The sequence below is a fragment of the Abrus precatorius genome, unplaced genomic scaffold (genome assembly GCF_003935025.1).
Source record: "Abrus precatorius isolate BTA unplaced genomic scaffold, Abrus_2018 Scaffold4, whole genome shotgun sequence".
NCBI lineage: Eukaryota > Viridiplantae > Streptophyta > Magnoliopsida > Fabales > Fabaceae > Abrus > Abrus precatorius.
In genome coordinates, this window is record NW_020874384.1 from 21,617,512 (window position 1) to 21,748,465 (window position 130,954).

Sequence of the window (130,954 nt, forward strand, 5' to 3'; positions counted from 1 at the left end):
TATTTGTAGCATGTATTGTTACATTTATGAATGAACATGGACTTGTAACATTAAAAAATAAGACTTCTTTAATTAGTAATTTATAACTTTAAACTGTACCATGACTTACGATGAGATATTTAATATTTTAAATGTCTTTTTATTATATTTATTGTATATTTAATATTTTATTTAAAATATATTGCCCCTAAAAAACATAGCAAAAACCAAATAATTAGTCGAATTCAAATAACAAAAAATCAAATCAAATCAGATTTAATATTATATTTAAATCGGTTTAAATCCAACTACGTTTGAGTTTTATGACTAAATTGAATAACTTTTTAGGTATTAATTCAAACCAAATCACAAACATTCCTAAGTAATAAAGGTTGTACCCAGAAGCATTTCACATAACTTGCGTAGAGATCTACAAGACCCCAATTAACCTCGGATTATGTTGCCTAGGTTTTCACCGTTCTGATTTCCTCTCCCCCAAAACATATGATCATATTTAAATCGCCAAAGCTAGTTTGGTTTAAAATGGTTATTTGGACTATATATTACCGTTGCTTGTAAATCAACTTGACGAAATTCAGGATCCTCCAATAAAGCCTGTCTGTTGTAAGTTTAAACAGCCCCCATATAATTTTTTTAAAAATTCGTCGTCAAAATGATGTTTCGCAGTCAAGCTCTCTAAATGTACTTGTGTTATGCCAAATATGAGTAGTATTGCTCAAAGCTTTTCGTCTTACATGAATAGTTACCATAAAACCCTTGCCGCCTGGATGTGCTATACCTTTTTATAAACAAGGAAATAAAAATGTGTATGCAAACGCCAAGGAGTGTTACCAGCATGCATCCCCAGGCAGTGCCACAACATCCTTTAGCAAAGACCCATACATTGAAAGATTTCAAGGAGATGAAGCACATCTACCATCAACCTTCATGCATTTTTATGCTTTCATACATTTTTAATCTTGTTCATTATGTATATGACCATGCCAAAAACAGCTAGTAACACCTTTCACATATCTAGAAGATATTTCCCCTCTACAACTGAGGGTAAGAGTTGTAACACTGACAAATTTGAGAAACAAAGCATCGGGAAGCTGCCACTCTATTGGGGATACTTTTGAATCCCAAGAGAGACATTTACATGAGCTAACAAGCAATGATTTCGTAATAAGCAATATAACAAAAGCATGGGAAAACATTCCCTCCTTCAGCAACCAACAAACAAAACCAATTGTGGAACCCTCAGTAACCTCAACTGCAACCAAGCCAACAACACCTGATAGCTGGAAACACAGGGAAAAAGAAAACAATTTTGTTCAGATTTAAATAAGCTATGTGGCAGTTGGTTCAATTCTTTACTTAGGAACCCATCTAGTTTTACACCAAGCATGCCTTTTAGACAATGATAAGGTCAACATCTTAAAATTTTCATAAGCCTTTAGATAAGGCATGACAAACCTTTCCCTTGGTTTTCCCTCTACTTTGTTATTTGCCACGTCTTTAATAAACACTTAATCTACTAATATGCATAGTCCCACCCATGACATTTTTATGTTCAAATTGTGTACAACTCACCATAAAGACAATAAACATACACCTGAGCTGCTTATGCACACGAATAGATCTCCTCCCAAAATCACTACAGTCGAGGCTAATATTTTAAGTAAATCCATCAGCAAACACAAGAAAAAAGAAGAAAATACACACTCGAGATTTCAATTTGGGTCAAAATTGAACCGCTATACAGTTCCCAATACATAATTTCCATTTCATAGTTTAATCCCTTGCCCCCAAAAAATTGATAAAGTGAATAATCTAACCAAATTTGGTAACGACTGAATTAGCAGACAGAAATAAATTCTTTTCTGTAAGGGAATTTGGCATATTTGCAGAAGAAACTAATCTTCCATGTGAACCATCAAAACTTCTAGGAGCACTAATGTACACCATTTTAACACCTTCCAATGATGCCATCTTGCAGAAGCCTTCAGCTTCTACTCAACACATTTTTGCTGCCCAATATGTGTTTGTGTACTCAACGAAAATAGGCAGAGAATGTAGAAATTTCAGAAGTCCTCATCCGAACTAACAAGATCTAATTCAATCATCTTTCCTGCACTCTTGGTGGCTTTATCTGCCAAAACTTGCCCATCTGGTTTTTTTATTTTAACTTCTAACTGTCGGTTTCTTTTGACTGCAGAGGATCCCACATTCACAAAAGATGATTTCCTGAAGACAGTAACATGCAAATGAAACCGGTTTGCTAGGCCTCTACTGACATGCATAAGATGCAACTGACATTAACCTATAATCTTTTTTGCAACTCACCTTTTCTCTGTGCAATTGCTTTGTTCAAGAGGAATCTTGGGTCCTTTGTTAACCATTTTTGGATCTGGCTTGCCTGCAAATAGTAGTAAAATCCAGCTAAGAGTAAGAATACAATAGCATAAATGCATTGATAATGTCGTTAAAGTTTTAAGATAATCTTATCACCTGCAACCTCAGAAAGAAATCGAATCCCTTGTGAATATTTTGCTGTTGTTACTTTTCCTGCATTGCTGATATAAAAATTAATATTAATACTCAACTGCAATAGAATTCAAGCGGGAGTAAAATTAAAGCTGAATGTCCTTGCAATGTAGCTCATCAGGTACTGGGTCCATGTGAATACTGAATAGTGACAAACCTCAATGCCTTTTTGAGGCCATCCACGGACAACAATTTCACTGGTTGAGACTTCTTCAAGTTTGTTTTGTCAGTAAGAGGGTCAACTAAGTAAATTCCTTCTGATTTGAGGTAATCTCTAGGCCTAAATGCTGTTCTTAAGTTTCTGCTAACAAAAACCACATGTGAGATGAAATCAAACAAGTTGAATGCAAACAAATGCTACTAATAAGAAACCAGAACTTGAAAGAACTAAACACTCACCCTCCTTTGAGTTCACTACGCATTGTGGAATATTTCTCAGATGCTTTCTACAGGAAATTATATGTATCTAGTGAACAAACATTCTTGTTACAACAAAGTATTGACAAGAAAACGTGAAATAATTAAATGCTGCTTACTTTTTTATGATATTTGCAATATGTCCCATGACGCCTGAAATAACAAAGATCAACGTTATGATTTATGAAGACACTCAATCAGCATATGAAAAAAATATTACTGTACTGTCAGAAGGATGGTTTACTAGGAAAAGTATTAATTGGAGGGGGGGGGAAAAAAAAGAACAATACTCTTGAGACATGAAGGAAATTTAAAACAGGTTAAATTATTCCATTATCCTTATTTTACTAAATTTTCAAATAGATTCCCATAGTTTAAATTTTTTTAATGAAGTCCGTATATTTCATTAAATCAGTGCTTATATGCTAACCACCATTGGATTTTCACTAAACTATAGAAACATGTTTTGAAAAGTCAAATAAATTATAGAGACATTCAATTTGCTATATCTGTCAACCAGAATTCGATAGTTTAAGTTTTTAATGTCCTTATAGTTTAATAAAAGTTAAAGAAGTCTGTCTTAATAGTTATTAGGAAGGAGTTATTTTAAATTTTTTTAGAAGTACAAACTCCATTAAAAACTTTTGAACTATAGTAGGGACCAAGCCCAATTGTTGAAAATTAGTGAAACTATTGGGAGTTCGAGAGAGATCAAAATATTACAATGTAAATGTATACAATGCTGTTTATATTCCGAGGAACTGACACTTTGAAACAAATTGAGATTTCCATTCAGATAGTTTTATGGTCATGTGGTGTGCTCAAGAAAAGCAGTTTAATAAGCAGGACAACTACATGGATCGACGTTACAATTAATACTGCTCATGCTTTGCAAATTAGAATTTAAGAAAATGAGTTTATACAAATCTCTATAGATTTTATCTACGCGACAGTACCTAAAGGTTGTCTACCTTTCCTTTTCATTTGTTTTATTTGTCACATGAAAAAAGTAAAAAATCAAATATGCTTTCAATCACATGATTAAGGTACTTGGACCCAAGCACTGCCATAATACTATTTAAATCAGGCATATTCAATAAAGGGAGCATCTGTTGGAAGTGTCGATGAAATAACTGAGATCATGACTTCCTTTGCAAATCAGGTTCAGAGAATTAGAAAAGAACACCATTGCAATTTCACACGCCAACATATCAAAATAATTAAAGAAACTTAGTTGTTTTAATACTTATTTATGACCAGCGTACAAGCCATCCCGTCCGTTCGTTTCCCTTTGCAAACTCCATAATCAACAGAGGTGCCCATCTTCAAAATTTGACTAGGGGAGTATATACTCAAAGAAAAACCATTACCCTGCAAAAACAACGAAAAAAAAAATTGCAGAACTTATGGCAAACCTTAATGGAAAAAAAAAAAAAAAACAAAACCCATAACAATTCAATACCGTGGTATCCTTGCGCACAGCACAATTGAACAGTGCAAAGACGGTTCCCACTTGCTCTTGCATGTTCCTCTGATAAGCATCTCCAAACAAGAAAAGAGACACAGTATTTTCATCCAAACACCCAATTTTCCATATACAATAACTCTTCCCTGTTGAGCTTGTCTTCTGATTCCCCTTCTCAGTCAACACTCCAACAGTCACCCAACTTCCAGAAAAAGTATCCCCAATCAACAAATTCCTGAGTAAACCATGCCCATCATTTAAACGAATTCTTAATTTTTTTTTTCTAAAATCCTACAGTTACTACACATACTATGCATAGAAATAGCAGAAGAGAAGGTGAAGAAGATTACCTGATAACAGATAACCGAACAAAGCGAATGTCGGAAAAGCATTCCCTAAGCTCTGCAGGGGTTAACAATTGGTTCCTAAACAACAAATAGCACTTCACTTGGAACCGTTTTCATCTGAACTAAGAATAATATGAAATAAAAACGACACTCACCTTATTCGAAGACCTGAAAACTTGTCAACCTGGGAATCATTAGTAACGGGAACGGGTTTGGTGGTTGGCTTAGGAGGTTGGTAAGAAAGGCAATCCTGAACGGCGTTTTTGAAAACGGACATATCAGGGTTCTCCCTAGGCTTTGGCGATCCATCATCGGAAAGATAACCTGCTATTACAGCTGCTGGTGAGGGAGAAGCGGGAGGGGTTTCAAGAACCCTTTCCTGAAGGGAAAGAAGAAGATCGAGGTCGTCTTCGTGGCTGGACATGACGCACCACACAACTCAAAAGATGGAATGAGAAGTGAAGAGATCAAGAAATGGTTAGGGTTAGGGTTAGGGTAGGGTTTTGCTGATTTTGATTTTGGAGGGAGGAAGAGACCATCAAATATTTTGGAGGGAATTCATTTCATAAGATAAGAATCTTAAATTACGAATTCCCCCTCCTCTCGTCCCAACCATTATCGTTATAATAAATATAATATATATTAATTGCGGGCAAAAAAAGAGTTTCTTATTATAACATTTAAATGTAAGAACGTTAATTGAAATAAACTATAATTATAAAAACTCAAATCTATATGAAAATAACGAATAAAAAACAATATTATTCAAAGACTTGCACACTTTTTTTTATATCTCTGCTATATTTTACTTTTTTAAATTTTTTACTGCACCACTCATTATATTTTAATTTTAAAACAATATTACGTCCAGTAGAGAGAGAGAGAGAGAGAAAAGGAAGGCAACAAATATTTGAAGTCATGTTACGTAAAATAGAATAAGAGAATTGAAATATAGTAATAACCAAAAAAGGGGATGGGGTTGATAACAGAATTGTAAATGTGGAAGGGGAATGCGAAGTTTACTCTGTGGGCATACACGTACACTTGAGCGAGGCCTATAAGAGGGATGGTTGATGCAACGTGAAAATCAGCTTCTGGGCCCCTCCTACACGAGAGAAAGGAGGATCCCAGGGTAGGCTCACGTTGAACTGTTACTGTGTATTGGAAGGGGTGGGTGAATATGGCTCCGTCATTTGGCACCATTAATAATGTTATAATCTCCCTTATGCTTTGCATCTTGGTCTCATCCACCATTGCTGCTGCACGTGGTCATGGGGGCAAGCATGGTCGCAATATGACCGCTCAGAATGTCACTTATGATGGCAAGTCACTCTTTATCAATGGAAGACGCGAGATCCTCTTCTCCGGTTCCATCCATTACACCCGAAGCACCCCTGACATGTGGCCAGTTCTTCTTGATAAGGCAAGACATGGAGGTTTGAATGTCATTCAAACTTACGTGTTTTGGAACGCTCACGAGCCAGAGAAAGGCAAGTTCAACTTCGAAGGCAATTATGATCTCGTCAAGTTCATTAAGCTCATTCAATCCAAAAGAATGTTTGTCACCCTCAGGGTTGGCCCTTTCATCCAAGCAGAGTGGAATCATGGGTATGCCATTCATTTTTTCATTTTTAACTTCAAACATTTCTCCATTCATTTTTAATTCTAATCTCGTTCCTACTATGTTCATATATCAGAGGACTTCCCTATTGGCTTAGAGAGATTCCTGACATCATTTTCCGCTCTGACAATGAACCCTATAAGGTTATCAACTTTCTTCTATTATACAGACCGCCTTTAATGTCAGGAAATTGAAAATATATAATTTAGGAATGCTGAAATCCTTTTTAATTGGCAGCAACACATGCAAGCCTTCGTGTCAAAGATTATACAAATGATGAAAGATGAGAAGCTCTTTGCTCCCCAAGGAGGCCCCATCATCTTGGCTCAGGTTTTGATTTTGTGATTTGTGCATGACCTTCGTCTTTATTTTCTGCTCGGTATTCCATGTATATAAACACTTGACATGTTATTCAATGACTGCAGATCGAGAACGAGTACAACCATATCCAACTTGCTTATGAGGAGAAGGGAGACAGTTATGTCCAGTGGGCTGCAAATATGGCAGTGGCAACGCAAGTTGGTGTTCCATGGATCATGTGCAAGCAGAAGGATGCCCCTGATCCAGTGGTAAGTTATGATACAGTAGCTCAGGCACAAATTTCTCTTCCATTGAGGGTTGCCTATTACCTCTACACCCTGACCTCACGTGCTTCATTTGGCAGATCAATGCATGCAATGGAAGACACTGTGGTGATACCTTCTCAGGCCCTAACAAACCATACAAACCAATTATTTGGACTGAGAACTGGACTGCTCAGTAAGAAATAAGAACACCCTTATGCCTTTGACCTGTCTTAATGCTTATTATCTTTAGTGAACCACTTTATATTCGAGTCTAATACAATTTTTTTGGCAATTTGCTTTTACAGGTACAGAGTATTTGGTGATCCACCATCCCAGAGATCTGCAGAAGATATTGCCTTCTCAGTTGCTCGCTTCTTCTCCAAGAGTGGAAATTTGGTCAACTACTACATGGTGCTGCCCTTAACATCCAAACTTGCTATTTATGTAACTGGTGGCCAAAGTTTTTATCTTCTTTAATTTCTAATGAATCTGCAACTCTTGTAGTACCATGGTGGAACAAACTTTGGTAGAACAAGCGCTGCTTTCACCACTACCCGTTATTACGACGAGGCACCTCTTGATGAATACGGTCTGAAGAGAGAACCAAAATGGAGTCACCTGAGGGACGTACACAAGGCTTTGCTCCTATGCAGAAAGGCTATACTTGCTGGCACTTCCACAGTCCAAAAGTTGAACGAATTTCATGAGGTAAGCATCTGACATGGCATTTGGTGTTGCTTACAAACAAATCTGTGTCCAAGACAGATAAAGCTTACATAAGCTGCTATTATTGTATAATATGCAGATTAGAGTGTACGAGAAGATTGGAACTAATGTCTGTGCTGCTTTTCTCACTAACAACCATTCAATCGAGGCAGCCACCATTAACTTCAGAGGGACAGATTATTTCCTCCCACCACATTCCATCAGCGTCCTCCCTGATTGCAAGACTGTGGTCTACAACACCCAAAGTGTAACTAACCAACTCTCTTGTTCATCCCTTACATTTCACAAGCAGATACTTCACTCACATTTGGGTCATATTTAATCCTCACTCCTTATTATTAATAATTTACTTGGCATGCATATGTAACAGATTGTGTCACAACATAATGCAAGGAACTACGAGAGATCAGCGGTTGCAAACAATCATCAGTGGGAGGTGTTTCAAGAGCCCATTCCAACTACCAAGAAACTGCCAATAAACCAGAAAATCCCTGCAGAGCTTTACAGCTTGCTCAAGGACACCACCGATTATGCTTGGTACACCACAAGGTGAGTTTGTGAGGATTATCTAATCATTCGTATTTCACCATCTTATAATTTTCGAAATGGTGGGATGTTTTATATAATTGCTGCCTTATTCACTGCAGCTTCGAGTTGACTCAAGAAGACATGCCAACTAAGGTTGGGGCACTCCCAATTCTTCGTGTTATGAGCCTTGGACATTCATTGATTGCATATGTAAATGGAGACTACGTCGGTAAGCACCAAAATATTTCACTAGCCTTCTATTCTATGATGAGTGAGAGACGGGGTATCAGTGTTTAACGACTTTTTTTTTATTGTGTATAAGGAACTGCTCATGGCACCCAAGAAGAAAAATCTTTTGAATTCCAACAAGCTGTCAACTTGAGGGTTGGAATCAACTATGTATCCATTTTGGCTAGCATTGTTGGACTACCAGTAAGAGGCTCAACGTTTTCCTTCTTCCTTCAAAGTTTGATGAACTTCCAAGTTTTATTGAGGAGAATAACATTGTTATATCCGTTGAAATGTGAAATATACAGGACAGTGGAGCTTACATGGAACACAGGTTCGCAGGACCCAAGTCCGCATCCATCCTTGCTCTCAACAGCGGAACACTTGATCTCACTGGCAACACCTGGAGTCATAAGGTATTAGTCTGCCAATAAAAAAAGATCTGAAGAGAAACATGAAATGAAAGACGGCAATGACCTAACTGAAATGGTGCCATTTGAATTTGCAGGTTGGTATCAAGGGTGAGGATATGAGAGTCTTCGCTGAAGATGGATCAACGAGGGCAAAATGGAAGCCATTGGGTGGACCTGTACGCGCTCTCTCTTGGTACAAGGTAAAGGAAACGCATGGAATCAAAGTTTTATAGTTTGTGAAAAGGTTGAATCAAGTAAAACAAGTGTAAATGATTTCCTCTGTTTTGCAGACAAGATTTGCCACCCCTGAGGGAACGGGCCCTGTTGCCATCAGAATGACTGGTATGGGGAAGGGAATGATTTGGGTCAACGGTAAAAACATTGGTCGTCACTGGCTGAGCTTTACCTCTCCTTTAGGAAAACCCACTCAATCAGAGTAAGCAAATCCAATCCAAATGAATAAACTTTTTAAATGTCTGTCTTTCTTTCTTTCTTTCTCCACTTAAAATTTGTGTGCTGTAATCATTCAGCTACCACATCCCAAGATCATTCCTCAACCCACAAGACAACTTGCTAGTTATATTGGAAGAGGAGAAGACAACTCCAGAAAAGATTGAGATCTTGAATATCAACAGGGATACAATCTGCAGTCACGTTGCAGAGAACGAACCTCCCAATGTGAATTCATGGGTGTCTAGGGACGGAAAGTTCAAACCTGTTGTGGATGTTATTGGACCACAAGCTTCTCTCGAGTGTGAAGATGGCAAAAAGATTGTGGCTGTGGACTTTGCTAGCTTTGGTAACCCCACAGGTTATTGTGGATTCTTCAATATGGGCAACTGCACTGCTGCGGCCACCAAGAGCGTTGTTGAGCAGCAATGCTTGGGGAAAGATTCTTGCTCTGTTTCAATCAACCGTGCAATCTTCAACCAAAATGAGATTGATGCTTGCCCTGCTTTGGTTAAGACACTTGCTGTCCAAGTGAGGTGTGCCTAATTCCTACGTCCTCGATTTCCTCCTCAGTCCAGAAGCTCGATGTGTCATTTCACTTTTTGTAGCAGATGTTACCTTCAATTCCATTCCATCTTTGTTCCATACAACAGAAATAAAGTTACAACAATTCTTTTTTCTTTCCTGTCTTTTTAATTTTCTCGCTCGTATAATATCCAAAAATCTTTTAAATTTTAATTCGAAATTTAATAATTTACAACCATTTAAAAAAAACACAGCATATGAACAATTAATTTTAATGAATTCATTCAAGTTTCACGAAAACGAGTTTGAACAGTTTTTGTAGACATTATTTTCTTGTGATAGCTTTATTATTGAAGTCTTTGCTAAGTGGGTTACATAAACTTGTACCTCGTTTTTCACTACTACAATTATCGGATACGTGAATGACCTTCTCTCACTTTTGAAAAGTTCTTGCTCACCTATTTACAGCAAGGATATGTAGATGACGTCAAAATAATAAGCTCACCTTAATACATATTACATATCAACACTTGTCCCATCATAAACAGTTAAAAGTTTTGAAGAGAGACCGAAAGAGCTTCATCTGTTTTAGCAAAAGGTTAATTTGTTGGTAGATATTTAGTAGGATCTAAATACTTTAGACAGAAATAAAGAAGGACAAAAAGTAGATAAGATGTGATAAAATAAATAAATAGACGTTAAATATACAACGGAATTATTAAAGTTTATGTGAATTATTTTTCTATTGTTATTAAAGAACAAAGATCAAGATAGTTTAAATAAATGTCCATATTACTTAAAGAAAAAAATAGAAGTGTTTTGCTGCGAGTATTATATTAATTGTTTAAGAATGGATGTTTTGGGGGGAAAAAAAGGAGGAAAGGAAAACGTTTTTATTATAAACATTAATTTGATAATTTTTCAGAACTAAAGATATAAAGTGATATATTAAGATAAATATAATCTATTATTTCTTTATTTATTATAAAATTTATGTGATTTTATTAATTTAAAATAAAAATTATTCTCTCTTTAAAAAAAAAGTTATTTTCAATATATTTAAAAATTATGGTTTAAAATAATATTTCTTTATTATAAAGATACATGAAGATAGTTTGGGGTGTCTTGTGAAAATGGGTTCCAAATCCTTTCTGAGAGTGAGTTGTTTACAGAGGGAGACAGCGTCAGTGTCCAAGTTGAGCTTTGACGACAACGTCGTTACTGCAATAAGCAATTCATTCAGAGAGGGATGGAATTGGGAAACCATAACCCGCAAGTTCGGTTGCCTCCAATTAAACGATTCAACAGTGGAAAAGGTGCTGTTGGAACTCAAAGCTCCCACCGACGCAAAACCTGCGTTGGGCTTCTTCCATTGGGCGGCGAAGAGGAACGGCTTCGAACACGGCACCCGCTCTTACTGCATTGCAATCCACGTTTTATTGGGAGCCAGGTTGCTCACCGACGCCAAAGCACTACTCGAATCGCTTTCCATCAAGCACATCCACTCCACTGCGCTCGTCGATTCTCTCGTTGACACGTCTCGTGTGGTTCCCTGTTCTAGCCCTCTCGCGGTTAACCTGTTGATTCAGGCGTACGCAAAGACGAGGATGACGGACGTCGCTTTCCACGTTTGCCGTTACGTGCAGGAACGCGGATTCTCCGTTAGCGTCGTTAGTTTCAACGCTTTGCTTCACGTTGTTCAGAAATCTCCGAAGTGCGGGTTTGTGTGGGAAGTTTACGAATACATGATTTCTAGAAGGACTTACCCTAATGCAGTGACTTTGAGGATCATGATCCATGCTCTGTGTAAGGAAGGGGAATTACAGAAGATTGTTGACACGTTGGATCGAATCGTGGGGAAAAGGAGTGAAGCTTCTTCTCCTTCTACGATTGTTAATTGCAGCTTGATATTGAGAATCTTCGAGAAGGGACACGTGGAAGAAGGAGGAGAAAGCACGGTGGTGGTTTTGTTGAAGAGACTGTTGCAGAAGAATTTGATTCATGAGTCGGTTGCGTATTCTCTGATTGTTCATGCTAAGGTCACGTTGGGGAGTTTGGATTCTGCGTGGGAGTTATATGAGGAAATGGTGAGAAGGGGATTTCAGGGGAATTCTTTTATTTACACGTCGTTTATTGGAGCTTTTTGTAGAGATGGAAGAATTGAAGAAGCCATTGGTTTGATGCGCGAAATGGAAGAGAGGGGGTTGAGGCCGTATGGCGAGACCTTCGAGCATGTTGTTGTCGGGTGTGCGGATTCGGAACGGTTGGAGGAGTGCCTGAGTTTTTTTGAGAAGATGTTGAGTGTTGGGGTTCTGCCCAGTTGTTTGGCGTTCAATAAGATGGTGGAGAAGCTGTGTGAGAGAGGGAATGTGGAGCAAGCAAATAGCATGTTAACAGTGTTGTTGGATAAAGGGTTTTTGCCCAATGATGTTACGTACTCTTGTCTGATGCAGGGTTATGCTAGAAAGGATGAGGTTGAGGATGTCCTCAAGCTGTATTACGAATTGGAGTATAGGTCTATGAGTCCTGGATTATCTGTTTTCGCGACCATAATTCAGAGTTTGTGCCATTGTGGAAAGGTTGAAGAGGCAGAGAAGTATCTCAGTATAATGAGAGGTCGTTTGTTGACCCCAGATGCGACTGTATATAAAGCATTGATTGCTGGCTACATGAAGAAGAGTGACACTGCTAGGGCTCTTCACTTTTACAATGCAATGGCTTCTTTGGCGTTGTAACCTTGTTTTCTTTTATATTCTAATAGTTATTATATTTGAGATTGTGAACCTGGCAAATCAACTTCTACCTCCATTGCCACAAGGAATCATTTCACTTCCTGTCAGCTCCAACTTATTTGTGAAGGGTCCTGTGGTGAAAAAGTCTCCTGCTGGCAGTTCTGTGATACAAGAAAAACACAAATGAAATGCTGATGAGATATGGACGTGGCTGAGCAGGAGAGCAATCCTGATATCATGCTTCTTGCGGCCAGGGCGCTAACCCATCTTTGTGATGTGCTCCCTTCATGTTGTGCTGCTGTTGTGCATTATGGGGCGGTGTCTATCTTCTGCGCAAGATTGCTTACCATTGAGTATATGGACTTGGCTGAGCAGGTTGTTTCGTAGTCAGTCAATCTCTTTTAAACGATTAAATAATGTATCTGGAATGTCGAACAATGCTACGGTGTTTTGTGTTGAATTCTTTTTAGAAATGTGTTACGCTACTACTTGTGAGGTTCTAAAGTGCTTAACCTTATGTTGGTGTCTGTCGTCCAAGGATATGCATTTGTTTATCTATGTTCAGGCCTGCCTGTCTTGAGACGAGGTTCTCATTATTTGATACACCTTGTGGTTCTTCTTGGTTCTGAATTCTGATAGACATTGTTGTTGACATGAACAGTCTCTTCAAGCTCTAAAGAAGATTTCTCAGGAGCACCCAACTGCCTGTCTTCGAGCTGGAGCTCTGATGGCTGTGCTTTCTTATTTGGATTCCTTCTCAACCGGAGTTCAGATAACTCATCAATGAAATCCTTACATCTATATGATGATTATAGTTTTTGATGGGTGACAAATCGATTTGCATTTACGCCCTTAATCAGCACGCCTATATTGATGTAATCACGTGTTTTGGTGGGGGGCATTGTCTAATGCCGCAAATATGTGCATGAAGCTTCCTTCTGTTGCAGCTGACTTTGTGATGGAAGCCGTACCTCTTTTGACAAACCTACTTCAGTACCATGATGCAAAGGTAAGGTCATATTTGTTGTCATACTTGTCCTAAATGAGAACTTCACTTTCCTTGTATTTCCTTAGTTCAAGGGAAATTTTGTTTATGAAATCTTGATCCCTACTGCTTATGTTGTCAATTATCTAGTTGTTTTCACAATGTTCAATTTTAATTTTTGTAGGTCCTGGAGTATGCCTCTGTTTGTTAGATATCCTCCTTTTTAATCATTTTATTAAATGTGAATGCAATTATTGTAGTTGTATTTTACAACCATCATTATCATGAGCACTAGTTATTTTAACCAAGATTGAAAGCTGCCTTCTAGTTCATTGTGTCCATTCTCGCAAGTGTGTTTTACTGAATAGGAATGCTATTACTGTTTCTTTTATATTTTAATCATTAATTATTGTTGCCAAGATTGGATACTATCGTTTGGTTCAACTGTCTCTGTGCTTATCAAACAAATGCAAAGTTGTTTCTTATCTATTTTGATAATCATTAATCATCATTAATTGTCGTTTCCAAGATTGGATACTCATTTGATTCCGCTGCATCGGTGCTAGCATTTGAATTTTATTAAACAGAAATGCTATTATTGTTTCTCATTTAGTCATTGTATATTTCTGACAACCACCATTTAATGTGTCCTCAACTTGTTCTATAATAATTCAGGTTCTGAGGGATGATTCTCTTCCTGTCTGCTTGCCTGACAAAGTACATGATGTGAAATTGGGTGACTCAGCTGAGGAGAGTACTGTTGCTCCAGCAACAAGTGACAGTCAGACTAATGTAGCCTCAGGTTCTAGCAGCAAAGCTGGTACAGCCAGGGGATCTGATTCTGCAGATTTTAGGAGCGGGTATTCTTCTAGCTCTAGGGGTGCAATGTCATTTGCTGCTGCTGCCATGGCTGGATTTGGATCTGCTAATGGCAGAGGTTTCAAGGGTGGCAGAGATAGGCATGGGCGTCTGTTGTTTGGCAGCTCTAGTGATCCTCCAAAGTTGATATTAACTGCTGGTGGGAAGCAACTTAACAGGAATTTGACTATTTATCAGGCAATTCAAAGACAGCTTGTGCTAGATGAAGATGATGAGAGATTTGCTGGCAGTGACTATGTATCCAGTGATGGAAGCAGTCTGTGGGGGGACATTTACACCGTCACTTATCAGAGGGCTGAAAACCAGACAGACAGGGTCTCTAGTGGAGGAGCGAGTTCAAATGCTTCAAAATCTGCCAAATCTGGGTCTGCCTCAAATTCCAGCTCAGAACCTAAATTGCGTCAGACATCTGTTCTAGACAGTATATTGCAGGGAGAATATATGTATTTGTCACCTGAAACTCTGTAAACGTTGGTTTGCCACCAAATTCCATTGAAACTCTAATAATTAATATAAGTATTAGGTGTTAGAGCTTTTAAGGACGATAATAATTTTGGATTGGTTTGTATTGAGTTGGTTGAATGTAATGAACTTATAATCCCTCTTATTTGTAGCATAGTTGTTAATTGGACAAATGTACGTCAAAAAATAATAAATAATTTTAAAATAAATTTTTGAGATATCATTTTACATAGATTGTTTTTAATTATAATTTTTTTTAATTTAATAGTTTGAATTTAGAGAATGGAAAAGTAAATAAAATAAATATTTAAATATAAAATTTAATTAAAAAATTAAAATAGTGTAGTTTTTTAACAATAAATTTAATTGAGAAGAGGTTAAGGTATATGATTTTATTTTTATATTTTTTTTATATTATTTTTAATTTTAATTTCAGTTTCTTTGTCAATCACTCATTTAAATTTATTAACGTCTAATAACTATGTAATATTAACAATTTTTTTTCTAATTATTACTCTAATAATTATGTAAGTTAAAAAGAAAAAAATATAAAAAACTTATATAAATTATTAATTTAATAACGATTGAAAGAGAAAAATTAAATTTGATTTACTTAATTTTTTGTCTTACTTTAACTTATAGATCTATTATAGATTTATTAATTATATGTAATACGATCGCCTACAATATAATTAATTATGATATGTTTAAGAGTTATCAATTTTAAAGTACAAATATAACAGTAGAATAAATACTAATAAAAAAAATGAAATATCATAAATTTTAAAAATTTTATAAACTCGTGTAAAAAATTTACTGTAGCCCTAACTATACATTTAATTATATATAATATAAAAGAAAATAAAAATAATATTAAACAAATAGAAATGCAAATAAGTAAAGTTTTTAATGGAAAATAGATGAAGTGATCTCTTAATTTAATGCGCACTCTCAAAGCTTAAGTAATCGTCAAGGATAGACCAATACCAAAATTAAAGATATAAAAAAAAAACGTGAAGTTATAAATATAAAATGGCTAGTTGCCCATGGAGTTTCTTTAATAGGTTTTCAAAACCTAGTACTAACTACTAGTGTGTGAACATGTTAATTGATGTAAAACTTTTTTTTTTATCCAACTTGAACTCAAAATATACTTAAAACTCGATTGTTGTCTTTTTATATTAACACACATAATTAATATATAAATTAGTACAAAATTCAAATAAAATAATTATATATAAATATATAAGCCATCAAAACATACAAAAATACGAATTTATCAACAGTAATAAATGTATTCACAAAAATATTTGAACAGAATAAATGCTTACTAATTATAAATATCCAAAAAATTTATAAATATGAATACTCTCCCACTATACAAATAACTAAAGTTTAATATTTTTTTCTGTCTAATAGAAAAGAACTTTTGACTGTTATTCGTATATTCTCCTCAATGTTAATATACATTACTGTATTATGATTTGGCACTACATTACTATATGTTTGATTGCAAATGAATTGTTCTATTTTGTAACTTTTTATATCTTATTTTATATATTTTAATAAACTTTTATTTTAGAATAATCATATTATATTAGTTCATAAAAAATGTCAAGAAAATCCAATTTTAAAAAACTGAAATTCATAAGCTAAGAAAATACTTGTTCAAGGTATCAAACATCGTTACAAAAATCACAAGGCTTAATTGAAGTTAAAAGTTTTAAGATTTTGTAAGTACCACTAAACAATGCAAGTTCGACTGATACATCCAAGCATAATGTTCAAATTTGAAAGCAAGCGCTCAATACCTACACCATTGTTTTTTTACTATTTAACATCTATATCATGTATTATACAAATATTTTGAAATTCAAATAAAGCCTTAAAACTTATAAATAGAAAACCAGCATAATTAAATTTATAATATATTGTAATTAATTAAAAATTTAAAAGAAAATGCTTAATTTATTCACTAAATCATCAGCGCAGAATTTCTCGTTGTGAACAAATAAATTTGAAAATAAAGCTCCACACGACAGAACTACAAGAATGTAATGAGAAAATAAAGCACAATATTTCAAATTATTTCTCTTCCCTTTACCCTCGTTTTCATACAATACATGCTAACTGCCAATAATTTGACTTACTTACTAACAGAATGAAAAATCAGTAAAAATAAACAAGAAAATCAAAATTTTATCATTCCTATTTTATTTACACGTTCTAAGAGGTTTTTTTTTTTATAAAAAAAAGAGCTCTGTAAATTCCCCTACACCTTGAAATGTCGTCCGATTCAACTGCAATTAATGGGAGAAATTCTCGTCAGTTTGTCGGCAAAAAAGAACAGTAAGAATAAGAGACGAGCCTCCCAAATACTTGGGGTATTTTTGGGAGTTATGTCTTAGAAAGAAAACAAGGGGGGAAGGGGAGAGACACTATGTTGATCTCTAGTTTACTTTACTCTTATAAGCGTTGTATATCTCTCTTAATTATTTTGAAAAAAATATCTGTAACTCCCTCTTTTTTCCTCTAAAATCCAACTTTCAAACGCGTATGCTTAGAAGAAAAAGCAACAAATAGTTCAAATGCTGCAGCAAAGACAGAATATGATTTATCTAATAATCATAATATAATATATCCTAAAAGATGGACATACAACCTTACTAACAGAAAAGCTCAACTCACCTGAACAAATCCACAACCTTGCAACTAGCACGGAGAACGAGGCCATTATTCAAGAAGCGAGGACAGCACATTCAACCAAAAAATAACCCAGCCTCGAGAATAAACCCCGATTCATCTATTAACATACAGGGTTAGGTTGGTTAGTTTCAGAAACTCATGATAAATCAAAGGATCCTTGGCCCTCATTGATTGCATAGAGAAGCTTCTTGTACATAATTTCCTGTTTTAATTGGGTATCAAAGATTAGTACCAAAAGATGCAATAGTAGTGATTAACATGCTCAGACAAGATAGATAATTCAATAATTTATGCTGCAACAATGTTAATTGCACACCACTTTTATTTGCCCCATATCCTTTTTGAATAATAAAAAGGATAGAAACTTAGAAATATGCATTCCAACACTTAATCTTTTCCCCAAACGAGAATTAAGGAATATCTTGAAGACAATGTGTTGCAAAAATCAGTTCTCTTGTACCATAACCACAGTACCTTACCTTGGTAGAGTAAGGAGGAAGCTTCAGGTAATTAGCACATGTCATAACACTAGGCAAGTCATCATCTGCGGATTCTGAAGTTCCATTCCCATTAGATGAAGTATTAACCGCAGTTGACGAAAGCTGCACCCAGATGTAAAATAAAGAAAAGTAAGTAAAATATAAACATATCAACAATTATAATATGTTATGGCTTATTGTACTTTTGTGCTTGATTGATATCTTTATCTTGTACTTAATAACCACAAATATAATAATAATATGCAAAAAAAGAAAATTAAAGTACAAGATAAAGATATCAAGTACAGAAGCACATTACGCCACGAATATGCCAAAACACATCAGGTTGTCAAAGATCTATATTCCAATACCTTCCTGACAATCGTCAGTTTTGGATTTAGAACAGCCAGTCCACCAGGTGGCAACCTAGGTGCACCTGTGACAAATTGACAGAAGGCGCGCTGCTGCTCTGGTGTGAACTCTCCCATAATTTCAAGTAACTGAAAAATGAACCCAGCAGAACAGGCATCATATATAACTAGCCCCAATTTCTATATTACACAATATTCCTTAAAATTAGGAAAAGGATCATACATTAATAATGGCAGGGCTCTTTGCAGTATACCCGTGGTCAAATTTTATATGATCAGCAAGTGTCTCAGCCTGCAGAAATATTTTTAACAATTTCAATGCGTTGTTCTAATATATTAGATATTATTAAAAGCATTAATAAAATTGGGTAAAAATTACCTCCCACAACTCTCTGCGACCGCAAAGCAAATTGTCTAGTTCTTGAGGTGTAAAAATTTGCAAAGATGAGATGTCAAAAACCTGCAGTAAACAGCACAAGCATGAGAAGTGTTCAGTTTTGAACTCAATAAAATAAGCCAAATCCCCAACTACAATCCCTGAAAATATCCTCCTCATCCACAAGAGTCCAGCAGAACAATCATTCCCCGGTATTTCACAAACAAGATCTTCAGAATGTCAAAATTGAATATCCAATAACTGCATATTGAAATTTCTATTTTGTACATAGAAAGTAAGGTCGGTGGCTGGGAAGCAACATAAGTAAAAGAATAGGAACATATATTTTATAATTCGCCAAATGAAATATTCAAGCATGAGATCAAGGCAATATAATTGCTTCACCATTTATGATATTACTAAAACACTTAATAGCTTTTAGTGAAACAGAAGACCATTTGAGAATTTCAATGACGTGGTAAAATTAAAGTCATGCATGCACCACCATTATCAAATAAACCCCACGCTTACTTTCAGTAAATTGTTCAGGAAAAAAGAAATCAAAGGAAAGGTGTGGGAGATAAGTACAGGAACATATAAAAACAAAGATGACAGACATTTTCCACTGGAAAGAGGAGGGAGGAACAAGTTTTAGAAAAACAACATATTCCACAATGCAAACAAGGTGCACGCTTTAAGTTTAACGAAATAATTAAGACCAGCATACAACCTGGTTAAACCCTGCTCTAAATGCTTCCATTTGACGCATGATTCCAGTCTTGACAGTTGCATCAACCACCAAGGATATGTATTCCTCCAAATTGTTGATATTAACCTGGGAAATTGAGAGGGAGTTCAGGGAAATTTTAATATCACAAGTACCAAGACATATATAGACTTTCTCAGGATTTAACAGCATACAATTTCATCTCCGGCTTTCAAGATGTATTCAGGATAACCAGGAAGTGTAAAATCCAAGCACAAATCTTCAATCGGGGCATCACGAAAATGTAAGTTAACAATTGTATCAGCATAGTTAACATCAATAGATTCTATATGACGTTTCCGGCAAACAAGGGAATTCAACTCCTGCAACGTCTTCCCAAGCTCAGCATCAATAAATAGAATGTCATGCAAATCCAGATCCTGCAACAAATTGAAGGTTAGATACATACAGTAGAATAAATTGACCTACAGACTAAATACACACATGAAAATGGTTAACACATCAATATTACACGATAACATACTTGACCAAGAACAAGTTTATAAAATGCCCCTGACAATGGCAGATCTAATAGTCGTCCATCTTGAAGAGCTTTAGCCATAACACGACCCAGCAGCTGAAAAAACTCAACAACTTTTGAAAACTGGCTACCCTCTGATGCATCAGAACTTCCAGGCCAAGGCCGAGGAAACAACCCCAGAGGAGCTTGGACAAGCTCTCCATCTCCAGCCAAATTAGGCCCAGAGCCTTCACTACTTTTAGTTTTCTTTTCATTTCCATCAACTTCCATTTGATGTTTCTCTGAATAATAAGATCTCCACATCTGCAGTCCAACTTTTTGCAAATCATGACTTAGAATTGTATAAAACTCAAGGGTGGGACCCAGACCAGTGCCAACCTCACCAAAATATTCTACTTCAAGTACAGCTTTTTGGCTGGAATACATCTCCATAACTTTTGCAGCAGAATCCAAAATGCGATTTCGAGAGACACGGACCTTTTGGCGCTGCAATCTCCCAACCCTCATCTCTCTTTCAGTAGTCAAACCATGACCATCAGCACCTTGCTGCTGCTGAAGTCGATACAATGCACGAGATAACCCAAATGCAGTAGAATAAAAATATTGTCGTCGGGTCTCAAACGGAAACAAGAAAGGGCATGCTTTAGTCAACTGATAACACCATAAGGGAAGACTCCCACTACATAGTGCAAGGGCATCTTGTATTTGCCTGGCCAATTTTGGTGTAAGCTTACTACTTATGAATTCCTCAGGAAGCACCCTAACACCTGTTGTAACACCTAGCTCATCTAAATCCATGATTTTTCCCTCAGCAAAGCTATCAGAAACCATTTGGGCCCTCAAACAAGGTGCAAGCTGGTTCAAACCCTCCAGCACACGCAACAGTGCCAAAATATTATAGGTAGGATTACATTTCTCTAGATCACATGGCAATTCTCCCTGCAATATACTGTCTAGAACAGATGTCTGATGCAATTTCGGTTCTGAGCTGGAATTTGAGGCAGACCCAGATTTGGCAGATTTTGAAGCATTTGAACACGTTCCTCCACTAGAGACCCTGTCTGTCTGGTTTTCAGCCCTCTGATAAGTGACGGTGTAAATGTCCCCCCACAGACTGCTTCCATCACTGGATACATAGTCACTGCCAGCAAATCTCTCATCATCTTCATCTAGCACAAGCTGTCTTTGAATTGCCTGATAAATAGTCAAATTCCTGTTAAGTTGCTTCCCACCAGCAGTAAATATCAACTTTGGAGGATCACTAGAGCTGCCAAACAACAGACGCCCATGCCTATCTCTGCTACCCTTGAAACCTCTGCCATTAGCATATCCAAGTCCAGCCATGGCAGCAGCAGCAAATGACATTGCACCCCTAGAGCTAGAAGAATACCCACTCCTAAAATCTGCAGAATCAGATCCCCTGGCTGTACCAGCTTTGCTGCTAGAACCTGAGGCTACATTAGTCTGACTGTCACTTGTTGCTGGAGCAACAGTACTCTCCTCAGCTGAGTCACCCAATTTCACATCATGTACTTTGTCAGGCAAGCAGACAGGAAGAGAATCATCCCTCAGAACCTGAATTATTATAGAACAAGTTGAGGACATATTAAATGGTGGTTGTCAGAAATATATAATGACTAAATGAGAAACAATAATAGCATTTCTGTTAAATAAAATTCAAATGCTAGCACGGATGCAGCGGAATCAAATGAGTATCCAATCTTGGAAACGACAATTAATGATGATTAATGATTATCAAAATAGATAAGAAACAACTTTGCATTTGTTTGATAAGCACAGAGACAGTTGAACCAAACGATAGTATCCAATCTTGGCAACAATAATTAATGATTAAAATATAAAAGAAACAGTAATAGCATTCCTATTCAGTAAAACACACTTGCGAGAATGGACACAATGAACTAGAAGGCAGCTTTCAATCTTGGTTAAAATAACTAGTGCTCATGATAATGATGGTTGTAAAATACAACTACAATAATTGCATTCACATTTAATGAAATGATTAAAAAAGAGGATAGAAGAATAACAACAGTGGAAGTAGATAAAATGACAAAATACAAGTACATGCAAAAATTTAGAATATCAAAAACCACATAAAATCTGATGAAAAAGAAATACATTGGACCGAAAAGCAAAGAAAATGTCAACAGAAATTAACTATTTGAAATGAGATACTATTAAAAGAATAAATATGACAAAAAGATAAAATCTTAGCAGAAGCAGAATAATACATCTTCATGGTCTTCATCATCATCATCATCAGAAATATCATCATCTTCAATTACTAAAGCCTCGTCAATCTCAACAGGAGATATATCCAGTTCTTCATCCTATTCCATGAAAGCAGTGAAAAATGACATCAAATGATAGAAAGGATTTAAACAGACAGTAAAAGACACCACTAATATTAAGATGCTACAGGAGACACATCAATTAAATGCCGCATTTTACTTCAACAAATAAAAGTCGCCATCAATTAAATATGTCAACTAACGTTGGCGCAAAATTCTGACAGCAGCTTAATTTAACCTCATACAGAAGTCAATCATGGAAAAAGACAACTAAAGAAAGTGCTCAAAAGAGCACTGACTGTAAATTTATCAGATAAGGGATGCTTATTAGTAAGGTGACTATAATCAACTATAATTTATAAATTAGGACGGTAGAGGTATAATGAAATATGGCATTTTTGTGTTTCCTTGATTTTGAAAGTTAATATTTAAAAAAAAAATCAATAAAACCTAAGCTAGATCTTCCACCCCCATCTACTTGCTTTCCAATGTGATCAAAGTAAAAAATAACTAACTCTTCCCAAAGCTCAAGAATATTTTGAACCTAACATGCCCCATTATAGAAGTACATTGGGCACCTTTGGGCTTGAAGTGTGGACCCTGCACAGGCCTATCCTATCTTTGTGTTGAAATTCAACTTTAAAATAGTGGGGCAGCAAAGATCAAACTACTGAGTCATTGACAAGAATAAACTATCGCAAAGCTTAAACTATCAGATCAAGAAGGCTCACAAATGGTTTTTATATCTAACAAGAAGAGGGAAGGACCATAAGCATAAACAATATCCAACAAAGATTAAATAACTCAATGTTATAAATGATTTTGGATTAAAAGTACTCAATTATGACTCATTCCAAGAATTAAGCAGCACACCTCAGAAGTTGAGTCACCATTTGCAGGTTTCATTTGAGCATCTTTATCAATAGCCGCTCTCCTGCGTGCAGCATTCCTTGTTTGGGGGGGCCGTGCTTCCTCCTGTGCAGGCTTTAATACAGCTTTGCCTTTGCTCTTAGATGAGCTTGTGCTTTTATCTTGAGATATTTCTTTTCTAGGTGTATCTCCTATATTAACAGATGATCTAGATCTAGTAGAATGACGACGGGTAGTAGAGGGAGTATAAGAGGAAGGAGATGAAACACCTGCTCCTGCAGTTGTTCCAGATTCAGAATTCTCAGCGGGTGCAGTAGATTTTTGACCAGATTCACAACGCTGTATACGAGCCCAGAGAAATTCCTCAACAGCTGCAAAACTTGCTAAAGGATCAATCAGTACAACATTGGAAGAATAATCCCTTAGTGACTTTTCACCCTGCGCTCGACAGAGACGCAACTTGAACGGCTGAGATAATGCGCTTAGTCCAGAGGAGAGACATGCACTTCCGCTAGATGACCGAGATGAATGACTCAGCACAACTGGGAAACGCTCCAAGGAGGACAAAGCATTTTGAAGCTTCTGAATCAACACAGTCATAGGAGCAACAGCCCCATTGTCAGCACTAGAAGGAAGTGCAACGGCTACAAATGACTTGAACCTTGTCAGTGCTTGTTGGCGAAGCTTGGGCAGACTGGTTTCTGAGATTTGATCTTTAGGGAAATACCCACAAGAAAAATAATTCAGCATAGCTTCAACAACACCACTACCGATAAATTCAAAAGTAGATACACCATCTCCTTTGCCAAGTTCCTTTAGCATGTCAGATATCACCCCAACCAAATACTCTTCTGTATTAGCAGAATTATCATCCAGACCAAACCCAGAAGCTTTAACTTTACCTTTTGCCTTAGCTTTTTGGTCATCAACAGCAGTGTTCAACTTCATGCAGAGATTTTTTAGATGCAAAAGATCATCACTAACACCCACTTCAACAGCCCCAGGATCAGAAGGAAAGTATTTGTCCTTAAAAGCTCTAGCAGCTGAGCTAACAGATGCACGAATACTTACCTTAATTGTTGGAGTTTCTATGGAATTTGGTGGCAAACCAACGTTCACCGGAACTGGACTCTTCAAATCATCCAATGGGTTTGCATCAAGATTTGAATTACCACTGCGTAACCGATAGCGCCTAGCGCGAGATGATGTTCCTGATGTAGAATCATTATCCTTCTCAGCTGATGTTGCTTGTGCAGAGAGATTGGTTGAACTCCCTGCCAAAATAAGTTGGTCAACTGCGTGGACCACACCTTCTCTGACAAACATCTTAGAGAAAGTCCCAGGAAGCTTTTCCATAAGAATTTCTGCAATTTGTAAGGCAGGAACCAGAACTTGCGGATCTTTCCATGCCAACACGCCAGCCAAGAAACTATATATCATCAAAGTGACAATGCATAAGTTCTCTACCGAGAATATAGAGAAATAGCAACCCAATTGAACTTCTAGTTACCTTGATATATTTGTCACACTCAACAAGGACTGAATCATCTCAGCTGTGCTGAAATACATCAATTTTCCAATGACAGATATACATTTGTGGCGAACAGGACCATTGACGCTAGATCCATATATCTATTTCAAAAGCCAGACAAAAGTAACAAGTCAGAGAAGTCGAGGAATGAAGGAAATAAAGGATAATGAAATTAGAGCCAGTTTCTTTAAAAATTTATAAATTTATGAAACATAATTTGAGTATTTTAACAATTAAGTTTAAACAGAAAACCTGCATTAAAACTGGGAGGAGATCTATCCCAAATTGCTGAAGTAACTCAGGTTGATCATTTAATAATTTCTCACGAGCCAATATCTCATGAGCATTTCCATTTGTGTTTTCTTGTATCCCAGAACTGCCAGCAGAAGACTTTTTCACCACAGGACCCTTCACAAATAAGTTGGAGCTGACAGGAATTGAAATGGTTCCTTGTGGCAATGGGGGTAGAAGTTCATTTGCCAGGTTCACAATCTCAAATATCTAAATATTAGAAAAGAAAATTAGGACAGATTCATTTTTTCACAAAAAGAGAATTGAAAAACATTTCAACAATATAAATGATGCATTCAGTTTTATGATCTATCAAAATGAACCATAGACAGATAAAACTACTCATAAATATATCATAACCAAAAGAACTCCAAAGTACAATGTACCTGGTCTGCTGGTCTACTCAATGCAGGTGAAACAGAGGTGTTAGAAGAAACTCCAGAACCAGATAGTATATCTTTAAGAATGCCACTAATTCCAAGGAGAAGTAATGTTTTAGCTCCAAGAGGGGACCCACTTGCACATGTGGAAAGAAGCCGGATCAAACCCTGCATGTGCCAATGACGTCAAATGAACAACCCACCAAAGGTAAAAACATCAGATTTAATCCCAAAGAGAGATTACACTTACAGTATATGTTGGAGTGCTGAGAGAAGCCTGTCCACCGCCAGAACTGCTGGTAGAAATGAGGGAGGCAGCTTGTGTTACCAGTCCATGATTGCACAAAGCATCTAATTTGTCTGGAGATGATGCAAATGCTTCAGCTATTCGAGTCAAACAAACAGAGGCATACTCCAGGACCTACAAAAATTAAAATTGAACATTGTGAAAACAACTAGATAATTGACAACATAAGCTGTAGGTAAAGATTTCATAAACAAAATTTCCCCTGAACTATGGAAATTCAAGGAAAGTGAAGTTTTCATTTAGGACAAGTATGACAACAAAATATGACCTTACCTTTGCATCATGGTACTGAAGTAGGTTTGTCAAAAGAGGTACGGCTTCCATCACAAAGTCAGCTGCATCAGAAGGAAGCTTCTTGCACATATTTGCGGCAGTAGACAATGCCACCCGCTGAAACACGTGATTACATCAATATAGGCTTGCTGATTAAGGGCGTAAATGCAAATCGATTTGTCACCCATCAAAAACTATAATCATCATCTAGATGTAAGGATTTCATTGATGAGTTACCTGAACTCCCGTTGAGAAGAAATCCAAATAAGAAAGCACAGCCATCAGAGCTCCAGCTCGAAGACAGGCAGTTGGGTGCTCCTGAGAAATCTTCTTTAGAGCTTGAAGAGACTGTTCATGTCAACAACAATGTCTATCAGAATTCAAAACCAAGAAGAACCACAAGGTGTATCAAATAATGAGAACCTCATCTCAGGACAGGCAGGCCTGAACATAGATAAACAAATGCATATCCTTGGACGACAGACACCAACATAAGGTTAAGCACTTTAGAACCTCACAAGTAGTAGCGTAACACATTTCTAAAAAGAATTCAACACAAAACACCGTAGCATTGTTCGACATTCCAGATACATTATTTAATCGTTTAAAAGAGATTGATTGACTACGAAACAACCTGCTCAGCCAAGTCCATATACTCAATGGTAAGCAATCTTGCACAGAAAATAGACACCGCCCCATAATGCACAACAGCAGCACAAGATGAAGGGAGCACATCACAAAGATGGGTTAGCGCCCTGGCCGCAAGAAGCATGATATCAGGATTGCTCTCGTGATTAAGCAAGTCCACGAGCACAGGCACGAACGAGTCAACGGAGAATGTACTGAGGGATTCCTCAGTACCAATGGAAAGCATGTCACAAAGCTGGGTCAATGCCTCAACCTGACGACCTTCTTCCCCATCGGCACGCAAACCAGACAAAATTTTCTTGAGCCTGCCACTCTGGTGAGACGAGGAACCGGAACCACCCATCGCTGGTGACGGAAGCAGATCATCCAAACCAGCACCGAGTTTCCGAAGAAGCCCTTGAAGAGCGCTACTCGCAGACGTCAAATTCTGATGCAAAATTCCCACGCCACCCTCGCTATCGTTATCATCGTCGTCCCCAGCGCCTTCGCTATCCACGTTTAACCCCAACGCCCGCTCTCTCTCTCGCTCTCGCTCCGCATCCCTAACCCTAACATCTTGAAATTCCTTTTCCTTCCCTTTATCCGAATTTTCCCTATCGAAATTCTTGCCGCGACGATCACGACGCGACCCAGAGGATTCGTTGGTGGGGTCCATGGGAGGAGCGGAGTTTTTATTCTTGGACGAACGAGAACGCGTGTTAACGGAAGCGGCGGTGTTGTTGTTAGGGATCGAAGAAGAAGAAAGACGTGAGCGCTTGGCTGGACGAGTGGTGGGACCGGTCGTCGAGGATGAAGGGGCAGCTGAGGAAGCCTCCGCCCGCTTCCGGCTCCGAGTTTCCATACAAAACCCACTCACCCCTCAATTTTTCTCACCTCTCCTCGATCGATTATTCCCTTGCATCATCTCTATTGTTCCACACAAATATGTTTAATCACCGAAAACCCTAATTCCGAAGAAAATCCCCAATCTGTACCCGTACTCGTACCAAGCCTTAAATTATTAATTGAAACATTGAATAAGATGATCGAATCGATGAGGTTTTTCAATAAGGAGTGGGAGTGTAGTGAATTCAAAATCTTCCGGTGTCTCCAATTGTATCACACACAGTAAAGCGTTGCATGAAAACCCTAACGAACAAAGGAATAAATCAAAGAAAGGGACAAGGGCACCGAACACAAATACTCATAACGCTTATTTATACGTAACTTTCTTTGCCAATTTTTCCCTTTTTTTCCGTCCCGCGAATCCACTCGTCACTAGAACAGTGAGTGCACTCGCTTGCTGGCGCGAGCTGACCCCACGGCGTCGTTTTTGCTGCAATAACTCATTAATGAGCAAGTATATATGTATATGTATATATATAAAAAACTATAAATAAATATAAATATTATATATATATATGAGACTTCACTTCAAAAATAAGATATTTTATAAATTTATTTTCTTTAACATAACGAGAATTATTATTTATTAATAATTTTTTCATACATTCTCCAAGTATTATTAAATTAAGTTCAAGTTTTAAAATAAATCATTTTAAAATGTAATATACTTATTTTTTATTTAATAAATTTTAAAATTTTAAATATTATAAGAAATATTTTATTATATTATATAAAAATAACTTTATTTTAAAATATTCTTGAATTTGTTTTCATAGTACTTGTAATTTTTATATAAAAGTTTATTAGAATATATATAAATTTTCTACCACTTTAAATTTTATTACAGACGATAACATTTATTTTTTTAAAATTTTATTAAATTTAGAAAATGAAGTTAATTGATAATGATTATGAATTAATAGACTATAATATTCCTTTTTTCAAAGACATATAAAAATAAATTTTTAAATAAAAATAATAATTTAATTAAAATAGAGTAATAATGTAGAAAAAAATTACATTGTTAATTCAAAGATAAATTATTGAGTAAAAATTTTCGATTTTAATCATGTTTCATTTTAAATTTATATTTACATTATATTTTAACTTATTAGTAGTGTAAAGATTTTTTCATTGATAATGCACTAAAATTAAATTTAAAACATGCTCTAAATATAAGGAAACAAATAAAAAAATTCAATGAATTCGATATATTTCTAACATACGATTAATGCATTAGTTAAAAAATAATAAGAATGAGATGCTGATGATTATAGATGGAGAGGATAGACAAAGTAATAGATTCAACTTACTTAGTATATTTAAATATAACAATTAACAACATACTTCAAACATTTAAAATGAAAATTATATAAGAAAATTAAATAGGCAAAAGGTAAAATTGTAAATTAAAATTAAAATTAAATGTTGATGATTCAAATATCTAATTGTATATTTGCACATGTATAGCTAAAGTAATATTTTACCCCCAATCGTATGACAATTTTAAATTCAAAGTTATGATAAAATAATTATGAAAAAAAAACATTATAAAATATTAACTAATTGATTTAAAAAAGTCGATTGCATATGATTTTATTTTAGAAAATGTACGTGAAATTTTACATTGAATTTGTGAACTACAATAAAAACACGTATTTAAAAAGAAACAAGTATAACATTTATTATTTTTTTATATTTTTAAAATTTAATATGGATGATCATAAGATGAGTAAAGTTTAATAAGAAAAACTATTCAAATTAATTAAAATATGGTAATTAGAGTTGGGTCAATTTTTCCTTTTTTTAACATACAATCCAAACAAACGTGACTCAACTTTGAATTAGTTAGTTTGAATTACGCAATTGAATGTGTATTTGAAAAAGAAAATTGTGATATTTGAAATTTTAAAAGTTCTATGAATCTTTACACAGAAAATCTTGATGTATATTCTCATATAACAAATCATATGAGAAATTTGTATTTAATTTATTTGTTATTTTTAAATTATTAGTTTATCAATTGATAAAGTTGTTTATATTTTTAAAAATAAAAAACGGGTTTGTGAATCTTGATTTTCTTTTCTTCCTTGCCTTGCCCATTTTATAATTAATTAAGAATGAAATAATCTTTAATTAAGTTATATACCATATTATTAATTAATGTTCCTTTTTAAGTTATTGTTAGTATTATAATAATATTCATATATTTTATTAGTGTGTCAAACAAATGTGTTCAAATCAATTAAAAGGCAAGTAATAAATTTAAGTAAAGAATCATCGGTATCATAGTTATTATTATTATTATTATTATTATTAAAGTTATTATGAACTGATATGATAATATCCTATTTATGGTCATTCTGACTATTTTGGTCATTTATATAAAAGAAATATAAATATGGTATAAGGAGTTTCACAAAGGTATCACATGTGTCTCTTTCTTTACTTTTAGACGGTAGAATATTTAAGTCCAAATCCCACAAATTATGTAGGCATTAAATTAAAATTTAACAAATATAATGAAAATAAAAAAATGTATGTTTATAAAAACTATTTGTAATTACTAGTTTCTTTGGGCTTTTGTTCCTTTTATTCAACAAAAATGAGATAACTTAAATATTCAATAGACGAATACACATTTAACAATAAAACCTAAAGGTGTAGTAATAACAAAAAACATGATCATTTGCGTTATAGGTCTGTCATTGCTTAATTGCTTCAATTAGTTTCACAGGAATGGTCCTTTTCTTGGGGTAAAAAATGTTTACATTACACGTTTGATTTGAACGGAAGAATGGTGATCCGAGGAGCGCTCGAGGATATTGGAAGTAACACATACTTTTAGTAGAGAAAGAGAGAGAAAGCAAAGTAGGTTTGATTTGAAACAGATCTGAGAATTGAGATGGGTTTCTTTGGCACCATATTTGGTTTTTTTGGCTTTGGAATTGGGATTTCCATTGGTCTTGTTGTTGGCTATTTTATTTTTATTTACTCTCAACCTACGGATGTTAAGGTACTTAATACGTTAAATGATTCTGAACACATTATTTTGCTGTGTGTTTTACACCTGCTCTTTGTTTTTTCTTATTAATTGTGTAGGCTAAACAATGTTATCTAATAAGATTTTGTAATTTGAGATCATAAATGGCAATGTATTGCTTCTTGTGTGCCTTTCTGGAAATTTCAAAACATTGAAAATGATATGAAAATTTCTATTTGTATATATAACTTCAAAATTCACCAAAAAAAAAAAAAGAGATTTATATGAAGGCCATGTTGCACCTTAATATATACATATGTGAAAAACCAATTCAAAAAGAAATTTGAATTTGACTTCTCTTATGAATTTTTGAAATTTTGACATTTTTGTTCATAAATATTTAAGGCCATACTAACATGTTGTTGCATTCACAGGATCCCGAACTCCAACCATTGGTAGATGAAGACTCAGAAACTTTGCAACGAATGATTCCTGAGATTCCACTTTGGATAAAAAATCCAGACTTTGATCGAGTAAGCATCCATTGCGCTCATTTTTTGTCTCTTTGCCATCATGCACTATGAGTCTTGTTTATTTTTCGTGTCTTTTAACTATTGCATTGTTATTTGTTTGTGCTTTCGTGAAGCTCGATTGGCTTAACAAGCTTCTTGAATATATGTGGCCATACCTCGACAAGGTAAATATTTTTTTTTTTCAGTCTGTCATCAATTAACATAAAACCTTTTTGCTTCTTGTCATCTTTTGTCCAATTATTATTATTTTTTAATTTAGGCAATATGCAAGACTGCAAAGGACATTGTAAAACCCATAATTGCTGAGCAGATCCCAAAATATAAAATCGATTCTGTTGAGTTTGAAGTACTCACGCTAGGGTCCTTACCACCCACTTTTCAAGGTTAGTTGATCTGGACATGATGCATTCTAGAACAAAGACCCCTTTAATGGTTTTTGCAAATATTCAATATAGATCATAATATATATTTGGTTTTTACGATTTATAAAAGGGATATAGATCATAATTTATATGTGAATACTGGTTCTAAATATAAGTTGTGTTTTTGGGTAAGGAAACAAATTGACATCAAACTATTAGATATAACTCGTTTCTATTTTTATTTTTACCACATATTGATATTATTTCCTTTGTTATTTTTTTAAAATGCATATTTTCTTCTAAACAGGAATGAAAGTTTACGTGACTGATGATAAGGAGTTAATTATGGAACCTTCTATTAAATGGGCTGCAAATCCTAATGTCACTGTTGTAGTTAAGACATTTGGGTTGAAAGCAACCATTCAGGTAATTTTTTATTTTGTGTGTATGTGCATGTCTCAATAAGTGAAAAAAGGTGTAAGGTAGGAGAAAAGTAGACTCTTGTTAATGCTAAGAGTTTTAAACTTTTGCAGGTTGTGGATTTGCAAGTATTTATTGCACCCCGTATTACTTTGAAACCTTTAGTTCCAATCTTTCCTTGCTTTGCCAACATCTACGTGTCTCTCATGGAAAAGGTTTGTGACATTTAGGTTTATTACTTTTCTTGACTACCAATCACCTGAATACATGTAAAACATTTTACACATACACTAATGTATGTCATAAGTTTATAATGGTTGTTGTCAACCATATTCAAGTTTGAATGAAGATTCTAACTCCCAAAAGAATAGTTGACGATTGGTATCAATGTTGAAAGTAGCCACTTAGAGGATGATAGGAAATTTGATTCATATGGGAAAGAAGAACTAATATAGTTTATTCATTTTGGCACAGCGATATTAAAATATAAGGCATGATCTTCCTATTGAAACTGTAAATTCTTGATAAACCGTTATCAACTTATCATCTTATATTGCGTACTTGAATTGTCATGTTATCTACTTGAAAAAATTATGACCAGATTACTGGAGCAATATTGTTATTTGTGAGGAAATACCAAACTTATATTTAAGGAAAATAGAAATCATTACTCCTTTTTCATTTCTATAGAATTTGACTGACAAACAATAATTTCTTTGTCATGTAAGGAATCACTTCAATAATTTTTGTAAAAGAGAAGATCATGCTCAAATAACTTGAGTTTTTTCCTCGTATACATGAGTAATTTTTTTTTTTTAGCTAAAGATATTATATGCCCAAGATTGACATGCAATTATTCTTTCAATACTTCTTTTGGTGTTGTTACACAATTGCATGTTGTACCTTTATTTTTATAATTGTACTTAACTTCCTTCTCTTTTGCTTTGATGTGTTTTATTATGTAGCCACATATTGATTTCGGGCTAAAGCTTATAGGGGTTGATCTTATGTCTATTCCTGGCCTTTATAGATTTGTTCAGGTACGTGATCATGGTTTACTATTTTGGTTTTTTTTCCTTTCATTTTGGTGTTGGGGTTTAAATCTACTTATATTAATCTTATATTCTTAAGCAAGAGGGGTCACCTCTCTCTATAATAAGTTGTCTCCCGTCATATTTTGAAATATGGAATACACTTTTATTTTTTTTATTGTAGTGTCGACCATTAATTTATTGGGACTTGGGAGCATTATCATGGGGGAATTTCAAGTTCTTAATACATGTGACATTAGTTTAGTAGATAAATAAATCACAACAAAACATATTCATGACTATAATGAGGTGAAGTTGAAGGGAAAAAAATATATTATAGAGGTTCAAGGATAAACGCTTATGATTTTGTTGTCACTTTATAGTTTAGTGAGGATATAAAAATTTAATGCCTTCTTCTGAAAGATTAATATGGTCTAATGGTGGCAACGAGGTGATGTTATTTTAGACTTTATCCGTAGTTATTATGCGTTGATTAAAAGATTTATGGCTTTTAAACTACTTTAAATATTATTGTTTTCAGGAGCTTATCAAAGATCAAGTTGCAAACATGTATCTTTGGCCCAAAACCCTTGAAATTCAAGTAATAGATCCAACAAAGTATGTTGCTGCATTTTCGTAAAATATTTGTCATTATGTCTTTGGAGTTATTTTTAACTATTTTTGTATTTTTATGTTTTTTTTTTTATAATTCTACCGGGATCTAAGAGCTTTGAAGAGGCCAGTTGGAATTTTAATTGCAAAGGTTTTGCATGCAATGAAGTTAAAGAAGAAAGATCTTCTTGGTGCATCTGACCCTTATGTGACGTTAAATCTTACTGAGGATAACCTGCCGTCGAGAAAAACTTCTGTGAAGCACAAGAATTTGAACCCTGAATGGAATGAGGAATTTAGTTTGGTTGTTAAAGATCCTGAAACCCAAAGTTTAGAGCTTCATGTTTATGATTGGGAGCAGGCATATCTCTACTTAAAGTTTTTATATCTTTTAGTTTCTTGTTATGCATCTAAATTGAATATTGTTTCTGCATGCTTAGGTTGGGAAGCATGACAAGATGGGTATGAATATGATTCCCTTGAAAGAACTTACACTCGAAGAGCCTAAAGTTTTTACTCTTGACCTTCTGAAAAATATGGAACCCAATGATGTCCAAAATGAAAAATCCCGCGGACAAATTGTTCTAGAATTGACATATAAACCTTTCAAGGAGGAGGAATTGGCCAAGGGTTTTGAGAAGACTCTGTCAATACAAAAAGCCCCTGAAGGCACTCCTCCTGGTGGAGGTTTGCTCATAGTTATAATACATGAAGCTCAAGATGTTGAGGGAAAGTATCATACTAATCCACAAGTACGACTTATTTTTAGAGGAGAGGAAAGAAAGACGAAGGTAATGGATCCCACTACAGAAAAATATGCATAAAATAGAATGTGTATGTTATGTTCAATACTTCAATCAGAATTTGAAGTTAATTTTTAGAATGTATGTATGAATATTTTTTTACCATTACAATTTACAGAGCATGAAAAAGAACAGAGATCCAAGGTGGGACGAAGAGTTCCAATTTATAGTGGAGGAGCCTCCCACTAATGACAAACTACACGTGGAGGTTGTCAGCACTTCATCACGAAACCTATTGCGTCAGAAGGTACATAATTCTTAACAATTTCATTCATCTTGTAAAGACTTTTGCTACTACGATACTTAGACTAGTCTTTGAATGTTGAAATGGATTAAAATACTTATGAATTTTGCATCAACATTCAGCGAGTTAAAATTCAGATATGCATAATGCAATGTGCCAAAAGAGAGAGAGAGAGAGACTAAGAAACGTATGACACAAGATGATTGGTAGTTTTTATGTTTCTAAAAGTTAAAACATATGAAATTGATTTCATTAGTTTGGAGGAATATTATTTTGATTTTATGCAGCAGAGTTTTATTCTCACAAGAACATATCAATCTTTTGTTGCTTACCTTTCATGCTACTTTCATGTGATGAAGTTTTATTGTTTTGACATTAGGAATCCTTGGGTTACGCTGACATTAGTCTTTCAGATGTTGTTGCCAACAATAGAATTAATGAGAAGTATCATCTTATAGACTCCAAGAATGGTCGCATTCAAATAGAGCTATTGTGGAGAACTTCATGAGTTGGTTAATAAATTTCTCTGCTAGCCTATACTTTATCTATCTTTTATTTTTCTTCTCTTAAAATTGACGAGTCTTGCATTCAACATAAGGAAGGGTGACTGGCATTTTTTGAAGTTTAGTAGAGGTAGACTGGTTTATTGTTAATCATGTACATGTCTATCAAAATAAAATTGCTGGTTTGAAAGCAAAATCACATACATGATCTTATTAGGACATAAATCATAATGATTCACTTGATCGCTTTTGGAAGACATTTATCCTATTTGCATATCATCTTGTTAAGTCAAACAGAACATGGTGACGAAATGTATGCAACATCATTAGTTTTTTTTTCCTAAATTATGATTTATTAAATACTTAAATGTCAAATAACGAATGTTATATGATGAAGCAACAAAAAGAACATGATTGATTAAGGATTATAAAGACAACGATACTCCTTTTCTCATTAAGTTATCCCTACCTTGCTCTATCTCCTTGTTTTATAAGTTTTAATACTACTAATTTTGTGCTATTATGTACGAGAAGACGTTAACATATTTAACATATAAGGTGTGCAAGAATAAACAGGTAAACATGAACAGCTCCAACTAAATTCATATTTTAAGTATGTATGCATATAAAAAATAATTTTTCAGTTAAGATTTTTTGGCTAGTGTTTTTTTTTAAAGAATTATTGATAAAAAAAACTTAGCAGTACTTGTGAAAAAATCTTAAATTATGCTTGAAGTATATAACTATTCGTTGTCTTGGGACTGTCCAAGTGTGCTTGTTTCTTCTTTTTTACAGTGACTCAATTAATGGATATGTAAAATATAATATTTTTAATCCTATAAAGAAAAGAAGGAAAGATTGCTCTTCAATTTGTCTCTCTCCCAATGAAATCTTTTCATATACATAATCAAATATTAAATTTTAATTAATATACTTAAGAAGTACAATTATTTACTAATTATATCAATTTTTGTTGGTAGACTAATATAAGAGATGTAATTGATCTTTTTTAACACAAAAGTTAAGATAAAATGTTTTGCCGTATTTTTAAAACAAAAATTTTGAAGGTGTATTTTTTTATCATCATAAAAAAGTTAAGTCCAACAAGGTGTGCTAAATAAAATTATTATAAAAAAAACATAATTTCACTTTGGTTGGTCATGCAACTTTTCAAGTTTATAATCATTCCCATGTATTAGTATATTATATAGATGATTACGTAATGATTCCTATTCAGCTTCCATCTGTTTTTTTAACATAAAAATCATTCCCTGACTTCTGGAGAATAGAACAGTTTCTGAACTTCAACTGTTACAGTGTTGATTCGGATGCAGCTGCCTAGCTAACATCGCTGTAAAACTTTCGTAGACAACTTAGACTTAGTGGTTCATCTTCATCATGAAGTTTCCTTAATGCTATAAAGGAATCCAATTGTATTCAACACCTATTAAAGTAATTTTTGGTATACAAAACCAAAAAAGTTAAAAATAAGGGTGCAAACTCCCGACTCCAATAAATCAAACTGTGTTGTACCTACCATACCGTGAGATAAGCTGATAAGGTAGAACATTATCGTTCTCATCTCGCACCAAACGTCGCATACATTGAAAGTTTGGAAGTTGAAAGGTGACACTTTAGACTTTGAATTTGTAGGACCCATAAACGAATAAGGTTTTTAATCGTGTTAAACTCCATTAACTTCATTCTACTTTTATTTTATTTTTTTGATACATTGACTTCAGTCTAATTTACCCGAGTCACAAGTGGATTAAACAAAATCAAATAAATTGTCATTCAGCAAGCAAGTGATCATTTTTTCTTTTATAATAAAAAAATCAAATATAATCGTTAAAATGGTAATACGTTTTTAGTTTTCACATTGGTCTTGTGAGTTTATACAACATCTGTCCCTCGCTCTCTCGCTCGCTATATTCGCAGCAAGCAAAGCAAATTCTCTCATCCCAATCAATAATTGTCTTTTCGGCCTCAATCTCAAGTTTCAACATTTATGAATTGATAATTCTTCTTAAGTCTTGTTAGTGCAGTAGATAGGAATGGGCCTATGCAATTTGGCGGCAACTTCGTTTAAAAATTAAAGCATCTTCTTCTCAAATCATCCCTGCTTCCAACAAAAAATTTTAGGTTCATTTTTCTTTCTTTGCCTTCTTTTGTTCATCTTTTGCTTTAATTCAACATTTATTTTTCTTTTCTTTTCTTTCTTTCTTTAATGCCGTCATAATTCAACATTGATTCAAGAACAGGAAATATTGAGAACCAGCATAGGTAAATCTTGTGCAGATTACACTAGGAATTGAATCCATAGCTGTGTGGGGGTTGATTGACATAAAGGAAAAACGCAATGACAGTTGAAAGGAGATATGTTTTGGTGGGAATTAGAATGGATGGCCATAGCAGACAATTGCTGAACTGGGCTCTCGTTAAAGTTGCTGAACCTCATGATTCTGTTATTGCACTCCATGTAGTTAGAAGTGCAGGTAACTGTGTTCAAAGTTCTTACAAATTGGCACATGTGCTTCCTTTTATTTTATTCCTGAAACACACAATTTACTTGCCCTTGTAATTTCTTTTTCCTACTTTAAGTTCAGATTATGTTTCCAAAAGGAAGCTCTTGGTGGAGGGTTATTTCGACGTTTATAAAGGGTTATGCGACGTGAAAAAGGTACGTACAAAATAATGTTATACACCCAATTATTGTTACTTGTACATAGGAATAACGTATTTGGCTACGTTGAATTTCAGGTAGGTCTCTCCTGTCAGATCTTGACAGGAAGTTCCTTTCGAAATATTCTTGTTAGAGAGGCAAAAAACTGTGCTGCTATGGCTCTAGTGGTAGGGTATGTCGAGCTTGTATTTCACAAATTTTGTTTGCGAAATTGGGTTTATATAATTCATTTTTATTCCCCGATTTTCTGATTATTCCAAGACAAATTTCATTTTTCAGGGGTGGAGCTTCCACGGCTAAATATTGCGCCAAACGACTACCACCCACCACCAATGTTCTGGCAATCCAAGGTGCGAAAATTGTCTTCAGAAGGTTCACCGATGAAAAACTACCAGGTTTGGTATATCATGCGAGTCTTCACTTTTCTTGTCTTCCTTTATGAGAAAATCAAGCACCCAGTGGCAAAAGAAACCATAATAAGCTTGTTTCCAATTATGATAGGTGGTCTCATAGAGGATCCTAGACCAAGCCTTAGTACAGTGGTTTTTTCTGAATTTGGTGACTCCAAGGTGGAGAGTGAGAAATTAACTCGCGATGATAGCAGAGAATTGGAGGAAGATGCATATAAAGGAGCACAAAGTTGCATGAAAGTGTTGGGTGACCCCTCAGAGCAGAAGCTTGGGTGGCCACTTCTCCACAGGGCCTATACAGAAATCTCACAGACCCATCATGTAAGGGACATGCCTGTTGTGCAATGGGTAATGAGCTTACCAAATCGTTCACCGAAGAAAAATCAGCACTGTTCGACCATTGACGACAATTCATCCGAAAGGGGCATTAATGACAACGAAGATGAGAGCTACAAAAAAATTTCAGCTCCATCTGTTGAACTGCCAAAGAGTCTGGAAAGGGTTTTAAACGTTAATACATTCAGTTGCAGGTGGTTCAGCATTGAGGTTCTTAAGTCTTGCACTTGTCAATTCTCTTCAGGTTAGACAAACACTGCTGCTTACAGAAAATTTGATTGGGAAAATTCTCTTCTAAGTTTAACTAGCATTCTGTTACAGAAAATTTGATTGGGAAAGGAGGGAGCAACCGTGTGTACAAAGGAATCCTCCCTGATGGGAAGCCAATTGCAGTCAAAGTTCTGCAGTCATCAAAAGTAGCCTTGAAAGATTTTGCCCGTGAGGTGGAAATAATATCCTCATTAAAGCACAAAAGCATCACCCCTCTACTTGGGATTTGTGTTGATGACAGTGCGTTCATCTCTGTTTATGATTATTGCCCCAAAGGAAGCTTAGAGGAAAATCTACACGGTAAAGCTTCAGTGATTTTTTTTTTCACTTTTCAACTATGGTTAAAATTACTTGAAAATGGATATGACGCTGACATGAAACTAGAAATGGATATAGGCAAGACCGAGGATGGTTCATTCTTGTCATGGGAAGTCAGATTTAATGTAGCTGTTGGGATTGCTGAAGCACTCAATTTCCTACACAATGAAACTTCGAAGCCCATTATACATAGAGATGTCAAGTCTTCAAACATTCTTCTTTCCTATGGGTTTGAGCCACAGGTACTCGTTAGTTTGATACTTAGTATTGAGAGGAATTCTTTTTGGATGAAAAATGATAGACAGGAAGAACTTTTGCCACCATTTTTTTTTGTTCGAATAATGTGACTTACATGTTGACTCTTGGATGGATGAATGGTCCCTATCACTTTATTTCATACATCCTTGCATTTCATCAAAATTCCTTTTTTTTTTTGGCTGGTCAACATTGTTCTTTGTAGAACGATACTTGTATGAAAAAAAGTAACGTTACGCTTGAAATTTATGATGTGACTTATTATTGTCCACATGTGGCAGTTATCTGATTTTGGGCTTGCCATACGGGGACCAACAACTTCATCTTTTATGACTCATAACGACGTAGTAGGAACTTTTGGTTATCTTGCTCCTGAATACTTCATGTATGGAAAGGTCAGTGACAAGATAGACGTCTATGCCTTTGGTGTAGTGCTACTTGAACTAATATCAGGAAGGGAACCTATCAGCTCTGAGACTTGCAATGGACAGGAGAGCTTGGTCGCGTGGGTAAGAGCTCTCCACATTTTAGACTGAATTTTGACTTATTTTAACGATATAGAATATATATCTCTATGAATTTACATATAAACAATGATTTCATTTTTCAGGCAAAACCAATATTAGAAAGTGGTGATGTTGAAGGTTTATTGGATCCAAATTTACAAGAGAAGTTTGATGAGGCTCAAATGCAAAAGATGGTTCTGGCAGCATCTCTGTGCATTAGACGGGCTGCACGGCTACGTCCAACATTGAATCAGGTAATACCAATGACTCTCAAGCTGTTAAATCCATGGTAGAAGTCACATTTTCATTATTTTTAATAAAGTTTAGCTCCTGAAGTATATCAGTTTCATGATGCACAGATTTTGAATATATTAAAAGGATACGACGGGAAAGTTGAAAACTTCTTCAACGCCTACCAGAATGATTCTGAAAATCAAGAAAATATTGATGACGAAGTCTATCCAAATTCAAGTGCAGATTTGCACCTGAGCCTGGCATTACTTGATGTGGACTATGACACTGCATCAAATAGCAGTACAGTCACCACAGAGCACACAATGATGAACATTTGAAAGAACAATGGAGCAGATCATCTAGTTTTAATTAGCTTCTTTCAATTTTATGGAACCTATAGTAATAGGTAACAGTTTGTAGGGGGGCAGTTAAATAAATAATCTGCCCCATTCCCATTAGGAAATGACCAGTAGATTTGAAGAGAGGTGGTTTCCATTTGAGGTTTCCCTTTAATAATAACTGATGGGTCGCTGGCTCAATTAGGGCTGTTAGAATGTGTACGACATGGACACCAACTTATAGGTTTGAATTAATTTTGGTTTATTTTTTTGCCCAACTCATTCAAGTTTTTTTATTTCTTTGGTCAAATTTGTGTGATTAAGTTTGAGCTAGTCTTTTATCAAGTTTGAGGTAGCCTGATTGCTTCAATTATAGAACATGTATTGAAACTAAATTTGGGGAATTTTTCTATGACCCAAATAATTTTTTTTGGGCTCTCCTTGCAGAATTGGGATTCCAAAACAGGCTGGCATTGTGAGAAGTAATTATTTTCAGTTTCCACCGTCAGAAGAGGTTTCTTCAATTATGGAAAGCCAGCGAGGCTGTCTCTAATTTTCAAAACCAATCATCAATCAGCATAGATTCTAAAAACCAAAAGTAATTTAAAATGAAGATAACATTACAATTACAATAGGCAGCGAAAGGCATTGATTGATTGATTCCCGAGCAGAGTGAGTAGGAGTTGGGAATATACATTACAATTGGAACAGAAAAAGGAAAGCGAAGATTTAAAAGTCACATAACGACACAGGCAGAGGGGTTCTCGTCACTGAAAGCGGTGGTGTAGCGGACCTCAGTGGAGCTGGCACGAGCGAGATGAGAATACTGAGAGTCGTCGGTGTTTCGGACACAACCGGAGGGGGCTTTCCTGTCGTAAACTCCGGGTGCGTAGGGGTGAGCAACGACGTCGTAGGGGACATAGGGCCACAGCTCTGCTTTCTTTCCGGTGCGGTGAGCGATGCGAGCGACGACCTTAGAGGGTTCGACGTAGCCGACAACGGTGACTTTGTTGGCCTTGCGCTCCACTTCGACTTGGTTGACCCCTTTCATCCCCTCGACCGCCTTCCTGACCTTCCTCTCGCATCCTTCGCAGTCCATCTTCACTTTGACCTCCACCGTCTGATCAGTGACACAGAGACATATCTATTATTAGAAATACAAAACTTCTGGAACTGGATCTGGATCTGGATCTGGATCTGATGATGAACGAAGTTACCTACCTGCAACTGCTTGCGCTTCTTCAGCTTGGAACTGCCACTGGAACAGTCAAAGAGCTCCGAGATGTGATCGAGGGCACCCATTCGTCCTTGAGCACTGAGGTGAGTGAGATGAGTGTGGAATAATAGATTATAAGGAACCCCAAGTGCATGGCCCCACCAACAACATTACGGTGTTTTGGAATCTCAGATAACGGGGATGAAATCTGTACTGCCACGTGTCTCTCCCTCTGACTGGACGGTGATCGTTACAGAATCGATAACCGCCCACGGACACATTTGAATGTCCCAAAACACTCTGTGGCTCCCACCCAATTTACATCCTATTTCAATCCCGACAACCCGCCCGCCTCTCTCCCTTATTCGCAAATTAAAAAAATCATTAAATTTAAAATTGTAAATCTAGTTATCATATTATTTCATAAAATATTTAAAATATATTGTTTAATGAGTTACTTATATTAAGTATTTGTCATATATAATTATTTAGAATTGAGTTAAATAGATAAGAATTACTTATTCTTATGAAAACCAACTAAAAAAGCGTTATGTAAATAAACAAAATGTATTATATTTTCTTATTCTTATAATTGAATTTTTTTAGTTTAACTTTTACATGTTGTATATATTATAACTTTAACAAATAATATTATAAGTATTTGTTAATAAATGTCATTAAATACACACCTATTGTGATTTTTAATGCAAGTAAAATAATACAAAAGTTGGAATCACTTAACAAATGAGTCAATATCACAATGAATTGTATGAAATCAACAAAGATAATGAGGAAAGGAGAGAGCTTGGTGGAGACTATGGAAAACAAAGTAAGTTGTTGTAAAAATAATGATAGGGGTGTGTGCAGGGAGAGACAGGGATAATTTTGAAAATAACAAAAAAATTAAATTAAAAGGGTGTCATATAGAAAAAAGGGTGCAAGGAAATCTCCTTAGCCGAAGTCTTGGGCCATGTATATTAATACAGAACCCGGGGATACTGACCCAAAATTAGGCCCAATGTTTTGAAGCTTTCCAGCATGGGCCAATATTAAAAATAAAACGTTGGGTTAAATAGGGTACAAGGTAACAAGGCTACCCCTAGCCCTTTGTTTATATAATAAAATGAAAATATATGTGCAGTGGATAAGTATTTTAAATTAAGATAAAATTTAAAATGTATAGATTAAAAAATACTTCAAAATATGATGGACATATGTATGACAAATTCAGTTATAGTTACAATATAGGTATTGAAAAATTAAAATTACAAAAAATCAACAAGAAAAATAAAGTATTCTATATTTGATAATAAGTAATGTTAGTACATAATATATATTTTTTGTTAGATTTTTTTTTTATCTAAACCTGAAGTATCTTTGAAAAAGACAACAATATTCACACCAGTAAAATTACATGCAGCAAGCCGGATGCTGATAGGGGAAGCAGATTACATCCACAGGTGTAATTTGATACAGTTATGCGTAAACTTATGTTCATAATTATTTATCTTTGAAAGGATCAATCAGTTTATAATATTACAAAATTGCTCAATTGTGAAGTCTCTGGGAAACAAGTGAATGAGAAGGAAGAGAAAAAAAATATGGACTACATTTAGATTTGCTTTGAAAGGAGAGCTAATTATGATGAGAGAGAAAAAGAAATATGAGGGTATGGGGTGTGTAGTTGGATGACTGAATGATCCATGCATATCCACTTGCTGTTATTCACACAGACTGACTCACTGGTAAACAATAAAAGGAACATGTAGTGGGGAGTGTTAGTCAATGTTGCACGAGAAACACTCAAAAGCTCATTAGCTCTATCCTTTCTCTGTTTTGCGTTAGGCATTGAAAAGCGACCCCATATAACAACAAGATGTGTGCAAGCAAAGCCATGCATGGGATCGAGATGGGTCCTTCCCCCACAAAGAGACACTTTCAAAATTCACATGACTTGCGTGTGTCGGCCTCCAATGTAGAAAGCATATGAGAATTCAATCCTCACATCATCACATTAACTATCTTTCTCTATCCCACTCATTTCTCACCTACACAAAAATATATAAATAAAAAAAGATTCGATTTTCACTTTTATATTAAGTTAAAATATTGTGGTTGATTTTGTACTTTCTACTTTGATTTGATCTGTGTTTGCAATTTAATCTGAAACACCCTCAACTTCCACCACCAAAACAAAAAGAAGGTAAAGGGAAAATGTTAGGTAGCGTTTACTGATGTGTGTACTGTTTGTTGTCAATTAATTAATGGAAAAACAAACACGAATAACGTCACAGTTTAGCTTCACACATATATAATGTGAAAGTATAGGTTTTACTTATTTGGAACCTGTGAGCTAGATAAAACTAATGGAATTAGATCTGTTAACCGACTTAAACTTTTATATTCAATCAATTTGTCCTTACCTCTTTTAATCCTCTCCTCTCTGCAGTTTATTAAGTTGTCAGCTAATATCGAAACACTAGTAGTTCTCTATTATCTCTGGTGACACAAGGACCAAAAACATGTGCAAATGCATGCAGGCAATGGCAACAAACTACTCTGCACCAGCCAATTTGTTGTTACTTGTATAGTTGTGTATTAAAAACATTGCAACTTCGATGAAGTATACATTTTATTGAAGATTGCATAATTAATGACTAAACAGAATATTTATGTATGAGGCGGTAAAAAAATTAGTATAGAGAGCCAATACCTCTCTTTTTTAGAGAAGGCGACCGCAATACAATGATTAAACTCAACATTATTCTATCGCTTTTTTTTTTTTTCTTATTTATCTAAAGGTGTGGAAAATTAGCATTACGTACGTGGATCAGTAGATGTCGAAAACATGATTGACTACTAACAATAAAACGTACAAATCGTATTATCTAATATCCCTGTCATTGTAAATACTAACAAAAGGATCAGGCAGAGGTTGTCGTTTTGAAGAAAAGACCACGCAACTTGTTTGTCACTTCCACGGCAACGTTTCAGCCAAGGCATGTACGGACGAATTCACCAACTTACCCTCAATTATATATACTGTGGCGGTGGTCCTTAGATTACCAAAAGCATTGAATCGCCTCTGCTTTAACCCATTCGAGTCAGAAATAAATAATAATACCGTGATCAATGAAAACCTGCCAAAAGTAGATGGTTCTTTTCAACTCAAATTTGTGGTGGAGTAGGATAGGGTTTTGATATACCAATAGCATAACTTGGTGAAGTGAGCAAGTTCGGTGCTTAATCAACGGTGTATCTCTGGCGTGCCCATGTGAAATTAAATGGGGCAAACTCCAATTACATTTGCATCACTATTTTTCAAATGATAGCGTCACTTTTAATTGTGCATGACTATATATGGGGAAATGCTAACGTACAATTTTTAGCTACTTAGTACTCATAGTCATACATAATAAATTAAAAAGATGTAATAAACCTTGAGTGATTAGCTTATTGAGTTTGGCTAACAATTAATAACAATAAGTTGCGGTTGTGGGTGTGTTTATGTAAAATGTTACTCATACGACATTTTATGATGCAATTTGATTTATGCAAGGTTTGCAAGGGTGGCTCAGAAGTTGGTACAAGATAGTTTAATTGAACTGAGGCATTGCGCAGACTTTGAATTTGACCTGCACAGCAATGTAATATAGTATGAGGGAGTAGATGGAATAATCACATAATGAGGGACCCAGTCCACTCGCTCCACCAAAGATTTTCTTTGGTTTGAAACAACGATCCATTATTTGTGACTGTCCAAAATCAAAGTCCAAAAGTGAGGAATAATGACGTTGAAGGACTTGATTTTTGTGACCGATTCTTTTGAGTCCACTACGGACAAATAACTTGGGGAGGTGGAGGTGGGACTGAGCTTGCTGCATAAGTTGCATGTCGCTTTGCTCAAAGTTCAAAAACTAAAACCAAAGACAAGTAGTTGAGAAGTTTCAGCGAAGACTTTTTGCATCAAATACGAGAAATGGGCTATGCGTGTTGGAACATCCCCGTCTTTAATAATTAGTTTCAACAAAGCAAAACCCCATATTCCACGAGAGAAAAAGAAAGAGAAAGATGGGTTTTCTTTGATTGCAAAACCGAGTCAATGGGGGGTGTGATACTTGCATAGTAATACAGGTTGGTTTCACATGGATTGCACCCTACCATTGGGTGCGGTTGCGCAAGAGCCGCTCATGGTGGGTGGCCTGCACGTGGGTCCATCACCTCTCATCATCACTCACCACACCATAACATTCAGATATCCTTACTGTTTCTGCTTTCCCCATCTGCCTCACTTTCCACTCTTTTGCTAAACCAAATCCAATTTCAATGCTTACAAAATATATCAAATAAAATATACACGTTAGGACTTTTCTGAAACACCTAGGGAAAGGAAACACGGTTGTATTTTTAACTTTTTGTGTTTGAGGTGTTGCCTGACATAAACTGCTATATCGTTTCCGTGATTTTGGATTCCCCCGTAAGCGTCTAAGGTGGGGTGGGGTCATATATGCTCATGCCTTCCTGTTGCATGTGCAGTTCTAGAAAGATATAAAGTCCAAAACTTAACCGAGTTCAAGATCATTATATATATTATAACTCAAGGTTATTACGTGTACTTTTTGGCCCTTGGCTTTTGGTGGATGAGAAGGTTTATACACACTATCAACCACTCCGAAAGCAATTTGTAACCAAGTTAAGTTAAAATTGCTTAATTCTGCGTAATTGGTTAGCTGAGATTAAGAGAACATGCATCTTATCTTCAAATCAAGATCTCGGTTGTTGCTCCAATCGGAATTATATATCCGCAATGTTGCTGTAACTTATTTGTAGAAAATGATGAATGACTTCAAATCGTGGCCAACAACTCTGCTTGTATATCGAGAAGACTATTAAAGGTTTAATTGACATAAAGAAATACTAGGATGGATTTCACTTTCCCAGTTCTTTATGTGTTTAAATTGCAACATATTATCTTTTATCTTAAATATATGTGTGTATACTTCCGTTTTTTTAAGAGATTAATGCGCGACATTGTTAGTATTGACTGAATGATTACCACTTTGGTATTTATATGCTTTAAATTAAAATAGATCGCATATGATAGAAAATAAATTAATGTTTCATGAAACAACACGTATAAACTTTCTAACTTTTCAAGTTGAAATCGTATTTTTAAAAATCAAAAGTGGTGATTTTTCTAATAACATTATAAAAATTTAATTAGAGGATAAAAAGATACATAATTAATGTTAAATATAATATACATGTTTGAAACTTGTTGGTTTATTCAAAAGAGATGTCAAGACTCTTAAAAATATAAAGGTACCAAAGCAAAAACCTTGTTAGTTTATTTTTTTTTTTAATAAAAAGTAAAGTGTTAGTATAAATATCATGAATTATATTAAATATATTATACTAATAAATAAATTTTATTTGTAAAACATTAATGTTCAATCGATTATATATTAGTATAATGCATTATTTGTTAGTATAAGCTTTTAAAATTTGTATTAATAATTAATTTATTTTTGGTTAGGTGAAAGATTGTGTTAACAAATATTATCTTAACGCCGAACTGTTTACATGGTTAGTTTTAAATTTAATAAATTTTATGGACTAAAAAAGAGTAATATTTTATTATATTAGATAAAAAAATTAAAGAGATAGAATAAAAAAAAAAAATCACATTTAAGTTAAGATTAAACTGAAAAATTCCTTTTAATTTTTATTATTATAGTGTCAGCACAAAACTTAGGATTACAATAATTTAAATTTAATGAATTCAAATTTTGATCACGGGTATGAAAATGGTTTGAATCCTCATCCTTAAATAGTAGTGTTATATTTTAAATTAATGTAGTTCTGTTTTGACAGGATTTTTGTCTAAAATAAATTTGGCAATATACATAGAAACCGTCATTGTACATAATCAATATACGGAATATCATTTACTGCTGATGTCATAGCTAATACGATATTATAATTTAATCTATGCCATAATAAAAAAATAATCAACATATCTTGAAAGGACGTGGAGATTTATGGGGGAAAATTGTTAGAAATATAGAAACGACAAAAACAAGAAGGCTAAGCTTCAGTTGTGGGGAGTAAATCCTACGCTGTGAATCCTTTTCCATTGCAAACGATGAAACTGCTGAAAAATCTGAGACTGTTTTTATGAATGGAAACAGACATTTATGTGACACACTCCGCAAAGGAATTGAATAATTTGTATTCAAAAACAAACAAACGCCTCTGACCCGATAGTTCAGTCACAAAATCTGCATGTTGCTTACCGCGTCCCGCACTCCTTTTTCTTTAATGCTTTGACGATTGATTGAGAAAAAAGAGGAAGAAAGTTCAATGAAGAGATAGAGAGAGAAACTCCGCAGTATCCTATTTTCAGTTACTTTTTTTTATTTCAATTCCAATCTTTCCATTCATTTCAGTTACCCTTTTATATCTCCTAACTATAAATATATTTGCTCAGAGGCACTTTGATGATAAATGCTCGATCCTGTTTCAATTCTCAACACCCTCATCTGTATTGTCTCTTCTACAACACAGCCACCCAGATGAATCCCAATATGTTTGTTGATGATCCCACTCTTTTATTTTTCTCTAGCTGCAATCATTCCGACAAGTACAATCACATCATTCAATCTTTAACGCCAATTTCTCAGAACTTGGCACTTGAGTTTGGCGAACTGAAGGACAATGAGGTTGATCGTTATATCATATTACAGGTTAGTTCGAATATTTTATGGCATATTAGCTCATCTTCACAAGTGAGTTTGAGTTTGAGTTTAAGTGGAACATAGTTTAATTGTCTTTTTATTTTCCTGTTTATGCCAGACCGAAAAACTCAGAATTTTGTTGCAAGAGCAAAGAGCACAACAAGTGGCAGAATTGTTAGAAAAGGTAGAATCGGACGCATTTTATATGTTAAGTCAGAAAGACGAGCAATTAGCACAAGCAGCAAAGAAAAGGATTGAGTTAGAAGAATTTTTGAGAAGGCTAGAAGCAGAAAATCAATCGTGGAGACGAGTGGCCCAAGAAAATGAAACTATGGTATTATCGCTACATAACGCTTTAGAACAGATGAAAGAAAGAGCTTCTCATGTGATGGCGATGGAAGATGTTGAATCCTGCTGTGATGAAATTAGGAGAGACATGGGAATGGAAGAACAAATTTGCAAAGGTTGTAATTCTCGAAGCTCGTGTTTTATGTTCCTTCCTTGCAGACACCTTTGTTCTTGCAGAAATTGTGAGGCCTTTCTCCAAGCTTGTCCTGTATGCAGAACGCAAAAGAAGTATAGTATAGAAACTTTAATTTTTTAAATTAATATTCTCATGTAGAAGATGTGCTTAAATGTTGATATAAGATATAGTCAGGAGCATATCCCCGAGCATGTTTTGATATCAAACATACAACTTTTCAATTCATGGTCTTTTTCTAGGTTTCGCTATTTGGATGCGATGTCTCATTTGAAAGTAAACAGATAAACTTTTAAATTTGGCAAATTGGCAATCACATCTAGATGATTTTTGTTTATCTGAAAATCTCCATATATTTTTTAATTTCCTAGCAGATGGCTATCTCAACAAGAAAATCTTAACACAATTTTTTTATGAAAGAAACTTAAGAGTTCTGTTACATTCTGCCTCAATGCTCGATCTAGACACTACATGTTGCTTTTTAGAAGTTCAAGGCATTAAGTGTTTACCAAGACAGATTCAATATCGAGTGGTGAATTTTCTGTCAGCAACATCTGAAATGTTGAGCTGTCGGACTTGGAAAATTTCATACCGTAAGACAGTGTTCCAATGAGATACCTTAAAATTTGTTTTACAGCTTGCCAATGAGACATTTTTGGAGCATGCATCGACTTTGTTGACAGCAAATGCCGCATCAAGTTAGTAATTGTAACATACTGAAGTTCTCCTAAAATGGAGCTATGCAAACTGGGATCGTATACTTTTGTAGGATCGTGGACACTATGTTTGAGACCAGCGATACCATATATTTGTTTTAGGTTAGGAGAATTGAGTTAAAATCTGAGTGATTTGAATTTCGAGAAATTAATTGAGATCTTAAGAAATGCTCGAAAGTGTTTATTGCCACTCCATGTGTCTACTGTCGCTTTAATTTATAATTGCTTTTTTTTATTCTAAAAAACATTGAAGTCCTGAATTGCCTAAGTTGAGCTCCCAATGATGATGACATATATATATATATATATACATATATATATATATATATATATATATATATATATATATATATATATAAAAGTTGTAGATGAAGTAGTTCTAATGAAAAGAGAAACATTAGATTTAACAAATTGAAACCATTTACTTATAAGAAAAGAATGCAGTTTCTGAAACCAATCTCTTGGAACCTATTTGAGGCCATAAAGAGTTTTGTTTAATCTGGATACAATTTACAAATGTCCATTTCCTTGTTCTAAAAGCCCAAGGGTTGAGTCATAAAGGAATCCTCGTATAAATCACCACTGAGAAAAGTATTATCGATGTCAACTTGATGAATAGGTCATCTGATAGAGAGAGGAATGACGAGTATAACTTAGATCATGGTTGGTTTGACATGATTAGAAGTTTCAGAAAAAATAAAACCCTCTAGCTGATGAAATCCCTTAGCAACCTAATATACCTTGTACCTGTTTTTTGTGCCATCAACATTCCTTTTTACCTTGAAGATCCACATAGAACCTGTTAAATTTTCTATAAGGTGGTAGAGCAGTGAGAGTCCATGTGTTGTTATGCAAGAGCAGACTTTGGTTTAGTGTCATTCTTTCGGTGCTTTGACTGAGGAATGGAAGTTTCAGTATATACTTTTGAATTAAAAATAGTCGCTTTGCTTATAGTCACCACAGAGTGAGTGTTAGCAGTAGTAGCTCGATTTGTAACTACAGCAGAATGAGGAGAAACAGCCTGGGATGGCATCACTAGGCTTAGGGACAGTGACAGTGGTATCAAATAGACATGACTGACGATTAATAGGAGATGAAGGATTTTGTAAGGCATCAAAAGCATCAGTATATAGAAGTTGCAGGACACACGGTAGTAGGTAAAACAGATATGCAAGGAACATGTGATACAGATGAATTGCTGACAGAATGAGTACTACTGTGCAAAAAATTATGATTAGCAACAAAAGGACATGCATTTCCATCACGTATACAAATCCAACCCTAAATACAGACTAATTTTCTGTGCTGTTTTTGTTGTAAGATTCTCACTTATTAATGAAATACAGCAGTGAACTCCAAGGCTGTCAAGGCATAATACATATAGCTTTTTGAGAACCTAGTAAAAAGAAAAGAGCTATGCAGTTCTGAACCGCAGAATCATTGGGCTTGCGTACAGTTACACACTCTCAAAAGCAAGGTCAATTAATCGACTATCAATTTCACATCTTGCCTGGATAATGCACTAGCTCCAAAGAAACAAATATCTCTAACGTGTTAACTTTTTGAAACCCCAAAACGCTGTTGGTAAAGAAGAAAAAAAAGTTCCCTGCTGAATAAAGATGTTTTAATACAGACTAAATCCAAAAAACTGGCTAATAATGATAGCAAATCCAAGGCCTATTGCAATAAGGGAAGAAGCCCAGGTGAGTTTCTCAGTTATCCTTGGTACTCTATCCTTTAGTGCCTGGCTACATGAACCTATAAACACCGTATAGCTTCCCATTGCAATTACAGTTCCAATTAAGAACATGATGAGAAATGCAGCACCAGCCAAACGAGAAGGCAAAGCAAGGGCAGGCAACACCATCATCAATGCATCTGGTTGCAGTCCATGAACTATCCCTGTGGCGAAAGTAGCAAAACCAATCTTCTTCTTTCCCACTTTTGGATTCTCAAGTGATTCATATGTGTTGATGTCACATTCACCACTTTCTAAGGCAACACATGGGGCAGGCACTTCCAAAGCTTCTCTAATTCCCATAACACCAATTATTAGCAGGGTAAGACCCACCACTCTAGTGCCCCAAGTTTGGATAATTTCAATGTGGAGTCGATCCTTCAGGATTAAAAATATCAAGCCAAAGATGACCTGGCCAGCGTCATGGCCACAACCCCAAAGGGCTCCAACAGCAGCACTCTCCATTCGAGTACGACCAATTGACAGCGGAGCCAAAGCAGCAAGGTGGTCAGGGCCTGATAAGGTGTGCAAGCAGCCAGCAAAGAAACCAGTCCAAGCACTACTTAGAAGCTCAGTGCGGAGTAGTTTTCTACCAACTGCAGCAGCAGCAGGACCACCAGTCTTGGCAGCAGTTTGAAAGGTTGCAAAAGCTGCTGGTGCAATGGCTGGTTGGATTAAGATCACAACAAGAGCAGAGAGTATTACAAGCGTCCGAGCTGTTATTGCCTGAGACAAAAAAGCATAGAGGATTTTTTTTCTTAAGATCTATTTATACACTGGATTTTTAAAATATCAAGGACAAAACGAAGTACTATAAATTATGTACAAGGAGCCTATAAAGAAACTCATGAAGAATATCATCCAAAACAAAACAACAAAACGGAAATATGCAACACAGCTTTCCCGTATATTCATGTCTCTATTCAATTGCCCATGACGAGTATCTAGATGATCATGCTTTATTGGCACAGATAAGTAATTAAAGACAGACATTGGTCAAATGGTATAGGTAAAAAACCACACAAGATCACCAAGGAGCTACCCACACCTCCTAGTTTATAGTTTTTTTTTTTTTTTTTTGTGCACGGAATGAGAAGAGAAAAAAAACAAAAAGCAAGTTTGTAGTTTGAAACAGTAGCATAACAGCTGTACTAAATTAACAAGAAACAATGCTTTAGTTTATCTTTGGAAGGGAGATTCTTCACCCTCAGTTCAAAATGGTCGAAAGGCGTCAGTCAGCTTATAACAGATTTATATGGACAAATATGAAATTCGAATTCTATATATTTTACTCTTCAATTTAAATAACAAAATGGAATTTTCTCATGAAACATTAACATGAAAATGACCAAGAATAAACAAATGACCGCAAAAAGAAAAAAGAGCGAGAGTCTTAGACAAGAATGATTGGTCAGAGTAGAATTATACCGTTGGTTTTTGAAAAGGCCCAGTTAGGATCTGATTGAGAGAATGGGATTCGGGTGTGGAGAGATCTTGAGATGAAGAAACGGATGGAAAATTGTTGGGCTGCAAGGAAGAAGCGAGAAAGGGAGTAGAAGACGAGAATGGAGATGGGTTTCCATGCTTGCAACAAATTGTGGCTGCCTGCTTCAGGTCAGAACGTGTTAATGGAGAAAAACTTAATCTTGCAGATTGAAATCGACTGAGAAACGTAAGAGACCTGAAAGATTTAAGGGAAGGGGGTGAAGACGATGATAGAAGCCTATCCATGGCTTCTATCTGCAAATGCACAAATGAATCCCAGAACTCAGATTCTTTCCTTCAAATAAAACCCCCTATTACTCTATTACCTAACCCTACCCTCTTCATCGTTTATTTTTTCTTTGTTCAATTTAAATTTAAAATTATAACCCCAAACATTTTCCCATTGCCATAAAATGTTTTATAGTCAATGCCGACTTTTGTGGATTTTACTCACTCTTAAATAAGTTTAAATCATTGCATAATTTATTATACGTGTTCGTATATTTTGTTATAACTTAATTGTTGTAATTCTATTTATTTCTAAAGTAAAATAAAAAAACTAAAGGATAAAGTGAGGAGTAGTTTAAAGGTTTAAAATGTGATAAATTTTATGTAAATGTATTTTAAATTGTAAACTTGTAAAAATATATTCTCTTAAATGTTATTAGAATAGCCAAAAATTAATATGGTAAAATTTTGAGTATTTCAAGTTTAAAAAACCTTTAATTAGTATAGTAATTATTTTCGGATTTAAAATATACCTACACCGTTACATTGCATTAAACATTTTTACGAAATTTATTAGCAATTGACATGATTTATATTATTATCAATCACATGGTGCAATTTTACATCGACTACCATATAAACACAGCACACTGATATGCTCTACTTACTACTGTCCCGTGTATAAGATATTAATCTCTTCTTAATGTGCTGTGTTCCTCATTCTCTTATCTTTTCTTCATTTTTGTTCTCTTGTATGGTCTATTATAAGTCCTCTACTGGAATTTTAAAAAATGACCCAAAAAGGACTGACATGGGATAAACACAATTACCAACTTGAAACTATTGACAAAGGTGAAATTCATGTTAAATTAGATTATTTACAGCATGTAAAATGATGAAAATTTGCAACTATGAAATTTTCTTGGATCCTTAGTGTGTGGTTTAAATGATGCTAATGTGTATCTATACTCTTCTCATGTTAGCATGATTTGGTTGTACAAATTAATAGCGTCCCTTATTGGTGATTCTCTCGTGAAAGCAACAATCACTGAATATCTCATCACCATCACCAGAGAGGCAAAAACAAAGGGACAAGAAGAAAGTCCCTAAATGAGACTAGGGTTCACAATGTTATGCTTACAAGTAATAGTATTCGGGCGTTGTCATTTTTGACCGGTTCAATATTTGTGAGAGGTAGTGGTTGTAGATTTGGATTGGATAGGTTTGTGTCGCTATTGGGCCAACCAAGTTTTGTCGGACATTGGTGACATAAAGTGCAGATCCAGCAAATCAAATGGCACACAAACACCCACTTTCCCACGTGCTCGCCCTTCCCCTTGCGTGTGCTCGGCACACACCCCTCCCCACATAGAAAGAACAAATATGAATCATTCCCAGTTCCGACTAGAGAATAAGATTGACTTCAGAATGAGTATTCAAAACTTGAAACAAACTTAATAACATTTTGTAACATACCTCAACTTCTCCAGGAATAAAAAAGCAAACTTTGAAATAAACACTTGGGATGCTTTTCTCACAACTTTACATTATATATATATATATATATATATATATATATATATATATATATATATATAATTTTTATTTTATTTTTCCCCCATAACACATCCATATATAAAAACGTGGAGATTGTCCCATTTGATTTGATGGTTTACGAATCATTTACGTATTTACCAACATAGTTTTCTAGTTAGTAGCTGGCAGCAAGAATCATGTATTGACTTCGTCTTTAATTAGTCGATACGTACAATTATTAGCATCTGTTGATTCGATCAATCTTGGACATTTATTATATTGTAATACAAGACGTAGTAATATTAAACTTCTATCATGATTCACATCTTTTAGTGTATTTCCAACAGGAAATATTGTCTTTTTTTTAAAATTAAGACCTTTTGCTTATATAATTTCGCTGACACAGACCGCCAGCATGGTATTCAATAATAAAACGTTGCTCAAATGATAGAAAATTTGAAAAGAATGATATATCATTGTACGTCTCACACAATAATTATTAAATAAAAAAGTAATAAACTTAGAAAAGTGTGACGATTAAATATGCTTTTAAGATTTGGCTTTGAGTGTAAAAGTTACGAGAATAATTATAGGTTTATATTCCAATTTTTTGGTGTAGGAAAAACGGATGCAAAAGAGATAAATAAAAAATAAACGTACTAATAATACGATAAAATAAAATAAAAGTATATAAGAAATTAAGAATTGGAATTAAAATACATACAAGAGTTGGGTTGGCTGATGAAGACAAGTAATTTTGTATTCACTTGAAATAATTAAAATTAAAGTAATATGTAATAAAGTTATATGTAAATTATTTATTAAAATAAAACTTTAATTTTAATCAGTAAACTAAACGAACAACACTTTCCAATTTTTGGAATTGCATATTTTCCAATGCAACTAAATCTTGTTCATAATATAGAGGTTCCTTGCCTGTTCACAGTTTAGTCTTTTCCATAATACTAATCCTAATAGAGGAATGGCGGAACCTGCATCCACTACAACAAACAGGCTAACAGGCAAAATAGCCATAGTCACCGGAGGAGCCAGTGGCATTGGCGAAGCGACGGCGCGTGTCTTTGCGGAGCAAGGCGCCCGTATGGTGGTGATCGCTGACATCCAAGACGAGCTGGGCAATGAAGTGGCTGCGTCCATTGGCACCCACAGGTGCACCTACGTGCACTGTGACGTGGCAGAAGAAGAACAAGTACAGAACCTCGTCCAATCAACCGTTAACGATTACGGACAAGTGGATATCATGTTCAGCAACGCTGGGATCATTAGTCCCTCCGACCAGACCGTAACTCAACTCGACATTTCCCAATTGGACCGTCTTTTCGCGGTCAACGCCCGTGGAATGGCAGCATGCGTGAAACACGCGGCGCGTGCCATGGTGGAGAGGCGCGTGAGGGGAAGCATAGTGTGCACTGCGAGCGTGGGTGGCAGCCACGGTGGCCCAAGGTTAACGGACTACATCATGTCGAAGCACGCGGTGTTGGGGTTGATGCGTTCGGCGAGTGTGCAGCTTGCGGAGCACGGGATAAGGGTGAACTGCGTCTCACCCAACGGGTTGGCAACGCCGATGACTAGTAAGATACTAGGGATGAGCGAGGAGAAGGTGCAAGAGGTTTATGCCCAATACGCGAGGCTGCAAGGAGTGGTCCTCACTCCCAAACACGTGGCTGACGCCGTCTTGTTTCTGGTTTCTGATGATTCAGCGTTTGTCACTGGCCTTGATCTTAGGGTGGACGGTGGCTTTGCTTTTGGCAAATGATGCTCCCGATGGATAACAGTAATACTATTACTATGAAATAATTATTATTCAAGTTTGTTTGGTATTGAATATGAAGAAGCTTTTAGTTCAAGGTTTAGGATGCTTGCCTAGGATCTCATTGCATTGTAACCAGCATTTTTTCTCTTGACCCTTTGGCTTGAGTTTAGATTTATTGTCGATTTTTAATAATTTTTATTTAAAATAATGATATTTTTATTAAATATTATTTTTAAATTAATCATAAGTTTATAAGAAAGTTTCTCAATCCTCAGTAAAATCTGGTTAAATTTATTTATTTATTTATTTATTTTAAGTAATATATTATAACAGAATAATTCCCATAGAGTAGTTTGGTCTATTTAACTAGAAAATAATAATTTCTTTAAAATTGATCGCGTGAAACCAAACATAATTTTTGACAATGAAGACTTGTAGTTGTGATATTTTAGCTATGTCGTGAGTATATGAAAAAAGTTTCAAACATTGCTCCCAGGGACCCAATCAAGTGGCGCCAAGCTGTCAGCAAAAGCATATTCCTAGGTTCTCACTCCGTCTTCTCTTCTCCCTCTCAATTCGTTACTTTAGCATTGCCTCTTACTTACGCTGTTACCAACACGTCAACACCTCAAAACAAAACATCCATTGCCAGTTTCTGTACCTTTGTTTTCTTCGAATCCATCTGATGAAACACAAGCCGTACTTTCATGGCTGATCCACAGTCACAGCCTCTGCTCCTCAACGATTCCGAGCCTCCCACTCAGTTCCAAAACGCCCGACCCACCCGAATAGCCTCCGTCGACGTCTTCCGCGGCCTCTCTGTTTTTGTAACTCACTCTTTCTTTCTTGCTTGGTCAACCTATTATAAAATGATTCATCGTATTCTATAACTTTGCTTGAACACAAGGCTATCCGTTCACTTTGCTTTTGCTTTCAGCTTATGATCCTGGTCGACTATGTGGGCTCCATCTTGCCTATCATTGCCCATGGCCCCTGGAATGGGATTCACTTGGCTGATTTTGTCATGCCGTTTTTTCTCTTTATTGCTGGAATCTCTCTAGCCCTTGTTTATAAGGTACCAATTCTTTTTTAGATTACATACTCTGCATTCCTTCAATATGACATTTTGAAGAATCACCATTCACCTATTTTCTAATAATACGTCAGAGAAGGCCTCAGAGAACCGAAGCTACATTGAAAGTTTTAGCTAGAGCAGCGAAACTCTTTATTCTTGGTATTGTTCTTCAAGGTAATATCTTCTTAGCTTGTTTCTGTCGTTCTGGTTTCACCAGTTAAATAAACACGATGTCTTCATTTCAGGTGGTTATTTTCACGGGATAACTTCCTTGACTTATGGTGTTGACATTGAAAGAATTAGATGGATGGGCATTTTGCAGGTACCTGACTACACCCGTCTTTAAAATAGTTTCTTTCATTATATGTTGACTACTTTTCGTGCTATGTTGACTTACAAAGAATTGTAACTGATGTAATTAGGATAGCTAATAAATAATGGTTCATAGCAAATAGTATATCAATATTTCGTTTATAGATGTTAATTGCAGTCGCTGATGAATTTGACACGTTGATCTGTGAATCCAGAGGATATCTATTGGATACATTGTTGCAGCTTTATGTGAGATCTGGCTTCCAGCTCCAAGGTGGAAAGAATTAGGTTTCTTCAGAAGTTATTACTGGCATTGGTAAGGTTTTCCTGTCAGTCTTGTTTTCCATGCTATTAAAATTGAGGGCCCTCGTGTGTATATTTTTGCCGTATTAAGATTGTCTCTAGACCAGAATCACCTTTTGATCAATGCGATCTGGGACACTTATCTGCTGCCACAGGACATTTTAAAAGTAAAATTTTACATCGAACTTGGCACTCTCCAAAATACAAAGTCCGAACCCAAAGATGTTAGTCGAAAATTAAATATAATAGCGGGATTATTCCATTTCACATTGACTAAAATTGGCAAAATATGTTCTTCGAGTATCGCAATCAACATACTCATATTTCTTTTATTTAATTTTCCTTTGCTCTTAATTTTACAATTTTTTTATGCAGGTTTGTAGCTGTAATATTGTTGGCACTTTACTCGGGATTATTGTATGGCCTATATGTTCCAGATTGGCAGTTCGATGTATCAGCCTCAACCTCTTCATTGCCTCCAGTTGGTGGCGGCGATATTTACAAGGTGAGAATAAGTTTACCACCCTTTATTCTTAGTTTGCTATCTTTAATTTGCTTCAATTTTGTTTTGCATCTGACTTTCCTGCTTTTCAATATTGAAAATTCTATGGTGAAAGAAAATTGATACTATTTGCTGGTAAGGTTACGGTGGAAATGTACATGAGGTATTGTTCAAATTACAGCTTATGGATGATTAAATGTTTCTTATAGTAATATCCACACTTTCCTACCGTTGCCTTCAATTTTTAATTCTTACCAAATTTTACTCTGTAGTTAGCTGTCCAATGCTTACTAATTGTCAAAAAGTTTATCTGCTCATTCGTGTTTAAAATTCATTTGTTTGACAACATACCAGTGAAAAAATTCCAAATACTTAATTCATAATGTTTGCTATGTTTCACCTCAATATCAGGTGAATTGTTCGGTGAGAGGTGATCTTGGACCTGCCTGTAATTCTGCCGGAATGATTGATCGCTATTTTCTCGGTCTTAACCATCTATACCGAAAGCCTGTTTACAGAAATCTTAAGGTATCATATAGTTGATCCCATTTCTTTGTTCAATGCTTTATACATTCTAGCATAATGTGATGTGTTAGTTCCTGTTGATGATCTAACTTCCAGGAGTGCAATATGTCTGGTAAGGGGCAAGTTTCAGATAGCTCGCCTTCATGGTGTTATGCTCCTTTTGATCCCGAAGGCATTTTAAGGTAAACAGTGTGAACTTCTAACATTTTCCCGGAATTCTGTTGGTTAAAGTCCTTTATGAGAGTTGTTGCCTTTCTATCTTCACAGTTGGCTGGGTGCAATTTGAGTCTTCTTTTGCAAATTGACATGATATCCTTTCTGATCAGTGATCTCATGGAATTACAACCATTAACTTTCTATATGTAAAATAGTGCTCATCGCAAGCTGTTTAATTGCAATCAGACTGTGTGTGAAACTTGATCTGAAAACGTTAGAAGATGTTCTCCTTTAAGCAAAGTATTTCATTACTGGTTATTGATACAATATGACAAGGTACCAGTGATATGACAAAGTTGATATTCACCTAGAGGTCTTTATTTTTTGAACAGTTACCTGACTGACCTCAAGTTTTTACATTTTATGTGTGATCTCTTTGTACATTATTTCCTTCTGTTAATAGAACCTTGGTTTGTTTTCTACAGAATAAATAGTAGATATTGATAAAATGTACTCATTTTTCCAGATGCTTACTTTCTTCTCTGATTTTCGACTCATAGTCGTTTGGCAAGAAAAATTTTATTTAACAGCAAATTATATGTTATGTTGGTTTTATGTTTTATATTAGTATCCAAGTTATGTTGATCGGTAGTAATGGAAGAGAGATTTCAATTCTTTTCACTTGTTCGCAGCTCCATAACAGCTGCAGTTTCATGCATAATTGGACTACAATATGGTCATGTTCTAGCCCATCTTCAGGTGAGATCATGTATCATGTTTCCAAACCTCAGTGGCCTGTAAAATTTTGGCATTTTCAATGTTACGAGTTCTTAAAATCTTAACTCTATGGTCCTCTGCCACATCTAATGAAAATTGTGGCTTGAAATTTTCTTGTTGATTGATTGTTAACGGCTGAGTCAACTGACCACCTACTTTTCTATAAACTTGTCCTGTAGGATCACAAAGGGCGCCTAGACAACTGGATGTGTTTTTCAGTTTCATCTTTGGCCCTCGGATTTTTCCTGGCCATAATAGGTTTGTGCTGTAAACCTTCCGAGGGTATCTTCAGTTTGCGGAGTGCCTACTAGAAGTTGCTAATTCATAATAATTCAACCATTCTGTCTTCGTATTCATGATTGTTTGGTTTTTAAATTTTTAGCAAATATTTCTTTATATTCTCATTGATTCAATGGAAATGTTGATTTATTTCGTTTTTTGCTTTTCGTTTTCAGGAGTTCCTCTAAATAAATCTCTGTACACAGTCAGTTATATGCTACTAACTTCGGCAGGTTCTGGTCTCACATTCATCGCTTTATATGTTCTGGTGAGTGCTGAGTGATGTTACAAGAGAAAATTACGTGGAGACATTATATGCAATTTTCTGCTTTTTATAATGTAGGGTACAGTGACATCGATCAGTGTATAGTTTTGGCTTCTGCGTAACGGTCTTGCTCGGTAGTTACTATTAGTTGTGCAACATTTACTCTCGTACCAGTCTACATTTTCTGATGTCAAAGAACTGTCGTTGCCACTATTGAATAGGGTCATTTTTTACTTTGGATTGCAACGCAATTTGACTGAATTGTAGGCAATAATACATTTACCCCATTGCAGGTAGATGTTCGTGGTTACAGGCGTTTGACAAGTGCGTTGGAATGGATGGGAAAGCACTCCTTGAGTATATTTGTCCTTGTATCTTCAAACTTGGCCGTTATTGCTATTCAAGGATTTTATTGGACAAAACCCGAAAACAACATTGTAAGATACTGTTGCATGCTGCTTTGTGCTGGAAATTGTTCAAAGGTATCTTATGTTGTTTGTTGTTACTTTTTCTTACTTGCAGATACACTTGATTGTTTCACGTTTTAAGAACACGTAACATCCTCGTATTCAGCTGCCTTGGCCTTTCAAAGTGTATACATTAAAAGCGAAGTTACGAAAAGAGGGAACAAAGCAAACAAAACCATTACAGTGAGGTTGTTTCAGATGGAGCCGTAAGTGCTTAATGAATTGTATAGTTTATTTATAGTGCGCAGTGCGCACCCTCACATTTCTTTTCTGTTGGGCGGGCCCAGGTTGTTGTATCGTCCTATAACCTCATTGAATTACATTGTTCCTAGCTCCACGCCTTTCCTCTCACGTGTTCGATTCACGGGAATGCTACCATCTTTTAATTAAATATTAATATGAATTAAATTAAAATTAATATTTTCCATTAATTAATCCTACCCTCGTAAACATTACACAGATAAGATATCATGTTATGTTTTGTTACGAAAGATGATAGAGTTCAATTCTGATAGTCAATTCGGGTAAAAGAATTTTGTATTGTAATCTAATAATATCACATTCACTAAATAATGCAAAAACAGACTTTCAAATGATCGTATAAATTTGATTTTACTAATTATTTTATATTCTCAAAATTAAAATAATAATTTTTATTCAAAAAATTAAGGTGTAGTGTATACGGCATAAGTTAGATAACTTTTTAGACTTGTTTAGTATTTTTTTTTTAAATTGTTAAAGAAAATAGTAACTTAAAAAATATAAACTTATAAAACTCATGTTAAAGAGTTAAAAAAATACTCACTTCTTAGATGGCCTTCCTTTTTTTAAAATCATGAGTCAGGTATTTTTATATTTTTTTAGATATTTTATATGTTACTCGTAAATTTTTTTAAAAAATTATAGTATTTTTAAGTTGATAGTTATGATTATTTTTAATATTCTAAAGATTAAATGACATTTATGTTTTTTTTAAACAGAGTAATAATTCTCATTATTAATTGTATATATTTAATATAAAATTAATAGTAATAATTATTTTATGTATAAAATATATAAAAAAATTAATTTAAGAGACGTAGAATTTGTTACTTAAAAAAAAACTTAGGGTCAAGTTTCTTTATATTTCTTAATTGATTATTTTTTAAAAATGATATTTTTTTCACGCACAATAATTAGTATAATTGTATTTTGTTAAAAAAAGAAAAAATCTTTTCGTGTCAATGTTAGTCTAAAAAATTTTACATTTAATTTAAGTCTTGTGTTCATATTTAATTTATATCTATCAATGAATTAATAAATTATAACATGTTAGATGTAAGTTAAATAAAAGACTTAAATTAAATTTATACTAAAAAAATTTTATTCCTTGTTAAAGTAATTAAATATGCTATATTTTTACATTTTCATTGAATTTATCAAAGAAATTATTAGTTGTAATAATAATATAAAAATTATATCTAAAATATATTATAAATAATTGATAATATAAGAATATTTTAAACGTAGAGAAAAATTGTCTCTTTTTAAAATTATGGTTTACTTTTATGATTGTAGTATTATTCTCCTTTTATTTTTTAAATCCTTTTCAGTTTTTTCCCCTCAAGTAAAGGTATCAATATAAAGAAATTTTAAAAAATCATCTTCAATCTTTCTTTTTCTTTTGTGTGAGGTATATATGTGTTACTTTGGATTGCTTTAGCCATGTACCTTGGTAAAAAGTGTTTCATGGGTGGATGATGAAAGCTGAACAAAGATTTTAGATGAATTAGTTAACTTAGAAAGAAAATGGTTTTGAATGGGATGCATCCCCACTGAATCTTTGTAGCTTCTTAAAAAATGATGGGAGTTGATGGATAAGGACAAAGCATTGAATAGGGGACAGAGGAGAGAGGAGATGTTTGAGGATGTTTAAATGGATACAACAGAAATTAGAATGTTTTAGATTAGGAAAACAGTAAATGAAACGTAGGCGTGTGGGTCTAGGGAGTAGAAACGATGGTTTTACTCAACGGAAACTTTGAAGTGGCGTTGTGTTAGGGTTGGTGTGGTCCTCTTTTTCTTTTATGCTTTGTTTGGAAGGAAAAGGGAGAGAGATGACCGTTGCCAGGCTGACATGACAAAGAAGAGGGGTACCGATGATTAGCTCTCACATGGTCACGCTGTTCAACCCTGTCCCACTCTCTTCCCACTCTTTTATTCCAAACTTGCCCCTCCTCTTATCCTCCTCCGTCTCCATTAAAAGGACCAACCAACCCCTCTTCTCTTCTCTGCTAATCAAACCAACCCAACCTCTTTCTGCTGTTACTCCACTCCACTCCACTCCACTCCACTGCATTACCCAACCCAAGATGTCCAAGGAAGTCACCGAAGAAGGCCACCAAAGGAAAGACTACGTAGACCCTCCCCCAGCGCCTCTCATCGACCTCGCCGAGGTTAAGCTCTGGTCCTTCTACAGAGCCCTCATCGCCGAGTTCATAGCCACCCTCCTCTTCCTCTATGTCACTGTCGCCACCGTCATCGGTCACAAAAAACAATCCGGGCCTTGCGACGGTGTTGGCCTTCTCGGCATCGCATGGGCCTTCGGCGGCATGATATTTGTCCTCGTTTACTGCACCGCCGGTATCTCTGGTAACACCCACCCACTCACTCACTCCGTACTACATTTTCCTTTTTTTTATTCTGAATGTTCTGTTCTGAAGGTATTTTTTGTTTTGTTTTGTTCTGTGAAGGTGGACACATCAACCCTGCGGTGACTTTTGGGCTGTTCCTGGCTCGGAAGGTGTCTCTGATAAGAGCTGTGCTGTACATGGTAGCACAGTGTCTGGGTGCTATCTGTGGTGTGGGGTTGGTGAAGGCCTTCATGAAGCACCCCTACAACTCCCTCGGTGGCGGTGCTAACTCCGTGGCACCTGGCTACAACACAGGCACTGCCCTTGGTGCTGAGATTATCGGAACTTTTGTGCTTGTCTACACCGTTTTCTCGGCCACAGACCCCAAGAGAAGCGCCCGTGACTCCCATGTCCCCGTACGCTTTTCCTCCTCATTTCCCAACTTACTCCTTTTTTATTTTAATTTTGTAATAAAATAATATATTTTTATTGCAGGTTTTGGCCCCCTTACCAATTGGCTTTGCGGTTTTCATGGTTCACTTGGCTACCATACCCATCACTGGAACCGGGATAAACCCCGCTAGGAGCTTCGGTGCTGCCGTCATCTACAACAATGGCAGAGTTTGGGATGACCATGTATGTGTTGTGTTTATCTTTTCACGTGTAATTAAGTTGATTAATAATTAACGTGCATGGCATGGCATGGTTGTGGTTGTGTATTAACTGGTGAACTGGATTTGGTTGCAGTGGATCTTCTGGGTTGGGCCATTCGTGGGAGCGTTGGCAGCAGCTGCATACCACCAGTACATACTGAGAGCAGCAGCAATCAAGGCGTTGGGATCATTCAGGAGCAACCCCACCAACTAGTTAATGAAGACAAACAGAGAATAGGATTAGCCCCTTTTCTTTTCTGTTTGCATTCTTAATTTATTCCATCGCTTGCTGTGTGTGTATCCGTTTGATGCAGACGATGATCCTCACCTCTGCCTTTTCTTTTGTATTTTTTACTATTTTCTATTTTATATCTATATTTATTTCTTTGGTTTGTTTGTATCACATCGTCGTCACCTTCATTTCTTTCTTCCTTTTTCAAATTTACTTCCTCGCATTGCCCAGATCATCTCCTTCGATAACCTTGTTTTTCCTTGAATGGGAAAATCAAATTAGAACTCGATTGATTTTAAATTTTAAGCTGAGATACATAAAAATGCTTTTACAGCGTATCCCGTATGCGGGGGTGGTTGCATGAGTAGAAAATATAGGAATTATATGTTAGTTCAGAAAATCCGGACGAGGAATTATAAATTTTTTTATATAAAAAATGTTATAATTTTAACTGTAATTTTTCATGCATACTATGGTGATAAAAAAATTTAAATGAGTTACAAAAAGGCATGTCAATACTTTTTCGTTTAAGGAGCATTAAGCAATTTCATTAGCGGGTTGTTTTGAAAGAATTGAGTGGTTAAACTGGGGGAGAGGTAAGTGATCTGAGATGGCAAAGCTACAAATGTGACAGAGGGGTGTGGGGGCAGAGAGGGCATTTTGGGGGTGGCACGAAGCTCTTTAGTGAAAGTATGCTAGAAATTGGCACACAGGAAAAGGGCTCACCCATTTCGAAAAGAATGGGAGTGATGAATGGGCTAACCCCAACACAAAGTTGAAAAAGGAGGAAACCGAAGGCCTGAAAGTGGAGAGGTTCCAGGAAATGCCAACTATGTATCTATCACTTCCATTCTCACATCACCTGCCTCCACACACCACTCTAAAAAAAATTAATATTTTAGTGTTATTTTTATATAAATATATTAAATAATAAGTTGAAATAACTGATATTTTAAAAATATAATAATAGTAGATTTTTTATTTGATAATTAGGAAAAGAGAAGCTGTAATAGCATTGTAGTTAATACACTCTTAATACTATTTTTATTATTAAATTAAATTGATGTCCCCCAAAAAAATTAAAACGGCTTAAAATAAAAACAATATTATACATAGAAATAAAAAATAATTTTATATAAAGAGTCCAAAATGAAATTGAAATGTTATCAAAAATAATATTTTTCTAATTTTAGTAAACAAAAAAATAATCTAGAAACAAAATTTCATATAAAAATTAGTATATAATTAAAATAAAATAATGTTAAAATATAAGAAAGATTATAATTAAACTTGTAAAAATTTACCGGGTGGGACCAATAAATGAATGCGAGGCAGAAAGCGAAGGTGTCCTTCAAACGGTCAAACCAGACCTGACAGTGGTCCCGCGCCTTTTATCCACACTTTCGCTTTTCCTTTTTATTTTAGGGCCACTTTCTTTTACTGAATTATTTTTTTGAAAAATGTAGATTATAAATTTTAAAGTTAATTCCTTACATTTTATTTTTCTTCAATTAAATCAGAGGAATAATTCTAATATTTTTCTACCCTCTTTCCCTAAAACAAACGGAACCTTTCATTGCCCTCTCCACTTTTCTATTTTTATTATTACATTAAATGTATCATTTTTATGCTTACAAATCCAAAATTTATAAACATCACCAACGTGCGTTAGGAGACGTGCGATTATGCAAAATTATCCAGAGAAACTCATCACAATTAGTTGTAGAATCTATTTATTAAGTTAGATAAAAATTATATATTTTTTCTAACATAATTATATCATATTAATCAATAAAACGAGAAGCAAATTCGATTCCTAAATGATATATGTTTGTGTTCACAGCTATCGTGGAGTCGTGAAAATAATTAAGAAAAACAAAATTAAATAAACAAATATATAAAGTAAAAAAAAAAACTGTAATGAAGTTAAAATTGTTCCTAGATTTTGGCGTCTCCTGTTGAGTAGCTCAGTGCTTGTATTAATAGGATCAAGCAAGGTTCGAATCGTGTCATCCAAATTGCGAACTCAAAAATAAAAAAATCCGTATCTGCATAAATAGAAACAAATAATTGGAGTCGAAATCCAATGAAGAGGATGCATTTTTGTACCATGTGTTCATATGGTCACTCCACTACAAAACATTCCTCTGCATGCATTTATTCAGTAACCTTAACCTACCTACATGTGAACCTTACAGTATATTAATATGTGTGTACCTCAGAGGAATTGCTAAGCAGTTATAAATATTACAACAGTTCATCTATCAATGATTTGATATGCAAATTATCAACCTTGGACTTGGTAGATAGCGTGCCTTTGTTCAGTTCAGAAGACTTGAGCTCAAGCTCCCCCAAACGATCTCTTATCTCAGGAATTCGTGTTTTAATATTAGCAATCTCTTGTTTTTTCTGAGCCAAAGCTTCGAGCTCAGATTCCAGCTTTTCTCTCAACGATTCCACTTCATGAGCAGAATTAGCCTTTTCCACTTCCACGTCCTGATGCTGATTTATGAGTTCAATATTTTCAGCTATTTCATCAAGCACGCTACGCAGCCAGGCCACACGAAGTTGAGCAGATTCTGCATCCTTAAGAATAGCCAACAATTCTTTCACTTTGGACTTGCTTATTTGCATCACTGACTCAGATTGTAACTCTTGCACCACAAAGCAAACACACCCAACGTAATATGAACGCATCACCACTGATTCCAAACGACAACTTGCTCCTATATCCCCATATTTGTCCAGTATAGATTGCAAGATGGAAGAAAAACTTTCTTTTATGTGGTATCCTCCAACTTGAATACGAGGTTCAGAAATCACAGATTCGGTCTCTCCTTCATCACTTCTTTCATTGCCACGGGGAACAGCAGATAAACTAGAGTCTATGGATCCACCAGCTGAAGCAGTAAGACCTTCTACAGTGTCATCATCAACATGGGTAATTGGAACAACTTTGTTTGAAGCAATTTTGTCCTGATGATTTGTTTGCATTGGGTTGCCAACGGGCTCAGAATCATCCTGTATTTGGTCTTTGTGATAAACAGGCTGCCAAAGGACGCACTCAAGTTCAATATATGATCAATATGAGTTTGTATTACTCTCTACGTAAAAAACTAAAAACTAAATACTCCTTAAAAAGTTAAATCTATTGACTTTAAAAATTATTTTAACTCTTAAAATTTAAGTGTGTTAAAAGAGTGTATTATTAGCGTTCATCAAAAGTAAAAGGCATGAGTGAGAGAAAAGAGTGGCTGCTGCTACTACCTTTACATTTGGGACATGTAATTGACCAGATTTGTGTTCACAAGGAACGCGCTCATCGTTTTTTGTCTCTACCTTTTTCTTGGATACAGGTGATGAACCATCAGAGAGATAAATTGCCCCAACCTTCGAGGCTGGAACACTGTCAAGAACAGGGGGTTCTGGCTTAGAACCTACCTTCTTTTTCCTGTCAAGTTTCAAAGGAGGAGTGGCACCTGCAGTTGGAATGGACTGGAGTCAGAAACATATTTATTCAGTGGGTGTGAAAGTTCTTCGAACATGAATGATTCGTTCATCAATCCAAGGACACGTTTTCATGTTAGTCCCATGCACCATCCAAAAAATTAATAGAAACCTTGTTATAGAAATTTGATTAAGCATTTGAAGTATATGCTTTAGCACCGTTATATTATTTATATGCGATTGGGGCACAGACAGTGAATTCACATTTGTGAATTCAGTAAACCTCTTTTTACAAATTTGTCTCGCAGATAATATGAACGTGAATGTTTTGTCAAAGAAAACTAATTAATTGCACAATATGGTCAAACAAAATGGCTACCAACAGTGGAATAATATGCGTAGACGCCAACAAAATTAATTCTAGTTAAATACCATTCGGCTTTGATTCAAGGTTATTACTAACCGGTGCTCTGACAATATTCATCAGGGAATCAATAAATTGATTTTTTTTCATTAAAAAATATGTTAATATATAATAAAAATTATATTAATAACACTTTTAATTAAAAAAAATTACGTATGACTCTCTAATTAAGAAACTGACTAGTATTTGCCTAAATTTAAATCTGAGGTGTTGGTTTGCATGAGATAATTTAAATGAAAGCATTGATATTAGAAAATGAAATTTTCTGAGGTTTGCCGTTGAGATGACTCATCCATTCTATTTAAAAAAAAAAAACCACTAGTTTTCTGGTGAGATTCTATTTTTGTAAAAATAGATTGGATGACAAAAAGAAGAGAAATATTGATTTGGATAACTAATATAATTAAATAACACAGGAAAAAAGGGGGCACCTGAATCCGATAATCTTTTGTAGCAATTCTCATCACACTGGTGATAAGGATTGGAAGCTTTAGGGCAACCTGAGTACGTTCGTCTTTGTTCATTTACCTTTTTGCCTAGCTGACCATCTGTTACACTTCGCCCATAACCTTAGGGGGAAACAGTTTACAGATTGAGAGATATTAGAAGCTATGCAATACACAAAACACCAGAAAAGCAGGAAGAAAAGAGATAGCAACATAAGTGACTGACTAACCTGAACCCTTTCTAGGATTTGCGTGTGGCTTGGTCTGGTTGATGTTTTGGGAGCAAGCTTGGGTACATCGATGGTAAGGATTAGAAAGATATGCACAATTTGGAGCCATGGCTTCTACTCTGTGCCACCAACCAAAATTCCAAATAAATTAAAATCATGCAAAAATAAATAAACACTGTAACGTTTTCAGTTCCGTGACTTACTAGTAACTACTATTCACGAACGTGTAAAAAACGCAAAAGAAGAACAGAAGGGAAAGTAGCGGGTAAATGGCAATGCCAATGAATCAGAAAATGAGAAATGTGGAAAATCAAGGAAGCGTCTATTTATTGACTCCTCCGTTCATCGTTGCCAGTGGCGCAATGCAATCTTCTCGACACTGTTTGTTTGACCAAATTAAATTCCGTAACGACGAGTTTTGATTTTTGAATCCACCTTTTGAATTTTTTTCATTTTCTAATAAAATATCTGTATTTTTTGTGTCAATATTCTTGTCTTCTAGACGCTCACGCGCGCCACCAACGACCTTTTTTAAGGCCCCATAACGCGTGATTTTAAGAAAATAGTTAAACAAAAACATAATTGTTGTATAATAATTTAATAATGGGGAATGTGGAAAAAAAATACAATACTTTAATAAGTCATGGCATAACGGTGAAGGATTTAAGTTATTTGCATGAAAATACAAATTAAAAAGTGCTACTTTTGTAAACAATAATTAAAAATAGAGACGAAACATTAAAATTAAAACACAATTGTGCAGTTTTTAAATCAAATCAGACATTTTCACAGGCATTCGACATCAAAATCTTTTTTTAAAAAAAAAAAGAGCTTAATTTTACTTATTCAGTTCAGTTTTATTTTGAATTCTTATTCGTACATTATAATTTTCACATTTATTTATTTATTTATACATTTTTTAGACCAAAAAGAAATTTCAATTTTTTGTCAAATAAAATTGCATAATTTGAATGTTATTTGTCAATGTACTCATAAAATTGCGAGATTATTCTATATTTTTTTATTTAAATTGATGATTGTAATTTTTTAATATCTTAGAGATTAAAAATTATTTATATGTTTATCGAATAAATCATTAATCATATTAATCTATCAATACAAAATCAACACTTATAAGTATTCTACATATAAGTGTATAAAATGTCTTTTTAATTTATAAAATATTATAAAAATTACTAATTTTGATAGATAAATAATTTTACATGATTGCTCGTATTTAAAGTAGCGTATTTCAAGCTTGAGAGATGAAAAAAAATATTTATTGTTTGGATGATAAACGTCTACTTAAATATACATAATATTATGTGTTTAAATGAAAAGTTGCAAATTTATTGTTTGGATGATAATAATTGTGTAAATTAATTTTAAATAAAACATTTAAACAAGTTAACTTTAATAATATTATTTAAATTCTTATTAGATATTGGGACTGCAAAAATCATGCTTACAGGAATTTGAGACTAGTCAGGTCAAGTCACTTTCCTTGGAAGGAACATTAGAAAAAAAATAGAATCCTAAAGCAAACGTTTGCCATGAGATAAGAAAAATGTAATAAAAATGTATTTGGAGTATTCTGCCAGCGAAATACGTATTTAAAATTTTTATTATCTGATTTCGTCAGCAGCAAAACCACCCCCTCCCCTCCTTAAAAAAAATATATAGGCTTTGATCTAAGTTTCATACGCATAAATATGTTTTTAAATATTCATTTTTTTAATATAATATTCACATCTTTTACAATATGAAATAATTTTCAACATATGTATTCTCCGCGGGGGATGATTCAAACTCGGATGACACGGCACCCGTGTGCTGGTCAAGCGCCACAGTATCCTTTAAACCAGAAAATTTATGAATAATCGCGCGTGCTTATTTCTTAATCTTCTTCAGAGCTACAAAAAGATTAGGTTAAGTGATGGTAAAAGACAATTATGATAACTGAATGTACACTTGACATGCTCTGAAATTTTAACAACCTTTGGAGCAAAAGGAACAAGTGCAAGATTTGATAAAGTTCCCACTATCAGTAACCGAATGTGCATTACCATCGCCTTCGAGTCTCGAACACTCTTCCAATCCTACAAATTTAGGATCAAAAGCGGAAGGAATTGTTGCCCTTTCCACTGATTCGATATTGCTATCATCACTTTCAATGGCACGATCAGATGCAAATTTTTCAACGCCCAACGGATTCTGCTCCTCGTTTTCACAGTTCTGAGACGAGAGCAAAGTATCACCGCAAAAAGGCACATTGAAACGGGTATTTCTGTTTCTCATTTGGTTGTGACAAAATCTTCTTACCCTTGTCGTTGGACTGAGAATGTGCTCCAAACTTTAATTGGTTTTTCTTTTTTACTACATTGTTAAGGCCTATGCACACTTGCTTCATGAACTGCAATTCCCCATCGTCCCCGAAAATTCCAGAAAATAGCCTTTTTGCGTGGCGATTTCTGACATCCATTAGCACAAGACGGGATTTATGAACCCCTTCGGTGAATTTCTCTTAGCTTTCCATGAATTTATTGATTTCAAATCCTAAGTTTCTGGACTTACTCTCAATGGATATGGTATTTATTTGCTAAATAGGTACATAATATAGAAAAATATTAGCAAATTTCAGTAGAGATGGGCGTAGATATGAGTATCCAAGTACTCATTCTGCTCCAAACCTGCATATATTATTATTATTATTTTCATAATAAGAGGAAATTAGAATTAATACTTTATATATTTTGTTAGGTATTTTCTATAATTATTGACAATGATATAATCATATAATTTGTTCTATTGAGAGTTGTGTTTTAGGAGTGTGACTTACAAAAAAAAAATCTAATATGTCTTTTCTTATAGAATTCAGAGGTTAAATACAAGAACTTTCATACAAACGTAAGTCTTCAACAAGTAAGCCTAAAACTCTATTATAATTATTATTAGTATTTCTAATTATCTTTATTTTTCTAATTTCATATAATCTTATTTGAATATTTCTTTACTTATAATGGAGCAACTAAGGATTTAAGAAAATAAGATCCTAAACTACTTTTATTTTTTAGAAAGTTTTTATAGATGCTTTTGTAAAGATTTAGTCAAGATAAAAATTTTACTATTTATTTTAAATAATTTCATGTCTTATGTTTTTTACTCAGTTCAAAGTTCTTTTATAAGTTATCTTTGTTTTATTTTATAATGCCATGTTTTCAAAAAAATTTCTATACAAAATAAAAGGTTGAGAAATTTAATATAAATATCTATGTTATTCAAATAAAAAAAATACATATTTAAAGATATAAAAATTTATCTAATTAAATTTTTTATAAGATTAATATAAAAATATATTTACCAATAAAGTAAACCATTAAAATAATTTTTTTCATATTTTAATAAAAAAATTATTTACTATTTTATATCATTTAACTAGACTAAAATAATTTAATTATTATATGGTTGGTATAAGATAGAAATGAATTTAGATATGCTTAATGTTAACAATGTTTTAAATGGTTATGATTTGTTTGTTAATAATACAAATGATATGCAATTGAAGTCTGAATTGGATATCTACTTGGAAGAGAAGGTATTGCCTAGAAGTGCTAGTTTTGATATCCTTCGGTGGTAGAAATCAAATTGGATCAAATATCAAATATTGCAAAAAATTGTCAAAGATATTTTGGCCATTCCAATTTTAACTGTTACTTCAGACTCTGCTTTTAGCACAGAAAGTAGATTGTTGAGTACTCATCGTTCTCGACTTCATGTGTATGCTTTGGATGCACTCATGTGTGTACAAAATTGGCTAAAACATGAAAATAAAAGTACTGAATACTCTATTAATATATTTATTTAATTAAATATTTTTGTTAATTTTAATTTGATATCTTAATTATTAATTTTTTTATTATGTACTTGTATGTTTTAGTCTCTATTGGTATTGTTGGACCAAAGTAATATGTAAACGAGGTAAAATTACCTAATTATATATATTATTTTGACTTTACAATAAATAATTAACTATTTTTTTTGTAGGTCTTGCATAGTGATAATACGTGACTCAAGTTTATAAGTTAATTATTTTAGATCTTAAAATTGTGTACAATTTTACTTATGATTTTTAAGTACTTTAGTTAATAAAAATAATGTATTAAAATATACTTAACACATATGATCTTTAAATATTTATTTTCTATTTATAATTGAATTTTGTTCAATAAAATTATATAAACATATTTTTTATAAGTATTTTTTTCTTAAACAAATACAGGTATAGGTATACGAGTACCCAAAAGGTATAATACAGAAATTAAAAATGCTACTTATGCGACTGAGTATTCTATCTATACATTACTCATTGTCATTCTTAACGATGAACTGGACACAAAAACGAATTACGAATTTTGCTACTGTTGGGGTTTGATTAGAGGACTCGCTGAATCTTGTGATTTCACACACCATGCCAAAATCTAAAGCACTTAATTCGGAGACGGGGAGAGAGGGTTGCGGGTAAGGGTGAGAGTGTGGCAAAGGAAAGAGTAGGGCATAAGCTTTAAAAAAAAAAAAAATTTCCCCGTCAACCAAACCGCTGTGCAATTGATAGTACAAGCTCACATGACATTTAAAGAGAGAGAGAGAGAGAGAGAAGGGGGAGGGTAAGAGAAGGGAAAGATGTCTTTCCTTTTACTTGGTTAAAAAAAAAAGTATTTAATATTTTTTATTAAATAAAAATACTTATAAGTCATAAAGTTTATTTCCATAGTTCTATAAAAGTGGAGAGCCAACATTAACACACTTCCGTATTGTGCTAAATAAAATTCATTAGAACCATAATTTTACAAGTAACACAGTAAATAAATAGTAAAAATTCATTATTGCGTAAATCTTAATATAACTTAACTATGACCAAGAGATTGTGTGTTGACAACATCTTTTGAGTTATTTTTGTTACAATTTATTTTCGAAAAAACAATAATCAAACATCCCCAAAGTTTCAGCATTGATTTAGCGAAAAAAAATATATGCTTATTGTTCTCGTAAAAATTAAATCTGTCTATTAAATAATACAAAGGTTAAACATAATAAATCCATGTTAAAAATTGAAGTGAGATAGTTTCCTCGTTATTGAATATTGATGCATAATTTCAAACCAACCGTAAATTGAAAATATATAATAGCTAGTTGATCTCATGGTAAGAAATTATCTTGTAAAAACCAACCACGTAAATTGAAGCACATCAATCCAGGTTAATTCAAAAGATCCAAAATTGGTAACCTATAAATTAAACAACAAAAGCAACAAAATTTTCAAGAAAATGAATGAAATTTACGCTATAAATTCAACATATGCAGCATTTGGGCTGCATTCATAATGCAAATTCACTCATCGTCATCTTCATCTTCAGCATCTCCAGCTGCAGAATTAAGAGCCTGCAAGCGTGAAATCAACTTTGCCTTTCTCTCCTCGTAAGTGAGCTTCTTCAGGTTGTACCTACTCAAAATACCAAACAATACATCTTTAGGAACAGGTTCCACACTCAGTAAGTACTATGACCAAACTTACCAACAACAATCATTCAATCATTGTCAATAAAAAACATTTTTAACAAACTATATAGTCATAAGATAGCTGAAATACTGGTCATCTGTCAACACAACAGTCAATTTGCTATACTATACATCAGATTAGTGAACAGACATGCTTTACCCTATTTGGAAACATAATTATTTACCTCTTGTGCTCCTTTGGTGGCTGCTTCTCAGACTTCTTCACTGCAGGGTCTGCACGAATGGCAGCATGAACCTTTTTGTATAGCCCCTCAAGTCCGTCAGCCTCTAGTCCACGCTTAATATATTCACTGAAGTGTGACTGGTATTTCTCTGGTTCATCTTCAATCAAAGTCTACAAATAGTATTATAAATATTGTCACAAATTTCTGGAAGATCCTTACGATGAATGCACTAACATTCACATTGAAAGGCACCAAAATAAAATCTTTGCACATGCCTTCATGTAGGCAGAAACATGTCCACCAAAGATATATTTCCGGTGAACATCTGCATCAAGTTCTTTCTTCTCCTTGTCAAAACCAGCAAACCTTTTGTCACTGTGTGGGATATCCAGACCTCCATCCAAAGCTCCCTATAATCCATCACAACTTTTTAATACCAATAGCATGAAAAGAATAAAGAATGATGATAATCTTAACCGATAATATCAAATACCTTGAGGGCACCAAAGACACGGTTGCCAGTGGTAGTTTTAATGAGACCAACATCGAGTAGAGCTCGGAATGGCCTCCGGGTCTCAGCAGGTTCAACAGAAAAATCTTCTCCAGTTGCCTGAATATGATACCACCAATCAACGTACACAGAAAGAAGCAGATGGATAGATAGATAAATCTCATGGCACAACCACAGATACCTCTACATTGCCCTCGTACTCTTCATCCATTTCAAGCATTTTAAGAACTCTGCGAGCCAACAGGAGTCCAGTGCAATAGGCTGTTCAAGTTTTGTAAATTTTAATCCCAAGGATTCATTTTGATGTAAAAAAACGGATGACAAACACGCTTACAAATTCGATGCCTAGAGCGAAGGTGAGAAAGAAATCTCATTTTCGAAGTACCTGCAGCATAGTTTGTAAGGCCTGTTTCAAGACCATAGCGTGGCAGCTCGTGTGAATATGCTGCAGCAAGAACAATGTCACCAGCAATGCTAGCAGAAGCTATTTGAGCAGTGATGTCTTTGTTAGTCTAATAATATGGTAAAGGCACTCAAAGGGATAAAATATTAACAAATAAATTGAGTTTAGATTAAACGATACTGTTCAGATACTGTGCAAGTAGCATCACAATTAATAACTACAAAGTAAATAAACCACTGAAGGATACAAATCGAACAACAAATCGGTATTTCGGAGTGTTATACTTGTTTTTGTCCTGGTTAATCAAGCGAATCCTGGCTCGGTAATCAGTCTTTCCCTCTGAAGATTTTTTTAACAGAAGCAAAGTGAGTTTGAATATAATAAAAACGAAAATAGAGAGGGACAATGCGAAACAAGTCAAACACCTCTTCTTCTCTTAAACTTCACTTGATATCTCTTGAAGTAGGCCTTTGTTTTCTGAGCCTTAACATATGCCTGTATCCATGAACAAATGTTGTTAGTGCTCGTCTTAAAAGCATATACTAGGCACTGAAATCAACATAGATGCATTGCATGATATAGATTTTAGGAAAGAACAACGAAATCAAATCAAAACACGCAAATGGAGGAGTGCATACAAATTGAAGCTTGTGCATATGAGATACGTACCATTGCAAATCAGTAGTAACGCGCAGCCGAGGCACTTCAGAGAGGGTGAAGGGAAAGCTTCTAGTCGGATGAGGGACTTTTTAGGGTTGTGTCTGGGCTCGCTAATGGGCTTCGTTTCTTTAGACTGGCCCAACGACTCAAAGACTTTTTTGTTTTCTTGCCTCGGACCTTCATACTCACTGTTTTGGATCAACCACCCCCCAAAAAATATCTACTAACCAGTAAGTTTCGAACATTATAGTTGAGAAAAACGCATTATTTAAAATTTTTTTATTTTAATTTAAAAATAAGAAAGAAATTTATTATTTTTTAAAATTAATATTTTAAAATAATTATTAATAATAAATATTTTAATATATTAAATAATAGTATATTAAAGAAATATGATTTATAAACCTTACAAAAACTTGAAAAAAACCAAAACAAGGGTGACAAAAAAACAGAAACGGAATGGCATACTAAAAGATATTTTCAAATGTAAAATATAATTAATAATAATTAATTATTAATTAATGAAATAATTAATGGAAATATCTCACGTATTATTCTTACCAAACATGAAAAACATCATTAATTCTTACCTTCGTCTCTAAGGCCGTAGATAACAATCTTTTTTTTTTTTTAACTTAATACCCGATTTATTTTAAAAATACAATTAACCTGTATTAATAATGTTTCTTATGATAATTATCATATTAATACCATAAAGTACATGGATATATTATATTGACTTTTGTAAAGGACAATAAACTTAGTATTTTGTTTATATTATTTCCTGTTTCGAGTGCTCTTTTAAAAATGCATTAATCCACTGATATTTGTTAAGTTATTCTTAACATGTAAAATCAATATTCATCCTTCATTATTTTAAGTCATAATCTTATAATTCTATCTTTATTATTTGGAGTTTTATTCTATATGCTTTTATGGTTTGTCATTGTTAGCATCTTTTATGTGAACTCTAGTATTAAAGTTTGAAAAAAATATAGTATTTAATTGAAAAAACAATTTAATTAATTTGATCTCATGTGAGTTTAGAAATTGAGTGATTTAAGTGTTTGTGATATATAAATTATTAGTGTATTTTTTATAGATAAATTAATGTTCGATGTTGTGTAAAAAAATTCAAAATTTAGATTGAAATCATATAGCATTTTGAGATATAAATTTTTAGTTTTTTAGTTAAATTTTAGTTGTTTTTTAGCATGATATTTCACTCGTATTATATTTGACTCAATTGTTAACTTAATTGATTTATTCATATATTATGTACAAACTTTAAGGTTAATAGATTGATTGTTTATAATGTTTGAAAATTTGACTAGTTCATCACATTTATTTCACAACACATTAAAATATATATATATATATATACATAAATTTCATAAGTTAGCAAATAGAAAATTTAAAGTCTGATATATTGAATAGGTTAAAAAAATACTTATTTTATAAAGACAGTTTATGATTAACTTCACAAATTGAAAATTGACCATTAATTTTAATTATTAGTTGGCTTTAAAATTGACCAATAATAAGTCAAGTTAATTTTTTTGTTTAACTTATTTGTTATATAATTTTGCCAACTATTAATTTAGGTTATCAGCGAGTTTGCTTACACAAACTCTTGTTATAAGTGTTTTTATTAGTTCAAAGATGTTGACAATTGTCTCTGAATTTTCTTTATTTTAAATAATTTTAGTTAATTTTGGAATGTTATTTTTTAACTGTAATTGTCATTATCTTGCTACTACCTATATTACTATTTTAGTTCGTCACAAATATTGTGTTTCTTATTTATCTAACTTTTTATGGTTTTAGTGTTAAAAGAATAATATATTTAAAAAAAAATTAAAAATAAAGCAGCTACCATGTTTTGTATTTTTGTTAGTCAACCTAAGATTTTTTCTTTTACTAATTTTAATTAAATCAACTTTCAAATTTACTTCTTTTTAGAATGTGTGTTAGGATCTAACTTTTTTTTAAACAATATAAAATTAATATAGATAGTAGTTATATGATAAATTATATGAAGTATGGTGGTATTATATGAGATTATAGAGATAAGTAATATTTATTTTTTCTTATGGTACTAAGTCTACTTTTTGTATTGAATTGAAAAACTGAACTTTATTTTAAATATTAGTTCATCTTAAATCGTGTTATATTCTATAAAATATTAATTATTTCATTTAATTTTTTTATATACTTATATATCATATTACTTATAAGATTAATTTAGTAGTAGACATATAAATAAGCTCGTTCGATATTTTTGACTAAAAATTTCTTTCACTTTTAAGATGATTTTTTAAAAAAGTTTATGGACTTTTAATTCCAAACATTTGCATACTTTACGATTTATCTTTTAATTTTATTTTTTTATCTTTTCTTCTTTGCAAATAAATTTTCTCAGATAATATTTTTAAATTTTCAAAGCACAAATGATTATATAATAATAACAATGTCTTTTGAAAAAAAAATATTATGATACTTAAAATTTTATTTATTTAATTGACTATTTCATTGAGAACTGAGTTGAAAAATATTTAATACAAAATATAAATATTTGAAATACAATAAAATATAATTTATTTTAATTAAGTCTCTCATGCAAAATACATGGATATTATTTGAATTTTATTTTCATAATTTTTTTTATAATTTATTTTCTTAATTTAATTAAAATTTGTGTGCTTCAAAATGATATTGTAATATTAAAATTATGAAAAAAATATATTATTCATTTAAATTTTAGAAAAACTAAATGATATATCAATTTAGATTGTATAGAGTATTGTATAATTTGTTCCCTGATTTTAAATAAATAAAAATTTAAACTTGTAACATTATTGTACTTAATTCTACCATTTTTTTGTTAGATTTTTGAAAGTATTTATTTTTAAATAATTTTAAATAATTTTGAAAACAAATATCAGATATTTCAATTAAGCATCTTAAATTACAAAAAAAGGGCACAAAATTATTACATATTTGTATAATAGATTTTTTACATTATTTTAAATATTTTTTTAACTTAGGAACATACAATACTGCAAAAATAAAGAAATACCCCATGACAAAAATATAAAAATAAAATAAATTAAAAATTTAAAAATATTTTTAAATTTTATTAAATTTGTAAAATTATTTAACATCTCAAATTTATAATAACTCTCAAATATTTATATTAAAAATAAAGATTTAAACAAAATTAAATTATTTAAAAAAGAAGAAGCGAATCAGTCACAATTTAAATTAACCATAAAAAATTGTAATTACTGAGAAGAAAACAACTTCAATAAAATTATCTCGGGTAAAAAATAATATAAGCAGTCTTAAAAAAAAAATGAAAACGGAGTCGGTGCAAGAACAAAAAACGGACAGTATTTATTTAAACAGTTTTTTGTCCTTTTGACGCATGACATAAACTAGTGAAAAACAAAATCGAAAAACTACTCCCAACCGAGAAACAAAATCAAGAAAGCATTCAGAAAACCTAGATGGATCGAGAACAAGAATTTCTCCGGTCTCGTCAATGCGATGTGATCGTCGTTTCGTAGAACCAAACCCCCTCTCATCTTTGGATTCGTTAATATTCTTTGCGGTTGCCGGCGGCATCTCTCTCGTCGTCGTCGTCGTCGCCGTCGTCGCCGCCTATTCTTGGCATCGCTACCCAAATCATCATCGGTTATTTGTTTTGCCGGAAAATCTGAGATTGCGGGCGCGCGAATCTTGATGAGCGATGGAGTTGGCACAACTAGAAGCATTATGTGAGAGGCTTTACAATTCACAGGACTCTGTGGAACGGGCTCATGCGGAGAACACACTGAAATGCTTCTCCATGAACACTGAATATATTTCCCAATGCCAATACATTCTCGATCATGCGTTAACTCCCTATGCATTGATGCTTGCCAGTTCCAGTTTGTTGAAACAGGTCACCGAACAGAGCCTTGCTTTGAAGCTTCGGCTTGATATATGTAATCTTTCTTTTCTTTTTTGACCTTCTTCTTCGGTGACGCAAAATGCTGCAATTCATGCAACTTTTCTTTTATGCATGTTAGGGACATACCTCATCAACTATCTTGCCACTAGAGGACCCGAGTTACAGCCCTTTGTCACTGCTTCTTTGATCCAACTTTTGTGTCGGGTTACCAAATTTGGATGGTTTGATGATGACAGATTCCGGGACCTGGTCAAAGAATCCACGAACTTCTTGAGTCAGGTTGTGTAAAGTGATTATTTACTTTGTATGAAAATCGAAAGCTTATTTCCTGGACTGAAATAGAACAAAGGCATAAGTGTGTATGTTTGCATTGCATTACAGTCACATCTTATCGTGGCTGTTCAAGAAAAAGAAAAAAATATTATGGCAGTTTTGTATATTTGGCAGTATAATTTGTTCTCTTCCTCGCCTCAATTGTATGCCTATGTCTCCAGAACTTGAAAAAGGCTTGTCTTAGTTTTCTTTATTTAGTAACCATGTGTCCCACTTCTGATTTCTTCACCTTCTTCTATGTATATTGATTTTGTAAATAAGCTATTATTCTATGTGTTGTGACCTATTAATTTTACCACATTTAGTAGTAACTTTGGTTTCTGCAACTGTTTTAAAAAAAATCATATTAGGTTAACTGAAAATTTCCGAAGTGAAATTGTTGCCTTGCACAACTTTCTTCTTACTGCTCACATTTTTTTTTTTATAATCCAGGCAACACCAGGTCATTATGCCATAGGTTTAAAGATCTTGAACCAGCTTATCTCTGAAATGAATCAGGTTTGAATTTAACTCGTGCTGTGTGAATATGTTTGGTGCTGGTGTGGATTGTGGACATTACAATATACTGTTGGAAGATTTATCATATTGTGTTGGTCTGTACTTGTTTGTGTTGGTTCATGGAGGCCATCCAATGATCTGGAGGTTTAATTAGTTGATTAACACAGGGGGGTTGTGTGTTGTGGGGGTTTGATGGTTTGTGCCCTGTGGTGGGTTGTTGATGATAAAAGGAAGTTTACTTTTCAAATGCGTGTTGGAAGTTGTGTAAATAAAACAGATAAAAGATTCCTTGATGTTCCACATACAGATTTCAGGTAATCAGATGAGGAAGCTGTCTTACTATTCTCATTTTACTGTTATCTGGCTGTACTCTGTGAATTACTCGAAGGATTCCTCCTGGCCATATATTTTTTGTAATCTTCTTGTGCTTCTTTTTGTTGAAATGATTTACATGTCACATGTTATATTTTTTATAACTGTTGAAGTCCCAAATTGACTGTAAATATAATTAAATAAGAGCTTATAAATGCTAAAATAATTATCATACAAGTTAGCTTTTGGAGTTGAGTTTGGCTTAAAGCTTAAATTTAACTTGGTATCAGAGTCTATCATAGATTTGATATTGGCTCACACTTGAAATTTTTGCTCAGTGCAACCTAGAAAAAATTTGGCCCCACAAATTTTTGTAGTACAATTAACCTGACCCTGTGGATTTCCTATTGCAACTTTTTGGTAGGTTTGTTTTACCAATGAAATGAACTTGATGAGCAAATCTTTTTCTAAAGTCTCTTCTAATTTCTTAAATCCTGCCTCAGGCTAATGCTGGTTTGCCTGCAACAAATCATCGGAGGGTTGCTTGCTCATTCAGGGACCAATCTCTCTTTCAGATATTTCAGATATCTTTAACATCACTGGGACAGCTGAAGAATGATGGTAAATTCATGCTTGAGTTTTGACTCTCTCTTTAGTATTGTGTTTAACTATTTATTGCTTTTTGCTGATCATGAATTTGAGAGTTTGAGATTATATAATTTGCAGTTGTCAATCAATTGCAAGAATTGGCTCTTTCTCTTTCTTTGAAATGTTTATCATTTGATTTTGTGGGGACCTCTGTTGATGAAAGTTCAGATGAGTTTGGCACAGTTCAGGTATCTGCTTCTTTTAATTTTTGAAAAGTCCTACCTGAATTCCTTCTGTGTTGGTTCATGTGTATCTTGCAATGTGTTGGTTTGTAGATTCCATCCTCTTGGAAGCCAGTTTTGGAGGATTCTTCAACGCTACAAATATATTTTGATTACTATGCCATTACGAAGCCCCCACTTTCAAAGGAGGTTGGTGCATGCATTTGTTTATAAGATTTGTATATTTAACATTCAGACCTTGAAATTCACTAATTAATCACTAAAATTTGAATCATTTCTGGTTCTTTGGAAATTGTCTACTACTTGTTTGGTCTATAGCCTCCTTAATTTGGAGATATCTAGTGAAAACACTACTTTAACATGGATAGTCAAGGTTAAAAGAAACCCGAAATGTCACATGGTTTTATGCTTTGATCCTAACGAACTATTTGTGCATAATCCAATAGGTGAGATTTGCATTCTTCGCTTTTGCAATTAGCCACTTCTCTCACGTAATATTCTTGCTTTATATATCAATGCCAAAGCTTAGTTAACATGTAGAGGGCATACATGATGTAGGTCCTGCCAGTTCATTCTCTACTTTCTTTTTCTGCTTTATTTAATTTTCTGCTTGTTGGAAGAATTTTGTTTGAGTGGGATAAGACTTGATGGTTGTTGTTGTCAATATTTGTTAGTTTTTCTTCTTTTGTGGCTTAATCATAAGGTAAAAGACATAAAGCACATACAACTAACAGCCTTGTAGCCTAGCTGCTCCCTTCTTCCATATGTAGCACCTGTTTCTGAGTTACAACTTACAATGAACTGTAGTCCTCACTCCTCACACTTAGACCCAAAAAAAGGGGGAAGGGAATTGGAAACAAGTGAACTCATTAATAGAGAACTCTTTAATCTCATGGCATGTGTGACAAGGAGGAACGATAGATGCCAGAAAATAGTCTTGTCTGGAGACCTTCATAAGGACTGCCAAAATCTTTTTGATTAGATCAAAATTTTCAAAGCAAACACTGTAAGCTTCACTGAGCACACAAAGGTATGGCATGAGTGACTGGCGGGCAGTGTAAAATTACAGCTGTTTCTAAATTAGAGCTATGCACTACACAGATATAAGTGATTATCCGACATTACCTCCTCCTTTTCTTATATTGCATGAAAATCAAGTACCACAGTTACATACTATTGAAGTATTAAATAGGAAGGTGCACTTACTTGAATATTTTCCAATTTGGCATTTTCACTTCTATTCGATGACAATTTGTTTTGTTACTGGTTTATGTTGTTCATTTCAGAAAGTTGACAAAATGACTGTTTCTTGACTAATGATTGCTAATGTTCATTTTCTATTGTGAAATTTTCTTATTGATGGTTCATCAGCCTGCTACTTTTGAACCTTCTCTCTCTTTCTCTCTAGGTATTAATTATTTTTCTTTCCAGGCACTGGAGTGCTTGGTGCGACTAGCGTCTGTAAGACGTTCTTTGTTTACAAATGATGCTGCCCGTTCTAAATTTTTGGCCCATTTAATGACAGGAACCAAAGTTATCCTGCAAACAGGGCAAGGTGTTGTAGGCTTGTTACTTCTTCACTTGTTTTGTATTGTAATGACTAATGACTAACTAGAAATATTATCTTCTATTTTTATGTGTAAGAAAAAAATGTCTTTCCTTCCATTTTTAAATGGATTTCTTGTTACATATTGAATTATTGATTACAAATAGAATTATGTTAAAAACATATTTTTATCTCGCTTTTTATGCATGCACTTGTCATCATGGCAATTTATCTTTGCCTTGGTTTGTTCAATCTCTCTGCCTCTTCAACAAAACCAATGAGTTGTTTCCTTTCATTGTAGGAAATTAGCCTTCCAATCTAATCTTTGCATCAACACTTTAGTTTGTATGATATCCTGTAGAAGTTCTTACTTAACCTAGGTAAATTCTCTTGGTGAGGTTTTGTAGTCACAGGTTGGGTATACTTGTGGTTGTTCCACCAACCATAAGTCAGGAGATAGAATAGTTGAGTTTAAGATCCAATTATATTCTAGTTTTAATTAGCATTGAAATGGGAAAAATTTAGTAAATCCCTCTAGGTCCAGCAAAGCAACAAATGTTATGAGGAAAGAGGTTTCACACAACAAATATTGACCAGCCCTGTGTATACATTTTCAAGCACTATTTTAATTATTTATTTCCTTTTCATTTTTCTGCTTTCGTTTTGTTAGCCAGGCATTTATAATTTCAACCGTGTTGGAAAGCAGGTCTTGCAGATCATGATAATTACCATGAGTTTTGTCGTCTTCTTGGTCGGTTCAGAGTGAATTATCAGGTGGGCTTGTGTAGTTTTTCTCCTTTTGTGGCCTATCTTCTGGATTTTGTTTCTAATTGGTAGTAATGCAATGTGCATAAGCAGGGACATGGGGTTCATGCAGTGGAGGCTAGGTACATACTTTTGGCTTAGAAGTTAGAAGGGCACTGTACTGTGTGCAACATACAAATTGGCACTTCAAATACTTGTTGGGTTTTAAGTTTTAAACTTTAATACACACCACAATGAGAGAATAACTTTAAAATGATTAACATTATTTTTTATAATGTTGATACTAGTTTTCTTAGTTAGTATATCAGTATCACTTTATGTAATTAGTACATCAAAGAGGAACATAAATGACAATAATATATTCACAATCTACTTATCATTGCTTTCTTTATAACTCTGCCACTGTTTTGAATACGTCATTGCTTATATGCAAAGCAAGTTTCATAAAAGTACTCCCTCTAGTCCTTTTTATATGTCACCGTCTAGAAGGTTTGTGATCCTTATTTTAAAGCATTTTGCAATTCTTATGAAGCATTTATTTTTTTTCTTCTTTGTAATTAATAAATGAAGTTGGTGGGAATTATGAATTAAAACTAGCAAGGTTAAGGAGCAAATTTTCAAAATTAAAATATTGGTGGTGGGGTTAAGTTCAGTGATATTGAATAAGGATAAAATTGTCATGTTGCAGTATTTTTTTTTTAAATAAGAAAATCAACTAACTTTTACTACTTTTGTTGGTCTTTGTAATTTAGTTAAAGGTGCTGTATAACAAGGACCATGACTGGGGCATAAATGGGTCTTATCCTACTAGTAATCACAGGCATAAATTTTTAGTTTTTGGGCAGTTAAGTCAATTATCTCTGGGGTATCCTATACTTGTCCCACTTTTTATCTGTAGGCTGTCCTTTATGTCTCTCAGCTAAATTTATATTTCTTCTGTTGTTTAAAAATTTAGTATTTAAATCTGATGGCCGTTTAATGTACCTGGAAACCAACCTTAAATGTAATTCTTTTTCTCCAAAACTCAAAACTGCAATAGACAGCTAGAAATGTCTCAATGTTCTGGGCTACTACACATTCTGTTAGTTTTTTGATTTGTTAGTGTCCTAACACTTGCGTTGATGAATTTTGGAGGAAAACAGTTGCATATTCTATAACTTATTCCGACTGAACTTCCTTTTGGTCTGTTGTTACCTCCTTTCACCATAAATTTATAAAATAAATGTTGCAGTTGTCAGAGCTTGTTAATGTGGAAGGCTATAGCGATTGGATACGATTGGTTGCTGAGTTCACTCTCAAATCTTTGCAATCATGGCAGGTTAGTTTTTGTGTTGCTTTAAATAGTTTTCCAGAGAATACACAATGTATTGGGGCTCAAAAATTAAATTCTTATGGCTTTTTGAGCAATTTATCTGTTGGATAATGGCACTGCCGTGTTATCAAATGGTGGCCATGGCAGAAAATGATGGTGGATTTTTAACAATCCGCCATACATATGGAGAGTCATGGCAGGTTTGCAATGGTGGGTCATGGTGGCCATTATTTGCATGGCAGTCATGGCAGTTATGGCGGCCATGGCAGAAATTTTGGGAATCTGCCGGAAAAAAAAAAAAAAAAAAAGAATTTGGTTTGCTGATTCACTTAGTTCCATGCTGACCCACCATAAAAAACCCTAAATTTTGTTTTATCATCCTTCATTCTATTTTTCGTTTTCCTTCTCCACATTTCTCCTCCATTCTCTCTCTCTTCATATTTTTTGATTTGATTTTCTTTTTTGCATTTTCCTTCTCTGTTTTTCATCCATTTTTTTATTCTAACGCTGTTGCCTTGGTTTGCGGAGCAGTTTTCCTTAACATAGCCTAACAACAAGCTTCCTCAAATTCTTCAAGGGCAGTTAATCGTATTAATCCAACAAGCTTCCTCAATTACTCTTTCTATTTTCCTTCTTTTTTTATCACTTTGTTTCACTTGAGGGTTGATGGCTTTTAGTTTGTATTGACCTTGTGCTTTGAGACTTACACTATTATGTTATTATGAGATCTTGTTATGAGACATATGATATTATTAGAGGATTTTCTATCAATTATATTCTTGATTTTGACATATGTAGTTAGTTTGTTGGTTTTATATCACATTCTGCAGTGTTATATATATGTTTTACATTATTCTATTATGGTCGCCATGCATCCGCCATGATCTGCCATGGCATCTGCCATAATTTTATTGCAGCATTTTAGCTTTCTGCCATTGATAACATTGGCACTGCCACATTGTCCTTTCAAACAAAATTGAGGATGACATCATGTGAGAATTATCAATAAGAAGATATATTTCGCAAATTAATATTTCAACTTTGGTTTTTGTATGTGTATTGTGAAATATTGAGATATTGATTAAGTTGATACCTTCTTGTCAGTGGGCCAGCAATAGTGTGTACTATCTGTTAGGATTGTGGTCCAGATTGGTGTCCTCTGTTCCATATTTGAAGGGTGATGCCCCGAGTTTACTGGATGAGTTTGTTCCTAAGATTACTGAAAGTTTCATCACGTCTAGATTCAACTCTGTGCAGGTATTTTCAATTATATATGTGTTATACTTGTTGCCTGCTGTATGCTTCCAGGCTGTATGTTTTTAATTTAAAGCTTCTGTTAATGAGACAGATGTCGTAAATATATTATCTTCTGTGTTTTTTTAAAGGCTGGATTACCGGATGACCTTTCTGAGAACCCCCTAGACAATGCTGAACTTCTTCAGGATCAATTAGACTGCTTCCCATACCTATGTAGATTTCAGGTATTATCCTTATTTTATATTATCATTTTTCTCTTTTTGATTAAAGAAGAGAAATTTAATTAGAAGGCAATTAAGATTACAAAGGAGTATATGAAATAAGCAGTTGAAGAAGACAAAACTAAGCCTAAGACAGACAGAGATAGTTATTCAAAATTGCTATTCATCTCCCTATGCTTGTTTGAAGTGCGATAAAAGAATTGATGTTCATAAATTTGGGCTTGGTTTAACTTGATCTTAGAAGCTAACTCGTATAGTGATGATTGCCTAAGCCTTTTTAAGCTCTACTTTGGTTTGGTCATATCTGTAGTTAATGTGGGATATAAAAATCCCCTTCAGGATTGAACATTTGGAGTATAGCAATTGTTGGACTGAATTATATATATGTGTGTGAACTGTACTGAACAAGCCGAGAGGCTAGGTAGGTTGCATTGAAAAATTCAGGAGACTACATTTATTTTCTTTTTTAAGTTTATAGTGGTAATAACAGATCTATGATAGGTTTTGATAACATCTTAAATTTGGGCTTGGCCTAACACAACTAAAAGTTGGCTTCTGACGTAAAGATTGCCTATGCCTTTATAATCTCTACTTTGACCGTATTAGCTGTTGATGTTAAATCTCAACAGATATAATTGTATTAAGGGAAGCATCTGTCTGAATAGAAAAGTTTGATCATGGTGAGAACTGTTGAATTCCAGATGGGCTTTTCAAGAAATAATTTTTTTCTAAATTAAGGATTAGTTAAAAAATGTATTATCGAGTTGCTTACTGAAAAGAAAACCAGCAGAATCAAGTTTCCAAATCTTCCTGTCTGAATTAGATGGCAGCCACCAGAATCAACCACAGATAAGTGAATCTGGATAGAAGCCTCGGACATTAAAAAAAGAAGTTGCACAAAAAGAAATATACAAACTTTTTTGAATCTTAGAATTGTAGAATGATATGTAAAGATTGATAATAAAGGAGTGGGAATGCCGTATTAAATATAACATCTACCTGTGAAAGATCCTTTGAAAATCTAACTCCATTGCTATTTAGCCACCTTTATAAAACGCTATTGGTCTAAAAGAGACATATTCAGAGAAAGGAACTTCCGAGGATTGGGCTGAACTGTCATTATTGCTTGGTTAGCATTCCACGTATACTATTATGGTTTAAACTAGACATAATATTCTCAAACTGGTGCCACAAGGAAGAAATCTGTAGTTAATTCTCTGAGGCAATACTGGGAACCAAATTACCAAGAGCCCAAATCTCCTCTCTGTTTTGTGCAAGTTAATCTTCTAATGAAAAAACAAGTCACCGTTCCTAATTTTGAAATATTTGGAATCATTGAGTTGCATAACGAAACAGGCTGACAATTTCCTAACAATCATACCCCAACCGAAAACAAGGACACAACTAGAGTTGCAAGATTTAAGGACCTGTCTCATCACATCGATATCTGCTAATCCACTCTTTGCCAAACTGAGTTTTAAGTCAGAATTGGCTTAAAAAATATGATGGCAAGTATGAGCTATTGTTAAAGTCTGCTGATCTCCTTTAGGAAACTGCAAGTCAGAAAACTCAATTTGTAACCTTCTTAACAAGGCTGTTTGTTTTTCTCTGTTCTATTGTGCTGCCTTGCTAAGGAGGATGTCTTATTCTTGACTGTTTTCGTACTTTTTTTTGTTTATACATTTTTCATCCAAAATATATTCTGTTGAATATCCAACAAACTAGCCATCAAGCTAAACAAAAAAGGGTAAGTAGGGATTCCTGCTTACACGTCTCTGAACTTGAAACCTTCTAAATTTAGGATTAACCTTTCAACCAGAGAGAAAGTGAGTGACCATAAAAAAGAGAAAACTTTGGTCTAATTCGTCCAGTTGAATCCAAACATTTTGTTTCTAATCAAAGAATAGAGTAGATATCATTGTGTTACTCGTTTCCTGAGGATAAACTAGCTTCCCAATAGGAAACTCCTCTTAATTCTTATATTGATTTATGCAATTCTGCAGCAATTTATTCAACTGTGTTGGTTGTTTGACACCTTTGTATTCTTTGTGCAGTATGAAAGCAGTAGTTTATTTATTATAAACATAATGGAGCCAGTCCTACAAATATACACGGTGTGTTTATAACTTTCACTGAATGTTGTCGTTTATCATTTTGTACATTTTGTTGAGAGAAATGAGTTAGTAATTGGGGTTTAACTGTTTTTTAATGACTTGAATAGGAAAGAGCAAGATTGCATGTTCCTGATAACAGCGACCTAGCTGTGATTGAAGATAAACTTGCTTGGATTGTTCATATCATAGCAGCAATTCTTAAGATAAAACAGTGTACTGGTTGTAGGTAAAAACCATTTGGAAGGTTGTGGGTTTTCAAAGTTCTGAGCAGCATTCATAGCATATCCACTTGTTTGCAATCTTATTTTCCTGTAACATTTTTATATGTAGTGTGGAATCCCAGGAAGTGCTGGATGCTGAAATTTCAGCTCGAGTTTTACAGTTGATAAATGTGACTGATAGTGGAATACACAGTCAGGTATACCAGCTCAACATTAATATTTGCATGGCTTGAAACATGAATTATACTTTAACCCTAAAGCTGTACATTTGCTTCTTTTAATTGAAAAATGTCTTTGGTTGTATGTTAGGACTTAGGAGACATTAATGTTTAGTAGTTTGAATTTATGTTGTTGGTTGTTGGGTGATCTGTTGCTTTCTTAATAAATGTCTTCTGTACAAAAATAATTTTATTAAAAAGAGAGAAGGGAAATACAAGTGCGAAGTTGGCAAGGATAAGGCATCCTCTATCACCAGAAAAGGCAAAAATGGGAGGCGAGGGAACAAAAGAGGATAAACTAAGAATCTATTATTTCCAAGATGGCAATGTCCTTGTAAAATTCATGGGCTTAATACCCTAGGGTTGCAAGACTGTACAGTTTTAGTCTCTTTCTTTCTACCAAAACATTCAAACTTTAAGGGATCAAATTGACGAAGGTAACCTATAAGCAATGAAGTTGACAAGTAGTGTATCTTCCCGAGATGAAAGTGTTGTTTTACTCTATTTTTTATTACTAAATGAGATTGTTATGTATGTGACAAAATAAGTGCACATGCGATTGCTGGAAATCAATTGTTGAAAATGATGTTTTACACTTGTTTTTCCCATTATAACAGTTTAGTTCACATTCAATTGGTGGAAATCACTTGGTCTTTTGGGGAACTACTAGACGTAGTATTTTCTCTTGATGCAATAGAATAGAAATCTCTCTTCCCCCACCCACCCCCATATATGTGTGTGTGTTGGCATCATTTTTATTGATATTTTTTGTTTTTGTTTTTTTCGTTTTTTTCTTAATGATGAATTGAGTTAACAATTTGCTTTAGAAGAATGTATCACTTATCTATTCACATTATTGGCATTTGACAGAGATACGGTGAGATAAGCAAACAAAGACTTGATAGGGCAATTCTTACTTTCTTTCAGCATTTCCGGAAGTCTTATGTAGGAGATCAGGCTATTCATTCTTCCAAGGTAATATAATATTTTGTTTATTGATAATAAACTATTTTACAGGTACAAGATATGGAAATTTTCAAAAAATTAAGGTGTGCAAAACGTTTATAATTTTTTTAAAAATTATATGTAACAAGAAAATAATATTTTATAAATAAGACATTACAATATTATATAAAACATAAAAACTAAAAAATATCAAAATATAACCAGTATGGACTATAATATCTGTTAATTGTGAAAATATTTGTAATAAAAGAAATTAACAGACTGAAACTGTTGTGCTAAATCTGTCAAATTATACCCTGATTTTTGTTGCTCTTTGAAGTCACCATCACTAATGCACGTGATTGGAGAGACTTAATTGAGTATGGGGACAATGGGAAATTAAAAGAAATCCCTAATATTAACTCATTGATCCTTACTAGTTGTCAGTTGTGAGAGGTGTGTCTCAATCTTAACTGAAAAAATGATCTACCTAATTACCTGAGACATACCTAGCTGTATCTCATTACATTAAATCATAGCCTCTATTTTTTAAAATTGGTAATACCTTGGCACACCCATATCTAGTACGTACCTGGTATGGGTATGACTGACAAAATGAAGTCCCCATGCTTTAGAGACAATAACATAGCAAACATATATTTAGCTTTCTATGTGTCTGTTTATATATATATATTTTTTTTATTTTTTTTTATTTTTTTTATTTTTTTGATGTTGCAGCAGTTATATGCCCGGTTATCTGAGCTTCTTGGCCTACATGATCATCTATTACTGTTGAATGTGATTATTGGCAAGATTGCAACTAACCTTAAGTGCTACACACAGGTATTTTTTAGCTGTCTTTTTTGTTTTCTCTCAAAATTCTTTCGTGTTAACCCACTAATTGTTTTTGTATTCATTTCAGAGTGAAGAGGTCATTGACCACACTCTGAGTTTGTTTTTGGAGCTTGCCTCTGGGTTAGTTTTTGGATTGAAGAGTATTAGCTACCTTTTATTTTCGGATTTTGACACACTACCCAAATTTGCTGATCTATCTTGTAACAGCTACATGACTGGAAAGCTACTTCTGAAGTTGGACACAGTGAAATTTATTGTTGCCAATCATACGGTAGAATATCTTTTATACATTTGCATAAATTTCTTTGATTATCATTTACTGTGCCCAAGCTAAAGCTGATAGGGAGCTGATGCACTTTGATATATTCACTGTAGACACAATGGCTTTATAAAGCAGAACCCATCACAAGTATATTCGACCAGGATTGTAATATAATGGGAGTTATATTGTATATAATCAGCTGTTGCTTTTTCTTGTATAATACTATAATTGTTGATCAGGATTATACTTTTTTTTTTGGGTTAAACTTTTAACTGGATGGCCACAATCAAGCCTTCCTTTCTCTTCTGTTTTAAAGCATCTGACATTGGTTAAGTATGCCGGAATCTAATCTATGGGACAGTGGTCCACCAGTGTTGCCTATGTATTAGTGTTGTGTTTCATTGCTTGCACTTTATCTTCTTTTTCATGTGACGTGCTCCTTGTTCCTATCTTAAGCTCTTTCTTGTCATCATTCATTACTCACCATTTCTCAGGATAAGGATGGCTGAGTTTCATTCTTTGCACTTTATCTTTTTCATGTGACTTGCTCCTTGTTCCTATCCTGTCTTGAGCTCTTTCTTGTAATCAATACTCACCATTTCTCTGGATAAGACTTCTTTTTGGTTTATTTCTGTTCTTGTTCATGTGAGTCTCTGTTTTCTAGCTTAGGGCATCATCGGTCATTTTCTCAAACTATCATCCTTTGGTGTTATATCTGAAAGTACTTGAAGTAACCAACTTTGAGCACAAATAAGTTCAACTAAACCTTTAGGGTTTAAAATGAAACCATGAGCTTAAACCAGTACTCTAAAGGTTGGCTCTCATCAAAGTCAATTAAGAATAAGTTCAGCTAAACCTTTGTGCTACAGCATGTGGGTGACTGGAGAAGTGATTATCTTGTTGGCTGGACCTGGGAGATCTATTGCATGCTTATCAGCAAATAGGTTGGGTCTTGCAATTCAGCTTTAGAAAAATATTGCTGTTGCAGCTAAAATGTCAATGGCAATTTCCTTCAGAGGCTTCCTTATTGTTCCGTGTAATCTAGAACAAATATAGTTTAAATTAGAATGGGTGGGATACCAACATAATGATCTCTCAGGGATACACAGTTTAGTTATTTTATACTATTAATTTTTCAACATACAGGAGATGGTTCTTGCATAAGGTCTTGGGGGGATGCTTGTGGGTAGAAGTGTCATTTTCATCTAGGTCTGTTCCCTAATTTTTCCATCTGTTAGCATAGTTTAATTTTAATGCTTTAGGGTTTAGGGTTTAGGGTTTAGTCTCCTTTCTCTTTGGATTTTCACTTCCACAGAAACATAATCAGCAGGAAAACTAGCAAGATAGAATTCCTTCTGGTTGTTATTACATCATGTGAGCTTTGAGCTAATCCAGAGTCCAGATATGAGAATGTGTCTGCTAATGCATGATTGGAGTGAAATGGTTGCAATTTTAAGGGCATCTATCTGTCCCTCAACTTTGTGGTGGTGTTGTTTTTATGGTCTTTCTAAAGAGTTTGGCACATATTTGTTTGTTTATGAAATACTTTTTAGGTTGTAGTTGTACTCTGATTGGGGGATTTTTCCTCTCCTTTAAGCTACACTTACCCTTTTTTCTTCATAATGTTGCTTTCTCACCCTCTCGTGTCCTCCTATTTTTCCACTTTTTTCTTTAATAGAAATATATTCCTCTTCTTCTTTGTTCTAATTCCTTTTTTCACTAAAATTTATCTCAGAGGGAACATTTTCCATTTTTGGAAGCAAAGAGTTGCTCCCGCAGCAGAACAACTTTCTATTACACTATTGGCTGGTTGATATTCATGGAGGATAGCCCAGTGAAATTTAAATCTTCAATGGATCCACTCCAGCAGGTATCACTTATGCTTGTCTAGTCAATTTTCATCTGATGCCTCTAGTAATTAATGCAGATTAAATTGAGTAGTTACTAGTTTCATATTTCACTGGATTTTTATGGTCTGCATGGCATGGTCTGTTATCTTTGGTGCAATTTCTAATTTATTCATCAGTTAATATAAGTTTAATACTCAAACTTTGCACACTAAATCTGAATTAAGTAAATATTGACCTTCATGATTGACTTTACATTGACAAACAATATGAAATAACATAAAATTGATATAAGGAGAAAGAATCTTTAGACAATAGTAATGGGGATTAGTATCTGGTGATTTTCTCTCTTTTCTGCATTTTGAAAACTCTTTCACATATAAAATAGCAGCTATTGTTATCTATAAGCTTCAAAATGCATGAGGAAAATGCTTTGTTTGGTATTGTTCCTTAAATTGGTGTTGGACAAAGTAAGAAAATAAGATTTTACAGTGATAAGCATGCTGTCGATTGTTGATATCTTATCTGCTTCAGTGTATAGAGTGACCCTGGAAACCGGGCCACTAAGAGAACTTACTGTTTAAATAGGCTTATGCTCCTTGCACATTTAAATGTGAACTTTTTCCTTATCAGTGTAAAAATTAATTCTTTCATATGAACACATTGTGCATTCTAATTATTTATGTACCTTCTCTTTAGTATTCTGATCAATGATCATCACTTGTTCAGATAAATTCCTGTTGTGTCAATTTAGCTAACTGGAGGGTGTTATTTTGATTGGGGTTTCTATTGTATTCATTTTGGTTTTCTGTTCTTTAGCTAATCTGTTCGAAAGACCTATTTCTCATTTGCTTGTAACTTTTTTCTTTCTTAATTATTCCCTTATATATTTTTGGAAAAGTAAAATTTTTCATGGACGTAGGTAACTCCATATGCCTTAGCTTTCTACTACATTCTATGTTTTTGAATATCAAAAGATAAGAAATAGTAATTTTGTTTTTTTTATTGTGTTAAGTATGGCATTTAGATATGTTTTTATTGGAATTGTTTAATATTTTCGGTTTGGATGAAGTCAGCATAGAATCTTTTTTATTGTCTCTAGGTTTTTCTCAGTTTGGAATCCACTCCCGATTCAGTATTTCGAACAGATGCTGTAAGGTGTGCTCTTGTTGGTTTGATGAGGGACCTTAGAGGAATAGCAATGGCCACAAATAGGTTGGTAGTTGTGCTGTTTCTGTTATTCAAGCCGAGGGAAGAAATTAAACTGACCTTCATATTTTTCATATTTGTATTTTTCAGCCGCAGAACTTATGGATTTCTATTTGATTGGTTGTATCCTGCACACATGCCTCTACTCTTAAAAGGCATCTCACATTGGACAGACACCCCAGAGGTAATGAAACAATTGAGACAGAAGCACAAAAACTAATTTGGGGTAAATCTGAATGCTAAAATGTCATTCAGCAATCATTGAATATATAATTACATTCTGTGCAAACTGAATCCCTTGATTATAGGGATTGACTGAGTAATTACAGCTGATTCTAATTACCTTATTTACATAATAAATCAGATTTCTATATTCAAGGAAAGGGCAATAACTACATCAATAACGGAAATACAGAGATTCTCGACAGAAACTTTTGGATAATTTTTTATGCCTTCATATTCATTCAAATGGTTGGATTCAGTTCCATTATTATTCACTCAGAACATGTAAAACCAAAAATCTGTGATGCCAAAGTATCATTCTATCGATACTAGCACAGTACATGAATAACATAATATCATAATATAGGCATAATTTACAGTACACAATCTTGTTGACAGTGACTGGATTTAGTAACTTTTCCAGCATTAACTCAGCTATATTTACTCTTAACTTTTCTGATCGTGACTTCTGTTATGGTGAGAAGTTCTAGCATTATTGTTGCAAATTAACATATTTAGTGTTGTAGGTAGGAGACGGGGTTGGCTTTTGGGATGAACTGCAAGCACCTTAGATGTCCTTGGCCACCTCAATATGGAATAGGCAGCCATGTGGTGTCATTTTTCCTGTATGTTCGCTCAATCATGATTCAGAGTTGCCTCCTTCCATTGCCTTGTGACGATACTGTTATGGATTCTTTGACATTGGATTTTGACTGGCAGTTACCTTAATTTGAATTCAAATACTAATGTTTTTCTAGATAAAATTTGTTTAGCTAGGGTTGATGTGGAAGAAATAGCTATCAATTGGTCAATCTACAGGAAATCAGAAGTTACTACCCAAGCTAAACATTTAATTTCTGGAAAGCATTAATATTTGAATGCTAATAAGGCAAGTTTTAGTCACACTCCAGCGTAAAAGAACTGTGGAAGTAGTGACTCCAGCGTAAAAGAACTGTGGAAGTAGTGACATGCCTATAGTTATCTAACGTTTAAGATCCGTCAAACGAGTGAGGCAGTAGAATCAGTAATTCATGAAGTTGGACTATTACCTGTGTAAGAGATGCAAACTGTGTTTGTTGGGGATTGAGTTTGATTAGCTGCCTTCAATTGGAAATACTTCTAGAAAATGTCTTAGAAAGAGTGAAAGGTTGTTCTTCTGACCAAATTCAGACTGAGTAACATTGACACTTTTCACTAGAAAACCACTATGGGAATAAAAGACTTCCGAGTATGGCCCAATTGTTTAGAATAGTTTGTACATTGGAGACAGGCTCCACGTCTGCCTTGATCTCCACTTCCTCCACCCCCACCAAGACGTTTAGCCTGAGGTGATTTACCTTGTCACCAAACCAAATAATTCTTAGAAGATGAATTTTTCACATCAAATAAGTGGGGATTGTTTGGGAAGGGGAGGGGGTAGGATTTTTTACTTAAATAAATATATTTTAATTTAATAATTTTTATAACAAAGATATAAAATGATAGATTAACTAAACTTAATGTATTAATTGTGTATTTATTATTGTAAGTGATATATAATTCTCTTAATTTCAAATTAAGATATTCTCCTTTCCCTCCCTTTCCTTCCAAAACCTTCCCTCCAAATGCCCCTAAAGGAGTAGTTGGGAAGGGATTGACACCAGCGGCATGTGAAATGTGACAGATATGCACTGATAGTAAGAGAAGCATTTGAACAATGCTAAAAGAAGTTGTATCGTTAAGCCCCCCGATAGAGCATAAATGCATAACTGATCTGGGCTTCAAATCCCCCAAAATAAGACAAGGAGATGTACTTGAGCAGAATAGGACTGGCAGTGTGACAAATGGACACTCGTATGGTGATGAGAGATAACCTTATGCTCCAACAGGGCACTGCAAGTGGGAGCATATGACAGTGTCTTCAATGGTTGCCCATGAAGGGTTTTGGGATATTTTCACTTTCACTTTGATGAGTGGAGGTGTTCAAACCAGTAATCCAGCCTTTCATAACAGCTGGAAAAGAAAGGGGATTTTTTTGTGTGTGTGTGGTTTAGGCCTAGAACTTGCTAGCTCTGTAACCAACTTAGGATGGATCAAAGGATTTGTCAATTGGTCAAGGAAATACTCAACATCACTGTGTGTGTGCGCACGCGCGTGCACACATGATTTACTATCTCTAATATTGGAAACTAGAAAAATATGGAACTTGGAAATGAACAGGACAAGTCAAATCTAATTATTTGCACAGAACATATTGCCCCTAATTAGAAGAGATTTTCTGATACGGGAGTTGCTTTCCAACACTCACCAAACTTGATATGAGCAGTCATGCATCACTGTAGGAATATTTAATGGATGTAGATGAAATCCTATGGCAATCATTAATATGGGGTTCAAGAAAAACAAAATTTAAGGTACAAAATGGTATGGTTTTGACTTTATTTATAAGAATAACTCGTTGAATGAAGAGTGAGGAAGAAAGAAAACAAAATGGACAAAATTTTAAAATAGTTAATTGTTCATTAAGTTGTTTCATTTAATTAGGGGACATTCAAATATGAAGGGTCTTTTCTGGATTTTTTTGGAGAACTGGAAATTAAAAATTGTATAGGAGTTGGTTCTTCACATGATATTAGAGCTTCTATGATCAAAGGGCAGGACTCATGCGTGATATATATAATTGAATTTGATGAGTTAGGATCGCATTATGCATTGTTCACACTACAGGACTCATGCGTGATATTTCTTGAGATATAGATATTTCTTATGTTGGATATATATGTTGCGGCATTTTTTTTCTTATTTTGTATCTTCTTTCTCCTGTGCTGTTGAGTTTTGTTGATGAGAGTGATAGAATTGTACATCAAATCATCAATAAGTATTTTGGATTTTGATTTTCCTGGGCACTGTCATATATTCTAATGTATTTTCCTCTACCCCTCCTGGGATTTGCCTGATTCTGCAGGTTACCACTCCATTGTTAAAGTTCATGGCTGAGTTTGTGCAAAATAAAGTTCAACGTTTGACATTTGACTCTTCTTCTCCAAATGGCATACTTCTTTTCCGAGAAGTCAGTAAACTGATTGTTGCTTATGGATCAAGAGTGTTGTCTCTTCCAAATGCTGCTGATATTTATACATACAAGTACAAAGGAATATGGATTTGTTTAACAATACTGTCAAGAGGTAAAATCCTTCAGTATGGTTCTTGATATTTATACAAGTACAAAGGGATAATGCTTTATGTTTTTATATTATTCAAAATCTCTATAATCTTAATTTACTCCATTAATGCATAAAATCCAATAATTTCAACTCATGTTTTCTGGGTTCTCTGCTTTATATATTGAAGGACTAAATGAATGAATTACAGCATCCAACCCCACTATCCTTCAGCTCTCGTTGTTCAAACCTTATGTCAATTTTTTGAAAATGCAGCTATAGAAAAAATAACTTTATTAGTGAGAGAAGAGGAGTGTTTAACAAAGGAAGGATTAGAAAAGCTGGTAGAAGAAGGGAAAGAAAAGTTGAAGAAGGGAAAGAAAAATTGAAGAAGGCAACTAGGCAGCCCAATATTTTTGTCTATCTATAAATCTAGATTATAAATATACAGCGGCATGAAATTCCGTAGTTAGAGAAAGGTATACCTGATATTTAGCTGCATCCTACACTTTCTTATTAAGCTGTATTAACATTTCTGTGCTGGCAGTTTGAGCGCACACTGTAATTTCTATCTAGAAATAGATGTTTATGCTCACGTACATTTATTATTGTGATCATTGAAATGATATTTAGAGCTTTGGGTTCTTTTTGTTTCAAAGTGAAATGGTATTCTAAAGTCTCTATGGTATTATGAGGGATTATTTTCATGGCCATGTTAATTCACATCTTTTGATTGATGTGCTAGCAATGTTGTATGTGGGTTGGCTAAATTTAATATCTTGTATCAAATGACAGCTCTTTCAGGAAATTATGTCAACTTTGGTGTTTTTGAACTATACGGTGACAGAGCTCTATCTGACGCACTTGATGCTGCTCTAAAGATGACCCTGTCTATTCCTATGTCTGATATATTGGCTTATCGGAAGGTATGCAAACTATTTTTTGGCATATAATTCCTATGTACACTCCTTGTTGTTCTTCAAATTGAATTTGTGCTAATAAAGCAAAGGAAATAAAACTAAATGATTGCTTGAATTACAATCTTTTGAATAACTCTCTTGAAAATAAGCAATGAATTTTTCATGAGGATTCATTTTTATTATGCAAGGGGACAAGAAATCTTCAATAACAATCCCAAGAATATAAAAGGGATAAAAACTAAGAACAAGAAACATGCAACACAGCATATGGCAAATTTTCTGTAAAACTACGCCCTCCCCCCACAAAAAAAGGAAAAAAAACACCATTAGTAGTACATCACAAATAAGCTAGAACTATTTGGTCCTGTATGAAGAAACTTGACACTATGCAAACTACAACCAATAAGGATGCTAGATTTTCTTTCCAACCAAATATCGACAAATTGAAAACAGCACCAAAAGCCTTTATCTGTGAAACTTTAGAAATTTATAGATAAAACTGTGTTCTGCTGGAGAATTCTCATATTTATATTGTATAATACAAGTAAATATTATGTCCTATAAATTAGCTAAACTGTCATAAATACATTGATTCTACCTAGGTATCCTAATAAAATGAAAATAACAGTTAATAGTTAAAAAAAAAAAAAGAGAGAAAAGAGAATAACAGTTACAAAATTTCAGTTATACAATTGCATAGACTTTGCTAACTTTTAATATCCAGCTGTCCTATGCTATCAATTTTCTGATTTTATTGACCAGCTAATTTGTCAAACAATGCTTTAATGACCAGCAGATTTGGTCATTAATTCCTTTGACATTATCATCTCCACTGGTACCAAACCCCCTAAAGATTCTTGGGCTGTGCCTATGACAAGTTATTCCGGAGATCACATCCACATCTTGTCTCTATTTACATAAATAGTGGTTGTAATATAGGCTGTGCTTATCAGGTTCTTAAAAATTGCATCTGCTTGAAAGATTCTTACCCCCAAGAGTTATATTTGACACTGTTTAATATAAAACTATTCACGAGCTTTTACTGATCAACTTAAACTTTTAGAGGAGTTGGTTGTTGATATGGTATCAAAGCCTCCATGACCAAGTAATTGAGTTTCTCGTTGCTTTATTCATTCCTTAAATAAAATCTGAATTTCAGCAGAAAGTGGGGAGGTTTGTTTACTGTTCACCTTTAAGCCCCACGGGCTCTTGCACAAGGAAATGTGTTTAATATAAAACCATTTGTGAGCTTTCGTCTAACAGTTTATTTAGGTCCTAGTTTATGTTTGTCCTCAATTATTCGTCAGACTATTTTTCTGCCAGCTTGCCAGATACCATACAGGTGGTCACTTGGTTTTTTGCTTTTATGCAGCTAACAAGGGCTTATTTTGCATTCTTGGAGGTTTTGTTCAACAGCCACATCACTTTCATATTAAACTTGGACACAAACACCTTCATGCATTTGGTTGGCTCTCTCGAATCTGGACTTAAAGGATTGGATACGAGTATCTCATCACAGGTTATGGAAACAACATCTCAGCTCCATCTTCTTGTCTTCAGACTAAATCACATCTTCTTGCCTTATTATTCAACTCTATTAATTTTTTATTACAGTGTGCATCTGCTGTTGATAATTTGGCTGCTTTCTATTTTAACAACATCACTATGGGAGAGGCTCCAAATTTACCTGCATCTATCAATCTTGCTCGTCATATTGCAGAGTGTCCCAATCTGTTTCCAGAAGTATATATATTTTTTATTTTACAGTTCGCCACTCATTTAAAAGTTCATAAACTTTGCTCTAAATTTGTTTATTATATTGTTTGGAATCTGAAAAGATTCAGCTGCATTTAATACCATGTCTTCATTTTACTCCAATTTTCACATATTAACTCAGTTCAAACCTCCAAACTTTAGAATAGAAGTTATATGATTGATTTGAAATTTTATGCATAACTTATCTAGAAAATTACTTGCTCACTTGAGAAAGCAAACTACCATTTTTGGTTATGAATTTTTCTCATCTTGTTCTTTTTTCCTCCTGTGAAACTCGAGTGGGATATCATTTTTATTTGGTCAATTCACTTGGTTCTCTCTCGTTTGCATAACAAGATTTTGAAGACCCTATTTGAGATCATATTGTTTGAAGACTGTGGCAACCAGTGGAGTCTGAGCAGGCCAATGTTGAGCTTGATACTCATCAATGAGCAGGTAACTGAGTTTTTGGAATCCATGTTCTATTGTAACAAGCTTGACACATATGATGCATCTGCTCCAGTTATAAAGTTGAGTGTTATATCAATGTGCATTTACTGCCTAACTAATTACTCCAATTTTGCCACTGAATCATGTAATTACGTAAAGCATAAATATATGCATTTATAGACTGATGTGCTACAAAATTCCAGTCATACTCTATTTGATTCTTATTTGAAACTTGAGAGTTGCCATTTACTTGCAGATATTCTCAGATTTGAAAGCTCAAATCTTATCATCACAGGTATTTTCCTTCTCACTCTAAAAAGTTGGGCATAGTTTTTTTGTTGTGGTTTTTCATCTATATATTATAGATCAGATATTGAAGATGTATGGCCGAGGGAATGAATCCTCTCATTTGAGTTTTTCACAGTACTCCACCATGTGAAAAAAGAGATTCAAAGACCCTAAATATTGTTCCACTAGTGGGGTACTGATCATAGTTGTTGTGTCTTTCTCTCTTCACATAACCTTTATAGTTATTGTCTATCTCTTTCCTTGACAATACATCAAAGCCATGGCAATAACTTGTTAATAGAAAGACTAATGGTTCAATGTTTGTAACTGTTGATATAATTAATATCTTATACATATTTGGTTGGTTGGAACTATGAGTTGTTTTTTTCCGCTATGTTATGTTGTGACTCAGGTTGGTTAATTTTTGCAGCCAATGGATCAGCATCAGCGGCTCTCTTTATGTTTTGATAAACTCATGGCAGATGTTACTCTAAGCATAGACTCAAAAAACAGGGATAAATTTACTCAAAATCTCACCATATTTCGGCATGAATTCCGTGCCAAATAATTTGAAATTATACAGAATAAAATATGAGAATGATTGGTGTTTGTATATTGTCTGTATGAAAAATCTGCTACCATCTATTCTGGTGGCACCTTGGCATCCTATCATGGAAGAAGCAACCACTTTATACAATTTCTTCATTTTGGTCTTGTGTGTAAGAAATGTATTCTTTGTAATTACGGTCCATGCGGTGTGGAAGATCAGGTGTATACTTGTGGTGGTACCGGATAAATCTCATTATAGTCAGATCTGGATGATTCAAAGTTCACGGATGGTAGAGAAGATTTTGAAGATTTAAGAAAGTGGTGAGGACAAATAGGGTCGTGGACTAGAAAATTAGTCGGGGGATGAAATGGGGGCCACCTTAAATGTAGAGTGACTGGGTTAGATATATTCTTTTTAGAACTCATGTATAGTACTATCCATGATATTTGTTTAGTAACTTGCTAGATATTTATTTGATATGTACAATTGATTTCTTTGTACCTCTAGTCAACACCAGAACTGTATCACTTCACCCTCTTAATCTTTTGAAATCTTGTTCGAATATTGTTTTGTAGCTAAATGAATGGCCTGATTAAGGATTTTTTTTTTGCCAAACTTGATTACCGAGTTGTCTTGAGCATTTTGTTTAAAGAAAAGTGAAGCTTGCAAGTTGTGGTATAGAAAATCTAGGAACAAATGGAAGCTTCAGCATGTCCAGTTTGTATAACTTCTATATAATCTAATGTGTAATCCTGAAATAGGAAAAAAAATAAAAATAGAACTGATGTGATGGTCGTACTGAGGGTCTGTGAAGAAGGACTTCGGGGTGGACTAGCAGTTTACTCATTATGAGCTTGTGTTATGAATGCTAACCACTCTACTCTTTGTCGTGAAAATTTAGATGCAGTGGAAAAGGTTCTATTTGGTATTGGCCAATGTTATTTTTTATGTTTGAGTTTAATTTCAAAGTTTATATTTCCCTTTATAAGTGCGATAAATAACTGCTGCATCACTTGTAAGGTTAAAATTGTTAACGTGAAGAGAGATGACAGTTACTTGTGATCAGTTATAGTACTTTTTTTTTTTTATACTATTTATCTATTCAGAAAGAAAAAATTACATAGACTAGACTTTATCATCTTGTTATAATTATTTGGTGAACTTTTTAATACATCTTTTATTAGTGTTTTTTTTTTTATTTTGAGTTAAATTTAATTTTTTATGAGCTAAAAGATATTTGTAAAAAATAAGTAATTTATGTGATGCGTGCTCGTCTTTATGGACAGCGTTTTATTGTCCAATGAACGATGGAAGTGCGGTGTGTACCGGCAGTGATCCGCTGAGTACCGATAGTTATTTTTTTTATGATTTTAATTTTTTGAAGTGGTATTAGCCGTGTATATTCTTTCCTCTTATAATTCATGAGCAGAAGTTGTTTCATACGATGTCTCTCCATCATTTTATATTTTTTACTTATGAGAATATGATTGTTTTTGTTTATCTGCCTCTAAATATTTTTTATATACTACATATCATGTCGTCTTTAACAGCATATTTTTGTGAGATCCTTATTTTCACATTTAAGGAAATTCCGAGATGAAATTTGCACAAAGGTTTAGGAATCAAATCTCAAAGGTCATTTGTTCGGAGAGAAGATTGAAGACTTCCCCTATTTTTGAACCAAAAGTAGAAAGAGAAAGTGTCAAAAAATATTTTTGAGTTCTAATGTATTGTTTTCTCTCCATTAAGAGAGAAATTTTTAGTAAAAAGGGATCTAACCCAATATAATTTTTACACAATGCCACTTTTTATTAAAAAGACAAATTTCTATTACTTTATACTGGGTAGAAATGTTTTTATATTAAAATAGTTTTTTCTTTTTATGTTTCTACCTAACCAATTAACGAAGGTAAAATTAAAGGCTTGTTTGATTTAATTTTAATTTTTAATTTTTAAAAATTATATTTTAAAAAAAATTATATAAATATTTTGTAGAAAAAATAAAAATAATTTTTTTGATAATTTAGTTTCTAAAAATATTTTTTTGTTAAACTTTTGTTAATTTTAGAAAAAAAAATCCAAATAGTAATTCTGTTTTTCAGTTTTAAAAATAAAAAATAAAAAATTATTTTTTAAAAATAGTTTTTAAAACTTATATTAATAAACAAGTTTTTTATTTTTATTTTTAAAAATAAACAATTATATTTAAAAAGAAAAAATAAACAAGTATTTTTTATTATTTTCTCCTCTTAATCAAAGCAACCTAAACAAATGTTTGATTTTTAGTTGTTTCCTATTCTATTTTATTTCTTTTCATTTTACTTCTTTCTAACAAAGTATAAAAGTTTAATTAAATCTATTTTTTTTATTTAATATTACTTTCTTTCTCACATTTATTGTGCTTATATTTATAAAACTTAAAACTTTTTTATTTCTTCGTATAAACTATGTTCTAAAAGTAATAGTTGACAAAATAAAAATATAAAATATTTATTATAGTAACAATACAGAAGAGGGTCTTGTATATAATCCAAATTAAACAAAAAAAAGAAACATTTAATTTTATCAGGGTTTAATCTGTTTTGTTTTTCTTACATGAGTTTGATAGTATTAAGTGATATTCATATTACATAACAAGTGAGCTGCACAAGGAGCAAGTAAATTACTTGTATGTATCTGGGTGCAATGGTACGACAGTAAGAGAAGTGCACACAAAACGATGTTCAGTTCAGTATTTACATTTCACAATGGAGTGTGTATGTGGAACTAAGGACATGGAGGACGATCTGTGGTTGGAGTTTTTAAAATTAATTCTGAACTATTATAGAAATATTTATTATTAATAAAAAATATGATATTTTTTATTTTAAAATTTTATTGAACAATTTCTCTGTAATGCAAACAAAAATGTTAGTTAAAATAAATAAGAAAATGATAAATACACTCTAAATCCTAAAACTTAAACCAGAATCAATATACATAAATGAATTATATTATTTGAGGACTAATGCATATGCATTCGAGGAACACACATTGATAATTATGGCAATTTGAAAATCTGCATTCTATCTAACCCAACCAGCAAGCACACTTCCTATTTTATTTTTATTTTTTTTCTATTTGGCTCGCATTGATGTGCAGGAAAAATACAAAGAAAGAAAATGCAATTGCTTCACATGTATATTACAACCACTAATATTTCTCTCTCTCTCCTAACCTTCTTCTATTTAATGAAATAAACGTGTTACAATTCTTCAACAAGTACATAAATTTATTAGCATATCATAAGAACGAGAGTGTTTCTTGAATGAAAAAAAAAGAAGAAGACATTTTAATGTTGTGGACATAAATGAAATCAATATGATCGATGTAAATGCAATGTGTGTGTGTGAGAAAAAAATATACATAAAAGAAAAAAAATATGATGATAAAAAATGTTGGAATATAGACAAAAAAATTTCTTTTTCTTTTACTTGTTAATCCTCTTGAAAAAAATTTAGCATTTTGTAAGATTAAAAGAAATATGATCGATGTCAATACAGTGAGTGTGTGAGAGAAAAATATCAAATACCAAAACTTAACCACGTGTTTGGCGGGTTTCACAATGTGTGGAGACACCACCTCAATACCAAAACCAAAGGGTAATAATATTTCCTCGATCGACACTATAATTGAAGTTTTCAACTTAATTGCATTTTTCTGTAAGTGTCTCTTCTCTGCTTTAGGTTGCAATGGAAAAGGAAAATCCGGGTTCTGGAAGGTGTAGTGAATCAGAACGAAGCAAAGTGGGTGTCAAACTCTGCATTAATATAAAAGGAGAGGAGCACTGTGCAGCGATTGATTTGTTGTGTGTGTGTGTATGTATTGTAGGGTGCAATGGAATATCGTGGAAGATGTAGTGAAGCACAGCGAGTAGCCTCAATAAGTAGGCTCCGGCAAAAGAGGAAAGAACGATGGCTTGGTAACAAAGTTAGATATAGTGGACGTCAACAAGCTGCACTCAGGTCTCTTTAGTAACATACTACGTTTTGAATTGTAGGGTACATCGTGATAAGACCCAATTTATTTTGTCCAAAAAGCAAGATGGAGCTGCTAGCGCTTTGGATGCAATCCATGAGTACAAAAAACAATTGTGAAAATTGCTTGTTTGAATAGATGCACACATTATGGCATTAGTTCAAAATGCACTTAGAGCCTGAGCCCTATTGCCTCCAGTTTCATATTAGAGCCTGAGCCCTCACTAGTGTTTAAAGAAAATAAACTTACGACGTAAAGCACACCTTTTGCATACTTACGTTTTAAGCTTGTTAAGCAAGAAACTAGAATGAGTTTGATAAACTAGATTTGGTGCTATGACGCAGGAGACAGAATTGTCACCCGCGGGATAACTCTTACGGTAAAATAGAATGCAATTGCCTGTTTGCCAACGTGGTTTTGTTTCCTTTCATGTGAAAACTACATTTTCTTTTTATTCAAAATGCACACCTTTTTTTAAAATATTATGCTGTCTTTTTTCGTTTTCAGAAAGGTGTCTTTAACATTTCAACTATCATATAATGTTTTAATAAATTGAGAATAACATATTATATACTTTATAATATATTAGATTTCAGTGGCTTTAAATATTTGTCAAACATCATTGTATTTTTTTTTTTGCATAAGATATTTTTATTAAAAATATTAATTTTTATACAGTTCATCATACAATATATTATTGTAGTATATCTTATAGGAAATAATTTATACACTAAGTACTACAATCAAAAAGGTTTAAAAAAATTATAAATGATAGATTCATTTTTCAATGTGTAATGAACAAATTTTCATGTGATATCCTAATTGTTTAGGACTATAAGCTCTCAGTTAACTTTACAGCTATAGGCTCTTTCAGCTCATAGCCATGGTCTCATGAATTAGAAATACATAATCAGGAGTATATTAAAAAATGTGTTATTAGTATTTTCTTTTAAAAAAAATAATACCACCAAAATATACATACACGTTAAAAAAAATTGTTGGATATGATTATATATTATTTTCCCCTTCTCCTTTGGATACACCAGTGCATGTACCATTTACAGTGCAGGATGCATTTTTAAAAGGTTTCTAGTGATTTTTTTTTCTTATGTAGATTTGTTTAATCTTTAATCGGAAATCGCGTGGGTAATGAAGTGAGATTAACTCGAGTCAAGAGTAAATGATTAAGTAAAACATTCAACAAAGTGACAATAATAAGATCCAAATTATAGATCAAATTTGTTTAAGTCATTTTTAAGGTGACCAATCACTATTGAGGTTTGATATATAAATTAAGCGTACGTGATTGATAATACTTTCTGAAAATATTTTTTTAAAAAAATTAAAAAGTATTAAAAATAAGAAAAACCTCTCCAATATGAATTTATTATTCAAATAGTTGAATGACAACTAAAAAGAAAACATTCACCTAGATTTCCATGAAAATAAACCTTTCTAGTTATTTTGAATGTAATTTTTTTAATAAATTAAACACACGAAATCCATATTGAATTTGTCCAAACATGATTGATACTACTTAACATCACTGAAAAAAATAATTATTTCTCTAAATGAGACAACAGAACAAATATTCATTTATTTGGGTATTACATTTTATATTTTTAGAGTATCGCTTAATGTTTTTACTCCTTTAGAATTAAACTATGTCAATAATACATTTTTAACATGAATATTTTCAACATATTTTATTATTAGATCATTTATGTTAAAATTTAAGGCAGCATTTTAATTCTTATTAATAAATACAAATTAAATTTAAATTAGTGAAATATAAAATATTATTTGTTATCTTTTTCTCTAATTTAATTTTTTTTACAGTAATTTGTAGGAAGAATTTATAACTAGATGTGGGGGGTAATCCGATGGGATAGTTTATACATAGACGAGGGCACACAGACAGACAGAAAGGGTAAGGTTTCGTTAGTTTAGAGCATTTCAGTCTTATCGTCTCGCTCTGATCTCAATTTGGCATTGCAAACATGGCTGTTTCCGCCATCACGGGACCAAGGCTTACACTTGGAACATCCCTTTCCACTCCCAAACGACCTCGAGCTCCTTCGATCACAATGGCCGTATCCGTTGACAAGAAGTCCGACATAAATCTCACTCTTCGCAAGTCCGAGGAAGCTTTCGCTGCTGCCAAGGAATTGATGCCTGGAGGGGTGAATTCCCCAGTTCGTGCCTTCAAATCTGTAGGTGGCCAACCAATTGTGATCGATTCGGTGAAAGGGTCTCATATGTGGGACATTGACGGCAACGAGTATATTGACTACGTGGGTTCCTGGGGTCCTGCAATTATTGGTCACGCCGATGATCAGGTTCCCTTCGTTTTCTCTGTTGCAAATGGAAATCATTTATTTATTTGTTTATTAATTAATTTAATTTATTTTGTTGAAATTGCAGGTGCTTGCAGCTCTTGCTGAAACGATGAAGAAAGGAACAAGCTTTGGAGCACCCTGTTTGCTGGAAAACACTTTGGCGGAACTGGTTATCTCTGCGGTTCCCAGCATTGAAATGGTTAGGTTCGTTAATTCGGGAACTGAGGCCTGCATGGGTGCTCTTCGCTTGGCCCGTGCTTACACTGGCAAAGAGAAGATAATAAAGTTTGAGGGGTGTTACCATGGTCATGCCGATCCCTTTCTTGTTAAGGCTGGTAGTGGAGTTGCCACCTTAGGACTTCCTGATTCTCCTGGGGTTCCCAAAGCTGCTACTTATGAAACTCTCACCGCCTCTTATAATGATTCTTCTGCAGTTCAGAATCTTTTTGAGGCTAACAAGGGAGAGATTGCTGCAGTTTTCCTTGAACCTGTAGTTGGAAATGCTGGTTTCATAGTTCCTACACCTGATTTTCTTGGTTTCTTGAGAAAAATCACCAAGGAGAACAATGCCCTTCTTGTGTTTGATGAAGTCATGACTGGATTTCGTTTGTCATATGGAGGAGCTCAAGAATATTTTAGCATAACACCGGATTTAACGACTCTAGGGAAAATCATTGGTGGGGGTCTGCCAGTGGGTGCTTATGGAGGGAGGAGGGATATTATGGAGATGGTGGCGCCGGCTGGACCGATGTACCAGGCTGGGACCTTGAGTGGGAATCCTTTGGCCATGACTGCGGGCATACACACCCTGCAGCGAATTAAGGAGCCAGGAACTTACAAGTACTTGGACAAGATTACAGGGGAACTTGTTCAAGGTATCATTGAAGCTGGGAAGAGGGCAGGGCATGCAATCTGTGGTGGGCATATAAGTGGGATGTTTGGGTTTTTCTTCACAGAAGGACCTGTGTACAATTTTGCAGATGCCAAAAAGAGTGACACTGCCAAGTTTGCTAGGTTCTTCTGGGGAATGTTAGCAGAAGGTGTGTATTTGGCACCTTCGCAGTTTGAGGCTGGGTTCACCAGCTTGGCACATACTTCTGATGACATAAAAAAGACAATAGCCGCTGCAGAGAAGGTTTTCAGGGAGATCTGAATGTTAAAATTTTGTCTCGTTGCAAATGTAGCTTTTGAAAGGGAATGGTTTGTAGTTTTGTAGGTCAATTTAGATTATTGTGTTCTGGCAGCTGCTTTTGCTATACAACCTGTATCATTTTCGCATCTGATCCTGTATCTACTCAGTGTATTATTTAGCTTAAGCTATTAGTCTCTTGAATTTGAAGCATGTAAGCATTTGAATTCATTGTTTTACTCTTAATATTCTTGTTTCTACATGTTATCTTTCTCATGCATTATATATCAATATACACTACCACTTTGACTTTGCGGGGGAGGGGGTTCGATAACGAGAATGATCTACTGTGCTAGATATAAATTAAAGATATATTTAGCATATTAAACTCAGTTTTGAGTTCTTTGGGACTCAATATTGACATTACTTGGGAAACCTGGATGAACTCACTTTTTTATTGGATGGTTTGCACTGTTGAATATGGTGGACGTATCATAAATAGTAAAAGCAAGCGGATAGGATGATCAATATTATCAATATGCTTGTAGATAAAATTGGACCAAGTTTTATGAACCTCATAACGAGTGCATTCGGGTTCATCATTGAATGTCTATGCACCATATTCCAGGTACTCATTAAGTTAAATGTTCGTTGTAAACTCTAGTCCATTTTACTTATTTTTCTGCTAAATGATGGTGAGTTAATAATAAATTTTCCGGAGGGTTTTTCAGAAAGGCCAACTAGTCTGAAGGCGCAAGCAGGTACGGATTATCTTGCCGGTTTCTCGCAGCGAGAAAAGTTATACTGTTCTAGGACTTTCTGACATGATAAATTGCATTGCGTTTTTCTTTTCCCCCTAAATTATGAATCAATATATTTCCGTTTCTGTATTCTTTGGGTTCCTATTCCAACATAATTTTCACTGCTAGCACACTTAACTTTTCCCATGCATATCAGAAACCAAACAAAATGATGAAGCAAAGCAAGAAAGATAGGGAAAACTCTAGACATATGTTGAACCTCTGATGATACTCTTATATACCAGTCACACAATTGTTAAATTACGACTTCGAATGTATCACAACCTTCGCAAGAAATGTATAATGCAGTTAAATTGAATTTTGTCTTAATACAAAATTTGGGTTTCAATTTGCAGCCTCTGTCAAGATGCTCTATATGGACTTCAGCCAGCCGGTCTCGCAAAAAGCCCAAAGACAGCTGAAATCTCAGAAGATTAAGCTTATGATTAGTAGCTAAAAATGTCTGATAGCATCAACAGTAGATATGACTATTGGCTGGTCTATATGTTAATTTAAATTTGTATAAATTATTCAAAAATAATTTCCTATTCATTAACTAAAATATCCTTCTCAAATAAAAAAGAAAAACGCATCCGATAAAACAGAACAATCAACAGCAACGGAGAAAATGAATCATCATTATAACGTTGGACACCCCAAGTTTGAATATCCGAGTTTCCCAGATAAGAAAAAAAATATCTCCAGATATTTTCCTAGACTATAAAGCAATTTTTGTTTTATGTAGCAAACAAACAGGAAATTTCTTTAAACAGATGCAACGTACCGTCATTCCTTTTAAAAAAAACTATTGAGTTACCCACACTAGTTGCCACACAGGCAACTTTGTTATGAGCTATGTAAATTCCCCTTTGGCCTTACTCATATTTCTCATGTGGGAGTCTAGCATAGGTAAGCCAATGGTAGAACACAGCTACAATTTGGGATTAAACATAACACACTAATTGAATAAATAATTACAGATCTCAGAGTTTGAACATCTCCTACTGAGAATAGCTCTGTCCAAAGAACTTCCAATACACACACCTACAACAACAGTCAAGCCTTATCCCACCAAATGGGTTGGCATATTCTACAACAACAACCAAGTCTTATCCAACTACATTACTACACACCTAAACTGTTTATTTTCTTACAGTGCATATCATAGAGGAAAATTACATAACTGCTCCTACAAAACCTAATAGCTATCTACAATAAATTTCTTTAAACAGATGCAACGTACCGTCATTCCTAACAGTAATAATTAATTTCTAATAGTAATTATCAATTCCTATCAGCCTAACAGTATGTTTTGCTAAATTTGGGTCATAAATGGTTTCAAAAAGTATGCTAGTTTATATGCATAGAAGTTAGATCCTGAAGAATAATGTCTATTTTAATCTGACATCCAAGAGTAAAAACAAGTAGAAATCCACAGAATCTAAAATAAACTTGAATAATTCATAGCAATGCATTGAACTGCTGCTATAGAGCCAGGATACTCAAATATATAACCTAGTTGTGTCTTAATGTTTAGACAAGCTAAAAAAAAAAAAAACACACCTTGTTACCCTCCAAAAGCAAGTAAATCAGGAGTGATGGGGAAGGGAGGAAACATAAGTAGTACCTCGTCAGCTTTGTTTAGTCGAAGTTCACATCGAGTGCAGTATATAAGATGGTGGGTGTCTTTAAGCTCTCCTTGCTTACAAATAGGACACCAAATCTCTTCCTTATGGGCCTATCATCATAATCGATAATCAAAATCAGATAGTGCCCATAACTATATCAAAATATAAGAGAAAGAGGGAAAAGTGTTATGTTTTGAACCACAAACCTTATCTCCGTTTAGCTGCATGTGCTCATAGACTGCACGAGCCAAATACTCATCCACTTCATTTTCCCAAGCCTCAATGTCACTTTCTAAATCTGCATATAATATGATATATGTAAAAATTGAGAGAGTGAGGGATCGAGTAGGGCCTTGCATAACATACCCTGTAGGGGTGGTTGGGATTTGAGATCTTCATAAAATATCCTTTGCATTTCTAAGAGTATGTCTTGGCATTCAACCTCGTAAGTAGTGTGAGGACCTTCGTACTCTTCCCATAACACGTCATCGCCGTTGATTTTGTCGAATTCATCGGATACGATGTCTTCGAATGCAGATGTAACGATATGGTGTTCCTTTTGACGTTGGTTGCATCTCAATTTCCAGAGCAAGCGGTTTCTATCCTCTCGCACCCTTTTGTAGCAATTCTCCCTCAACTGCCAATTCAATTATGATGCTAAAATTCGAAACAAAAAACAAAGAAAAAAGAAAATAGTTGATTGCTTGGAAGAATAACCTTTTGCTTCCAGATTTGGGGTTTGTTCCATTGAGAATCAGATTTTAAAGATGAACGCGTTGCACTTCCGTTCTGCTTCTCCCTCGAGGCTCCACCTTCCTCCATTCTCGCCTCTACCGCTGTGACTCGCAACTCGTAACTCTTCTGTCCCAAGCTGCTTCGTTTTAACTTTTATTATTTGTAAAGCATAGGAAATATAAAAATAGTGATAAAGATTTGTTTTATTATTACAAGGAAGTTAATAATCTCTATATTCTTTTATTATAACAATAACTAGATACATAAATAATAAAATTATCAATTTAAAATTTAAATCATCCATCTCTCTTATTTTCTGTTCACTAGAAGGTAGAGCAACTTCATATCAATTCTATTTCATTAATTTTTTAATGTGTATTTAGCAATATATACTAAAAATTTATAAATAATAAAGTTTATAAAAAAATATTACATGTATATTCTTATTGGGTATCGTTAAGTGTATATTAACAACTTATTTTTTTACGGTTCAAGTAGTAAAAACTAAAAAGATAGTGTAATTTTTATTTTAATTAATAAAAAAATTACATTTTGATGCATTATTTTAATGTGACATGTCAACTAGACAAATAAGTATGAGTGTTAGATTAATTATAATATAAAAACAATTCATAGATATTATACAAAATATATTATTAATATATTTAAATTAAATTTATTAATAAAATTTTGATTCTAATTTATTATTAATTAATTAGAATGCATAATAATATAATTTTAAATTAATTATTAAAAAATAATTTTTCTCAATATAATATAATATAATAATTCATAATCAAATATACTCTAATTTTAATTTTAACATGCACTCGTAAAAAATTAGAATTTGTTTGTTTTTTAAAATAATTTTTTTAAAAAAATTCATAAAAATTATTTATTAACAATTTTTTTATTTCTTAAATAAATTTTTAAAACATTTTTAAAATTAAAGAAAGAAGAAACAAATCCTTAAAAATTATAACAATATTGTCTCAAATTTAAAAAGCAATTTTATTGATTTCTTATTCATCTTTCCATCTTTATTAATTCTATTGTAGGTATTCTATTATCAATGATGAATCTATTTAATACTTGAAATTTTATTTAATAGACGATAATATTTTAAAAATTTAAAGAAATCATTTATACATATTAAACTAAAATAAGAAGTGTCTTTTTCTCAAACGGCTAAAAGAATACTTATGTGATACATTAAAGTTACGAATACCAAATTAAATAACAAGATATTAAATATTTTTTATTTGTAAAAGATACAAGAATCAAGTTTTTTTTTTTTTTTATCATTTATCTAGCTTAAAGTTAAGAACTTCAATTTATACAATAAATTATTAACTAGTTTTTATAGAAAAAATCAATATTCAAGATATATATTAGTGAAATTTATTATTCGATCTGGGAAAAGATAATTTATATAACCCAGTCTTTAAAAGTAAAAGTAAGCAAATTTATTACCTTTTATATTCAATTATAATAGTTCTTTTAACTATAAAATTTTAACTACTTAATATAGTTAAATTCATAATTAATACTTTTATTATACTAATAAAAAATGTATTCTGTTCAAAATTTTAAAGTCATACGATATATTTATATATTTTTATTAAAAAATTATTTAAATTTAATAATATTTATGTATATTAAATAATAAAATTACTAATATAAAACTGTAAATGTACATTATAGATTATTTTCATCCATCCTTGTTATTTCTAAATTTGAAAGGATTTTTTTCAAACAAGAAAAGAAAATTTCCTTTTCATTAAAGATCTTGAAACAAAATATGTATTTAAGATATTAAAAAAAAAAACAGAGTAACAAGGATCATTTCGGAAATCAAATTTCCGAGTGAATTTTAGATCAAATAACGTGCTTAATGTGGGCCGACCCGACCCGGTTATGCCTTAATTGATTGTTTTATTAATGAATATAAGTTTATGGTAAAGTGAATGTACTTTCTCTCTCTTTCAATTGTTTGTTCCTCTGACTCAACTCTCTCTCTCTCTCTCTCTCCCTCCAAGAAGAAGAAGGAGAAGAAATTGTTAGAGAGAGATGCTAGAAAACCTTCCGCCAGCTCCGGCAACGGAATCGGCCACAGTGGTGAAGCGCTATGCTCCTCCCAACCAGAGGTGTTGCATATTTATTATATTACCCATTTCTTCTTTCTCTCTTTCTTTCTCAATTCTTAATCTTTCCCATTTTTTCTTCTGCAGGAACCGTTCTACCAATAGGCGCAAGTCATCTGGTCAGTTCATTCTTTATTCTCTTCATCTGTTGGTTAAAGATTCATCTTTATTTTCTTTTAGACGTCTGAATCTTGCTAATCAAAGTTCATTTACCCTGTCTTATTTGTTACTTACATTGAGAATCTTTTTCTTTTTTTTATAATGGGCACTTAGTCATGTTAAAAAAACGCGGTCCCTTTTTGGTTCATGAATGGTAGTGTTTGCGCTTTATTTTTTTTATATGCTTTTGAAGTTGAGCCACGAGTTTGATGTTAATCTTCCTCTGAAACAAAAGGTAAAAACTTAAAAATGTTCAGTACCATTGTGGTTGCTCTTGGCTCCGAGTCAAATATTAAAACTTAAAAACCTATTATTACCAGCATCTGTGAACACCAAATGAACGTAGTAGCATATCACACAATGACAAAATCCCGTGCCTGAAATCCTTCGGAACGAAAATGGTGCTAGGAATCATCAAAGAATTTGGCTACAGACAACGATGTTAAATAAATATTAAATAATTTAAACTTTACTGATTAAATCTACTCTTGATTTTACCATTTTAGTTTAATGTATAGTTTTATTGAAAATTGATTCCTTCAATTCAAACTTTCGCTATTGTTTTTCTTTCAATATCTTATCTCATTATTTTGTACTCATATTGAAAATTATATGTGAAGGTTTTAGAACTTTATGAAATCAAAAGCTTGGGAAGTTGTGTGAAACAAATATTCTTTTAAATATGATTTGCACACAATATAATGAAGTTAGTTTTTTACACCTTACATATGCTATAATAAAGTTTAGTTTTACAAACCTTGCATATGGGTGAAGTTCTATGGGGTTTATACAACTTGAAGAAACAAGCCAAGTTTAATACTTGTTTAGATGTTCTGAACTTTGCTTTATATATCTTAAATTTACAGCGTTTCTCAAATATGGCACATTTTTCTGCCAGTTTGTTTTTTATTTGATTTGTTTATAATTTCTAGATGTTGGTTGGTTTCTATCAAATTTTGTAGATCGACTTGATCGAACAAACAGTGTTGGGAGTGATTTAGAAAAGAATCAAGCTGCTTCTCCAAGAAGTGTTCACATTCCAGATCATGGAGATGCTGGCAGCAGTAATCTTCTTAATGAGAATCACAATTCAAGATTTGTAGCTTTAGAAGGGTGTAGTTGCAGTGCAGCTGCCCAGCTTCTTAATGATCGTAAGTATCCCCCTACTTTTTCTTCAGAGGACATGGATACATTGAGCTATTACATATTATTTCTCTCTTATGATTTCTAGGTTTTCTTTTTAGAACATTTGTGAGTGTGTACTGTGACCAATGACAATGACCTTCAATTGGTAAACATGGGATTGACATATGCAGATTTTTGGGGCATATGGATCATAGTGTTTTCTTTCAGTTTGTTGGTGAAATGGGGATGCCTAATGCCAACATTTAGTTTTATGTAATATGGTTTATGCTCAATCATTCTTGTTGGATTCCAAAAATATTTGTCTGCATCTAATTGAGTTAGTTTCTGTTAGATCCCCAATAATAGGTTGGGCGATTATGGTTGAGAGCAGTTAGTGAATAATTAAATGTAAGACTGTCAGTGGCAGTTAGGCCAACGAAATAGGAAAAACAATATAAAAAAGAGAAGCTAAAGGGAGTAGGGAGGATATTTTGTATTGTGAAGAAAGTGCGAGCAGGAGCCCTAGGTCTCTCAGAAACCATGAGTACAGTGAGAAGAGAATTCAGACCCTTGTATACACTACTTCTTTGAACAAGTATCACCTTGATACCATCTGAGAGACACTCTTTGGTCATCTTGTTGAGAATTATTGTTATTATTCTTGTACGGCTATGTTTCCTAATTACCTTTAGTTAGGCAGACTTCTCTAAGTGCAGCTTTGATATAATTTAGGAAAGCAGCAGTAGGGATTAGTCTATATTATATAGACACCTTTGTATAGAATGGTCATTCAGAACCTTTCATGTTGGTATCAGCATTTTCAGGATCTTACTTGCAAGTTGGGAATGATTAGATATTCATTCATCAGCTTGAGGGATAGTGTCCAGAATCATTGTTGTTATTATTATAGCTACATTCCTTTTATTAGGCACATCTATATAGCTGTAACATTGATATAATTTAAGAAAGTAGCTATAGGGATTAATCTATATATTATGTAAATTACTTTGTGCAGAATATTCATTCAGAAATATCCTTTCAAGTTTTCTATTCTGTTCTTGACCAGTCTCAGTTTCCTCAACAGATGATTACCATTTTCAAGTCCCAAGTCTAAAGAAAAAGAATATCAACGGTGTCAGAAGTTGTTTTGCTTATTATGAAATTATGCTTTGCATTATCTCTCAGTGTACATGGTTCCATACCTTTTGTTTCATTATAGATTTTATTGTCTTTCAATATTTTAACTATTCAGCTCTGTACTGCACTGCACAACACAATTTAAATTTATTGAATTACAGAGAGAAAGGGATGGGTGGGTGAGGCAAGAGTTCATTTACTTGTAAGTCCATTATGTTATGTCCATATCGTTGGTTAACATCACCTGCTATCTCTGTTGGCCATAAATTTCTGTTTTCAGGTTGGACAGCTGCAATACAGTCCTACAATAATCCGAAAGATTCATCTGGTTAGTGTGCAACCATCAAAGAAGACATCTTTTCCACATTATGAATTATTGCCATTTTGTTTATAGTATTTGTTATCATGAAACTTGTTTTGTATTTCTAAGACCTTCTTGTGAGTTGAGTTGAATTCATCAGTGAAACCATGACATGATTCAGACTGACTACTTTACTACACCAAATAATTTTGCATTTTTAGCTGGTAGTTTCTTTTGAGTGCAATTGCATTTATAATAACTAAACTACAATGGTAAGCTAAGAAAGAAACAAATATTTTTAAGTTTTAACTTGATTATAAGCTGGAAACTGGCCAAGTTTATTTGACTTGATGACTTTTCTTCCTTCTGATAATTGTTCTATCATATAACCAAAGATCTTATTCATGTAGTTAATATGCATAATCTTGTGATTTTGAAGGATCTAATTGAAGTTATTGTTAATTTGAAATTGGATACTCTTTTGTCTTCCATGAGTAATTGGTGATTAGATATGTTAGGAGTGGTCTATTGTTTAATTGAGATGCTTATGATAGTTATGGTGACTCTATTCAAGTAACTAAAAGATGTTGTTCTTACCTTATACTCTAGCAATTAGTGTTTAATGGTTACTATTTTCAATGGATCTGCATCTCAACCACATGCAGTGTCAGTAATTCAGTCCTTTACTCATCATTTATATCTACACTTAGTAGTCCTAGTGCCCTGATGTATTTCAAGCTGAGGACTCAAATGTAATTTATTGATATCATTATTCTTTCAGCGAAGCGTCATTCTTTGAGCAGTCGACTCTTAGTTTCTATATTGCTGATGGGATATCTTGTTTAACCAATTTTTTTCTCACTTAAGTGAACATCTATGGCATCGTATGGATAATTGATATCATGGATGACGGCCTTGGTAAATGCAAGTGATAATAAGTTGTGTGCTGCATATGAACTGTTAGGCATGTTCTGTATAGCTGGTACAAAGCCTGCTTTTTAATTTTTTACTACTTTCACATTTCAGAAAAGCCAGTTATGTATTCGGGTGGGACATCAGTATGGACTCAGTTCAGACTCCCTCATCAGGTAAGCTTTGCGTAATCTCCTTCTCATTATATTTTGATATCATATTTTCTTCTGAACTGCAAGTGCTTCCTCTTCTGTCTCACAGCAGGACTTCCTGGGAGAACTTCGTCGCCAAATGCACAATGCTAATCCTAGTTTCAGTTCGTGATGGCAGGCATGGATTATTTAATAAAGCCCTTGAATGAATGTGGATTTGCTGAATGCTTTACGAACACTTCGATGCTCAGCTAGCTGTTGTTGTGACAGTTATGTCAAACTCATTATAGTATGTATAACTGAAAATCAGATTCAGAGATTTAACCACGCCTGTGTATGTGTAAATTGGATGATGTCCATTCAGGATTCGTATTTAAAGATTAATTCTGTATGTTTGTGATGGTAGTTTTCGTAAATTATAGAGCCTGGATATGACAAGTATTTTTTAAAGAAACTGAAAAGCCGAAATTTATGATATTGTAATAAGTATTTTTCCTTAGTAGAGGTTGGCATTAATTCTCCCTAGATTAAACTGGTATCACATATATGTTTAATGTGTTTTGCATTCGAACGTTTTTTCATTGGGTTTCTGCTAAAACTTACTTCCTTTATTATTAGTAGTATACATTTGAATTCTCATTTTTGTATGAATAATTTTATGTGTTATATTTTCTTTTTGAAGTCAAATGACTTCTCTTATATTGAGTATTTAAACATTACTACATAAATCTAGTTTTATATTTTTAATTTTAATACATTATATTAAATTAAAGGTATCTGTTCTTATCAATTGAATTTAAAAAACTATTGTAATCTTAATTAATTTCAACTTAAACTTTGTCATACCAAATCTTGTATGGACATATTTAAAAGTAGTGCGTTAAGCACAGCCAATGAAATATTGATAGCACATTAAATAATAATAATAATAATAATAATAATAATAATAATAATAGTGCACTTAATTGAAATTTTATTTTATTTTTTTTATTCATTGGTAGAGGAAAGAGGGCATCGTGCTTGCTAGTTGAAGATGGGCTTGTTTTTGGTGGAGCCTGCTAGATGGTCGGAGGTCGTGGATTAGGAGCATTTATATAATATATTTTTCAGAATAGTTTTTTAATTTACATTTATATAAAAAAATTCAAATATTTATTTCATAAATATTTATTAAAATTATTAATTTAATTTTGATATTACTTAAATTTAAATGTTGGTGTAATACTTTGTAACTAAACAAAACAATGATTGATTGAGAAGATATAGAGGGGCAGTGTTGGGCTTGGGCTGAAATGAAACTTATCTTCACCGTTTTAGTGGAATAGAATTAGAATGTGTTTGTCCGTTGTAAGAACTACGGAGAAGCAATGGTGGTTGGGCAGGCTCTTCTTCCTCCTCTTCCTCCTTCAAACTTGCTCTTCAAACGCTATCCAAGACACCTCTCTTTCTCCGCGTCTGCTTCCACCAATCACGCGCAAGACACCGCCAGAACTAACAACGCTGATGAGGATTCTTCGTCGACGAAACTATCCTCAAGCTTTGGAAGACTAAAGGCGCAGAAAGTGAAAGCTCTGGTCCATAGAACCAAGGAGCAAAGGGAACACACATTACCGAAATCTTTGGAAGAAGATGACGAGCATAGAGCCACAAGAGCAAGACATTTGAGAGGATGGGATAGGGTTTCCAATTCTCAGCCACAAAGGGAACACACAAAATCATCCACTGACATTAACTTTTTCAGTCTCAAGTCATTTAAAGAAATAGGATGCAGTGACTTCATCATTCAATCCCTTCAAAAACTGCTCTACACGCGCCCTTCACACGTGCAGGCGATGGCATTTGGACGTGTTCTTAGGGGAAAGACTTGTGTCATAGCTGATCAGAGCGGTTCTGGGAAGACTTTAGCATATCTTGCACCAATCATTCAGCGTCTTAGAGTGGAAGAAATAGAAGGGCGTAGTAAATCCTCTTCGCAAGCTCCTACAGTGCTTATACTCGCACCCACCGCTGAGTTAGCTTCCCAGGTCTGTTAGTTATTCCCATCCCTTTCAGAGTGCTATTACTATAACTCTCTTCTCCATCTATTCCTTGCAGGTCTTAGATAATTGTCGATCCATGTCAAAATCTGGGGTTCCATTCAAATCTATGGTTGTCACTGGGGGCTTTCGACAAAAAACTCAACTCGAAAATTTACACCAGGGTGTCGATGTCTTAATAGCTACACCTGGCCGTTTTTTGTTCCTCATCAAGGAAGGCTTCTTACAGTTATCAAATTTAAGATGGTAAACCTTTCTCTCTTTTTTAATTAGTAACTTACTTCCATCGCAAATTTGAAAAAGTACTAGACTTACATGCCCTTTTATTCCTCACTGTGGATATGTTGTCCATTTAGGATGTTTTATTCATCCACGTCAATCGTGAAATTTATCTTAACGATAATTTGTTACAGTGCTGTGTTGGATGAGGTAGATATACTCTTTGGCGATGAGGATTTCGAAGTGGCTCTTCAATGCTTGATTAATTCTTCACCGGTTGACACACAATATTTATTTGTGACTGCAACTTTACCAAAAAATGTTTACAGCAAACTGGTTGAAGTGTTTCCTGATTGTGAAATGATCATGGGACCTGGTATGCACCGAATAAGTTCTCGCCTTGAAGAGGTCAGGTTTCATCTGTAACTTCATTTTCTTTCTATTTCAATTTTCTTGGATAGAAGATAGCTCGACTGAATACAAGAAAACACAATCCCTGTATTTGTGGATTCAGTATGAGAAACATAACTCCTTTTGCCTCCTACATGAGATTTAAATTGAATTATATTTTATTCTCAATCTTTATATACAGACTTTGTGCTGTACCATTGCATATGGGACTAAAGCTTGTAATAAATATAAAACTGGTATAGTACACCTGTAGGGTGCTGGGATATTTTGCCATGTACAAGGCTACAAGCACCACTAAAAAACAAATTAATATTTGCTTTATAAGTGGATTCTGTGCCATTCTTTTTTAGTCATCAGCTCTTGTGTTTGTAGGTGTGACTATTATATTCTCATTTGTTCAGATTCTAGTAGATTGCAGTGGAGAAGATGGACAAGAAAAATCTCCTGATACAGCGTTTTTAAACAAGAAAGCTGCTCTTCTGCATATTGCGGAGGAAAGTCCTGTCCCAAGAACAATTGTGTTCTGTAACAAAGTATTATGCTTTCTTACCTTTGAGGACTTATCTTTTATAATTTTCATTTTCATTGAGCAGTTTGTTCTGTTTATTTTGGTCTAATTCTCTAAAAAAAATTGCAGATTGAAACATGCAGAAAAGTTGAAAATTCATTAAAGCGTTTTGATAGAAAAGGAGCTCGCATACAAGTTCTCCCCTTCCATGCTGCCATGACACAAGAATCACGGCTTGCTAGTATGGAAGAGTTCACTCGTCCGCCATCAAAAGAAGTCTCCCAGTTTATGGTTTGCACTGACAGGTATTCATCTGCATTTTTGGCTTGGATTTCTTATGTTTTTATTTAACTTTGACTTGTTTGATAATTATCTGTTGCAAATTTTGGTAAATTTTGTGACAGGGCATCACGGGGAATTGACTTCGCAGGAGTGGATCATGTCATACTTTTTGACTTCCCACGTGATCCAAGTGAATATGTGAGGCGTGTTGGAAGAACAGCGAGAGGTGCCAAGGGTGAGGGGAAGGCATTTGTCTTTGTGGTTGGCAAACAAATATCCCTTGCTCGCAAGATAATGGAAAGAAATCGGAAAGGTCACCCACTACATGATGTGCCTTCTGCTTATTAGCTCATAAAGCACCACATTTGAGTTGGGTGCTCTCAACTCAGCTGCTTCACCACCATATTCAACAATCCATTGGTAGTTAAATTATATGTAACATATGCCCAGCCCAAGGTGGCTTGCGCCACTTGTACCGAAAGCAAGAACTACATTAGTTACCTAAAAATATATTCATTTTTATTTTTAAATGATATTTTTTCCATTTTTAAAAACAAGATTAATAATTTTAGTAGTCAATTTTGACATTTTTTATGTTCATTTTGCATTGACTCGACTTAACTAATTTCTTAACTTTTACTAATTACATTTTGTCAAATTAGGTTTTAGGTTTTTTTTTGTTATTATTATTATTTTATTCACTTCAGTTTTTAAGATTGGGTTTAAAATTAAAAAAAAATAATTTTAAAAATATATACAAAATATTTATTATATTAAATAATATAATTTTATTATTAGATATTTAAATTTAACTAATAACAAAATTATTATTATTATTGGTCTTGCTAAATTTAGAATACCGATTAAATAATTAAAAATAATAAATTGTATTGTGATTTAAACTGCATTAATATATATATATATATATATATAATTTTTTTTGACAAAAAAAATATTTTAATTTTTTATTTCTTTAAAGTCATTTCTTAGCATTTACTTATTACGTATTTTGTTCCTTTTGTTTGATTTAAACTTTTTCACTGAAGAAGCGAATGTGAGTTAAAGGCTGTAAACTTTGTTGGAGGAAAGAGAAGGCAGCGAGTGTCTAGTGGGGAACTAAATTTGATGTCATCTTGTTGGGAGGCTTATGACACAATTACGTAATTGTCGTAAGTCATTGTGTCAACATTTTATACGCAATTTAATAATTATTTTATTCCATTGAAACTTACGGACATTTTGAGTTTTTCAAGAACAACTAGTCCCAATATATTTAAAAATTAAAAATAGTATTAATATTAAAAAAAATTAAAGAGCTTTTAAAGTAAAATTTCTGTAAATTTCTTTTAAAATAAATTTTTAAAAGAAAAAACAAATTGATATCCATTCTTAAGTTTTTGTAAATTATAATAAAGTTACACATTAATGAAAAGTAAAACATTTATTAATATTGATTTTATGATTAATTATAAGTATATGAAAGTGATATATTTTCATTAAAAAATATATATATTACGTCTTTTATATTTTTAATATAATGATTTTTTAATGAAAATATTATTTTTGGATGTTTAAATTAATGATTATAATTATAAATTTACCTTTTTTTTTTAGAAAAATGCATTTCTTATTTTAAAGAAGTGGAGTTGATTAGGAATTTAGGATTAATATGCATGTTAAATTAAATTAATAATTAACATATATTCATTTCTGTACTTCAGAAATAAACCTACGGAAAGATCGTTGCTATTGCTAATGGTAAGGTGAGTAGATTGTCGCTGGTTGTGCTTGGAGTAGCCTCGACAGAGAAAGCAAAGCATCTTGAGTTGGGTTTTCTTCATCTTCTTCGCAATGGCGGTACCGACTTCCCTTGAATTTGCATTCCTTCTATTTTTGGCCTTTTCTTCTTCTAATTGCGATTAGTTGACTTTCTTCATCACTGTCGCGACGAAAATTCATAATTTGCTGCTACTGAAGCGATCTTGTTTTCCAGTTTACGTGCTTTATTGTTGAATTTAGTTAATGTTTTTCTTGATATTGAGATCGGAGGCATCAAATTAAGTAAGCTTTTCATTTTCCTGTAACAATCCGTTCTTTGCTTTAGAAGACCTTAAGCTTACTCAATGATTCACTGATTTTTTATTAGTTCTTGTTTTTTCAAGTAATTGATGGAGGAACGCCGGAGAGTTGGAGTGCCATTTGCTGAAATTGGGATATTTGTGTCTCATTATAGGCTGTGACTTTGGAGTCCTGCTACTGCTTGTCTTATAGTGACACTTTCTTTCTTGATGAATGAATGCAATGGTGGATTTCCACTCTACAGTTTTGAAGGGGTCAAAGTAGTTAGTTGCTCTATACAATATATTTATGGCATGATCATATTAAAATCATTGTTTTTGAAAAAGAGAGTATATTAGAAGCATGTATGATAGAAACAACAAAATACTTTTTTGTGCAAGTGAGATTGATGGCGTGGGAAAATTGCATTCCATGTTGGAACTTGGAGGAAGTGAGAGAGTGAATATGCATCGAAGATGCCCTGTTCACTCAAAGTAAATTACGGTGTGGTGGTTATCCATTGCTAGGTGCAAGCTGTAAAGCACAGGGGAAAGCTAGCAGGCTCTGGCTCAGTTCATTTAATACGAATTACTTGGCTCTGCTCATGTACTTCTCTGAGCCTATATAAACGAGCTTGCACTTAAACAAAAATCTTCTTGCAGATACTGATTTTACAGCTTCCTTTCCTTATGTCAGTCGTTTTATGATTTTTCTTTCTTTTTTACCCTTGATACTTAGAGCTGGACCTGTCAAATGATTAATTACAAACCGTGCTTTTATTTCTGTAGTCAAGTTTCTCAACCATCAAAGTTATTTTGAAATCCTTATTTGAGTGATTAACTTATTCATAATTATTCTTCAATGCAGATATGATTTATTTATTTTTGCTTTTGTAGAGTAAAAAAGTTAGGCAGTTTTTTTTTTTTTTAACTTTTTAAATAAATCTATAAATATATAAAATCAATATTAAAAATTAATTATAATTAAACATGGAACTTGTAGTTATGACTCATGATCTACTTTATAATATAAAATTTAAATATTCAATTTGTTCAGTTTGGAATCTTCATATTATACAAATTCTGAAACATTCTTTGCTTCAATTTTCTTCATTATTGTGTTGTAAATACGATCATTCTAAATGTTTTATGTATTTATTACACATTGGATTGTACCCTTGTATCTTGTTAATAAGGTTGTGGTTACTTATTCTTATTCCTTCCACTTCAGGTATTGCATAGAAATTGCTTCTTCCTTAGATAACAGTCTATGTTGACATGTTATCCATGGAGATTGATCTTGAGCTACCTATATGTGAGCACCAGAAGCTCAATACTGGATCCAACAGAAATGATGTTGCTAATACCGCATGTAGTATACATGTTGAGGAGCAAAGCATCAATCCTTCTTCAACGACTGAACACTATAAGGAAGTTTTAAGTGAAAATGCTTTCTGTTGCCTGGATCAGGTAGATTTGAATTCCAATCAAGTGGATGCTATTGATAAATTCCGCTTTAAAGAACCACAGAATGGCTTGGAATTTGAATCAAAGGAGGCTGCCTATTCTTTCTACAGAGAATATGCTCATTCAGTGGGATTTGGGATCACAATAAAAGCCAGTCGCCGCTCAAAAAAGTCGGGTAAATTTATTGATATTAAAATTGCCTGTTCCAGATTTGGAAGTAAGCGTGAGTCCGGTACAACTGTTAATCCACGACCATGTATAAAGACAGACTGTAAGGCTGGTATCCATATGAAGAAGAAGCTAGATGGTAACTGGATCATATACCATTTTGTAAAAGAGCACAATCATGAGATCTGTCCAGATGATTTTTTCAGGGGACGCAGCAAACAGACAAGTGATGTAACTTGTCAGAAGAAGGGTATGCAATTGGCACTAAATGAGGAAGATGTGCACGTGATGATTGAATATTTTGTGTCAATGCAGGGTGAAAATCCCAACTTCTTCCATGCAATAGACCTGGATCACAATAGACATTTGAGAAGTGTATTTTGGGTTGACTCAAAAGGCAGACTTGATTATCAATACTTTCATGATATTGTTTTGATTGACACATTTTACATGAAAAACAAATATAAAATTCCTTTTGTTCCTGTTGTGGGGGTCAACCATCACTTTCAGTACATTTTAATTGGATGTGCACTGGTTGGGGAGGAGACTGTTTCAGCTTTTACATGGTTAATGCGAACATGGCTCAAAGCAATGGGTAACCAACCACCAAAGGTGGTTATCACAGACCAAGAGAAATTCTTGAAAGAAGCTGTTGTAGAGGTGTTTCCAGACACACGTCATTGCTTCTGTCTATGGCATATTTTATGTAAAATCACCAAGAATTTGGATTATATTGTAAATGAAAATAACAATTTTATGGAAAATTTTGACAAATGTATTCATCATTCCTTTTCGGATGAGCAGTTTGGAAAGAGATGGTGGAAATTGATCAATAGATTTGAACTAAAGGATGATGAATGGGTTCAGTCATTGTATGAAGATCGTAAAAAGTGGGTACCCACATACATGCAAGATATTTCTTTGGCTGGATTGTCAACAACTGTAAGGTCAGAAAGTATATCATCGTCTTTTGACAAGTATATTTGTGTTGATTCTACCTTTAAGGAGTTTATTGAACAGTATAAAGTTTTCTCTTCAGACAGTTTTGACATGGAAACCAAAGCTGACTTTGAAACAAGACAAAAGCAACCAGCATTAAGATCTTTATTGCCTTTTGAGAAGCAGGTTTCTACAGTTTATACAGATGCCATATTTAGAAAATTTCAGTTGGAGATACTGGGAATGATGTCTTGTCATCTTGAGAAGGAAACAGAAGACATGGCATATGTAACATTTCTTGTTGATGATTTTGAGGAGCGGAAGAAATTTATTGTTTCTTGGAATGAAGCAGATTTGGATGTCTGTTGTTCTTGTCATTTATTTCAATACAAAGGTTTTCTATGTAGACATGCTATACTTGTCATTCAGAAGTCCGGCATGACCAACATTCCATCCCATTATATTTTGAAACGATGGACAAAAGATGCTAAGGCCAATCAATTTTCTGGTGACATAATTAGCAGGACTGCTAATCGAGTCCAACGTTTTAATGACCTTTGTAGGCGGGCTATTATATTAAGTGAAATTGGGTCTTTATCTGAAGATACTTATATTGTTGCATCTCATGCTTTGGAAGAAGTCTATAAGCATTGTGTGAATGCCAACAATTCTGCTAGAAGCACTTCAGATCCCCACAAGTTGGCCCTTAATGATTTTATTGATGTTGAAGAGAACTATGGTTGCCATAAGGCAAAGTCTACTAAGAAAAGGAAGTCATCTAATAAACAGGTTAGTTGATGATCACTAAACTGGTGTTGCTAGAGCTTGTTTTGACTTGTAAGTGGTGAGCATTCTTAAACAGATTTTTTATTTTACAGAAATTGTCTGATCCAGAAAGAATCAATATCAAGATGCCCGATGATTTCGAAAAGAGGGTTTGTTACTTGATATTCTGTTGGCCCTTGTCTTGCATGAATAAAGTTTTGAGCTCTTATATCGCTCATATTTTGTAGGATCTTCAGTGGTCTTTTATGTGCAGGAACAGAGAAATTCAAGAGGACAAAACTTTGATAATTGTCACATTTCTCAGCATGACACACAAACAGTGGTATGGGATATTTCTGAGCCCATGATTGATTAAGTTATCTAGTTACAGTACTTCAACAGTTACGGTGTTTATTGATTTTTTTTCTCCTTTATTTTCTATATTATTCCTTTGGGAACATAAGATAAGCCTTTGTTTTTACAGGACTTGGATTCTAGAGCTTCAACTCTTGATAGCTGTTATGAGGCAGAACAGAACATACTTGGAGACGTACTAGTCTTCACTGTACTTTTTCTTATAGTATGATAGTGTATAAACAAATTGTTGACTTGATTTTCGAACTTTTTAAAGGCACAGCTGAACCCAGTTTCTGTCATGCATGCTGGCTATTTTACCAGTCAACAGGCCATTCTGGGGCTGGTAGGGTACATGTCTCTCTCTCAAGCTCTTGTTTTGAAAAATGGTTATGGATCTCATATTTTGTTCTAATCTTCAGGGGCAATTGCATTCCATGTCAAACCGTGGGTCACATTATGGGATGCAGCACAGCATGCAAGGACTGGTAGCTGGTTATGGCTTATGTTTTAAAGCTATATGGCTTAATATTTTAGATCTATGATAATTTAGCTTCTGCTGGTCTTGTTTTTGCAGCAACACGGACAGCTTAATTTCAGAATGCCAACAGTGCAAGGGTGTTTTGACCTTCAAGATACTCTAGATGTTATGGTAAGCAGTTACATGACTTGGCTCTGTTCCACATTTTAGTTTGCAGTTTCTCTGCAAAGTAGATTCACGAGATATGATTTTTGCTTCAGGAACAACCTATTAGGGCCTCACAGTTCCCTGTTATTACATCAAAGCAACTAGATGTTGATAAATCACTTTCCTGATAGCCGGAAAAGTACTGTTTCTTTTTGTGTCAAATTATAACGTTATATGTATATAGAAAATATATATTGAAGTAATTAAGAAAGCCTTTGCTTGGGAAAGTAGGGGAAAATTGCGCTCTTGACAACAGGTTAATGCCAAAAATCTGAGAAAAAGATGGCTTCCACTCTGCACCTTCGTCTACCTAAAAGGCTTACACTCTGCTCGATCATAAAAAGCTTGAACGTAGTTTAGTTAGATCCGGGAGCGTACGAATTGCGCTGGCACCATTTAAAACAACCCTCACAAAGAAAAGAGGGTTACCACTCACTTCCTCCGCGGCTCTATGCCCAAAGCATCTAGTTGGGAAGGATTTTAATGGAGGTGTTCGAACTGCAACTGCACACTGGCTGAGGCATGTGCTACAAGCAATATCCGATTGGAAACCAGAAAGGAAGCAAACGGGGAAGGCATGCCAAGGATGTCTTACGTACAAATGGTACACTATCACTTCCTAGTTAGGCAAATCACTACAATTGCATCATAAAATTAGGAGAAATTAAGTGTAGTTTCTTATATTTTTAAGTGTTGTTTTACAGTCAAAATCAGAGTTTCCTTTTGATCAAAAGTCAACATTTAAAGTTGTTGGTTATCGAGGTGAATTTATTTTAACGGGAAAACAACACTAAAAATATTTAAGGAATGTACTAAGTTTTGTGCCATTGCATGAAGTAGAGTACCGAAGTACTGCAAGACCCAGCGAAGAGGTCCAGTTTGGTAAGTGGAGGACCCCTACCTCTGGACGGAAGAAGAGAAGAGGAGCAGCGACTGCAAATTCTTGCCTGATTGGATCGTAGATGGAAAAATTCCAAACTATGAATTGGGGAAAAACTTGTCTCTGATGACTTTTTATCCAAATCATGATTTAGAGGTTTCTAACTAGAATCTAAATATGTTGGGACTCCCTTGTGGCAAGATTATTGTGATTTTTCCTAAACGAATTTAACTTCATATGTGTTTGCTATTAGGGGTGTCCATAAATCAGCCAACCCTATAATACAAATCGATCCAAATTGAAAAACGATCCAAAATAATGTTTAACAAGTTCAATTTGATGAAATTTAACGTGGTTTGGTTCGGATAACATTTCGTACTGTGCTAATCCAATCATCTAAATATAAACTCAATTAATCTGATGAATACTACTTAGAGATTCTTAACACTTATTTTGAATTTAATTTAATTTTTATTTTAAACTGAGACTTGTTTTGAATTTGTATAAGAATATTGTGTAATTATGTTGAAATTATGTATCAAGAATTATTTCAATGACAAAAATAACATTTTTCTTATTTTTTATATATTTATTTTAGATTATTTATGGGACAATACTGAACCAACTTGTTCATGTATAGTTCGAATTTGTGAAAAAAATTTAAAAGTTCAAATCAAATCAAACTAATTTATTTTAAACAGTTTGAATTTTTTTTTTAAACTCGAACCAAACCGATCTGTGAACACTCTTGTTTGTTATTATGTTTGTTCTCTTTTTAATCAATGTGAGCTGGCATATAACAATAATATGAAAATTTTTCACCTAAAAATATTAAATTTTTTTATTAAATCTTGGTCATTACTGGTTTATAGTTGAATTTTAAATGTGGTTAAATCATATTTGAACTAGTAATAATAAAATGTATATTTTAAATAATATTTTCTTAATAAAATTTGACTATTTGTTGAGTGTTTAAATTTAGAAATAGATTTAATAAAACTCTATTAATATTTAATTTTTTCTCCAAAAAAAATCATTTATAAATAATAAGAAAATTCGTTTAAAAATAACTTATCGAATAATCAAGGTTGATTATTTTAGTATATGATAAAAATAACAATGAACACTGTTGCTTTGCCAATAAAACATTCAGGAATTAAATATTATTGTTTCCTTTTTTAAAATTTTTTTTTTAATTTTAACAGTAAAATAATATATAATATAATATTATATTATATTTTAAAAAATATAAAACTGTT

At 33.8% G+C, this 130,954-nt stretch overlaps 19 protein-coding genes across 29 annotated transcripts; 12 read left to right on the forward strand and 7 right to left on the reverse strand.

The window, feature by feature from the left end:
* Nucleotides 1-2,063: 2,063 nt before the first annotated feature.
* Nucleotides 2,064-5,179, reverse strand: LOC113866388 (protein MCM10 homolog). The gene is made up of 10 exons (XM_027501290.1): nucleotides 4,911-5,179; nucleotides 4,759-4,833; nucleotides 4,406-4,643; nucleotides 4,190-4,314; nucleotides 3,063-3,096; nucleotides 2,926-2,972; nucleotides 2,684-2,827; nucleotides 2,491-2,555; nucleotides 2,326-2,398; nucleotides 2,064-2,226 (listed from the first exon to the last, which is right to left on the reverse strand). The coding sequence occupies exons 1-10, from the start codon at nucleotides 5,177-5,179 to the stop codon at nucleotides 2,064-2,066; spliced, it is 1,233 nt and encodes a 410-aa protein (XP_027357091.1).
* A 792-nt stretch (nucleotides 5,180-5,971) lies between these two features.
* Nucleotides 5,972-9,833, forward strand: LOC113866386 (beta-galactosidase 13-like). Its single transcript, XM_027501286.1, has 16 exons — nucleotides 5,972-6,013; nucleotides 6,062-6,363; nucleotides 6,453-6,519; nucleotides 6,614-6,706; nucleotides 6,802-6,945; nucleotides 7,041-7,135; nucleotides 7,248-7,353; nucleotides 7,447-7,650; nucleotides 7,748-7,915; nucleotides 8,039-8,217; nucleotides 8,316-8,425; nucleotides 8,519-8,628; nucleotides 8,733-8,840; nucleotides 8,933-9,037; nucleotides 9,128-9,273; nucleotides 9,368-9,833. The coding sequence occupies exons 1-16, from the start codon at nucleotides 5,981-5,983 to the stop codon at nucleotides 9,831-9,833; spliced, it is 2,436 nt and encodes an 811-aa protein (XP_027357087.1). The 5' UTR covers nucleotides 5,972-5,980.
* A 1,105-nt stretch (nucleotides 9,834-10,938) lies between these two features.
* On the forward strand, nucleotides 10,939-15,070 carry LOC113866385 (pentatricopeptide repeat-containing protein At1g66345, mitochondrial). Its single transcript, XM_027501285.1, has 2 exons — nucleotides 10,939-13,553; nucleotides 14,205-15,070. Exon 1 carries the CDS (start codon nucleotides 10,946-10,948, stop codon nucleotides 12,545-12,547), a length of 1,602 nt encoding a protein of 533 aa, XP_027357086.1. The 5' UTR covers nucleotides 10,939-10,945; the 3' UTR covers nucleotides 12,548-13,553; nucleotides 14,205-15,070.
* A 1,923-nt stretch (nucleotides 15,071-16,993) lies between these two features.
* On the reverse strand, nucleotides 16,994-27,812 carry LOC113866381 (E3 ubiquitin-protein ligase UPL3-like). Of its 2 annotated transcripts, none has more exons than XM_027501282.1 (18): nucleotides 26,648-27,812; nucleotides 26,251-26,361; nucleotides 26,014-26,130; nucleotides 25,684-25,854; nucleotides 25,440-25,601; nucleotides 25,015-25,263; nucleotides 24,742-24,863; nucleotides 23,235-24,660; nucleotides 22,302-22,400; nucleotides 20,053-21,624; nucleotides 19,724-19,948; nucleotides 19,533-19,637; nucleotides 18,806-18,886; nucleotides 18,650-18,718; nucleotides 18,427-18,555; nucleotides 18,056-18,178; nucleotides 17,717-17,778; nucleotides 16,994-17,170 (listed from the first exon to the last, which is right to left on the reverse strand). In XM_027501282.1, the coding sequence occupies exons 1-18, from the start codon at nucleotides 27,500-27,502 to the stop codon at nucleotides 17,167-17,169; spliced, it is 5,682 nt and encodes a 1,893-aa protein (XP_027357083.1). In that variant the 5' UTR covers nucleotides 27,503-27,812; the 3' UTR covers nucleotides 16,994-17,166. The 2 variants fall into 2 exon arrangements, with proteins under 2 accessions (XP_027357083.1, XP_027357082.1); XM_027501281.1 differs by having other exon boundaries at nucleotides 17,119-17,170; nucleotides 17,559-17,778.
* Nucleotides 27,813-30,451: 2,639 nt separating this feature from the next.
* On the forward strand, nucleotides 30,452-35,042 carry LOC113866387 (synaptotagmin-2-like). 2 transcript variants are annotated; one of them, XM_027501288.1, is made up of 12 exons: nucleotides 30,452-30,562; nucleotides 30,964-31,062; nucleotides 31,176-31,226; nucleotides 31,322-31,445; nucleotides 31,732-31,850; nucleotides 31,958-32,059; nucleotides 32,810-32,884; nucleotides 33,417-33,493; nucleotides 33,602-33,881; nucleotides 33,928-34,278; nucleotides 34,409-34,537; nucleotides 34,914-35,042. In XM_027501288.1, the coding sequence occupies exons 1-12, from the start codon at nucleotides 30,452-30,454 to the stop codon at nucleotides 35,040-35,042; spliced, it is 1,647 nt and encodes a 548-aa protein (XP_027357089.1). The 2 variants fall into 2 exon arrangements, with proteins under 2 accessions (XP_027357089.1, XP_027357090.1); XM_027501289.1 differs by having other exon boundaries at nucleotides 33,602-33,848.
* A 2,354-nt stretch (nucleotides 35,043-37,396) lies between these two features.
* Nucleotides 37,397-40,511, forward strand: LOC113866382 (serine/threonine-protein kinase CDG1-like). Its single transcript, XM_027501283.1, has 10 exons — nucleotides 37,397-37,532; nucleotides 37,644-37,717; nucleotides 37,798-37,892; nucleotides 38,000-38,115; nucleotides 38,222-38,710; nucleotides 38,788-39,036; nucleotides 39,133-39,296; nucleotides 39,591-39,818; nucleotides 39,920-40,069; nucleotides 40,175-40,511. Exons 1-10 carry the CDS (start codon nucleotides 37,397-37,399, stop codon nucleotides 40,385-40,387), a joined length of 1,914 nt encoding a protein of 637 aa, XP_027357084.1. The 3' UTR covers nucleotides 40,388-40,511.
* A 457-nt stretch (nucleotides 40,512-40,968) lies between these two features.
* LOC113865617 (heavy metal-associated isoprenylated plant protein 26) lies at nucleotides 40,969-41,693 on the reverse strand. Its single transcript, XM_027500301.1, has 2 exons — nucleotides 41,609-41,693; nucleotides 40,969-41,507 (listed from the first exon to the last, which is right to left on the reverse strand). The coding sequence occupies exons 1-2, from the start codon at nucleotides 41,687-41,689 to the stop codon at nucleotides 41,124-41,126; spliced, it is 465 nt and encodes a 154-aa protein (XP_027356102.1). The 5' UTR covers nucleotides 41,690-41,693; the 3' UTR covers nucleotides 40,969-41,123.
* A 6,485-nt stretch (nucleotides 41,694-48,178) lies between these two features.
* LOC113866342 (probable BOI-related E3 ubiquitin-protein ligase 2) lies at nucleotides 48,179-48,944 on the forward strand. The gene is made up of 2 exons (XM_027501221.1): nucleotides 48,179-48,349; nucleotides 48,459-48,944. Exons 1-2 carry the CDS (start codon nucleotides 48,179-48,181, stop codon nucleotides 48,942-48,944), a joined length of 657 nt encoding a protein of 218 aa, XP_027357022.1.
* Nucleotides 48,945-49,987: 1,043 nt separating this feature from the next.
* Nucleotides 49,988-53,189, reverse strand: LOC113865365. The gene is made up of 2 exons (XM_027499855.1): nucleotides 52,704-53,189; nucleotides 49,988-52,001 (listed from the first exon to the last, which is right to left on the reverse strand). The coding sequence occupies exons 1-2, from the start codon at nucleotides 53,004-53,006 to the stop codon at nucleotides 51,162-51,164; spliced, it is 1,143 nt and encodes a 380-aa protein (XP_027355656.1). The 5' UTR covers nucleotides 53,007-53,189; the 3' UTR covers nucleotides 49,988-51,161.
* A 2,317-nt stretch (nucleotides 53,190-55,506) lies between these two features.
* LOC113865744 ((-)-isopiperitenol/(-)-carveol dehydrogenase, mitochondrial-like) lies at nucleotides 55,507-56,352 on the forward strand. The gene has a single exon (XM_027500474.1). The coding sequence runs from the start codon at nucleotides 55,507-55,509 to the stop codon at nucleotides 56,299-56,301; it is 795 nt and encodes a 264-aa protein (XP_027356275.1). The 3' UTR covers nucleotides 56,302-56,352.
* A 541-nt stretch (nucleotides 56,353-56,893) lies between these two features.
* On the forward strand, nucleotides 56,894-64,628 carry LOC113865851 (heparan-alpha-glucosaminide N-acetyltransferase-like). Of its 2 annotated transcripts, XM_027500624.1 has the most exons (16): nucleotides 56,894-57,125; nucleotides 57,236-57,373; nucleotides 57,466-57,547; nucleotides 57,619-57,695; nucleotides 57,901-58,001; nucleotides 58,364-58,469; nucleotides 58,902-59,018; nucleotides 59,112-59,197; nucleotides 59,864-59,930; nucleotides 60,128-60,206; nucleotides 60,404-60,495; nucleotides 60,786-60,929; nucleotides 63,320-63,590; nucleotides 63,692-63,987; nucleotides 64,067-64,207; nucleotides 64,319-64,628. In XM_027500624.1, the coding sequence occupies exons 1-16, from the start codon at nucleotides 57,006-57,008 to the stop codon at nucleotides 64,436-64,438; spliced, it is 2,037 nt and encodes a 678-aa protein (XP_027356425.1). In that variant the 5' UTR covers nucleotides 56,894-57,005; the 3' UTR covers nucleotides 64,439-64,628. The 2 variants fall into 2 exon arrangements, with proteins under 2 accessions (XP_027356425.1, XP_027356426.1); XM_027500625.1 differs by lacking the exon at nucleotides 57,619-57,695 and having other exon boundaries at nucleotides 57,896-58,001; nucleotides 60,786-60,963; nucleotides 63,306-63,590.
* A 2,043-nt stretch (nucleotides 64,629-66,671) lies between these two features.
* LOC113865615 lies at nucleotides 66,672-69,356 on the reverse strand. Its single transcript, XM_027500298.1, has 5 exons — nucleotides 69,214-69,356; nucleotides 69,004-69,122; nucleotides 68,759-68,896; nucleotides 67,724-67,935; nucleotides 66,672-67,504 (listed from the first exon to the last, which is right to left on the reverse strand). The coding sequence occupies exons 2-5, from the start codon at nucleotides 69,110-69,112 to the stop codon at nucleotides 66,704-66,706; spliced, it is 1,260 nt and encodes a 419-aa protein (XP_027356099.1). The 5' UTR covers nucleotides 69,113-69,122; nucleotides 69,214-69,356; the 3' UTR covers nucleotides 66,672-66,703.
* Nucleotides 69,357-74,204: 4,848 nt separating this feature from the next.
* Nucleotides 74,205-76,406, reverse strand: LOC113864960 (60S ribosomal protein L5-like). Its single transcript, XM_027499230.1, has 9 exons — nucleotides 76,328-76,406; nucleotides 76,084-76,153; nucleotides 75,906-75,997; nucleotides 75,641-75,767; nucleotides 75,437-75,516; nucleotides 75,238-75,354; nucleotides 75,020-75,154; nucleotides 74,745-74,914; nucleotides 74,205-74,503 (listed from the first exon to the last, which is right to left on the reverse strand). Exons 1-9 carry the CDS (start codon nucleotides 76,328-76,330, stop codon nucleotides 74,392-74,394), a joined length of 906 nt encoding a protein of 301 aa, XP_027355031.1. The 5' UTR covers nucleotides 76,331-76,406; the 3' UTR covers nucleotides 74,205-74,391.
* A 3,334-nt stretch (nucleotides 76,407-79,740) lies between these two features.
* On the forward strand, nucleotides 79,741-103,294 carry LOC113864318 (exportin-7-B-like). Of its 3 annotated transcripts, none has more exons than XM_027497909.1 (28): nucleotides 79,741-80,307; nucleotides 80,392-80,552; nucleotides 81,039-81,104; nucleotides 81,920-82,037; nucleotides 82,143-82,252; nucleotides 82,340-82,435; nucleotides 83,678-83,801; nucleotides 84,499-84,566; nucleotides 85,789-85,875; nucleotides 86,974-87,126; nucleotides 87,255-87,350; nucleotides 89,402-89,461; nucleotides 89,569-89,687; nucleotides 89,792-89,879; nucleotides 90,771-90,875; nucleotides 91,587-91,688; nucleotides 91,768-91,820; nucleotides 91,908-91,971; nucleotides 93,698-93,832; nucleotides 94,912-95,024; nucleotides 95,109-95,202; nucleotides 98,185-98,404; nucleotides 99,176-99,306; nucleotides 100,673-100,819; nucleotides 100,915-101,043; nucleotides 101,413-101,511; nucleotides 101,762-101,800; nucleotides 102,224-103,294. In XM_027497909.1, the coding sequence occupies exons 1-28, from the start codon at nucleotides 80,070-80,072 to the stop codon at nucleotides 102,359-102,361; spliced, it is 3,153 nt and encodes a 1,050-aa protein (XP_027353710.1). In that variant the 5' UTR covers nucleotides 79,741-80,069; the 3' UTR covers nucleotides 102,362-103,294. The 3 variants fall into 3 exon arrangements, with proteins under 3 accessions (XP_027353710.1, XP_027353709.1, XP_027353711.1); XM_027497908.1 differs by having other exon boundaries at nucleotides 79,742-80,307; nucleotides 91,584-91,688; XM_027497910.1 differs by having other exon boundaries at nucleotides 79,761-80,307; nucleotides 91,584-91,688; nucleotides 100,703-100,819; nucleotides 102,224-102,856.
* Nucleotides 103,295-108,245: 4,951 nt separating this feature from the next.
* On the forward strand, nucleotides 108,246-110,156 carry LOC113865857 (glutamate-1-semialdehyde 2,1-aminomutase, chloroplastic). Its single transcript, XM_027500634.1, has 2 exons — nucleotides 108,246-108,699; nucleotides 108,785-110,156. Exons 1-2 carry the CDS (start codon nucleotides 108,361-108,363, stop codon nucleotides 109,850-109,852), a joined length of 1,407 nt encoding a protein of 468 aa, XP_027356435.1. The 5' UTR covers nucleotides 108,246-108,360; the 3' UTR covers nucleotides 109,853-110,156.
* Nucleotides 110,157-110,845: 689 nt separating this feature from the next.
* Nucleotides 110,846-113,117, reverse strand: LOC113865858. Its single transcript, XM_027500635.1, has 5 exons — nucleotides 112,974-113,117; nucleotides 112,623-112,893; nucleotides 112,463-112,554; nucleotides 112,256-112,366; nucleotides 110,846-111,046 (listed from the first exon to the last, which is right to left on the reverse strand). The coding sequence occupies exons 1-5, from the start codon at nucleotides 113,076-113,078 to the stop codon at nucleotides 110,885-110,887; spliced, it is 741 nt and encodes a 246-aa protein (XP_027356436.1). The 5' UTR covers nucleotides 113,079-113,117; the 3' UTR covers nucleotides 110,846-110,884.
* A 1,853-nt stretch (nucleotides 113,118-114,970) lies between these two features.
* On the forward strand, nucleotides 114,971-119,439 carry LOC113865860. 3 transcript variants are annotated; one of them, XM_027500637.1, is made up of 6 exons: nucleotides 114,971-115,138; nucleotides 115,223-115,254; nucleotides 116,257-116,445; nucleotides 117,837-117,884; nucleotides 118,884-118,945; nucleotides 119,031-119,439. In XM_027500637.1, the coding sequence occupies exons 1-6, from the start codon at nucleotides 115,062-115,064 to the stop codon at nucleotides 119,091-119,093; spliced, it is 471 nt and encodes a 156-aa protein (XP_027356438.1). In that variant the 5' UTR covers nucleotides 114,971-115,061; the 3' UTR covers nucleotides 119,094-119,439. The 3 variants fall into 3 exon arrangements, with proteins under 3 accessions (XP_027356438.1, XP_027356439.1, XP_027356437.1); XM_027500638.1 differs by having other exon boundaries at nucleotides 119,034-119,416; XM_027500636.1 differs by having other exon boundaries at nucleotides 118,884-118,959; nucleotides 119,003-119,351.
* A 763-nt stretch (nucleotides 119,440-120,202) lies between these two features.
* LOC113865856 (DEAD-box ATP-dependent RNA helicase 50) lies at nucleotides 120,203-122,982 on the forward strand. The gene is made up of 6 exons (XM_027500633.1): nucleotides 120,203-120,945; nucleotides 121,016-121,203; nucleotides 121,371-121,584; nucleotides 121,989-122,120; nucleotides 122,225-122,400; nucleotides 122,500-122,982. Exons 1-6 carry the CDS (start codon nucleotides 120,289-120,291, stop codon nucleotides 122,723-122,725), a joined length of 1,593 nt encoding a protein of 530 aa, XP_027356434.1. The 5' UTR covers nucleotides 120,203-120,288; the 3' UTR covers nucleotides 122,726-122,982.
* Nucleotides 122,983-124,108: 1,126 nt separating this feature from the next.
* LOC113865855 (protein FAR1-RELATED SEQUENCE 2) lies at nucleotides 124,109-129,941 on the forward strand. Of its 4 annotated transcripts, XM_027500632.1 has the most exons (11): nucleotides 124,109-124,234; nucleotides 124,540-124,716; nucleotides 124,963-125,041; nucleotides 125,666-127,797; nucleotides 127,887-127,943; nucleotides 128,054-128,116; nucleotides 128,258-128,323; nucleotides 128,411-128,473; nucleotides 128,550-128,615; nucleotides 128,705-128,779; nucleotides 128,869-129,704. In XM_027500632.1, the coding sequence occupies exons 4-11, from the start codon at nucleotides 125,713-125,715 to the stop codon at nucleotides 128,941-128,943; spliced, it is 2,550 nt and encodes an 849-aa protein (XP_027356433.1). In that variant the 5' UTR covers nucleotides 124,109-124,234; nucleotides 124,540-124,716; nucleotides 124,963-125,041; nucleotides 125,666-125,712; the 3' UTR covers nucleotides 128,944-129,704. The 4 variants fall into 4 exon arrangements, 3 of the variants coding, with proteins under 3 accessions (XP_027356433.1, XP_027356432.1, XP_027356431.1); XR_003505013.1 differs by lacking the exons at nucleotides 124,540-124,716; nucleotides 124,963-125,041 and having other exon boundaries at nucleotides 128,048-128,116; nucleotides 128,869-129,419; nucleotides 129,656-129,941; XM_027500631.1 differs by having other exon boundaries at nucleotides 124,109-124,438; nucleotides 124,540-125,041; nucleotides 128,048-128,116; nucleotides 128,405-128,473.
* The last annotated feature ends 1,013 nt before the right edge of the window (nucleotides 129,942-130,954 follow it).

What these genes read in the sequence shown, in the direction of transcription:
- LOC113866388 (XM_027501290.1), bottom strand. Translation starts at nt 5,179, where the DNA reads ATGTCCAGCCACGAAGACGACCTCGATCTTCTTCTTTCCCTTCAGGAA. An exon ending in CTGTGCGCAAGGATACCACG is followed by an intron (nt 4,315 to 4,405) that starts GTATTGAATTGT and finishes TTGTTTTTGCAG; the next exon opens with GGTAATGGTTTTTCTTTGAG. An exon ending in AGCAATTGCACAGAGAAAAG is followed by an intron (nt 2,227 to 2,325) that starts GTGAGTTGCAAA and finishes TACTGTCTTCAG; the next exon opens with GAAATCATCTTTTGTGAATG.
- LOC113866386 (XM_027501286.1), top strand. Translation starts at nt 5,981, where the DNA reads ATGCTTTGCATCTTGGTCTCATCCACCATTGCT. An exon ending in TATGCTTGGTACACCACAAG is followed by an intron (nt 8,218 to 8,315) that starts GTGAGTTTGTGA and finishes TATTCACTGCAG; the next exon opens with CTTCGAGTTGACTCAAGAAG. An exon ending in GGAAAACCCACTCAATCAGA is followed by an intron (nt 9,274 to 9,367) that starts GTAAGCAAATCC and finishes GTAATCATTCAG; the next exon opens with CTACCACATCCCAAGATCAT.
- LOC113866385 (XM_027501285.1), top strand. Translation starts at nt 10,946, where the DNA reads ATGGGTTCCAAATCCTTTCTGAGAGTGAGTTGTTTACAGAGGGAGACA.
- LOC113866381 (XM_027501282.1), bottom strand. Translation starts at nt 27,502, where the DNA reads ATGGAAACTCGGAGCCGGAAGCGGGCGGAGGCTTCCTCAGCTGCCCCT. An exon ending in TCCTCCCAGTTTTAATGCAG is followed by an intron (nt 24,864 to 25,014) that starts GTTTTCTGTTTA and finishes CTTTTGAAATAG; the next exon opens with ATATATGGATCTAGCGTCAA. An exon ending in ATGATGAAGACCATGAAGAT is followed by an intron (nt 21,625 to 22,301) that starts GTATTATTCTGC and finishes ATAATAATTCAG; the next exon opens with GTTCTGAGGGATGATTCTCT.
- LOC113866387 (XM_027501288.1), top strand. Translation starts at nt 30,452, where the DNA reads ATGGGTTTCTTTGGCACCATATTTGGTTTTTTTGGCTTTGGAATTGGG. An exon ending in AAAATCCAGACTTTGATCGA is followed by an intron (nt 31,063 to 31,175) that starts GTAAGCATCCAT and finishes GCTTTCGTGAAG; the next exon opens with CTCGATTGGCTTAACAAGCT. An exon ending in GGTTGAAAGCAACCATTCAG is followed by an intron (nt 31,851 to 31,957) that starts GTAATTTTTTAT and finishes AAACTTTTGCAG; the next exon opens with GTTGTGGATTTGCAAGTATT.
- LOC113866382 (XM_027501283.1), top strand. Translation starts at nt 37,397, where the DNA reads ATGACAGTTGAAAGGAGATATGTTTTGGTGGGAATTAGAATGGATGGC. An exon ending in CCATGTAGTTAGAAGTGCAG is followed by an intron (nt 37,533 to 37,643) that starts GTAACTGTGTTC and finishes CTTTAAGTTCAG; the next exon opens with ATTATGTTTCCAAAAGGAAG. An exon ending in GGTTATGCGACGTGAAAAAG is followed by an intron (nt 37,718 to 37,797) that starts GTACGTACAAAA and finishes GTTGAATTTCAG; the next exon opens with GTAGGTCTCTCCTGTCAGAT.
- LOC113865617 (XM_027500301.1), bottom strand. Translation starts at nt 41,689, where the DNA reads ATGGGTGCCCTCGATCACATCTCGGAGCTCTTTGACTGTTCCAGTGGC. An exon ending in AGAAGCGCAAGCAGTTGCAG is followed by an intron (nt 41,508 to 41,608) that starts GTAGGTAACTTC and finishes GTCACTGATCAG; the next exon opens with ACGGTGGAGGTCAAAGTGAA.
- LOC113866342 (XM_027501221.1), top strand. Translation starts at nt 48,179, where the DNA reads ATGAATCCCAATATGTTTGTTGATGATCCCACTCTTTTATTTTTCTCT. An exon ending in ATCGTTATATCATATTACAG is followed by an intron (nt 48,350 to 48,458) that starts GTTAGTTCGAAT and finishes TGTTTATGCCAG; the next exon opens with ACCGAAAAACTCAGAATTTT.
- LOC113865365 (XM_027499855.1), bottom strand. Translation starts at nt 53,006, where the DNA reads ATGGATAGGCTTCTATCATCGTCTTCACCCCCTTCCCTTAAATCTTTC. An exon ending in GGCCTTTTCAAAAACCAACG is followed by an intron (nt 52,002 to 52,703) that starts GTATAATTCTAC and finishes TTTTTGTCTCAG; the next exon opens with GCAATAACAGCTCGGACGCT.
- LOC113865744 (XM_027500474.1), top strand. Translation starts at nt 55,507, where the DNA reads ATGGCGGAACCTGCATCCACTACAACAAACAGGCTAACAGGCAAAATA.
- LOC113865851 (XM_027500624.1), top strand. Translation starts at nt 57,006, where the DNA reads ATGGCTGATCCACAGTCACAGCCTCTGCTCCTCAACGATTCCGAGCCT. An exon ending in AGAAGTTATTACTGGCATTG is followed by an intron (nt 58,002 to 58,363) that starts GTAAGGTTTTCC and finishes TTTTTTATGCAG; the next exon opens with GTTTGTAGCTGTAATATTGT. An exon ending in GATCCCGAAGGCATTTTAAG is followed by an intron (nt 59,198 to 59,863) that starts GTAAACAGTGTG and finishes ACTTGTTCGCAG; the next exon opens with CTCCATAACAGCTGCAGTTT.
- LOC113865615 (XM_027500298.1), bottom strand. Translation starts at nt 69,112, where the DNA reads ATGGCTCCAAATTGTGCATATCTTTCTAATCCTTACCATCGATGTACC. An exon ending in AAATCCTAGAAAGGGTTCAG is followed by an intron (nt 68,897 to 69,003) that starts GTTAGTCAGTCA and finishes TTTCCCCCTAAG; the next exon opens with GTTATGGGCGAAGTGTAACA. An exon ending in CAAAAGATTATCGGATTCAG is followed by an intron (nt 67,936 to 68,758) that starts GTGCCCCCTTTT and finishes TTCCAACTGCAG; the next exon opens with GTGCCACTCCTCCTTTGAAA.
- LOC113864960 (XM_027499230.1), bottom strand. An exon ending in ACCGATTTGTTGTTCGATTT is followed by an intron (nt 75,768 to 75,905) that starts GTATCCTTCAGT and finishes CCATATTATTAG; the next exon opens with ACTAACAAAGACATCACTGC. An exon ending in GTGTCTTTGGTGCCCTCAAG is followed by an intron (nt 75,155 to 75,237) that starts GTATTTGATATT and finishes GATGGATTATAG; the next exon opens with GGAGCTTTGGATGGAGGTCT.
- LOC113864318 (XM_027497908.1), top strand. Translation starts at nt 80,070, where the DNA reads ATGGAGTTGGCACAACTAGAAGCATTATGTGAGAGGCTTTACAATTCA. An exon ending in ACCTTAAGTGCTACACACAG is followed by an intron (nt 91,689 to 91,767) that starts GTATTTTTTAGC and finishes TATTCATTTCAG; the next exon opens with AGTGAAGAGGTCATTGACCA. An exon ending in TTATTGTTGCCAATCATACG is followed by an intron (nt 91,972 to 93,697) that starts GTAGAATATCTT and finishes AATTTATCTCAG; the next exon opens with AGGGAACATTTTCCATTTTT.
- LOC113865857 (XM_027500634.1), top strand. Translation starts at nt 108,361, where the DNA reads ATGGCTGTTTCCGCCATCACGGGACCAAGGCTTACACTTGGAACATCC. An exon ending in TTGGTCACGCCGATGATCAG is followed by an intron (nt 108,700 to 108,784) that starts GTTCCCTTCGTT and finishes TTGAAATTGCAG; the next exon opens with GTGCTTGCAGCTCTTGCTGA.
- LOC113865858 (XM_027500635.1), bottom strand. Translation starts at nt 113,078, where the DNA reads ATGGAGGAAGGTGGAGCCTCGAGGGAGAAGCAGAACGGAAGTGCAACG. An exon ending in CCCAAATCTGGAAGCAAAAG is followed by an intron (nt 112,894 to 112,973) that starts GTTATTCTTCCA and finishes TTGAATTGGCAG; the next exon opens with TTGAGGGAGAATTGCTACAA. An exon ending in ATCCCAACCACCCCTACAGG is followed by an intron (nt 112,555 to 112,622) that starts GTATGTTATGCA and finishes TATTATATGCAG; the next exon opens with ATTTAGAAAGTGACATTGAG.
- LOC113865860 (XM_027500636.1), top strand. Translation starts at nt 115,062, where the DNA reads ATGCTAGAAAACCTTCCGCCAGCTCCGGCAACGGAATCGGCCACAGTG. An exon ending in TATGCTCCTCCCAACCAGAG is followed by an intron (nt 115,139 to 115,222) that starts GTGTTGCATATT and finishes TTTCTTCTGCAG; the next exon opens with GAACCGTTCTACCAATAGGC. An exon ending in CAATAGGCGCAAGTCATCTG is followed by an intron (nt 115,255 to 116,256) that starts GTCAGTTCATTC and finishes CAAATTTTGTAG; the next exon opens with ATCGACTTGATCGAACAAAC.
- LOC113865856 (XM_027500633.1), top strand. Translation starts at nt 120,289, where the DNA reads ATGGTGGTTGGGCAGGCTCTTCTTCCTCCTCTTCCTCCTTCAAACTTG. An exon ending in CAGTTATCAAATTTAAGATG is followed by an intron (nt 121,204 to 121,370) that starts GTAAACCTTTCT and finishes AATTTGTTACAG; the next exon opens with TGCTGTGTTGGATGAGGTAG. An exon ending in TAAGTTCTCGCCTTGAAGAG is followed by an intron (nt 121,585 to 121,988) that starts GTCAGGTTTCAT and finishes TCATTTGTTCAG; the next exon opens with ATTCTAGTAGATTGCAGTGG.
- LOC113865855 (XM_027500630.1), top strand. Translation starts at nt 125,713, where the DNA reads ATGTTATCCATGGAGATTGATCTTGAGCTACCTATATGTGAGCACCAG. An exon ending in GGAAGTCATCTAATAAACAG is followed by an intron (nt 127,798 to 127,886) that starts GTTAGTTGATGA and finishes TTTATTTTACAG; the next exon opens with AAATTGTCTGATCCAGAAAG. An exon ending in AACAGAACATACTTGGAGAC is followed by an intron (nt 128,324 to 128,404) that starts GTACTAGTCTTC and finishes AACTTTTTAAAG; the next exon opens with GCACAGCTGAACCCAGTTTC.